Source organism: Emys orbicularis, chromosome 25, assembly GCF_028017835.1.
Source record: "Emys orbicularis isolate rEmyOrb1 chromosome 25, rEmyOrb1.hap1, whole genome shotgun sequence".
NCBI lineage: Eukaryota > Metazoa > Chordata > Testudines > Emydidae > Emys > Emys orbicularis.
Window position 1 is genome coordinate 16,856,080 of NC_088707.1, and position 144,179 is coordinate 17,000,258.

Consider the following 144,179-nt stretch of genomic DNA (forward strand, 5'->3'; position numbering starts at 1 on the left):
ATGTTCATCTTTTTTGTATTTCTTACTAACGGATCTCTCCCAAACCATTAGCAGAGCATCCTAATGTCTTTTGAAGCATGATTCCATGAGAAATTTCTCACTCTCACAGATCAGGAATATAATTCGCTTTTTCCATTTTGCGCAGGAACTGATCTCTTTCAAATCACTAGCAGAGCATCCTAATGGTTTTCAAAAAAAGGATTCCTTGAGAAATTTTTCCCTAGCTCAGATCAGCAATGGAGGTCTCATTTTCACTATTCTCACAAACCCTTGGGTTCCTCTCTCCCAACTGAGCAGTAGTGCATCTTAGTGGCGTTCCTGGAGAAATTTGTCACTAGCGCAGCTCAGGAAGCATTTTCATATAATTTGCCACTAGCCCAGTTCAGGAATTTATTTGTCATTTTCATCTTTCTCACGAACAGATCTCCGCCAAATATCCCGTAGTCCATCCTAATGGCTTTTCAACGGGATTCCAAGAGAAATTCATCACTAGCACAAATCAGGAATAAATTTCTCAATTTTGTCTTTCTCTCCAGCCAATCTCAACCAAACCTCCAGCAGTCCATCTTAGTCGCTTTTACACGAAGATTCCTTTACAAATTTGTCCCTAGATCAGCTTAGCAATGTACTTCTCATTTTCAGTAGTCCCCCAAACCCATCTCTTCCAAAAGACAAGCAGACAATACAAGCGTGACGCCTTGTGAAATTTGTCCCAGCACAGATCAGGAATGAATCTCACATGGTTCCTTCTCTCACGAACCCATGTCTACCAACTGACCAGTAGTGCATCCTAGTGGCATTTTAACAAAGACTCCTTGAGAAATTTCTCACTAGCACAACTCAGGAATAAATTTCTGATTTTCGTCTTTCTCACCAGCCAACCTCAACCAATTCTCCAGCAGTCCATCTTAGTGGCTTTGAAACGAAGATGCCTCGAGAAATTTCTCCCTAGCATAGATCAGCAACGTATTTCTCATTTTCAGTATTCTCACAAATCCATCTCTTCCAAAAGACAAGCAGACAATACTAATGTCTTTTGAAGCGTGATGCCTTGTGAAATTTGTCCCTAACACAGATCAGGAATGACTCTCGCTCGTTTCCTTTTCTCTCGAACCGATCTCTACCAACTGAGCAGCAGTGCATCCTAGTGGCGTTTAAACAACGATTCCTTGAGAAATTTGTCACTAGTCCAGCTCAGGAAGGATTTTCATATAATTTGCCACTAGCCCAGTTCAGGAATTTATTTGTCATTTTCATCTTTCTCACGAACAGATCTCCGCCAAATATCCCGTAGTCCATCCTAATGGCTTTTCAACGGGATTCCAAGAGAAATTCATCACTAGCACAAATCAGGAATAAATTTCTCAATTTTGTCTTTCTCTCCAGCCAATCTCAACCAAACCTCCAGCAGTCCATCTTAGTCGCTTTTACACGAAGATTCCTTTACAAATTTGTCCCTAGATCAGCTTAGCAATGTACTTCTCATTTTCAGTAGTCCCCCAAACCCATCTCTTCCAAAAGACAAGCAGACAATACAAGCGTGACGCCTTGTGAAATTTGTCCCAGCACAGATCAGGAATGAATCTCACATGGTTCCTTCTCTCACGAACCCATGTCTACCAACTGACCAGTAGTGCATCCTAGTGGCATTTTAACAAAGACTCCTTGAGAAATTTCTCACTAGCACAACTCAGGAATAAATTTCTGATTTTCGTCTTTCTCACCAGCCAACCTCAACCAATTCTCCAGCAGTCCATCTTAGTGGCTTTGAAACGAAGATGCCTCGAGAAATTTCTCCCTAGCATAGATCAGCAACGTATTTCTCATTTTCAGTATTCTCACAAATCCATCTCTTCCAAAAGACAAGCAGACAATACTAATGTCTTTTGAAGCGTGATGCCTTGTGAAATTTGTCCCTAACACAGATCAGGAATGACTCTCGCTCGTTTCCTTTTCTCTCGAACCGATCTCTACCAACTGAGCAGCAGTGCATCCTAGTGGCGTTTAAACAACGATTCCTTGAGAAATTTGTCACTAGTCCAGCTCAGGAAGGATTTTCACATTTGTTGTTTTTCTCACCAATAGATCTCTACCAAAATATTAGCAGAGCATTCTAATCACTTTTCAAGCATGATTCCATGAGATTTTTCTCACTAGCGTAGTTCAGGAATCTAGTTTTCCTCTTTCTCACGAAGCGATCTCTGCCAAATGTCTCGTAGTCCATCCTAATGGATTTGAAAGCGTAATTCCAGGAGAAATTCATCGCTAGCACAACCCAGGAAAAAATTTCTCATTTTCGTCTTTCTCATCAGCCAACCTCAACCAAATCTCCAGCAGTCCATCCTAGAGGCTCTTAAACGAAGAGTCCTTGAGAAATTTGTCACTAGCACAGTTCAGCAATGTATTTCTTATTTTCAGTCTTCTCACAAACCAATCCCGTCCAAAAGACAAGCAGACAATACTAATGTCTTCGGAAGCATAACGCCTTGCTCCCTACACAGATCAGGAATGAATCTCTCATGTTTCCTTGTCTCACGAACCGATGACTACCAGCTGACCAGAAGTGCATCCTAGTGGCGTTTAAACAAAGATTCCCTGAGAAATGTGTCACTAGCGCAGCTCAGGAAGGATTTCCAAATTTGTGGTTTTAGTCACCAATAGATCTCTCCCAAACCATTAGCAGAGCATCCTAATCTCTTTTGAAGCATGATTCCACGAGAAATGTCTCTCCATACCAGATCAGGACTATAGTGGCATTTTCCAGATTTCCCAGGAACAGATCCTTTTCAAACCACTAACAGAGACCCCTAGTGGCTTCTGAAGCACAATTCCATGAGAAATTTGTCCTAGCACTGATCAGGAATTTGTTTCTCATTATCGTCTTTCTCAAAAACCGATCTCTACCAACCCTTTAGAAGTGTATTGTCATGGGTTTCAGACAAAGAGTCCTTGATAAATTTCTCACTAGCACAGTTCAGCAATGTAGTTCTCTTTTTCAGTATTCTCACAAACCCATCTCTTCCAAACCGTAAGCAGACAATACTAACGTCTTTTCAAGCATGACGCCTTGTGAAATTTGTCCCTACACAGATCAGGAATGAATCTCTCATGTATCCTTGTCTCACGAACCGATCCCTACCAGCTGACCAGAAGTGCATCCTAGTGGCGTTTAAACAAAGATTCCTTGAGAAAGGTGTCATTAGCGCAGCTCAGGAAGCATGTTCATCTTTTTTGTATTTCTTACTAACGGATCTCTCCCAAACCATTAGCAGAGCATCCTAATGTCTTTTGAAGCATGATTCCATGAGAAATTTCTCACTCTCACAGATCAGGAATATAATTCGCTTTTTCCATTTTGCGCAGGAACTGATCTCTTTCAAATCACTAGCAGAGCATCCTAATGGTTTTCAAAAAAAGGATTCCTTGAGAAATTTTTCCCTAGCTCAGATCAGCAATGGAGGTCTCATTTTCACTATTCTCACAAACCCTTGGGTTCCTCTCTCCCAACTGAGCAGTAGTGCATCTTAGTGGCGTTCCTGGAGAAATTTGTCACTAGCGCAGCTCAGGAAGCATTTTCATATAATTTGCCACTAGCCCAGTTCAGGAATTTATTTGTCATTTTCATCTTTCTCACGAACAGATCTCCGCCAAATATCCCGTAGTCCATCCTAATGGCTTTTCAACGGGATTCCAAGAGAAATTCATCACTAGCACAAATCAGGAATAAATTTCTCATTTTTGTCTTTCTCTCCAGCCAATCTCAACCAAACCTCCAGCAGTCCATCTTAGTCGCTTTTACACGAAGATTCCTTTACAAATTTGTCCCTAGATCAGCTTAGCAATGTACTTCTCATTTTCAGTAGTCCCCCAAACCCATCTCTTCCAAAAGACAAGCAGACAATACAAGCGTGACGCCTTGTGAAATTTGTCCCAGCACAGATCAGGAATGAATCTCACATGGTTCCTTCTCTCACGAACCCATGTCTACCAACTGACCAGTAGTGCATCCTAGTGGCATTTTAACAAAGACTCCTTGAGAAATTTCTCACTAGCACAACTCAGGAATAAATTTCTGATTTTCGTCTTTCTCACCAGCCAACCTCAACCACATCTCCAGCAGTCCATCTTAGTGGCTTTGAAACGAAGATGCCTCGAGAAATTTCTCCCTAGCATAGATCAGCAACGTATTTCTCATTTTCAGTATTCTCACAAATCCATCTCTTCCAAAAGACAAGCAGACAATACTAATGTCTTTTGAAGCGTGATGCCTTGTGAAATTTGTCCCTAACACAGATCAGGAATGACTCTCGCTCGTTTCCTTTTCTCTCGAACCGATCTCTACCAACTGAGCAGTAGTGCATCCTAGTGGCGTTTAAACAACGATTCCTTGAGAAATTTGTCACTAGTCCAGCTCAGGAAGGATTTTCACATTTGTTGTTTTTCTCACCAATAGATCTCTACCAAAATATTAGCAGAGCATTCTAATCACTTTTCAAGCATGATTCCATGAGATTTTTCTCACTAGCGTAGTTCAGGAATCTAGTTTTCCTCTTTCTCACGAAGCGATCTCTGCCAAATGTCTCGTAGTCCATCCTAATGGATTTGAAAGCGTAATTCCAGGAGAAATTCATCGCTAGCACAACCCAGGAAAAAATTTCTCATTTTCGTCTTTCTCATCAGCCAACCTCAACCAAATCTCCAGCAGTCCATCCTAGAGGCTCTTAAACGAAGAGTCCTTGAGAAATTTGTCACTAGCACAGTTCAGCAATGTATTTCTTATTTTCAGTCTTCTCACAAACCAATCCCGTCCAAAAGACAAGCAGACAATACTAATGTCTTCGGAAGCATAACGCCTTGCTCCCTACACAGATCAGGAATGAATCTCTCATGTTTCCTTGTCTCACGAACCGATCACTACCAGCTGACCAGAAGTGCATCCTAGTGGCGTTTAAACAAAGATTCCCTGAGAAATGTGTCACTAGCGCAGCTCAGGAAGGATTTCCAAATTTGTGGTTTTAGTCACCAATAGATCTCTCCCAAACCATTAGCAGAGCATCCTAATCTCTTTTGAAGCATGATTCCACGAGAAATGTCTCTCCACAACAGATCAGGACTATAGTGGCATTTTCCATATTTCCCAGGAACAGATCCTTTTCAAACCACTAGTGGCTTCTGAAGCACAATTCCATGAGAAATTTGTCCTAGCACTGATCAGGAATTTGTTTCTCATTATCGTCTTTCTCAAAAACTGATCTCTACCAACGCTTTAGAAGTGTATTGTCATGGGTTTCAGACAAAGAGTCCTTGATAAATTTCTCACTAGCACAGTTCAGCAATGTAGTTCTCTTTTTCAGTATTCTCACAAACCCATCTCTTCCAAACCGTAAGCAGACAATACTAACGTCTTTTCAAGCATGACGCCTTGTGAAATTTGTCCCTACACAGATCAGGAATGAATCTCTCAAGTATCCTTGTCTCACGAACCGATCCCTACCAGCTGACCAGAAGTGCATCCTAGTGGCGTTTAAACAAAGATTCCTTGAGAAAGGTGTCATTAGCGCAGCTCAGGAAGCATGTTCATCTTTTTTGTATTTCTTACTAACGGATCTCTCCCAAACCATTAGCAGAGCATCCTAATGTCTTTTGAAGCATGATTCCATGAGAAATTTCTCACTCTCACAGATCAGGAATATAATTCGCTTTTTCCATTTTGCGCAGGAACTGATCTCTTTCAAATCACTAGCAGAGCATCCTAATGGTTTTCAAAAAAAGGATTCCTTGTGAAATTTTTCCCTCGCTCAGATCAGCAATGGAGGTCTCATTTTCACTATTCTCACAAACCGTTGGGTTCCTCTCTCCCAACTGAGCAGTAGTGCATCTTAGTGGCGTTCCTGGAGAAATTTGTCACTAGCGCAGCTCAGGAAGCATTTTCATATAATTTGCCACTAGCCCAGTTCAGGAATTTATTTGTCATTTTCATCTTTCTCACGAACAGATCTCCGCCAAATATCCCGTAGTCCATCCTAATGGCTTTTCAACGGGATTCCAAGAGAAATTCATCACTAGCACAAATCAGGAATAAATTTCTCAATTTTGTCTTTCTCTCCAGCCAATCTCAACCAAACCTCCAGCAGTCCATCTTAGTCGCTTTTACACGAAGATTCCTTTACAAATTTGTCCCTAGATCAGCTTAGCAATGTAGTTCTCATTTTCAGTAGTCCCCCAAACCCATCTCTTCCAAAAGACAAGCAGACAATACAAGCGTGACGCCTTGTGAAATTTGTCCCAGCACAGATCAGGAATGAATCTCACATGGTTCCTTCTCTCACGAACCCATGTCTACCAACTGACCAGTAGTGCATCCTAGTGGCATTTTAACAAAGACTCCTTGAGAAATTTCTCACTAGCACAACTCAGGAATAAATTTCTGATTTTCGTCTTTCTCACCAGCCAACCTCAACCAATTCTCCAGCAGTCCATCTTAGTGGCTTTGAAACGAAGATGCCTCGAGAAATTTCTCCCTAGCATAGATCAGCAACGTATTTCTCATTTTCAGTATTCTCACAAATCCATCTCTTCCAAAAGACAAGCAGACAATACTAATGTCTTTTGAAGCGTGATGCCTTGTGAAATTTGTCCCTAACACAGATCAGGAATGACTCTCGCTCGTTTCCTTTTCTCTCGAACCGATCTCTACCAACTGAGCAGTAGTGCATCCTAGTGGCGTTTAAACAACGATTCCTTGAGAAATTTGTCACTAGTCCAGTTCAGGAAGGATTTTCACATTTGTTGTTTTTCTCACCAATAGATCTCTACCAAAATATTAGCAGAGCATTCTAATCACTTTTCAAGCATGATTCCATGAGATTTTTCTCACTAGCGTAGTTCAGGAATCTAGTTTTCCTCTTTCTCACGAAGCGATCTCTGCCAAATGTCTCGTCGTCCATCCTAATGGATTTGAAAGCGTAATTCCAGGAGAAATTCATCGCTAGCACAACCCAGGAAAAAATTTCTCATTTTCGTCTTTCTCATCAGCCAACCTCAACCAAATCTCCAGCAGTCCATCCTAGAGGCTCTTAAACGAAGAGTCCTTGAGAAATTTGTCACTAGCACAGTTCAGCAATGTATTTCTTATTTTCAGTCTTCTCACAAACCAATCCCGTCCAAAAGACAAGCAGACAATACTAATGTCTTCGGAAGCATAACGCCTTGCTCCCTACACAGATCAGGAATGAATCTCTCATGTTTCCTTGTCTCACGAACCGATCACTACCAGCTGACCAGAAGTGCATCCTAGTGGCGTTTAAACAAAGATTCCCTGAGAAATGTGTCACTAGCGCAGCTCAGGAAGGATTTTCAAATTTGTGGTTTTAGTCACCAATAGATCTCTCCCAAACCATTAGCAGAGCATCCTAATCTCTTTTGAAGCATGATTCCACGAGAAATGTCTCTCCATAACAGATCAGGACTATAGTGGCATTTTCCATATTTCCCAGGAACAGATCCTTTTCAAACCACTAACAGAGACTCCTAGTGGCTTCTGAAGCACAATTCCATGAGAAATTTGTCCTAGCACTGATCAGGAATTTGTTTCTCATTATCGTCTTTCTCAAAAACCGATCTCTACCAACCCTTTAGAAGTGTATTGTCATGGGTTTCAGACAAAGAGTCCTTGATAAATTTCTCACTAGCACAGTTCAGCAATGTAGTTCTCTTTTTCAGTATTCTCACAAACCCATCTCTTCCAAACCGTAAGCAGACAATACTAACGTCTTTTCAAGCATGACGCCTTGTGAAATTTGTCCCTACACAGATCAGGAATGAATCTCTCATGTATCCTTGTCTCACGAACCCATGTCTACCAACTGACCAGTAGTGCATCCTAGTGGCATTTTAACAAAGACTCCTTGAGAAATTTCTCACTAGCACAACTCAGGAATAAATTTCTGATTTTCGTCTTTCTCACCAGCCAACCTCAACCAATTCTCCAGCAGTCCATCTTAGTGGCTTTGAAACGAAGATGCCTCGAGAAATTTCTCCCTAGCATAGATCAGCAACGTATTTCTCATTTTCAGTATTCTCACAAATCCATCTCTTCCAAAAGACAAGCAGACAATACTAATGTCTTTTGAAGCGTGATGCCTTGTGAAATTTGTCCCTAACACAGATCAGGAATGACTCTCGCTCGTTTCCTTTTCTCTCGAACCGATCTCTACCAACTGAGCAGTAGTGCATCCTAGTGGCGTTTAAACAACGATTCCTTGAGAAATTTGTCACTAGTCCAGCTCAGGAAGGATTTTCACATTTGTTGTTTTTCTCACCAATAGATCTCTACCAAAATATTAGCAGAGCATTCTAATCACTTTTCAAGCATGATTCCATGAGATTTTTCTCACTAGCATAGTTCAGGAATCTAGTTTTCCTCTTTCTCACGAAGCGATCTCTGCCAAATGTCTCGTAGTCCATCCTAATGGATTTGAAAGCGTAATTCCAGGAGAAATTCATCGCTAGCACAACCCAGGAAAAAATTTCTCATTTTCGTCTTTCTCATCAGCCAACCTCAACCAAATCTCCAGCAGTCCATCCTAGAGGCTCTTAAACGAAGAGTCCTTGAGAAATTTGTCACTAGCACAGTTCAGCAATGTATTTCTCATTTTCAGTCTTCTCACAAACCAATCCCGTCCAAAAGACAAGCAGACAATACTAATGTCTTCGGAAGCATAACGCCTTGCTCCCTACACAGATCAGGAATGAATCTCTCATGTTTCCTTGTCTCACGAACCGATCACTACCAGCTTACCAGAAGTGCACCCTAGTGGCGTTTAAACAAAGATTCCCTGAGAAATGTGTCACTAGCGCAGCTCAGGAAGGATTTTCAAATTTGTGGTTTTAGTCACCAATAGATCTCTCCCAAACCATTAGCAGAGCATCCTAATCTCTTTTGAAGCATGATTCCACGAGAAATGTCTCTCCATAACAGATCAGGACTATAGTGGCATTTTCCATATTTCCCAGGAACAGATCCTTTTCAAACCACTAGTGGCTTCTGAAGCACAATTCCATGAGAAATTTGTCCTAGCACTGATCAGGAATTTGTTTCTCATTATCGTCTTTCTCAAAAACCGATCTCTACCAACCCTTTAGAAGTGTATTGTCATGGGTTTCAGACAAAGAGTCCTTGATAAATTTCTCACTAGCACAGTTCAGCAATGTAGTTCTCTTTTTCAGTATTCTCACAAACCCATCTCTTCCAAACCGTAAGCAGACAATACTAACGTCTTTTCAAGCATGACGCCTTGTGAAATTTGTCCCTACACAGATCAGGAATGAATCTCTCATGTATCCTTGTCTCACGAACCGATCCCTACCAGCTGACCAGAAGTGCATCCTAGTGGCGTTTAAACAAAGATTCCTTGAGAAAGGTGTCATTAGCGCAGCTCAGGAAGCATGTTCATCTTTTTTGTATTTCTTACTAACGGATCTCTCCCAAACCATTAGCAGAGCATCCTAATGTCTTTTGAAGCATGATTCCATGAGAAATTTCTCACTCTCACAGATCAGGAATATAATTCGCTTTTTCCATTTTGCGCAGGAACTGATCTCTTTCAAATCACTAGCATAGCATCCTAATGGTTTTCAAAAAAAGGATTCCTTGAGAAATTTTCCCCTAGCTCAGATCAGCAATGGAGGTCTCATTTTCACTATTCTCACAAACCCTTGGGTTCCTCTCTCCCAACTGAGCAGTAGTGCATCTTAGTGGCGTTCCTGGAGAAATTTGTCACTAGCGCAGCTCAGGAAGCATTTTCATATAATTTGCCACTAGCCCAGTTCAGGAATTTATTTGTCATTTTCATCTTTCTCACGAACAGATCTCCGCCAAATATCCCGTAGTCCATCCTAATGGCTTTTCAACGGGATTCCAAGAGAAATTCATCACTAGCACAAATCAGGAATAAATTTCTCAATTTTGTCTTTCTCTCCAGCCAATCTCAACCAAACCTCCAGCAGTCCATCTTAGTCGCTTTTACACGAAGATTCCTTTACAAATTTGTCCCTAGATCAGCTTAGCAATGTACTTCTCATTTTCAGTAGTCCCCCAAACCCATCTCTTCCAAAAGACAAGCAGACAATACAAGCGTGACGCCTTGTGAAATTTGTCCCAGCACAGATCAGGAATGAATCTCACATGGTTCCTTCTCTCACGAACCCATGTCTACCAACTGACCAGTAGTGCATCCTAGTGGCATTTTAACAAAGACTCCTTGAGAAATTTCTCACTAGCACAACTCAGGAATAAATTTCTGATTTTCGTCTTTCTCACCAGCCAACCTCAACCAATTCTCCAGCAGTCCATCTTAGTGGCTTTGAAACGAAGATGCCTCGAGAAATTTCTCCCTAGCATAGATCAGCAACGTATTTCTCATTTTCAGTATTCTCACAAATCCATCTCTTCCAAAAGACAAGCAGACAATACTAATGTCTTTTGAAGCGTGATGCCTTGTGAAATTTGTCCCTAACACAGATCAGGAATGACTCTCGCTCGTTTCCTTTTCTCTCGAACCGATCTCTACCAACTGAGCAGTAGTGCATCCTAGTGGCGTTTAAACAACGATTCCTTGAGAAATTTGTCACTAGTCCAGCTCAGGAAGGATTTTCACATTTGTTGTTTTTCTCACCAATAGATCTCTACCAAAATATTAGCAGAGCATTCTAATCACTTTTCAAGCATGATTCCATGAGATTTTTCTCACTAGCGTAGTTCAGGAATCTAGTTTTCCTCTTTCTCACGAAGCGATCTCTGCCAAATGTCTCGTAGTCCATCCTAATGGATTTGAAAGCGTAATTCCAGGAGAAATTCATCGCTAGCACAACCCAGGAAAAAATTTCTCATTTTCGTCTTTCTCATCAGCCAACCTCAACCAAATCTCCAGCAGTCCATCCTAGAGGCTCTTAAATGAAGAGTCCTTGAGAAATTTGTCACTAGCACAGTTCAGCAATGTATTTCTTATTTTCAGTCTTCTCACAAACCAATCCCGTCCAAAAGACAAGCAGACAATACTAATGTCTTCGGAAGCATAACGCCTTGCTCCCTACACAGATCAGGAATGAATCTCTCATGTTTCCTTGTCTCACGAACCGATCACTACCAGCTGACCAGAAGTGCATCCTAGTGGCGTTTAAACAAAGATTCCCTGAGAAATGTGTCACTAGCGCAGCTCAGGAAGGATTTTCAAATTTGTGGTTTTAGTCACCAATAGATCTCTCCCAAACCATTAGCAGAGCATCCTAATCTCTTTTGAAGCATGATTCCACGAGAAATGTCTCTCCATAACAGATCAGGACTATAGTGGCATTTTCCATATTTCCCAGGAACAGATCCTTTTCAAACCACTAACAGAGACTCCTAGTGGCTTCTGAAGCACAATTCCATGAGAAATTTGTCCTAGCACTGATCAGGAATTTGTTTCTCATTATCGTCTTTCTCAAAAACCGATCTCTACCAACCCTTTAGAAGTGTATTGTCATGGGTTTCAGACAAAGAGTCCTTGATAAATTTCTCACTAGCACAGTTCAGCAATGTAGTTCTCTTTTTCAGTATTCTCACAAACCCATCTCTTCCAAACCGTAAGCAGACAATACTAACGTCTTTTCAAGCATGACGCCTTGTGAAATTTGTCCCTACACAGATCAGGAATGAATCTCTCATGTATCCTTGTCTCACGAACCGATCCCTACCAGCTGACCAGAAGTGCATCCTAGTGGCGTTTAAACAAAGATTCCTTGAGAAAGGTGTCATTAGCGCAGCTCAGGAAGCATGTTCATCTTTTTTGTATTTCTTACTAACGGATCTCTCCCAAACCATTAGCAGAGCATCCTAATGTCTTTTGAAGCATGATTCCATGAGAAATTTCTCACTCTCACAGATCAGGAATATAATTCGCTTTTTCCATTTTGCGCAGGAACTGATCTCTTTCAAATCACTAGCAGAGCATCCTAATGGTTTTCAAAAAAAGGATTCCTTGAGAAATTTTTCCCTAGCTCAGATCAGCAATGGAGGTCTCATTTTCACTATTCTCACAAACCCTTGGGTTCCTCTCTCCCAACTGAGCAGTAGTGCATCTTAGTGGCGTTCCTGGAGAAATTTGTCACTAGCGCAGCTCAGGAAGCATTTTCATATAATTTGCCACTAGCCCAGTTCAGGAATTTATTTGTCATTTTCATCTTTCTCACGAACAGATCTCCGCCAAATATCCCGTAGTCCATCCTAATGGCTTTTCAACGGGATTCCAAGAGAAATTCATCACTAGCACAAATCAGGAATAAATTTCTCAATTTTGTCTTTCTCTCCAGCCAATCTCAACCAAACCTCCAGCAGTCCATCTTAGTCGCTTTTACACGAAGATTCCTTTACAAATTTGTCCCTAGATCAGCTTAGCAATGTAGTTCTCATTTTCAGTAGTCCCCCAAACCCATCTCTTCCAAAAGACAAGCAGACAATACAAGCGTGACGCCTTGTGAAATTTGTCCCAGCACAGATCAGGAATGAATCTCACATGGTTCCTTCTCTCACGAACCCATGTCTACCAACTGACCAGTAGTGCATCCTAGTGGCATTTTAACAAAGACTCCTTGAGAAATTTCTCACTAGCACAACTCAGGAATAAATTTCTGATTTTCGTCTTTCTCACCAGCCAACCTCAACCAATTCTCCAGCAGTCCATCTTAGTGGCTTTGAAACGAAGATGCCTCGAGAAATTTCTCCCTAGCATAGATCAGCAACGTATTTCTCATTTTCAGTATTCTCACAAATCCATCTCTTCCAAAAGACAAGCAGACAATACTAATGTCTTTTGAAGCGTGATGCCTTGTGAAATTTGTCCCTAACACAGATCAGGAATGACTCTCGCTCGTTTCCTTTTCTCTCGAACCGATCTCTACCAACTGAGCAGTAGTGCATCCTAGTGGCGTTTAAACAACGATTCCTTGAGAAATTTGTCACTAGTCCAGCTCAGGAAGGATTTTCACATTTGTTGTTTTTCTCACCAATAGATCTCTACCAAAATATTAGCAGAGCATTCTAATCACTTTTCAAGCATGATTCCATGAGATTTTTCTCACTAGCGTAGTTCAGGAATCTAGTTTTCCTCTTTCTCACGAAGCGATCTCTGCCAAATGTCTCGTAGTCCATCCTAATGGATTTGAAAGCGTAATTCCAGGAGAAATTCATCGCTAGCACAACCCAGGAAAAATTTTCTCATTTTCGTCTTTCTCATCAGCCAACCTCAACCAAATCTCCAGCAGTCCATCCTAGAGGCTCTTAAACGAAGAGTCCTTGAGAAATTTGTCACTAGCACAGTTCAGCAATGTATTTCTCATTTTCAGTCTTCTCACAAACCAATCCCGTCCAAAAGACAAGCAGACAATACTAATGTCTTCGGAAGCATAACGCCTTGCTCCCTACACAGATCAGGAATGAATCTCTCATGTTTCCTTGTCTCACGAACCGATCACTACCAGCTGACCAGAAGTGCACCCTAGTGGCGTTTAAACAAAGATTCCCTGAGAAATGTGTCACTAGCGCAGCTCAGGAAGGATTTTCAAATTTGTGGTTTTAGTCACCAATAGATCTCTCCCAAACCATTAGCAGAGCATCCTAATCTCTTTTGAAGCATGATTCCACGAGAAATGTCTCTCCATAACAGATCAGGACTATAGTGGCATTTTCCATATTTCCCAGGAACAGATCCTTTTCAAACCACTAGTGGCTTCTGAAGCACAATTCCATGAGAAATTTGTCCTAGCACTGATCAGGAATTTGTTTCTCATTATCGTCTTTCTCAAAAACTGATCTCTACCAACCCTTTAGAAGTGTATTGTCATGGGTTTCAGACAAAGAGTCCTTGATAAATTTCTCACTAGCACAGTTCAGCAATGTAGTTCTCTTTTTCAGTATTCTCACAAACCCATCTCTTCCAAACCGTAAGCAGACAATACTAACGTCTTTTCAAGCATGACGCCTTGTGAAATTTGTCCCTACACAGATCAGGAATGAATCTCTCATGTATCCTTGTCTCACGAACCGATCCCTACCAGCTGACCAGAAGTGCATCCTAGTGGCGTTTAAACAAAGATTCCTTGAGAAAGGTGTCATTAGCGCAGCTCAGGAAGCATGTTCATCTTTTTTGTATTTCTTACTAACGGATCTCTCCCAAACCATTAGCAGAGCATCCTAATGTCTTTTGAAGCATGATTCCATGAGAAATTTCTCACTCTCACAGATCAGGAATATAATTCGCTTTTTCCATTTTGCGCAGGAACTGATCTCTTTCAAATCACTAGCAGAGCATCCTAATGGTTTTCAAAAAAAGGATTCCTTGAGAAATTTTTCCCTAGCTCAGATCAGCAATGGAGGTCTCATTTTCACTATTCTCACAAACCCTTGGGTTCCTCTCTCCCAACTGAGCAGTAGTGCATCTTAGTGGCGTTCCTGGAGAAATTTGTCACTAGCGCAGCTCAGGAAGCATTTTCATATAATTTGCCACTAGCCCAGTTCAGGAATTTATTTGTCATTTTCATCTTTCTCACGAACAGATCTCCGCCAAATATCCCGTAGTCCATCCTAATGGCTTTTCAACGGGATTCCAAGAGAAATTCATCACTAGCACAAATCAGGAATAAATTTCTCAATTTTGTCTTTCTCTCCAGCCAATCTCAACCAAACCTCCAGCAGTCCATCTTAGTCGCTTTTACACGAAGATTCCTTTACAAATTTGTCCCTAGATCAGCTTAGCAATGTAGTTCTCATTTTCAGTAGTCCCCCAAACCCATCTCTTCCAAAAGACAAGCAGACAATACAAGCGTGACGCCTTGTGAAATTTGTCCCAGCACAGATCAGGAATGAATCTCACATGGTTCCTTCTCTCACGAACCCATGTCTACCAACTGACCAGTAGTGCATCCTAGTGGCATTTTAACAAAGACTCCTTGAGAAATTTCTCACTAGCACAACTCAGGAATAAATTTCTGATTTTCGTCTTTCTCACCAGCCAACCTCAACCAATTCTCCAGCAGTCCATCTTAGTGGCTTTGAAACGAAGATGCCTCGAGAAATTTCTCCCTAGCATAGATCAGCAACGTATTTCTCATTTTCAGTATTCTCACAAATCCATCTCTTCCAAAAGACAAGCAGACAATACTAATGTCTTTTGAAGCGTGATGCCTTGTGAAATTTGTCCCTAACACAGATCAGGAATGACTCTCGCTCGTTTCCTTTTCTCTCGAACCGATCTCTACCAACTGAGCAGTAGTGCATCCTAGTGGCGTTTAAACAACGATTCCTTGAGAAATTTGTCACTAGTCCAGCTCAGGAAGGATTTTCACATTTGTTGTTTTTCTCACCAATAGATCTCTACCAAAATATTAGCAGAGCATTCTAATCACTTTTCAAGCATGATTCCATGAGATTTTTCTCACTAGCATAGTTCAGGAATCTAGTTTTCCTCTTTCTCACGAAGCGATCTCTGCCAAATGTCTCGTCGTCCATCCTAATGGATTTGAAAGCGTAATTCCAGGAGAAATTCATCGCTAGCACAACCCAGGAAAAATTTTCTCATTTTCGTCTTTCTCATCAGCCAACCTCAACCAAATCTCCAGCAGTCCATCCTAGAGGCTCTTAAACGAAGAGTCCTTGAGAAATTTGTCACTAGCACAGTTCAGCAATGTATTTCTCATTTTCAGTCTTCTCACAAACCAATCCCGTCCAAAAGACAAGCAGACAATACTAATGTCTTCGGAAGCATAACGCCTTGCTCCCTACACAGATCAGGAATGAATCTCTCATGTTTCCTTGTCTCACGAACCGATCACTACCAGCTGACCAGAAGTGCACCCTAGTGGCGTTTAAACAAAGATTCCCTGAGAAATGTGTCACTAGCGCAGCTCAGGAAGGATTTTCAAATTTGTGGTTTTAGTCACCAATAGATCTCTCCCAAACCATTAGCAGAGCATCCTAATCTCTTTTGAAGCATGATTCCACGAGAAATGTCTCTCCATAACAGATCAGGACTATAGTGGCATTTTCCATATTTCCCAGGAACAGATCCTTTTCAAACCACTAGTGGCTTCTGAAGCACAATTCCATGAGAAATTTGTCCTAGCACTGATCAGGAATTTGTTTCTCATTATCGTCTTTCTCAAAAACTGATCTCTACCAACCCTTTAGAAGTGTATTGTCATGGGTTTCAGACAAAGAGTCCTTGATAAATTTCTCACTAGCACAGTTCAGCAATGTAGTTCTCTTTTTCAGTATTCTCACAAACCCATCTCTTCCAAACCGTAAGCAGACAATACTAACGTCTTTTCAAGCATGACGCCTTGTGAAATTTGTCCCTACACAGATCAGGAATGAATCTCTCATGTATCCTTGTCTCACGAACCGATCCCTACCAGCTGACCAGAAGTGCATCCTAGTGGCGTTTAAACAAAGATTCCTTGAGAAAGGTGTCATTAGCGCAGCTCAGGAAGCATGTTCATCTTTTTTGTATTTCTTACTAACGGATCTCTCCCAAACCATTAGCAGAGCATCCTAATGTCTTTTGAAGCATGATTCCATGAGAAATTTCTCACTCTCACAGATCAGGAATATAATTCGCTTTTTCCATTTTGCGCAGGAACTGATCTCTTTCAAATCACTAGCAGAGCATCCTAATGGTTTTCAAAAAAAGGATTCCTTGAGAAATTTTTCCCTAGCTCAGATCAGCAATGGAGGTCTCAGTTTCACTATTCTCACAAACCCTTGGGTTCCTCTCTCCCAACTGAGCAGTAGTGCATCTTAGTGGCGTTCCTGGAGAAATTTGTCACTAGCGCAGCTCAGGAAGCATTTTCATATAATTTGCCACTAGCCCAGTTCAGGAATTTATTTGTCATTTTCATCTTTCTCACGAACAGATCTCCGCCAAATATCCCGTAGTCCATCCTAATGGCTTTTCAACGGGATTCCAAGAGAAATTCATCACTAGCACAAATCAGGAATAAATTTCTCAATTTTGTCTTTCTCTCCAGCCAATCTCAACCAAACCTCCAGCAGTCCATCTTAGTCGCTTTTACACGAAGATTCCTTTACAAATTTGTCCCTAGATCAGCTTAGCAATGTAGTTCTCATTTTCAGTAGTCCCCCAAACCCATCTCTTCCAAAAGACAAGCAGACAATACAAGCGTGACGCCTTGTGAAATTTGTCCCAGCACAGATCAGGAATGAATCTCACATGGTTCCTTCTCTCACGAACCCATGTCTACCAACTGACCAGTAGTGCATCCTAGTGGCATTTTAACAAAGACTCCTTGAGAAATTTCTCACTAGCACAACTCAGGAATAAATTTCTGATTTTCGTCTTTCTCACCAGCCAACCTCAACCAATTCTCCAGCAGTCCATCTTAGTGGCTTTGAAACGAAGATGCCTCGAGAAATTTCTCCCTAGCATAGATCAGCAAGGTATTTCTCATTTTCAGTATTCTCACAAATCCATCTCTTCCAAAAGACAAGCAGACAATACTAATGTCTTTTGAAGCGTGATGCCTTGTGAAATTTGTCCCTAACACAGATCAGGAATGACTCTCGCTCGTTTCCTTTTCTCTCGAACCGATCTCTACCAACTGAGCAGTAGTGCATCCTAGTGGCGTTTAAACAACGATTCCTTGAGAAATTTGTCACTAGTCCAGCTCAGGAAGGATTTTCACATTTGTTGTTTTTCTCACCAATAGATCTCTACCAAAATATTAGCAGAGCATTCTAATCACTTTTCAAGCATGATTCCATGAGATTTTTCTCACTAGCGTAGTTCAGGAATCTAGTTTTCCTCTTTCTCATGAAGCGATCTCTGCCAAATGTCTCGTCGTCCATCCTAATGGATTTAAAAGCGTAATTCCAGGAGAAATTCATCGCTAGCACAACCCAGGAAAAAATTTCTCATTTTCGTCTTTCTCATCAGCCAACCTCAACCAAATCTCCAGCAGTCCATCCTAGAGGCTCTTAAACGAAGAGTCCTTGAGAAATTTGTCACTAGCACAGTTCAGCAATGTATTTCTTATTTTCAGTCTTCTCACAAACCAATCCCGTCCAAAAGACAAGCAGACAATACTAATGTCTTCGGAAGCATAACGCCTTGCTCCCTACACAGATCAGGAATGAATCTCTCATGTTTCCTTGTCTCACGAACCGATCACTACCAGCTGACCAGAAGTGCATCCTAGTGGCGTTTAAACAAAGATTCCCTGAGAAATGTGTCACTAGCGCAGCTCAGGAAGGATTTTCAAATTTGTGGTTTTAGTCACCAATAGATCTCTCCCAAACCATTAGCAGAGCATCCTAATCTCTTTTGAAGCATGATTCCACGAGAAATGTCTCTCCATAACAGATCAGGACTATAGTGGCATTTTCCATATTTCCCAGGAACAGATCCTTTTCAAACCACTAACAGAGACTCCTAGTGGCTTCTGAAGCACAATTCCATGAGAAATTTGTCCTAGCACTGATCAGGAATTTGTTTCTCATTATCGTCTTTCTCAAAAACCGATCTCTACCAACCCTTTAGAAGTGTATTGTCATGGGTTTCAGACAAAGAGTCCTTGATAAATTTCTCACTAGCACAGTTCAGCAATGTAGTTCTCTTTTTCAGTATTCTCACAAACCCATCTCCTCCAAACCGTAAGCAGACAATACTAACGTCTTTTCAAGCATGACGCCTTGTGAAATTTGTCCCTACACAGATCAGGAATGAATCTCTCATGTATCCTTGTCTCACGAACCGATCCCTACCAGCTGACCAGAAGTGCATCCTAGTGGCGTTTAAACAAAGATTCCTTGAGAAAGGTGTCATTAGCGCAGCTCAGGAAGCATGTTCATCTTTTTTGTATTTCTTACTAACGGATCTCTCCCAAACCATTAGCAGAGCATCCTAATGTCTTTTGAAGCATGATTCCATGAGAAATTTCTCACTCTCACAGATCAGGAATATAATTCGCTTTTTCCATTTTGCGCAGGAACTGATCTCTTTCAAATCACTAGCAGAGCATCCTAATGGTTTTCAAAAAAAGGATTCCTTGAGAAATTTTTCCCTAGCTCAGATCAGCAATGGAGGTCTCATTTTCACTATTCTCACAAACCCTTGGGTTCCTCTCTCCCAACTGAGCAGTAGTGCATCTTAGTGGCGTTCCTGGAGAAATTTGTCACTAGCGCAGCTCAGGAAGCATTTTCATATAATTTGCCACTAGCCCAGTTCAGGAATTTATTTGTCATTTTCATCTTTCTCACGAACAGATCTCCGCCAAATATCCCGTAGTCCATCCTAATGGCTTTTCAACGGGATTCCAAGAGAAATTCATCACTAGCACAAATCAGGAATAAATTTCTCATTTTTGTCTTTCTCTCCAGCCAATCTCAACCAAACCTCCAGCAGTCCATCTTAGTCGCTTTTACACGAAGATTCCTTTACAAATTTGTCCCTAGATCAGCTTAGCAATGTACTTCTCATTTTCAGTAGTCCCCCAAACCCATCTCTTCCAAAAGACAAGCAGACAATACAAGCGTGACGCCTTGTGAAATTTGTCCCAGCACAGATCAGGAATGAATCTCACATGGTTCCTTCTCTCACGAACCCATGTCTACCAACTGACCAGTAGTGCATCCTAGTGGCATTTTAACAAAGACTCCTTGAGAAATTTCTCACTAGCACAACTCAGGAATAAATTTCTGATTTTCGTCTTTCTCACCAGCCAACCTCAACCAATTCTCCAGCAGTCCATCTTAGTGGCTTTGAAACGAAGATGCCTCGAGAAATTTCTCCCTAGCATAGATCAGCAACGTATTTCTCATTTTCAGTATTCTCACAAATCCATCTCTTCCAAAAGACAAGCAGACAATACTAATGTCTTTTGAAGCGTGATGCCTTGTGAAATTTGTCCCTAACACAGATCAGGAATGACTCTCGCTCGTTTCCTTTTCTCTCGAACCGATCTCTACCAACTGAGCAGTAGTGCATCCTAGTGGCGTTTAAACAACGATTCCTTGAGAAATTTGTCACTAGTCCAGCTCAGGAAGGATTTTCACATTTGTTGTTTTTCTCACCAATAGATCTCTACCAAAATATTAGCAGAGCATTCTAATCACTTTTCAAGCATGATTCCATGAGATTTTTCTCACTAGCATAGTTCAGGAATCTAGTTTTCCTCTTTCTCACGAAGCGATCTCTGCCAAATGTCTCGTAGTCCATCCTAATGGATTTGAAAGCGTAATTCCAGGAGAAATTCATCGCTAGCACAACCCAGGAAAAAATTTCTCATTTTCGTCTTTCTCATCAGCCAACCTCAACCAAATCTCCAGCAGTCCATCCTAGAGGCTCTTAAACGAAGAGTCCTTGAGAAATTTGTCACTAGCACAGTTCAGCAATGTATTTCTCATTTTCAGTCTTCTCACAAACCAATCCCGTCCAAAAGACAAGCAGACAATACTAATGTCTTCGGAAGCATAACGCCTTGCTCCCTACACAGATCAGGAATGAATCTCTCATGTTTCCTTGTCTCACGAACCGATCACTACCAGCTGACCAGAAGTGCACCCTAGTGGCGTTTAAACAAAGATTCCCTGAGAAATGTGTCACTAGCGCAGCTCAGGAAGGATTTTCAAATTTGTGGTTTTAGTCACCAATAGATCTCTCCCAAACCATTAGCAGAGCATCCTAATCTCTTTTGAAGCATGATTCCACGAGAAATGTCTCTCCATAACAGATCAGGACTATAGTGGCATTTTCCATATTTCCCAGGAACAGATCCTTTTCAAACCACTAGTGGCTTCTGAAGCACAATTCCATGAGAAATTTGTCCTAGCACTGATCAGGAATTTGTTTCTCATTATCGTCTTTCTCAAAAACTGATCTCTACCAACCCTTTAGAAGTGTATTGTCATGGGTTTCAGACAAAGAGTCCTTGATAAATTTCTCACTAGCACAGTTCAGCAATGTAGTTCTCTTTTTCAGTATTCTCACAAACCCATCTCTTCCAAACCGTAAGCAGACAATACTAACGTCTTTTCAAGCATGACGCCTTGTGAAATTTGTCCCTACACAGATCAGGAATGAATCTCTCATGTATCCTTGTCTCACGAACCGATCCCTACCAGCTGACCAGAAGTGCATCCTAGTGGCGTTTAAACAAAGATTCCTTGAGAAAGGTGTCATTAGCGCAGCTCAGGAAGCATGTTCATCTTTTTTGTATTTCTTACTAACGGATCTCTCCCAAACCATTAGCAGAGCATCCTAATGTCTTTTGAAGCATGATTCCATGAGAAATTTCTCACTCTCACAGATCAGGAATATAATTCGCTTTTTCCATTTTGCGCAGGAACTGATCTCTTTCAAATCACTAGCAGAGCATCCTAATGGTTTTCAAAAAAAGGATTCCTTGAGAAATTTTTCCCTAGCTCAGATCAGCAATGGAGGTCTCAGTTTCACTATTCTCACAAACCCTTGGGTTCCTCTCTCCCAACTGAGCAGTAGTGCATCTTAGTGGCGTTCCTGGAGAAATTTGTCACTAGCGCAGCTCAGGAAGCATTTTCATATAATTTGCCACTAGCCCAGTTCAGGAATTTATTTGTCATTTTCATCTTTCTCACGAACAGATCTCCGCCAAATATCCCGTAGTCCATCCTAATGGCTTTTCAACGGGATTCCAAGAGAAATTCATCACTAGCACAAATCAGGAATAAATTTCTCAATTTTGTCTTTCTCTCCAGCCAATCTCAACCAAACCTCCAGCAGTCCATCTTAGTCGCTTTTACACGAAGATTCCTTTACAAATTTGTCCCTAGATCAGCTTAGCAATGTACTTCTCATTTTCAGTAGTCCCCCAAACCCATCTCTTCCAAAAGACAAGCAGACAATACAAGCGTGACGCCTTGTGAAATTTGTCCCAGCACAGATCAGGAATGAATCTCACATGGTTCCTTCTCTCACGAACCCATGTCTACCAACTGACCAGTAGTGCATCCTAGTGGCATTTTAACAAAGACTCCTTGAGAAATTTCTCACTAGCACAACTCAGGAATAAATTTCTGATTTTCGTCTTTCTCACCAGCCAACCTCAACCAATTCTCCAGCAGTCCATCTTAGTGGCTTTGAAACGAAGATGCCTCGAGAAATTTCTCCCTAGCATAGATCAGCAACGTATTTCTCATTTTCAGTATTCTCACAAATCCATCTCTTCCAAAAGACAAGCAGACAATACTAATGTCTTTTGAAGCGTGATGCCTTGTGAAATTTGTCCCTAACACAGATCAGGAATGACTCTCGCTCGTTTCCTTTTCTCTCGAACCGATCTCTACCAACTGAGCAGTAGTGCATCCTAGTGGCGTTTAAACAACGATTCCTTGAGAAATTTGTCACTAGTCCAGCTCAGGAAGGATTTTCACATTTGTTGTTTTTCTCACCAATAGATCTCTACCAAAATATTAGCAGAGCATTCTAATCACTTTTCAAGCATGATTCCATGAGATTTTTCTCACTAGCGTAGTTCAGGAATCTAGTTTTCCTCTTTCTCACGAAGCGATCTCTGCCAAATGTCTCGTAGTCCATCCTAATGGATTTGAAAGCGTAATTCCAGGAGAAATTCATCGCTAGCACAACCCAGGAAAAAATTTCTCATTTTCGTCTTTCTCATCAGCCAACCTCAACCAAATCTCCAGCAGTCCATCCTAGAGGCTCTTAAACGAAGAGTCCTTGAGAAATTTGTCACTAGCACAGTTCAGCAATGTATTTCTTATTTTCAGTCTTCTCACAAACCAATCCCGTCCAAAAGACAAGCAGACAATACTAATGTCTTCGGAAGCATAACGCCTTGCTCCCTACACAGATCAGGAATGAATCTCTCATGTTTCCTTGTCTCACGAACCGATCACTACCAGCTGACCAGAAGTGCATCCTAGTGGCGTTTAAACAAAGATTCCCTGAGAAATGTGTCACTAGCGCAGCTCAGGAAGGAGTTTCAAATTTGTGGTTTTAGTCACCAATAGATCTCTCCCAAACCATTAGCAGAGCATCCTAATCTCTTTTGAAGCATGATTCCACGAGAAATGTCTCTCCATAACAGATCAGGACTATAGTGGCATTTTCCATATTTCCCAGGAACAGATCCTTTTCAAACCACTAACAGAGACTCCTAGTGGCTTCTGAAGCACAATTCCATGAGAAATTTGTCCTAGCACTGATCAGGAATTTGTTTCTCATTATCGTCTTTCTCAAAAACTGATCTCTACCAACCCTTTAGAAGTGTATTGTCATGGGTTTCAGACAAAGAGTCCTTGATAAATTTCTCACTAGCACAGTTCAGCAATGTAGTTCTCTTTTTCAGTATTCTCACAAACCCATCTCTTCCAAACCGTAAGCAGACAATACTAACGTCTTTTCAAGCATGACGCCTTGTGAAATTTGTCCCTACACAGATCAGGAATGAATCTCTCATGTATCCTTGTCTCACGAACCGATCCCTACCAGCTGACCAGAAGTGCATCCTAGTGGCGTTTAAACAAAGATTCCTTGAGAAAGGTGTCATTAGCGCAGCTCAGGAAGCATGTTCATCTTTTTTGTATTTCTTACTAACGGATCTCTCCCAAACCATTAGCAGAGCATCCTAATGTCTTTTGAAGCATGATTCCATGAGAAATTTCTCACTCTCACAGATCAGGAATATAATTCGCTTTTTCCATTTTGCGCAGGAACTGATCTCTTTCAAATCACTAGCAGAGCATCCTAATGGTTTTCAAAAAAAGGATTCCTTGAGAAATTTTTCCCTAGCTCAGATCAGCAATGGAGGTCTCAGTTTCACTATTCTCACAAACCCTTGGGTTCCTCTCTCCCAACTGAGCAGTAGTGCATCTTAGTGGCGTTCCTGGAGAAATTTGTCACTAGCGCAGCTCAGGAAGCATTTTCATATAATTTGCCACTAGCCCAGTTCAGGAATTTATTTGTCATTTTCATCTTTCTCACGAACAGATCTCCGCCAAATATCCCGTAGTCCATCCTAATGGCTTTTCAACGGGATTCCAAGAGAAATTCATCACTAGCACAAATCAGGAATAAATTTCTCAATTTTGTCTTTCTCTCCAGCCAATCTCAACCAAACCTCCAGCAGTCCATCTTAGTCGCTTTTACACGAAGATTCCTTTACAAATTTGTCCCTAGATCAGCTTAGCAATGTACTTCTCATTTTCAGTAGTCCCCCAAACCCATCTCTTCCAAAAGACAAGCAGACAATACAAGCGTGACGCCTTGTGAAATTTGTCCCAGCACAGATCAGGAATGAATCTCACATGGTTCCTTCTCTCACGAACCCATGTCTACCAACTGACCAGTAGTGCATCCTAGTGGCATTTTAACAAAGACTCCTTGAGAAATTTCTCACTAGCACAACTCAGGAATAAATTTCTGATTTTCGTCTTTCTCACCAGCCAACCTCAACCAATTCTCCAGCAGTCCATCTTAGTGGCTTTGAAACGAAGATGCCTCGAGAAATTTCTCCCTAGCATAGATCAGCAACGTATTTCTCATTTTCAGTATTCTCACAAATCCATCTCTTCCAAAAGACAAGCAGACAATACTAATGTCTTTTGAAGCGTGATGCCTTGTGAAATTTGTCCCTAACACAGATCAGGAATGACTCTCGCTCGTTTCCTTTTCTCTCGAACCGATCTCTACCAACTGAGCAGTAGTGCATCCTAGTGGCGTTTAAACAACGATTCCTTGAGAAATTTGTCACTAGTCCAGCTCAGGAAGGATTTTCACATTTGTTGTTTTTCTCACCAATAGATCTCTACCAAAATATTAGCAGAGCATTCTAATCACTTTTCAAGCATGATTCCATGAAATTTTTCTCACTAGCGTAGTTCAGGAATCTAGTTTTCCTCTTTCTCACGAAGCGATCTCTGCCAAATGTCTCGTAGTCCATCCTAATGGATTTGAAAGCGTAATTCCAGGAGAAATTCATCGCTAGCACAACCCAGGAAAAAATTTCTCATTTTCGTCTTTCTCATCAGCCAACCTCAACCAAATCTCCAGCAGTCCATCCTAGAGGCTCTTAAACGAAGAGTCCTTGAGAAATTTGTCACTAGCACAGTTCAGCAATGTATTTCTTATTTTCAGTCTTCTCACAAACCAATCCCGTCCAAAAGACAAGCAGACAATACTAATGTCTTCGGAAGCATAACGCCTTGCTCCCTACACAGATCAGGAATAAATCTCTCATGTTTCCTTGTCTCACGAACCGATCACTACCAGCTGACCAGAAGTGCATCCTAGTGGCGTTTAAACAAAGATTCCCTAAGAAATGTGTCACTAGCGCAGCTCAGGAAGGAGTTTCAAATTTGTGGTTTTAGTCACCAATAGATCTCTCCCAAACCATTAGCAGAGCATCCTAATCTCTTTTGAAGCATGATTCCACGAGAAATGTCTCTCCATACCAGATCAGGACTATAGTGGCATTTTCCATATTTCCCAGGAACAGATCCTTTTCAAACCACTAACAGAGACTCCTAGTGGCTTCTGAAGCACAATTCCATGAGAAATTTGTCCTAGCACTGATCAGGAATTTGTTTCTCATTATCGTCTTTCTCAAAAACTGATCTCTACCAACCCTTTAGAAGTGTATTGTCATGGGTTTCAGACAAAGAGTCCTTGATAAATTTCTCACTAGCACAGTTCAGCAATGTAGTTCTCTTTTTCAGTATTCTCACAAACCCATCTCTTCCAAACCGTAAGCAGACAATACTAACGTCTTTTCAAGCATGACGCCTTGTGAAATTTGTCCCTACACAGATCAGGAATGAATCTCTCATGTATCCTTGTCTCACGAACCGATCCCTACCAGCTGACCAGAAGTGCATCCTAGTGGCGTTTAAACAAAGATTCCTTGAGAAAGGTGTCATTAGCGCAGCTCAGGAAGCATGTTCATCTTTTTTGTATTTCTTACTAACGGATCTCTCCCAAACCATTAGCAGAGCATCCTAATGTCTTTTGAAGCATGATTCCATGAGAAATTTCTCACTCTCACAGATCAGGAATATAATTCGCTTTTTCCATTTTGCGCAGGAACTGATCTCTTTCAAATCACTAGCAGAGCATCCTAATGGTTTTCAAAAAAAGGATTCCTTGAGAAATTTTTCCCTAGCTCAGATCAGCAATGGAGGTCTCAGTTTCACTATTCTCACAAACCCTTGGGTTCCTCTCTCCCAACTGAGCAGTAGTGCATCTTAGTGGCGTTCCTGGAGAAATTTGTCACTAGCGCAGCTCAGGAAGCATTTTCATATAATTTGCCACTAGCCCAGTTCAGGAATTTATTTGTCATTTTCATCTTTCTCACGAACAGATCTCCGCCAAATATCCCGTAGTCCATCCTAATGGCTTTTCAACGGGATTCCAAGAGAAATTCATCACTAGCACAAATCAGGAATAAATTTCTCAATTTTGTCTTTCTCTCCAGCCAATCTCAACCAAACCTCCAGCAGTCCATCTTAGTCGCTTTTACACGAAGATTCCTTTACAAATTTGTCCCTAGATCAGCTTAGCAATGTACTTCTCATTTTCAGTAGTCCCCCAAACCCATCTCTTCCAAAAGACAAGCAGACAATACAAGCGTGACGCCTTGTGAAATTTGTCCCAGCACAGATCAGGAATGAATCTCACATGGTTCCTTCTCTCACGAACCCATGTCTACCAACTGACCAGTAGTGCATCCTAGTGGCATTTTAACAAAGACTCCTTGAGAAATTTCTCACTAGCACAACTCAGGAATAAATTTCTGATTTTCGTCTTTCTCACCAGCCAACCTCAACCAATTCTCCAGCAGTCCATCTTAGTGGCTTTGAAACGAAGATGCCTCGAGAAATTTCTCCCTAGCATAGATCAGCAACGTATTTCTCATTTTCAGTATTCTCACAAATCCATCTCTTCCAAAAGACAAGCAGACAATACTAATGTCTTTTGAAGCGTGATGCCTTGTGAAATTTGTCCCTAACACAGATCAGGAATGACTCTCGCTCGTTTCCTTTTCTCTCGAACCGATCTCTACCAACTGAGCAGTAGTGCATCCTAGTGGCGTTTAAACAACGATTCCTTGAGAAATTTGTCACTAGTCCAGCTCAGGAAGGATTTTCACATTTGTTGTTTTTCTCACCAATAGATCTCTACCAAAATATTAGCAGAGCATTCTAATCACTTTTCAAGCATGATTCCATGAGATTTTTCTCACTAGCGTAGTTCAGGAATCTAGTTTTCCTCTTTCTCACGAAGCGATCTCTGCCAAATGTCTCGTAGTCCATCCTAATGGATTTGAAAGCGTAATTCCAGGAGAAATTCATCGCTAGCACAACCCAGGAAAAAATTTCTCATTTTCGTCTTTCTCATCAGCCAACCTCAACCAAATCTCCAGCAGTCCATCCTAGAGGCTCTTAAACGAAGAGTCCTTGAGAAATTTGTCACTAGCACAGTTCAGCAATGTATTTCTTATTTTCAGTCTTCTCACAAACCAATCCCGTCCAAAAGACAAGCAGACAATACTAATGTCTTCGGAAGCATAACGCCTTGCTCCCTACACAGATCAGGAATGAATCTCTCATGTTTCCTTGTCTCACGAACCGATCACTACCAGCTGACCAGAAGTGCATCCTAGTGGCGTTTAAACAAAGATTCCCTGAGAAATGTGTCACTAGCGCAGCTCAGGAAGGAGTTTCAAATTTGTGGTTTTAGTCACCAATAGATCTCTCCCAAACCATTAGCAGAGCATCCTAATCTCTTTTGAAGCATGATTCCACGAGAAATGTCTCTCCATACCAGATCAGGACTATAGTGGCATTTTCCATATTTCCCAGGAACAGATCCTTTTCAAACCACTAACAGAGACTCCTAGTGGCTTCTGAAGCACAATTCCATGAGAAATTTGTCCTAGCACTGATCAGGAATTTGTTTCTCATTATCGTCTTTCTCAAAAACTGATCTCTACCAACCCTTTAGAAGTGTATTGTCATGGGTTTCAGACAAAGAGTCCTTGATAAATTTCTCACTAGCACAGTTCAGCAATGTAGTTCTCTTTTTCAGTATTCTCACAAACCCATCTCTTCCAAACCGTAAGCAGACAATACTAACGTCTTTTCAAGCATGACGCCTTGTGAAATTTGTCCCTACACAGATCAGGAATGAATCTCTCATGTATCCTTGTCTCACGAACCGATCCCTACCAGCTGACCAGAAGTGCATCCTAGTGGCGTTTAAACAAAGATTCCTTGAGAAAGGTGTCATTAGCGCAGCTCAGGAAGCATGTTCATCTTTTTTGTATTTCTTACTAACGGATCTCTCCCAAACCATTAGCAGAGCATCCTAATGTCTTTTGAAGCATGATTCCATGAGAAATTTCTCACTCTCACAGATCAGGAATATAATTCGCTTTTTCCATTTTGCGCAGGAACTGATCTCTTTCAAATCACTAGCAGAGCATCCTAATGGTTTTCAAAAAAAGGATTCCTTGAGAAATTTTTCCCTAGCTCAGATCAGCAATGGAGGTCTCAGTTTCACTATTCTCACAAACCCTTGGGTTCCTCTCTCCCAACTGAGCAGTAGTGCATCTTAGTGGCGTTCCTGGAGAAATTTGTCACTAGCGCAGCTCAGGAAGCATTTTCATATAATTTGCCACTAGCCCAGTTCAGGAATTTATTTGTCATTTTCATCTTTCTCACGAACAGATCTCCGCCAAATATCCCGTAGTCCATCCTAATGGCTTTTCAACGGGATTCCAAGAGAAATTCATCACTAGCACAAATCAGGAATAAATTTCTCAATTTTGTCTTTCTCTCCAGCCAATCTCAACCAAACCTCCAGCAGTCCATCTTAGTCGCTTTTACACGAAGATTCCTTTACAAATTTGTCCCTAGATCAGCTTAGCAATGTAGTTCTCATTTTCAGTAGTCCCCCAAACCCATCTCTTCCAAAAGACAAGCAGACAATACAAGCGTGACGCCTTGTGAAATTTGTCCCAGCACAGATCAGGAATGAATCTCACATGGTTCCTTCTCTCACGAACCCATGTCTACCAACTGACCAGTAGTGCATCCTAGTGGCATTTTAACAAAGACTCCTTGAGAAATTTCTCACTAGCACAACTCAGGAATAAATTTCTGATTTTCGTCTTTCTCACCAGCCAACCTCAACCAATTCTCCAGCAGTCCATCTTAGTGGCTTTGAAACGAAGATGCCTCGAGAAATTTCTCCCTAGCATAGATCAGCAACGTATTTCTCATTTTCAGTATTCTCACAAATCCATCTCTTCCAAAAGACAAGCAGACAATACTAATGTCTTTTGAAGCGTGATGCCTTGTGAAATTTGTCCCTAACACAGATCAGGAATGACTCTCGCTCGTTTCCTTTTCTCTCGAACCGATCTCTACCAACTGAGCAGTAGTGCATCCTAGTGGCGTTTAAACAACGATTCCTTGAGAAATTTGTCACTAGTCCAGCTCAGGAAGGATTTTCACATTTGTTGTTTTTCTCACCAATAGATCTCTACCAAAATATTAGCAGAGCATTCTAATCACTTTTCAAGCATGATTCCATGAGATTTTTCTCACTAGCGTAGTTCAGGAATCTAGTTTTCCTCTTTCTCACGAAGCGATCTCTGCCAAATGTCTCGTAGTCCATCCTAATGGATTTGAAAGCGTAATTCCAGGAGAAATTCATCGCTAGCACAACCCAGGAAAAAATTTCTCATTTTCGTCTTTCTCATCAGCCAACCTCAACCAAATCTCCAGCAGTCCATCCTAGAGGCTCTTAAACGAAGAGTCCTTGAGAAATTTGTCACTAGCACAGTTCAGCAATGTATTTCTTATTTTCAGTCTTCTCACAAACCAATCCCGTCCAAAAGACAAGCAGACAATACTAATGTCTTCGGAAGCATAACGCCTTGCTCCCTACACAGATCAGGAATGAATCTCTCATGTTTCCTTGTCTCATGAACCGATCACTACCAGCTGACCAGAAGTGCATCCTAGTGGCGTTTAAACAAAGATTCCATGAGAAATGTGTCACTAGCGCAGCTCAGGAAGGAGTTTCAAATTTGTGGTTTTAGTCACCAATAGATCTCTCCCAAACCATTAGCAGAGCATCCTAATCTCTTTTGAAGCATGATTCCACGAGAAATGTCTCTCCATAACAGATCAGGACTATAGTGGCATTTTCCATATTTCCCAGGAACAGATCCTTTTCAAACCACTAACAGAGACTCCTAGTGGCTTCTGAAGCACAATTCCATGAGAAATTTGTCCTAGCACTGATCAGGAATTTGTTTCTCATTATCGTCTTTCTCAAAAACTGATCTCTACCAACCCTTTAGAAGTGTATTGTCATGGGTTTCAGACAAAGAGTCCTTGATAAATTTCTCACTAGCACAGTTCAGCAATGTAGTTCTCTTTTTCAGTATTCTCACAAACCCATCTCTTCCAAACCGTAAGCAGACAATACTAACGTCTTTTCAAGCATGACGCCTTGTGAAATTTGTCCCTACACAGATCAGGAATGAATCTCTCATGTATCCTTGTCTCACGAACCGATCCCTACCAGCTGACCAGAAGTGCATCCTAGTGGCGTTTAAACAAAGATTCCTTGAGAAAGGTGTCATTAGCGCAGCTCAGGAAGCATGTTCATCTTTTTTGTATTTCTTACTAACGGATCTCTCCCAAACCATTAGCAGAGCATCCTAATGTCTTTTGAAGCATGATTCCATGAGAAATTTCTCACTCTCACAGATCAGGAATATAATTCGCTTTTTCCATTTTGCGCAGGAACTGATCTCTTTCAAATCACTAGCAGAGCATCCTAATGGTTTTCAAAAAAAGGATTCCTTGAGAAATTTTTCCCTAGCTCAGATCAGCAATGGAGGTCTCAGTTTCACTATTCTCACAAACCCTTGGGTTCCTCTCTCCCAACTGAGCAGTAGTGCATCTTAGTGGCGTTCCTGGAGAAATTTGTCACTAGCGCAGCTCAGGAAGCATTTTCATATAATTTGCCACTAGCCCAGTTCAGGAATTTATTTGTCATTTTCATCTTTCTCACGAACAGATCTCCGCCAAATATCCCGTAGTCCATCCTAATGGCTTTTCAACGGGATTCCAAGAGAAATTCATCACTAGCACAAATCAGGAATAAATTTCTCAATTTTGTCTTTCTCTCCAGCCAATCTCAACCAAACCTCCAGCAGTCCATCTTAGTCGCTTTTACACGAAGATTCCTTTACAAATTTGTCCCTAGATCAGCTTAGCAATGTACTTCTCATTTTCAGTAGTCCCCCAAACCCATCTCTTCCAAAAGACAAGCAGACAATACAAGCGTGACGCCTTGTGAAATTTGTCCCAGCACAGATCAGGAATGAATCTCACATGGTTCCTTCTCTCACGAACCCATGTGTACCAACTGACCAGTAGTGCATCCTAGTGGCATTTTAACAAAGACTCCTTGAGAAATTTCTCACTAGCACAACTCAGGAATAAATTTCTGATTTTCGTCTTTCTCACCAGCCAACCTCAACCAATTCTCCAGCAGTCCATCTTAGTGGCTTTGAAACGAAGATGCCTCGAGAAATTTCTCCCTAGCATAGATCAGCAACGTATTTCTCATTTTCAGTATTCTCACAAATCCATCTCTTCCAAAAGACAAGCAGACAATACTAATGTCTTTTGAAGCGTGATGCCTTGTGAAATTTGTCCCTAACACAGATCAGGAATGACTCTCGCTCGTTTCCTTTTCTCTCGAACCGATCTCTACCAACTGAGCAGTAGTGCATCCTAGTGGCGTTTAAACAACGATTCCTTGAGAAAGGTGTCATTAGCGCAGCTCAGGAAGCATGTTCATCTTTTTTGTATTTCTTACTAACGGATCTCTCCCAAACCATTAGCAGAGCATCCTAATGTCTTTTGAAGCATGATTCCATGAGAAATTTCTCACTCTCACAGATCAGGAATATAATTCGCTTTTTCCATTTTGCGCAGGAACTTATCTCTTTCAAATCACTAGCAGAGCATCCTAATGGTTTTCAAAAAAAGGATTCCTTGAGAAATTTTCCCCTAGCTCAGATCAGCAATGGAGGTCTCATTTTCACTATTCTCACAAACCCTTGGGTTCCTCTCTCCCAACTGAGCAGTAGTGCATCTTAGTGGCGTTCCTGGAGAAATTTGTCACTAGCGCAGCTCAGGAAGCATTTTCATATAATTTGCCACTAGCCCAGTTCAGGAATTTATTTGTCATTTTCATCTTTCTCACGAACAGATCTCCGCCAAATATCCCGTAGTCCATCCTAATGGCTTTTCAACGGGATTCCAAGAGAAATTCATCACTAGCACAAATCAGGAATAAATTTCTCATTTTTGTCTTTCTCTCCAGCCAATCTCAACCAAACCTCCAGCAGTCCATCTTAGTCGCTTTTACACGAAGATTCCTTTACAAATTTGTCCCTAGATCAGCTTAGCAATGTAGTTCTCATTTTCAGTAGTCCCCCAAACCCATCTCTTCCAAAAGACAAGCAGACAATACAAGCGTGACGCCTTGTGAAATTTGTCGCAGCACAGATCAGGAATGAATCACATGTTTCCTTCTCTCACGAACCCATGTCTACCAACTGACAAGTAGTGCATCCTAGTGGCATTTTAACAAAGACTCCTTGAGAAATTTCTCACTAGCACAACTCAGGAATAAATTTCTGATTTTCGTCTTTCTCACCAGCCAACCTCAACCAATTCTCCAGCAGTCCATCTTAGTGGCTTTGAAACGAAGATGCCTCGAGAAATTTCTCCCTAGCATAGATCAGCAACGTATTTCTCATTTTCAGTATTCTCACAAATCCATCTCTTCCAAAAGACAAGCAGACAATACTAATGTCTTTTGAAGCGTGATGCCTTGTGAAATTTGTCCCTAACACAGATCAGGAATGACTCTCGCTCGTTTCCTTTTCTCTCGAACCGATCTCTACCAACTGAGCAGTAGTGCATCCTAGTGGCGTTTAAACAACGATTCCTTGAGAAATTTGTCACTAGTCCAGCTCAGGAAGGATTTTCACATTTGTTGTTTTTCTCACCAATAGATCTCTACCAAAATATTAGCAGAGCATTCTAATCACTTTTCAAGCATGATTCCATGAGATTTTTCTCACTAGCGTAGTTCAGGAATCTAGTTTTCCTCTTTCTCACGAAGCGATCTCTGCCAAATGTCTCGTAGTCCACCCTAATGGATTTAAAAGCGTAATTCCAGGAGAAATTCATCGCTAGCACAACCCAGGAAAAAATTTCTCATTTTCGTCTTTCTCATCAGCCAACCTCAACCAAATCTCCAGCAGTCCATCCTAGAGGCTCTTAAACGAAGAGTCCTTGAGAAATTTGTCACTAGCACAGTTCAGCAATGTATTTCTTTATTTCAGTCTTCTCACAAACCAATCCCGTCCAAAAGACAAGCAGACAATACTAATGTCTTCGGAAGCATAACGCCTTGCTCCCTACACAGATCAGGAATGAATCTCTCATGTTTCCTTGTCTCACGAACCGATCACTACCAGCTGACCAGAAGTGCATCCTAGTGGCGTTTAAACAAAGATTCCCTGAGAAATGTGTCACTAGCGCAGCTCAGGAAGGATTTTCAAATTTGTGGTTTTAGTCACCAATAGATCTCTCCCAAACCATTAGCAGAGCATCCTAATCTCTTTTGAAGCTTGATTCCACGAGAAATGTCTCTCCATAACAGATCAGGACTATAGTGGCATTTTCCATATTTCCCAGGAACAGATCCTTTTCAAACCACTAACAGAGACTCCTAGTGGCTTCTGAAGCACAATTCCATGAGAAATTTGTCCTAGCACTGATCAGGAATTTGTTTCTCATTATCGTCTTTCTCAAAAACCGATCTCTACCAACCCTTTAGAAGTGTATTGTCATGGGTTTCAGACAAAGAGTCCTTGATAAATTTCTCACTAGCACAGTTCAGGAATGTAGTTCTCTTTTTCAGTATTCTCACAAACCCATCTCTTCCAAACCGTAAGCAGACAATACTAACGTCTTTTCAAGCATGACGCCTTGTGAAATTTGTCCCTACACAGATCAGGAATGAATCTCTCATGTATCCTTGTCTCACGAACCGATCCCTACCAGCTGACCAGAAGTGCATCCTAGTGGCGTTTAAACAAAGATTCCTTGAGAAAGGTGTCATTAGCGCAGCTCAGGAAGCATGTTCATCTTTTTTGTATTTCTTACTAACGGATCTCTCCCAAACCATTAGCAGAGCATCCTAATGTCTTTTGAAGCATGATTCCATGAGAAATTTCTCACTCTCACAGATCAGGAATATAATTCGCTTTTTCCATTTTGCGCAGGAACTGATCTCTTTCAAATCACTAGCAGAGCATCCTAATGGTTTTCAAAAAAAGGATTCCTTGAGAAATTTTTCCCTAGCTCAGATCAGCAATGGAGGTCTCAGTTTCACTATTCTCACAAACCCTTGGGTTCCTCTCTCCCAACTGAGCAGTAGTGCATCTTAGTGGCGTTCCTGGAGAAATTTGTCACTAGCGCAGCTCAGGAAGCATTTTCATATAATTTGCCACTAGCCCAGTTCAGGAATTTATTTGTCATTTTCATCTTTCTCATCAGCCAACCTCAACCAAATCTCCAGCAGTCCATCCTAGAGGCTCTTAAACGAAGAGTCCTTGAGAAATTTGTCACTAGCACAGTTCAGCAATGTATTTCTTTATTTCAGTCTTCTCACAAACCAATCCCGTCCAAAAGACAAGCAGACAATACTAATGTCTTCGGAAGCATAACGCCTTGCTCCCTACACAGATCAGGAATGAATCTCTCATGTTTCCTTGTCTCACGAACCGATCACTACCAGCTGACCAGAAGTGCATCCTAGTGGCGTTTAAACAAAGATTCCCTGAGAAATGTGTCACTAGCGCAGCTCAGGAAGGATTTTCAAATTTGTGGTTTTAGTCACCAATAGATCTCTCCCAAACCATTAGCAGAGCATCCTAATCTCTTTTGAAGCTTGATTCCACGAGAAATGTCTCTCCATAACAGATCAGGACTATAGTGGCATTTTCCATATTTCCCAGGAACAGATCCTTTTCAAACCACTAACAGAGACTCCTAGTGGCTTCTGAAGCACAATTCCATGAGAAATTTGTCCTAGCACTGATCAGGAATTTGTTTCTCATTATCGTCTTTCTCAAAAACCGATCTCTACCAACCCTTTAGAAGTGTATTGTCATGGGTTTCAGACAAAGAGTCCTTGATAAATTTCTCACTAGCACAGTTCAGCAATGTAGTTCTCTTTTTCAGTATTCTCACAAACCCATCTCTTCCAAACAGTAAGCAGACAATACTAATGTCTTTTCAAGCATGACGCCTTGTAAAATTTGTCCCTACACAGATCAGGAATGAATCTCTCATGTATCCTTGTCTCATGAACCGATCCCTACCAGCTGACCAGAAGTGCATCCTAGTGGCGTTTAAACAAAGATTCCTTGAGAAAGGTGTCATTAGCGCAGCTCAGGAAGCATGTTCATCTTTTTTGTATTTCTTACTAACGGATCTCTCCCAAACCATTAGCAGAGCATCCTAATGTCTTTTGAAGCATGATTCCATGAGAAATTTCTCACTCTCACAGATCAGGAATATAATTCGCTTTTTCCATTTTGCGCTGGAACTGATCTCTTTCAAATCACTAGCAGAGCATCCTAATGGTTTTCAAAAAAAGGATTACTTGAGAAATTTTTCCCTAGCTCAGATCAGCAATGGAGGTCTCAGTTTCACTATTCTCACAAACCCTTGGGTTCCTCTCTCCCAACTGAGCAGTAGTGCATCTTAGTGGCGTTCCTGGAGAAATTTGTCACTAGCGCAGCTCAGGAAGCATTTTCATATAATTTGCCACTAGCCCAGTTCAGGAATTTATTTGTCATTTTCATCTTTCTCACGAACAGATCTCCGCCAAATATCCCGTAGTCCATCCTAATGGCTTTTCAACGGGATTCCAAGAGAAATTCATCACTAGCACAAATCAGGAATAAATTTCTCATTTTTGTCTTTCTCTCCAGCCAATCTCAACCAAACCTCCAGCAGTCCATCTTAGTCGCTTTTACACGAAGATTCCTTTACAAATTTGTCCCTAGATCAGCTTAGCAATGTAGTTCTCATTTTCAGTAGTCCCCCAAACCCATCTCTTCCAAAAGACAAGCAGACAATACAAGCGTGACGCCTTGTGAAATTTGTCCCAGCACAGATCAGGAATGAATCGCACATGGTTCCTTCTCTCACGAACCCATGTGTACCAACTGACCAGTAGTGCATCCTAGTGGCATTTTAACAAAGACTCCTTGAGAAATTTCTCACTAGCACAACTCAGGAATAAATTTCTGATTTTCGTCTTTCTCACCAGCCAACCTCAACCAATTCTCCAGCAGTCCATCTTAGTGGCTTTGAAACGAAGATGCCTCGAGAAATTTCTCCCTAGCATAGATCAGCAACGTATTTCTCATTTTCAGTATTCTCATAAATCCATCTCTTCCAAAAGACAAGCAGACAATACTAATGTCATTTGAAGCGTGATGCCTTGTGAAATTTGTCCCTAACACAGATCAGGAATGACTCTCGCTCGTTTCCTTTTCTCTCGAACCGATCTCTACAAACTGAGCAGTAGTGCATCCTAGTGGCGTTTAAACAACGATTCCTTGAGAAATTTGTCACTAGTCCAGCTCAGGAAGGATTTTCACATTTGTTGTTTTTCTCACCAATAGATCTCTACCAAAATATTAGCAGAGCATTCTAATCACTTTTCAAGCATGATTCCATGAGATTTTTCTCACTAGCGTAGTTCAGGAATCTAGTTTTCCTCTTTCTCACGAAGCGATCTCTGCCAAATGTCTCGTAGTCCATCCTAATGGATTTGAAAGCGTAATTCCAGGAGAAATTCATCGCTAGCACAACCCAGGAAAAAATTTCTCATTTTCGTCTTTCTCATCAGCCAACGTCAACCAAATCTCCAGCAGTCCATCCTAGAGGCTCTTAAACGAAGAGTCCTTGAGAAATTTGTCACTAGCACAGTTCAGGAAGCATTTTCATATAATTTGCCACTAGCCCAGTTCAGGAATTTATTTGTCATTTTCATCTTTCTCACGAACAGATCTCCGCCAAATATCCCGTAGTCCATCCTAATGGCTTTTCAACGGGATTCCAAGAGAAATTCATCACTAGCACAAATCAGGAATAAATTTCTCATTTTTGTCTTTCTCTCCAGCCAATCTCAACCAAACCTCCAGCAGTCCATCTTAGTCGCTTTTACACGAAGATTCCTTTACAAATTTGTCCCTAGATCAGCTTAGCAATGTACTTCTCATTTTCAGTAGTCCCCCAAACCCATCTCTTCCAAAAGACAAGCAGACAATACAAGCGTGACGCCTTGTGAAATTTGTCCCAGCACAGATCAGGAATGAATCTCACATGGTTCCTTCTCTCACGAACCCATGTCTACCAACTGACCAGTAGTGCATCCTAGTGGCATTTTAACAAAGACTCCTTGAGAAATTTCTCACTAGCACAACTCAGGAATAAATTTCTGATTTTCGTCTTTCTCTCCAGCCAATCTCAACCAAACCTCCAGCAGTCCATCTTAGTCGCTTTTACACGAAGATTCCTTTACAAATTTGTCCCTAGATCAGCTTAGCAATGTAGTTCTCATTTTCAGTAGTCCCCCAAACCCATCTCTTCCAAAAGACAAGCAGACAATACAAGCGTGACGCCTTGTGAAATTTGTCCCAGCACAGATCAGGAATGAATCTCACATGGTTCCTTCTCTCACGAACCCATGTCTACCAACTGACCAGTAGTGCATCCTAGTGGCATTTTAACAAAGACTCCTTGAGAAATTTCTCACTAGCACAACTCAGGAATAAATTTCTGATTTTCGTCTTTCTCACCAGCCAACCTCAACCAATTCTCCAGCAGTCCATCTTAGTGGCTTTGAAACGAAGATGCCTCGAGAAATTTCTCCCTAGCATAGATCAGCAACGTATTTCTCATTTTCAGTATTCTCACAAATCCATCTCTTCCAAAAGACAAGCAGACAATACTAATGTCTTTTGAAGCGTGATGCCTTGTGAAATTTGTCCCTAACACAGATCAGGAATGACTCTCGCTCGTTTCCTTTTCTCTCGAACCGATCTCTACCAACTGAGCAGTAGTGCATCCTAGTGGCGTTTAAACAACGATTCCTTGAGAAATTTGTCACTAGTCCAGCTCAGGAAGGATTTTCACATTTGTTGTTTTTCTCACCAATAGATCTCTACCAAAATATTAGCAGAGCATTCTAATCACTTTTCAAGCATGATTCCATGAGATTTTTCTCACTAGCGTAGTTCAGGAATCTAGTTTTCCTCTTTCTCACGAAGCGATCTCTGCCAAATGTCTCGTCGTCCATCCTAATGGATTTGAAAGCGTAATTCCAGGAGAAATTCATCGCTAGCACAACCCAGGAAAAAATTTCTCATTTTCGTCTTTCTCATCAGCCAACCTCAACCAAATCTCCAGCAGTCCATCCTAGAGGCTCTTAAACGAAGAGTCCTTGAGAAATTTGTCACTAGCACAGTTCAGCAATGTATTTCTTATTTTCAGTCTTCTCACAAACCAATCCCGTCCAAAAGACAAGCAGACAATACTAATGTCTTCGGAAGCATAACGCCTTGCTCCCTACACAGATCAGGAATAAATCTCTCATGTTTCCTTGTCTCACGAACCGATCACTACCAGCTGACCAGAAGTGCATCCTAGTGGCGTTTAAACAAAGATTCCCTGAGAAATGTGTCACTAGCGCAGCTCAGGAAGGAGTTTCAAATTTGTGGTTTTAGTCACCAATAGATCTCTCCCAAACCATTAGCAGAGCATCCTAATCTCTTTTGAAGCATGATTCCACGAGAAATGTCTCTCCATAACAGATCAGGACTATAGTGGCATTTTCCATATTTCCCAGGAACAGATCCTTTTCAAACCACTAACAGAGACTCCTAGTGGCTTCTGAAGCACAATTCCATGAGAAATTTGTCCTAGCACTGATCAGGAATTTGTTTCTCATTATCGTCTTTCTCAAAAACTGATCTCTACCAACCCTTTAGAAGTGTATTGTCATGGGTTTCAGACAAAGAGTCCTTGATAAATTTCTCACTAGCACAGTTCAGCAATGTAGTTCTCTTTTTCAGTATTCTCACAAACCCATCTCTTCCAAACCGTAAGCAGACAATACTAACGTCTTTTCAAGCATGACGCCTTGTGAAATTTGTCCCTACACAGATCAGGAATGAATCTCTCATGTATCCTTGTCTCACGAACCGATCCCTACCAGCTGACCAGAAGTGCATCCTAGTGGCGTTTAAACAAAGATTCCTTGAGAAAGGTGTCATTAGCGCAGCTCAGGAAGCATGTTCATCTTTTTTGTATTTCTTACTAACGGATCTCTCCCAAACCATTAGCAGAGCATCCTAATGTCTTTTGAAGCATGATTCCATGAGAAATTTCTCACTCTCACAGATCAGGAATATAATTCGCTTTTTCCATTTTGCGCAGGAACTGATCTCTTTCAAATCACTAGCAGAGCATCCTAATGGTTTTCAAAAAAAGGATTCCTTGAGAAATTTTTCCCTAGCTCAGATCAGCAATGGAGGTCTCAGTTTCACTATTCTCACAAACCCTTGGGTTCCTCTCTCCCAACTGAGCAGTAGTGCATCTTAGTGGCGTTCCTGGAGAAATTTGTCACTAGCGCAGCTCAGGAAGCATTTTCATATAATTTGCCACTAGCCCAGTTCAGGAATTTATTTGTCATTTTCATCTTTCTCACGAACAGATCTCCGCCAAATATCCCGTAGTCCATCCTAATGGCTTTTCAACGGGATTCCAAGAGAAATTCATCACTAGCACAAATCAGGAATAAATTTCTCAATTTTGTCTTTCTCTCCAGCCAATCTCAACCAAACCTCCAGCAGTCCATCTTAGTCGCTTTTACACGAAGATTCCTTTACAAATTTGTCCCTAGATCAGCTTAGCAATGTACTTCTCATTTTCAGTAGTCCCCCAAACCCATCTCTTCCAAAAGACAAGCAGACAATACAAGCGTGACGCCTTGTGAAATTTGTCCCAGCACAGATCAGGAATGAATCTCACATGGTTCCTTCTCTCACGAACCCATGTCTACCAACTGACCAGTAGTGCATCCTAGTGGCATTTTAACAAAGACTCCTTGAGAAATTTCTCACTAGCACAACTCAGGAATAAATTTCTGATTTTCGTCTTTCTCTCCAGCCAATCTCAACCAAACCTCCAGCAGTCCATCTTAGTCGCTTTTACACGAAGATTCCTTTACAAATTTGTCCCTAGATCAGCTTAGCAATGTAGTTCTCATTTTCAGTAGTCCCCCAAACCCATCTCTTCCAAAAGACAAGCAGACAATACAAGCGTGACGCCTTGTGAAATTTGTCCCAGCACAGATCAGGAATGAATCTCACATGGTTCCTTCTCTCACGAACCCATGTCTACCAACTGACCAGTAGTGCATCCTAGTGGCATTTTAACAAAGACTCCTTGAGAAATTTCTCACTAGCACAACTCAGGAATAAATTTCTGATTTTCGTCTTTCTCACCAGCCAACCTCAACCAATTCTCCAGCAGTCCATCTTAGTGGCTTTGAAACGAAGATGCCTCGAGAAATTTCTCCCTAGCATAGATCAGCAACGTATTTCTCATTTTCAGTATTCTCACAAATCCATCTCTTCCAAAAGACAAGCAGACAATACTAATGTCTTTTGAAGCGTGATGCCTTGTGAAATTTGTCCCTAACACAGATCAGGAATGACTCTCGCTCGTTTCCTTTTCTCTCGAACCGATCTCTACCAACTGAGCAGTAGTGCATCCTAGTGGCGTTTAAACAACGATTCCTTGAGAAATTTGTCACTAGTCCAGCTCAGGAAGGATTTTCACATTTGTTGTTTTTCTCACCAATAGATCTCTACCAAAATATTAGCAGAGCATTCTAATCACTTTTCAAGCATGATTCCATGAGATTTTTCTCACTAGCGTAGTTCAGGAATCTAGTTTTCCTCTTTCTCACGAAGCGATCTCTGCCAAATGTCTCGTAGTCCATCCTAATGGATTTGAAAGCGTAATTCCAGGAGAAATTCATCGCTAGCACAACCCAGGAAAAAATTTCTCATTTTCGTCTTTCTCATCAGCCAACCTCAACCAAATCTCCAGCAGTCCATCCTAGAGGCTCTTAAACGAAGAGTCCTTGAGAAATTTGTCACTAGCACAGTTCAGCAATGTATTTCTTATTTTCAGTCTTCTCACAAACCAATCCCGTCCAAAAGACAAGCAGACAATACTAATGTCTTCGGAAGCATAACGCCTTGCTCCCTACACAGATCAGGAATAAATCTCTCATGTTTCCTTGTCTCACGAACCGATCACTACCAGCTGACCAGAAGTGCATCCTAGTGGCGTTTAAACAAAGATTCCCTGAGAAATGTGTCACTAGCGCAGCTCAGGAAGGAGTTTCAAATTTGTGGTTTTAGTCACCAATAGATCTCTCCCAAACCATTAGCAGAGCATCCTAATCTCTTTTGAAGCATGATTCCACGAGAAATGTCTCTCCATAACAGATCAGGACTATAGTGGCATTTTCCATATTTCCCAGGAACAGATCCTTTTCAAACCACTAACAGAGACTCCTAGTGGCTTCTGAAGCACAATTCCATGAGAAATTTGTCCTAGCACTGATCAGGAATTTGTTTCTCATTATCGTCTTTCTCAAAAACTGATCTCTACCAACCCTTTAGAAGTGTATTGTCATGGGTTTCAGACAAAGAGTCCTTGATAAATTTCTCACTAGCACAGTTCAGCAATGTAGTTCTCTTTTTCAGTATTCTCACAAACCCATCTCTTCCAAACCGTAAGCAGACAATACTAACGTCTTTTCAAGCATGACGCCTTGTGAAATTTGTCCCTACACAGATCAGGAATGAATCTCTCATGTATCCTTGTCTCACGAACCGATCCCTACCAGCTGACCAGAAGTGCATCCTAGTGGCGTTTAAACAAAGATTCCTTGAGAAAGGTGTCATTAGCGCAGCTCAGGAAGCATGTTCATCTTTTTTGTATTTCTTACTAACGGATCTCTCCCAAACCATTAGCAGAGCATCCTAATGTCTTTTGAAGCATGATTCCATGAGAAATTTCTCACTCTCACAGATCAGGAATATAATTCGCTTTTTCCATTTTGCGCAGGAACTGATCTCTTTCAAATCACTAGCAGAGCATCCTAATGGTTTTCAAAAAAAGGATTCCTTGAGAAATTTTTCCCTAGCTCAGATCAGCAATGGAGGTCTCAGTTTCACTATTCTCACAAACCCTTGGGTTCCTCTCTCCCAACTGAGCAGTAGTGCATCTTAGTGGCGTTCCTGGAGAAATTTGTCACTAGCGCAGCTCAGGAAGCATTTTCATATAATTTGCCACTAGCCCAGTTCAGGAATTTATTTGTCATTTTCATCTTTCTCACGAACAGATCTCCGCCAAATATCCCGTAGTCCATCCTAATGGCTTTTCAACGGGATTCCAAGAGAAATTCATCACTAGCACAAATCAGGAATAAATTTCTCAATTTTGTCTTTCTCTCCAGCCAATCTCAACCAAACCTCCAGCAGTCCATCTTAGTCGCTTTTACACGAAGATTCCTTTACAAATTTGTCCCTAGATCAGCTTAGCAATGTACTTCTCATTTTCAGTAGTCCCCCAAACCCATCTCTTCCAAAAGACAAGCAGACAATACAAGCGTGACGCCTTGTGAAATTTGTCCCAGCACAGATCAGGAATGAATCTCACATGGTTCCTTCTCTCACGAACCCATGTCTACCAACTGACCAGTAGTGCATCCTAGTGGCATTTTAACAAAGACTCCTTGAGAAATTTCTCACTAGCACAACTCAGGAATAAATTTCTGATTTTCGTCTTTCTCACCAGCCAACCTCAACCAATTCTCCAGCAGTCCATCTTAGTGGCTTTGAAACGAAGATGCCTCGAGAAATTTCTCCCTAGCATAGATCAGCAACGTATTTCTCATTTTCAGTATTCTCACAAATCCATCTCTTCCAAAAGACAAGCAGACAATACTAATGTCTTTTGAAGCGTGATGCCTTGTGAAATTTGTCCCTAACACAGATCAGGAATGACTCTCGCTCGTTTCCTTTTCTCTCGAACCGATCTCTACCAACTGAGCAGTAGTGCATCCTAGTGGCGTTTAAACAACGATTCCTTGAGAAATTTGTCACTAGTCCAGCTCAGGAAGGATTTTCACATTTGTTGTTTTTCTCACCAATAGATCTCTACCAAAATATTAGCAGAGCATTCTAATCACTTTTCAAGCATGATTCCATGAGATTTTTCTCACTAGCGTAGTTCAGGAATCTAGTTTTCCTCTTTCTCACGAAGCGATCTCTGCCAAATGTCTCGTAGTCCATCCTAATGGATTTGAAAGCGTAATTCCAGGAGAAATTCATCGCTAGCACAACCCAGGAAAAAATTTCTCATTTTCGTCTTTCTCATCAGCCAACCTCAACCAAATCTCCAGCAGTCCATCCTAGAGGCTCTTAAACGAAGAGTCCTTGAGAAATTTGTCACTAGCACAGTTCAGCAATGTATTTCTTATTTTCAGTCTTCTCACAAACCAATCCCGTCCAAAAGACAAGCAGACAATACTAATGTCTTCGGAAGCATAACGCCTTGCTCCCTACACAGATCAGGAATGAATCTCTCATGTTTCCTTGTCTCATGAACCGATCACTACCAGCTGACCAGAAGTGCATCCTAGTGGCGTTTAAACAAAGATTCCATGAGAAATGTGTCACTAGCGCAGCTCAGGAAGGAGTTTCAAATTTGTGGTTTTAGTCACCAATAGATCTCTCCCAAACCATTAGCAGAGCATCCTAATCTCTTTTGAAGCATGATTCCACGAGAAATGTCTCTCCATAACAGATCAGGACTATAGTGGCATTTTCCATATTTCCCAGGAACAGATCCTTTTCAAACCACTAACAGAGACTCCTAGTGGCTTCTGAAGCACAATTCCATGAGAAATTTGTCCTAGCACTGATCAGGAATTTGTTTCTCATTATCGTCTTTCTCAAAAACTGATCTCTACCAACCCTTTAGAAGTGTATTGTCATGGGTTTCAGACAAAGAGTCCTTGATAAATTTCTCACTAGCACAGTTCAGCAATGTAGTTCTCTTTTTCAGTATTCTCACAAACCCATCTCTTCCAAACCGTAAGCAGACAATACTAACGTCTTTTCAAGCATGACGCCTTGTGAAATTTGTCCCTACACAGATCAGGAATGAATCTCTCATGTATCCTTGTCTCACGAACCGATCCCTACCAGCTGACCAGAAGTGCATCCTAGTGGCGTTTAAACAAAGATTCCTTGAGAAAGGTGTCATTAGCGCAGCTCAGGAAGCATGTTCATCTTTTTTGTATTTCTTACTAACGGATCTCTCCCAAACCATTAGCAGAGCATCCTAATGTCTTTTGAAGCATGATTCCATGAGAAATTTCTCACTCTCACAGATCAGGAATATAATTCGCTTTTTCCATTTTGCGCAGGAACTGATCTCTTTCAAATCACTAGCAGAGCATCCTAATGGTTTTCAAAAAAAGGATTCCTTGAGAAATTTTTCCCTAGCTCAGATCAGCAATGGAGGTCTCAGTTTCACTATTCTCACAAACCCTTGGGTTCCTCTCTCCCAACTGAGCAGTAGTGCATCTTAGTGGCGTTCCTGGAGAAATTTGTCACTAGCGCAGCTCAGGAAGCATTTTCATATAATTTGCCACTAGCCCAGTTCAGGAATTTATTTGTCATTTTCATCTTTCTCACGAACAGATCTCCGCCAAATATCCCGTAGTCCATCCTAATGGCTTTTCAACGGGATTCCAAGAGAAATTCATCACTAGCACAAATCAGGAATAAATTTCTCAATTTTGTCTTTCTCTCCAGCCAATCTCAACCAAACCTCCAGCAGTCCATCTTAGTCGCTTTTACACGAAGATTCCTTTACAAATTTGTCCCTAGATCAGCTTAGCAATGTACTTCTCATTTTCAGTAGTCCCCCAAACCCATCTCTTCCAAAAGACAAGCAGACAATACAAGCGTGACGCCTTGTGAAATTTGTCCCAGCACAGATCAGGAATGAATCTCACATGGTTCCTTCTCTCACGAACCCATGTCTACCAACTGACCAGTAGTGCATCCTAGTGGCATTTTAACAAAGACTCCTTGAGAAATTTCTCACTAGCACAACTCAGGAATAAATTTCTGATTTTCGTCTTTCTCACCAGCCAACCTCAACCAATTCTCCAGCAGTCCATCTTAGTGGCTTTGAAACGAAGATGCCTCGAGAAATTTCTCCCTAGCATAGATCAGCAACGTATTTCTCATTTTCAGTATTCTCACAAATCCATCTCTTCCAAAAGACAAGCAGACAATACTAATGTCTTTTGAAGCGTGATGCCTTGTGAAATTTGTCCCTAACACAGATCAGGAATGACTCTCGCTCGTTTCCTTTTCTCTCGAACCGATCTCTACCAACTGAGCAGTAGTGCATCCTAGTGGCGTTTAAACAACGATTCCTTGAGAAATTTGTCACTAGTCCAGCTCAGGAAGGATTTTCACATTTGTTGTTTTTCTCACCAATAGATCTCTACCAAAATATTAGCAGAGCATTCTAATCACTTTTCAAGCATGATTCCATGAGATTTTTCTCACTAGCGTAGTTCAGGAATCTAGTTTTCCTCTTTCTCACGAAGCGATCTCTGCCAAATGTCTCGTAGTCCATCCTAATGGATTTGAAAGCGTAATTCTAGGAGAAATTCATCGCTAGCACAACCCAGGAAAAAATTTCTCATTTTCGTCTTTCTCATCAGCCAACCTCAACCAAATCTCCAGCAGTCCATCCTAGAGGCTCTTAAACGAAGAGTCCTTGAGAAATTTGTCACTAGCACAGTTCAGCAATGTATTTCTTATTTTCAGTCTTCTCACAAACCAATCCCGTCCAAAAGACAAGCAGACAATACTAATGTCTTCGGAAGCATAACGCCTTGCTCCCTACACAGATCAGGAATGAATCTCTCATGTTTCCTTGTCTCATGAACCGATCACTACCAGCTGACCAGAAGTGCATCCTAGTGGCGTTTAAACAAAGATTCCATGAGAAATGTGTCACTAGCGCAGCTCAGGAAGGAGTTTCAAATTTGTGGTTTTAGTCACCAATAGATCTCTCCCAAACCATTAGCAGAGCATCCTAATCTCTTTTGAAGCATGATTCCACGAGAAATGTCTCTCCATAACAGATCAGGACTATAGTGGCATTTTCCATATTTCCCAGGAACAGATCCTTTTCAAACCACTAACAGAGACTCCTAGTGGCTTCTGAAGCACAATTCCATGAGAAATTTGTCCTAGCACTGATCAGGAATTTGTTTCTCATTATCGTCTTTCTCAAAAACTGATCTCTACCAACCCTTTAGAAGTGTATTGTCATGGGTTTCAGACAAAGAGTCCTTGATAAATTTCTCACTAGCACAGTTCAGCAATGTAGTTCTCTTTTTCAGTATTCTCACAAACCCATCTCTTCCAAACCGTAAGCAGACAATACTAACGTCTTTTCAAGCATGACGCCTTGTGAAATTTGTCCCTACACAGATCAGGAATGAATCTCTCATGTATCCTTGTCTCACGAACCGATCCCTACCAGCTGACCAGAAGTGCATCCTAGTGGCGTTTAAACAAAGATTCCTTGAGAAAGGTGTCATTAGCGCAGCTCAGGAAGCATGTTCATCTTTTTTGTATTTCTTACTAACGGATCTCTCCCAAACCATTAGCAGAGCATCCTAATGTCTTTTGAAGCATGATTCCATGAGAAATTTCTCACTCTCACAGATCAGGAATATAATTCGCTTTTTCCATTTTGCGCAGGAACTGATCTCTTTCAAATCACTAGCAGAGCATCCTAATGGTTTTCAAAAAAAGGATTCCTTGAGAAATTTTTCCCTAGCTCAGATCAGCAATGGAGGTCTCAGTTTCACTATTCTCACAAACCCTTGGGTTCCTCTCTCCCAACTGAGCAGTAGTGCATCTTAGTGGCGTTCCTGGAGAAATTTGTCACTAGCGCAGCTCAGGAAGCATTTTCATATAATTTGCCACTAGCCCAGTTCAGGAATTTATTTGTCATTTTCATCTTTCTCACGAACAGATCTCCGCCAACTATCCCGTAGTCCATCCTAATGGCTTTTCAACGGGATTCCAAGAGAAATTCATCACTAGCACAAATCAGGAATAAATTTCTCAATTTTGTCTTTCTCTCCAGCCAATCTCAACCAAACCTCCAGCAGTCCATCTTAGTCGCTTTTACACGAAGATTCCTTTACAAATTTGTCCCTAGATCAGCTTAGCAATGTACTTCTCATTTTCAGTAGTCCCCCAAACCCATCTCTTCCAAAAGACAATACAAGCGTGACGCCTTGTGAAATTTGTCCCAGCACAGATCAGGAATGAATCTCACATGGTTCCTTCTCTCACGAACCCATGTCTACCAACTGACCAGTAGTGCATCCTAGTGGCATTTTAACAAAGACTCCTTGAGAAATTTCTCACTAGCACAACTCAGGAATAAATTTCTGATTTTCGTCTTTCTCACCAGCCAACCTCAACCAATTCTCCAGCAGTCCATCTTAGTGGCTTTGAAACGAAGATGCCTCGAGAAATTTCTCCCTAGCATAGATCAGCAACGTATTTCTCATTTTCAGTATTCTCACAAATCCATCTCTTCCAAAAGACAAGCAGACAATACTAATGTCTTTTGAAGCGTGATGCCTTGTGAAATTTGTCCCTAACACAGATCAGGAATGACTCTCGCTCGTTTCCTTTTCTCTCGAACCGATCTCTACCAACTGAGCAGTAGTGCATCCTAGTGGCGTTTAAACAACGATTCCTTGAGAAATTTGTCACTAGTCCAGCTCAGGAAGGATTTTCACATTTGTTGTTTTTCTCACCAATAGATCTCTACCAAAATATTAGCAGAGCATTCTAATCACTTTTCAAGCATGATTCCATGAGATTTTTCTCACTAGCATAGTTCAGGAATCTAGTTTTCCTCTTTCTCACGAAGCGATCTCTGCCAAATGTCTCGTCGTCCATCCTAATGGATTTGAAAGCGTAATTCCAGGAGAAATTCATCGCTAGCACAACCCAGGAAAAAATTTCTCATTTTCGTCTTTCTCATCAGCAAACCTCAACCAAATCTCCAGCAGTCCATCCTAGAGGCTCTTAAACGAAGAGTCCTTGAGAAATTTGTCACTAGCACAGTTCAGCAATGTATTTCTCATTTTCAGTCTTCTCACAAACCAATCCCGTCCAAAAGACAAGCAGACAATACTAATGTCTTCGGAAGCATAACGCCTTGCTCCCTACACAGATCAGGAATGAATCTCTCATGTTTCCTTGTCTCACCAACCGATGACTAACAGCTGACCAGAAGTGCATCCTAGTGGCGTTTAAACAAAGATTCCCTGAGAAATGTGTCACTAGCGCAGCTCAGGAAGGATTTTCAAATTTGTGGTTTTAGTCACCAATAGATCTCTCCCAAACCATTAGCAGAGCATCCTAATCTCTTTTGAAGCATGATTCCACGAGAAATGTCTCTCCATACCAGATCAGGACTATAGTGGCATTTTCCATATTTCCCAGGAACAGATCCTTTTCAAACCACTAACAGAGACCCCTAGTGGCTTCTGAAGCACAATTCCATGAGAAATTTGTCCTAGCACTGATCAGGAATTTGTTTCTCATTATCGTCTTTCTCAAAAACCGATCTCTACCAACCCTTTAGAAGTGTATTGTCATGGGTTTCAGACAAAGAGTCCTTGATAAATTTCTCACTAGCACAGTTCAGCAATGTAGTTCTCTTTTTCAGTATTCTCACAAACCCATCTCTTCCAAACCGTAAGCAGACAATACTAACGTCTTTTCAAGCATGACGCCTTGTGAAATTTGTCCCTACACAGATCAGGAATGAATCTCTCATGTATCCTTGTCTCACGAACCGATCCCTACCAGCTGACCAGAAGTGCATCCTAGTGGCGTTTAAACAAAGATTCCTTGAGAAAGGTGTCATTAGCGCAGCTCAGGAAGCATGTTCATCTTTTTTGTATTTCTTACTAACGGATCTCTCCCAAACCATTAGGAGAGCATCCTAATGTCTTTTGAAGCATGATTCCATGAGAAATTTCTCACTCTCACAGATCAGGAATATAATTCGCTTTTTCCATTTTGCGCAGGAACTGATCTCTTTCAAATCACTAGCAGAGCATCCTAATGGTTTTCAAAAAAAGGATTCCTTGAGAAATTTTTCCCTAGCTCAGATCAGCAATGGAGGTCTCATTTTCACTATTCTCACAAACCCTTGGGTTCCTCTCTCCCAACTGAGCAGTAGTGCATCTTAGTGGCGTTCCTGGAGAAATTTGTCACTAGCGCAGCTCAGGAAGCATTTTCATATAATTTGCCACTAGCCCAGTTCAGGAATTTATTTGTCATTTTCATCTTTCTCACGAACAGATCTCCGCCAAATATCCCGTAGTCCATCCTAATGGCTTTTCAACGGGATTCCAAGAGAAATTCATCACTAGCACAAATCAGGAATAAATTTCTCAATTTTGTCTTTCTCTCCAGCCAATCTCAACCAAACCTCCAGCAGTCCATCTTAGTCGCTTTTACACGAAGATTCCTTTACAAATTTGTCCCTAGATCAGCTTAGCAATGTACTTCTCATTTTCAGTAGTCCCCCAAACCCATCTCTTCCAAAAGACAAGCAGACAATACAAGCGTGACGCCTTGTGAAATTTGTCCCAGCACAGATCAGGAATGAATCTCACATGGTTCCTTCTCTCACGAACCCATGTCTACCAACTGACCAGTAGTGCATCCTAGTGGCATTTTAACAAAGACTCCTTGAGAAATTTCTCACTAGCACAACTCAGGAATAAATTTCTGATTTTCGTCTTTCTCACCAGCCAACCTCAACCAATTCTCCAGCAGTCCATCTTAGTGGCTTTGAAACGAAGATGCCTCGAGAAATTTCTCCCTAGCATAGATCAGCAACGTATTTCTCATTTTCAGTATTCTCACAAATCCATCTCTTCCAAAAGACAAGCAGACAATACTAATGTCTTTTGAAGCGTGATGCCTTGTGAAATTTGTCCCTAACACAGATCAGGAATGACTCTCGCTCGTTTCCTTTTCTCTCGAACCGATCTCTACCAACTGAGCAGTAGTGCATCCTAGTGGCGTTTAAACAACGATTCCTTGAGAAATTTGTCACTAGTCCAGCTCAGGAAGGATTTTCACATTTGTTGTTTTTCTCACCAATAGATCTCTACCAAAATATTAGCAGAGCATTCTAATCACTTTTCAAGCATGATTCCATGAGATTTTTCTCACTAGCGTAGTTCAGGAATCTAGTTTTCCTCTTTCTCACGAAGCGATCTCTGCCAAATGTCTCGTAGTCCATCCTAATGGATTTGAAAGCGTAATTCCAGGAGAAATTCATCGCTAGCACAACCCAGGAAAAAATTTCTCATTTTCGTCTTTCTCATCAGCCAACCTCAACCAAATCTCCAGCAGTCCATCCTAGAGGCTCTTAAACGAAGAGTCCTTGAGAAATTTGTCACTAGCACAGTTCAGCAATGTATTTCTTATTTTCAGTCTTCTCACAAACCAATCCCGTCCAAAAGACAAGCAGACAATACTAATGTCTTCGGAAGCATAACGCCTTGCTCCCTACACAGATCAGGAATGAATCTCTCATGTTTCCTTGTCTCACGAACCGATGACTACCAGCTGACCAGAAGTGCATCCTAGTGGCGTTTAAACAAAGATTCCCTGAGAAATGTGTCACTAGCGCAGCTCAGGAAGGATTTCCAAATTTGTGGTTTTAGTCACCAATAGATCTCTCCCAAACCATTAGCAGAGCATCCTAATCTCTTTTGAAGCATGATTCCACGAGAAATGTCTCTCCATACCAGATCAGGACTATAGTGGCATTTTCCATATTTCCCAGGAACAGATCCTTTTCAAACCACTAACAGAGACTCCTAGTGGCTTCTGAAGCACAATTCCATGAGAAATTTGTCCTAGCACTGATCAGGAATTTGTTTCTCATTATCGTCTTTCTCAAAAACCGATCTCTACCAACCCTTTAGAAGTGTATTGTCATGGGTTTCAGACAAAGAGTCCTTGATAAATTTCTCACTAGCACAGTTCAGCAATGTAGTTCTCTTTTTCAGTATTCTCACAAACCCATCTCTTCCAAACCGTAAGCAGACAATACTAACGTCTTTTCAAGCATGACGCCTTGTGAAATTTGTCCCTACACAGATCAGGAATGAATCTCTCATGTATCCTTGTCTCACGAACCGATCCCTACCAGCTGACCAGAAGTGCATCCTAGTGGCGTTTAAACAAAGATTCCTTGAGAAAGGTGTCATTAGCGCAGCTCAGGAAGCATGTTCATCTTTTTTGTATTTCTTACTAACGGATCTCTCCCAAACCATTAGCAGAGCATCCTAATGTCTTTTGAAGCATGATTCCATGAGAAATTTCTCACTCTCACAGATCAGGAATATAATTCGCTTTTTCCATTTTGCGCAGGAACTGATCTCTTTCAAATCACTAGCAGAGCATCCTAATGGTTTTCAAAAAAAGGATTCCTTGAGAAATTTTTCCCTAGCTCAGATCAGCAATGGAGGTCTCATTTTCACTATTCTCACAAACCCTTGGGTTCCTCTCTCCCAACTGAGCAGTAGTGCATCTTAGTGGCGTTCCTGGAGAAATTTGTCACTAGCGCAGCTCAGGAAGCATTTTCATATAATTTGCCACTAGCCCAGTTCAGGAATTTATTTGTCATTTTCATCTTTCTCACGAACAGATCTCCGCCAAATATCCCGTAGTCCATCCTAATGGCTTTTCAACGGGATTCCAAGAGAAATTCATCACTAGCACAAATCAGGAATAAATTTCTCATTTTTGTCTTTCTCTCCAGCCAATCTCAACCAAACCTCCAGCAGTCCATCTTAGTCGCTTTTACACGAAGATTCCTTTACAAATTTGTCCCTAGATCAGCTTAGCAATGTAGTTCTCATTTTCAGTAGTCCCCCAAACCCATCTCTTCCAAAAGACAAGCAGACAATACAAGCGTGACGCCTTGTGAAATTTGTCCCAGCACAGATCAGGAATGAATCTCACATGGTTCCTTCTCTCACGAACCCATGTCTACCAACTGACCAGTAGTGCATCCTAGTGGCATTTTAACAAAGACTCCTTGAGAAATTTCTCACTAGCACAACTCAGGAATAAATTTCTGATTTTCGTCTTTCTCACCAGCCAACCTCAACCACATCTCCAGCAGTCCATCTTAGTGGCTTTGAAACGAAGATGCCTCGAGAAATTTCTCCCTAGCATAGATCAGCAACGTATTTCTCATTTTCAGTATTCTCACAAATCCATCTCTTCCAAAAGACAAGCAGACAATACTAATGTCTTTTGAAGCGTGATGCCTTGTGAAATTTGTCCCTAACACAGATCAGGAATGACTCTCGCTCGTTTCCTTTTCTCTCGAACCGATCTCTACCAACTGAGCAGTAGTGCATCCTAGTGGCGTTTAAACAACGATTCCTTGAGAAATTTGTCACTAGTCCAGTTCAGGAAGGATTTTCACATTTGTTGTTTTTCTCACCAATAGATCTCTACCAAAATATTAGCAGAGCATTCTAATCACTTTTCAAGCATGATTCCATGAGATTTTTCTCACTAGCGTAGTTCAGGAATCTAGTTTTCCTCTTTCTCACGAAGCGATCTCTGCCAAATGTCTCGTAGTCCATCCTAATGGATTTGAAAGCGTAATTCCAGGAGAAATTCATCGCTAGCACAACCCAGGAAAAAATTTCTCATTTTCGTCTTTCTCATCAGCCAACCTCAACCAAATCTCCAGCAGTCCATCCTAGAGGCTCTTAAACGAAGAGTCCTTGAGAAATTTGTCACTAGCACAGTTCAGCAATGTATTTCTTATTTTCAGTCTTCTCACAAACCAATCCCGTCCAAAAGACAAGCAGACAATACTAATGTCTTCGGAAGCATAACGCCTTGCTCCCTACACAGATCAGGAATGAATCTCTCATGTTTCCTTGTCTCACGAACCGATCACTACCAGCTGACCAGAAGTGCATCCTAGTGGCGTTTAAACAAAGATTCCCTGAGAAATGTGTCACTAGCGCAGCTCAGGAAGGATTTTCAAATTTGTGGTTTTAGTCACCAATAGATCTCTCCCAAACCATTAGCAGAGCATCCTAATCTCTTTTGAAGCATGATTCCACGAGAACTATCTCTCCATAACAGATCAGGACTATAGTGGCATTTTCCATATTTCCCAGGAACAGATCCTTTTCAAACCACTAGTGGCTGCTGAAGCACAATTCCATGAGAAATTTGTCCTAGCACTGATCAGGAATTTGTTTCTCATTATCGTCTTTCTCAAAAACCGATCTCTACCAACCCTTTAGAAGTGTATTGTCATGGGTTTCAGACAAAGAGTCCTTGATAAATTTCTCACTAGCACAGTTCAGCAATGTAGTTCTCTTTTTCAGTATTCTCACAAACCCATCTCTTCCAAACCGTAAGCAGACAATACTAACGTCTTTTCAAGCATGACGCCTTGTGAAATTTGTCCCTACACAGATCAGGAATGAATCTCTCATGTATCCTTGTCTCACGAACCGATCCCTACCAGCTGACCAGAAGTGCATCCTAGTGGCGTTTAAACAAAGATTCCTTGAGAAAGGTGTCATTAGCGCAGCTCAGGAAGCATGTTCATCTTTTTTGTATTTCTTACTAACGGATCTCTCCCAAACCATTAGCAGAGCATCCTAATGTCTTTTGAAGCATGATTCCATGAGAAATTTCTCACTCTCACAGATCAGGAATATAATTCGCTTTTTCCATTTTGCGCAGGAACTGATCTCTTTCAAATCACTAGCAGAGCATCCTAATGGTTTTCAAAAAAAGGATTCCTTGAGAAATTTTTCCCTCGCTCAGATCAGCAATGGAGGTCTCATTTTCACTATTCTCACAAACCCTTGGGTTCCTCTCTCCCAACTGAGCAGTAGTGCATCTTAGTGGCGTTCCTGGAGAAATTTGTCACTAGCGCAGCTCAGGAAGCATTTTCATATAATTTGCCACTAGCCCAGTTCAGGAATTTATTTGTCATTTTCATCTTTCTCACGAACAGATCTCCGCCAAATATCCCGTAGTCCATCCTAATGGCTTTTCAACGGGATTCCAAGAGAAATTCATCACTAGCACAAATCAGGAATAAATTTCTCATTTTTGTCTTTCACTCCAGCCAATCTCAACCAAACCTCCAGCAGTCCATCTTAGTCGCTTTTACACGAAGATTCCTTTACAAATTTGTCCCTAGATCAGCTTAGCAATGTACTTCTCATTTTCAGTAGTCCCCCAAACCCATCTCTTCCAAAAGACAAGCAGACAATACAAGCGTGACGCCTTGTGAAATTTGTCCCAGCACAGATCAGGAATGAATCTCACATGGTTCCTTCTCTCACGAACCCATGTCTACCAACTGACCAGTAGTGCATCCTAGTGGCATTTTAACAAAGACTCCTTGAGAAATTTCTCACTAGCACAACTCAGGAATAAATTTCTGATTTTCGTCTTTCTCACCAGCCAACCTCAACCAATTCTCCAGCAGTCCATCTTAGTGGCTTTGAAACGAAGATGCCTCGAGAAATTTCTCCCTAGCATAGATCAGCAACGTATTTCTCATTTTCAGTATTCTCACAAATCCATCTCTTCCAAAAGACAAGCAGACAATACTAATGTCTTTTGAAGCGTGATGCCTTGTGAAATTTGTCCCTAACACAGATCAGGAATGACTCTCGCTCGTTTCCTTTTCTCTCGAACCGATCTCTACCAACTGAGCAGTAGTGCATCCTAGTGGCGTTTAAACAACGATTCCTTGAGAAATTTGTCACTAGTCCAGCTCAGGAAGGATTTTCACATTTGTTGGTTTTCTCACCAATAGATCTCTACCAAAATATTAGCAGAGCATTCTAATCACTTTTCAAGCATGATTCCATGAGATTTTTCTCACTAGCGTAGTTCAGGAATCTAGTTTTCCTCTTTCTCACGAAGCGATCTCTGCCAAATGTCTCGTAGTCCATCCTAATGGATTTGAAAGCGTAATTCCAGGAGAAATTCATCGCTAGCACAACCCAGGAAAAAATTTCTCATTTTCGTCTTTCTCATCAGCCAACCTCAACCAAATCTCCAGCAGTCCATCCTAGAGGCTCTTAAACGAAGAGTCCTTGAGAAATTTGTCACTAGCACAGTTCAGCAATGTATTTCTTATTTTCAGTCTTCTCACAAACCAATCCCGTCCAAAAGACAAGCAGACAATACTAATGTCTTCGGAAGCATAGCGCCTTGCTCCCTACACAGATCAGGAATGAATCTCTCATGTTTCCTTGTCTCACGAACCGATCACTACCAGCTGACCAGAAGTGCATCCTAGTGGCGTTTAAACAAAGATTCCCTGAGAAATGTGTCACTAGCGCAGCTCAGGAAGGATTTTCAAATTTGTGGTTTTAGTCACCAATAGATCTCTCCCAAACCATTAGCAGAGCATCCTAATCTCTTTTGAAGCATGATTCCACGAGAAATGTCTCTCCATAACAGATCAGGACTATAGTGGCATTTTCCATATTTCCCAGGAACAGATCCTTTTCAAACCACTAACAGAGACTCCTAGTGGCTTCTGAAGCACAATTCCATGAGAAATTTGTCCTAGCACTGATCAGGAATTTGTTTCTCATTATCGTCTTTCTCAAAAACCGATCTCTACCAACCCTTTAGAAGTGTATTGTCATGGGTTTCAGACAAAGAGTCCTTGATAAATTTCTCACTAGCACAGTTCAGCAATGTAGTTCTCTTTTTCAGTATTCTCACAAACCCATCTCTTCCAAACCGTAAGCAGACAATACTAACGTCTTTTCAAGCATGACGCCTTGTGAAATTTGTCCCTACACAGATCAGGAATGAATCTCTCATGTATCCTTGTCTCACGAACCGATCCCTACCAGCTGACCAGAAGTGCATCCTAGTGGCGTTTAAACAAAGATTCCTTGAGAAAGGTGTCATTAGCGCAGCTCAGGAAGCATGTTCATCTTTTTTGTATTTCTTACTAACGGATCTCTCCCAAACCATTAGCAGAGCATCCTAATGTCTTTTGAAGCATGATTCCATGAGAAATTTCTCACTCTCACAGATCAGGAATATAATTCGCTTTTTCCATTTTGCGCAGGAACTGATCTCTTTCAAATCACTAGCAGAGCATCCTAATGGTTTTCAAAAAAAGGATTCCTTGAGAAATTTTTCCCTAGCTCAGATCAGCAATGGAGGTCTCATTTTCACTATTCTCACAAACCCTTGGGTTCCTCTCTCCCAACTGAGCAGTAGTGCATCTTAGTGGCGTTCCTGGAGAAATTTGTCACTAGCGCAGCTCAGGAAGCATTTTCATATAATTTGCCACTAGCCCAGTTCAGGAATTTATTTGTCATTTTCATCTTTCTCACGAACAGATCTCCGCCAAATATCCCGTAGTCCATCCTAATGGCTTTTCAACGGGATTCCAAGAGAAATTCATCACTAGCACAAATCAGGAATAAATTTCTCATTTTTGTCTTTCTCTCCAGCCAATCTCAACCAAACCTCCAGCAGTCCATCTTAGTCGCTTTTACACGAAGATTCCTTTACAAATTTGTCCCTAGATCAGCTTAGCAATGTACTTCTCATTTTCAGTAGTCCCCCAAACCCATCTCTTCCAAAAGACAAGCAGACAATACAAGCGTGACGCCTTGTGAAATTTGTCCCAGCACAGATCAGGAATGAATCTCACATGGTTCCTTCTCTCACGAACCCATGTCTACCAACTGACCAGTAGTGCATCCTAGTGGCATTTTAACAAAGACTCCTTGAGAAATTTCTCACTAGCACAACTCAGGAATAAATTTCTGATTTTCGTCTTTCTCACCAGCCAACCTCAACCAATTCTCCAGCAGTCCATCTTAGTGGCTTTGAAACGAAGATGCCTCGAGAAATTTCTCCCTAGCATAGATCAGCAACGTATTTCTCATTTTCAGTATTCTCACAAATCCATCTCTTCCAAAAGACAAGCAGACAATACTAATGTCTTTTGAAGCGTGATGCCTTGTGAAATTTGTCCCTAACACAGATCAGGAATGACTCTCGCTCGTTTCCTTTTCTCTCGAACCGATCTCTACCAACTGAGCAGTAGTGCATCCTAGTGGCGTTTAAACAACGATTCCTTGAGAAATTTGTCACTAGTCCAGCTCAGGAAGGATTTTCACATTTGTTGTTTTTCTCACCAATAGATCTCTACCAAAATATTAGCAGAGCATTCTAATCACTTTTCAAGCATGATTCCATGAGATTTTTCTCACTAGCGTAGTTCAGGAATCTAGTTTTCCTCTTTCTCACGAAGCGATCTCTGCCAAATGTCTCGTAGTCCATCCTAATGGATTTGAAAGCGTAATTCCAGGAGAAATTCATCGCTAGCACAACCCAGGAAAAAATTTCTCATTTTCGTCTTTCTCATCAGCCAACCTCAACCAAATCTCCAGCAGTCCATCCTAGAGGCTCTTAAACGAAGAGTCCTTGAGAAATTTGTCACTAGCACAGTTCAGCAATGTATTTCTTATTTTCAGTCTTCTCACAAACCAATCCCGTCCAAAAGACAAGCAGACAATACTAATGTCTTCGGAAGCATAACGCCTTGCTCCCTACACAGATCAGGAATGAATCTCTCATGTTTCCTTGTCTCACGAACCGATCACTACCAGCTGACCAGATGTGCATCCTAGTGGCGTTTAAACAAAGATTCCATGAGAAATGTGTCACTAGCGCAGCTCAGGAAGGAGTTTCAAATTTGTGGTTTTAGTCACCAATAGATCTCTCCCAAACCATTAGCAGAGCATCCTAATCTCTTTTGAAGCATGATTCCACGAGAAATGTCTCTCCATAACAGATCAGGACTATAGTGGCATTTTCCATATTTCCCAGGAACAGATCCTTTTCAAACCACTAACAGAGACTCCTAGTGGCTTCTGAAGCACAATTCCATGAGAAATTTGTCCTAGCACTGATCAGGAATTTGTTTCTCATTATCGTCTTTCTCAAAAACCGATCTCTACCAACCCTTTAGAAGTGTATTGTCATGGGTTTCAGACAAAGAGTCCTTGATAAATTTCTCACTAGCACAGTTCAGCAATGTAGTTCTCTTTTTCAGTATTCTCACAAACCCATCTCTTCCAAACCGTAAGCAGACAATACTAACGTCTTTTCAAGCATGACGCCTTGTGAAATTTGTCCCTACACAGATCAGGAATGAATCTCTCATGTATCCTTGTCTCACGAACCGATCCCTACCAGCTGACCAGAAGTGCATCCTAGTGGCGTTTAAACAAAGATTCCTTGAGAAAGGTGTCATTAGCGCAGCTCAGGAAGCATGTTCATCTTTTTTGTATTTCTTACTAACGGATCTCTCCCAAACCATTAGCAGAGCATCCTAATGTCTTTTGAAGCATGATTCCATGAGAAATTTCTCACTCTCACAGATCAGGAATATAATTCGCTTTTTCCATTTTGCGCAGGAACTGATCTCTTTCAAATCACTAGCAGAGCATCCTAATGGTTTTCAAAAAAAGGATTCCTTGAGAAATTTTCCCCTAGCTCAGATCAGCAATGGAGGTCTCATTTTCACTATTCTCACAAACCCTTGGGTTCCTCTCTCCCAACTGAGCAGTAGTGCATCTTAGTGGCGTTCCTGGAGAAATTTGTCACTAGCGCAGCTCAGGAAGCATTTTCATATAATTTGCCACTAGCCCAGTTCAGGAATTTATTTGTCATTTTCATCTTTCTCACGAACAGATCTCCGCCAAATATCCCGTAGTCCATCCTAATGGCTTTTCAACGGGATTCCAAGAGAAATTCATCACTAGCACAAATCAGGAATAAATTTCTCAATTTTGTCTTTCTCTCCAGCCAATCTCAACCAAACCTCCAGCAGTCCATCTTAGTCGCTTTTACACGAAGATTCCTTTACAAATTTGTCCCTAGATCAGCTTAGCAATGTAGTTCTCATTTTCAGTAGTCCCCCAAACCCATCTCTTCCAAAAGACAAGCAGACAATACAAGCGTGACGCCTTGTGAAATTTGTCCCAGCACAGATCAGGAATGAATCTCACATGGTTCCTTCTCTCACGAACCCATGTCTACCAACTGACCAGTAGTGCATCCTAGTGGCATTTTAACAAAGACTCCTTGAGAAATTTCTCACTAGCACAACTCAGGAATAAATTTCTGATTTTCGTCTTTCTCACCAGCCAACCTCAACCAATTCTCCAGCAGTCCATCTTAGTGGCTTTGAAACGAAGATGCCTCGAGAAATTTCTCCCTAGCATAGATCAGCAACGTATTTCTCATTTTCAGTATTCTCACAAATCCATCTCTTCCAAAAGACAAGCAGACAATACTAATGTCTTTTGAAGCGTGATGCCTTGTGAAATTTGTCCCTAACACAGATCAGGAATGACTCTCGCTCGTTTCCTTTTCTCTCGAACCGATCTCTACCAACTGAGCAGTAGTGCATCCTAGTGGCATTTAAACAACGATTCCTTGAGAAATTTGTCACTAGTTCAGCTCAGGAAGGATTTTCACATTTGTTGTTTTTCTCACCAATAGATCTCTACCAAAATATTAGCAGAGCATTCTAATCACTTTTCAAGCATGATTCCATGAGATTTTTCTCACTAGCGTAGTTCAGGAATCTAGTTTTCCTCTTTCTCACGAAGCGATCTCTGCCAAATGTCTCGTCGTCCATCCTAATGGATTTGAAAGCGTAATTCCAGGAGAAATTCATCGCTAGCACAACCCAGGAACAAATTTCTCATTTTCGTCTTTGTCATCAGCCAACCTCAACCAAATCTCCAGCAGTCCATCCTAGAGGCTCTTAAACGAAGAGTCCTTGAGAAATTTGTCACTAGCACACTTCAGCAATGTATTTCTCATTTTCAGTCTTCTCACAAACCAATCCCGTCCAAAAGACAAGCAGACAATACTAATGTCTTCGGAAGCATAACGCCTTGCTCCCTACACAGATCAGGATTGAATCTCTCATGTTTCCTTGTCTCACGAACCGATCACTACCAGCTGACCAGAAGTGCATCCTAGTGGCGTTTAAACAAAGATTCCCTGAGAAATGTGTCACTAGCGCAGCTCAGGAAGGATTTTCAAATTTGTGGTTTTAGTCACCAATAGATCTCTCCCAAACCATTAGCAGAGCATCCTAATCTCTTTTGAAGCATGATTCCACGAGAAATGTCTCTCCATAACAGATCAGGACTATAGTGGCATTTTCCATATTTCCCAGGAACAGATCCTTTTCAAACCACTAACAGAGACTCCTAGTGGCTTCTGAAGCACAATTCCATGAGAAATTTGTCCTAGCACTGATCAGGAATTTGTTTCTCATTATCGTCTTTCTCAAAAACCGATCTCTACCAACCCTTTAGAAGTGTATTGTCATGGTTTTCAGACAAAGAGTCCTTGATAAATTTCTCACTAGCACAGTTCAGCAATGTAGTTCTCTTTTTCAGTATTCTCACAAACCCATCTCTTCCAAACCGTAAGCAGACAATACTAACGTCTTTTCAAGCATGACGCCTTGTGAAATTTGTCCCTACACAGATCAGGAATGAATCTCTCATGTATCCTTGTCTCACGAACCGATCCCTACCAGCTGACCAGAAGTGCATCCTAGTGGCGTTTAAACAAAGATTCCTTGAGAAAGGTGTCATTAGCGCAGCTCAGGAAGCATGTTCATCTTTTTTGTATTTCTTACTAACGGATCTCTCCCAAACCATTAGCAGAGCATCCTAATGTCTTTTGAAGCATGATTCCATGAGAAATTTCTCACTCTCACAGATCAGGAATATAATTCGCTTTTTTCCATTTTGCGCAGGAACTGATCTCTTTCAAATCACTAGCAGAGCATCCTAATGGTTTTCAAAAAAAGGATTCCTTGAGAAATTTTTCCCTAGCTCAGATCAGCAATGGAGGTCTCATTTTCACTATTCTCACAAACCCTTGGGTTCCTCTCTCCCAACTGAGCAGTAGTGCATCTTAGTGGCGTTCCTGGAGAAATTTGTCACTAGCGCAGCTCAGGAAGCATTTTCATATAATTTGCCACTAGCCCAGTTCAGGAATTTATTTGTCATTTTCATCTTTCTCACGAACAGATCTCCGCCAAATATCCTGTAGTCCATCCTAATGGCTTTTCAACGGGATTCCAAGAGAAATTCATCACTAGCACAAATCAGGAATAAATTTCTCATTTTTGTCTTTCTCTCCAGCCAATCTCAACCAAACCTCCAGCAGTCCATCTTAGTCGCTTTTACACGAAGATTCCTTTACAAATTTGTCCCTAGATCAGCTTAGCAATGTACTTCTCATTTTCAGTAGTCCCCCAAACCCATCTCTTCCAAAAGACAAGCAGACAATACAAGCGTGACGCCTTGTGAAATTTGTCCCAGCACAGATCAGGAATGAATCTCACATGGTTCCTTCTCTCACGAACCCATGTCTACCAACTGACCAGTAGTGCATCCTAGTGGCATTTTAACAAAGACTCCTTGAGAAATTTCTCACTAGCACAACTCAGGAATAAATTTCTGATTTTCGTCTTTCTCACCAGCCAACCTCAACCAATTCTCCAGCAGTCCATCTTAGTGGCTTTGAAACGAAGATGCCTCGAGAAATTTCTCCCTAGCATAGATCAGCAACGTATTTCTCATTTTCAGTATTCTCACAAATCCATCTCTTCCAAAAGACAAGCAGACAATACTAATGTCTTTTGAAGCGTGATGCCTTGTGAAATTTGTCCCTAACACAGATCAGGAATGACTCTCGCTCGTTTCCTTTTCTCTCGAACCGATCTCTACCAACTGAGCAGTAGTGCATCCTAGTGGCGTTTAAACAACGATTCCTTGAGAAATTTGTCACTAGTCCAGCTCAGGAAGGATTTTCACATTTGTTGTTTTTCTCACCAATAGATCTCTACCAAAATATTAGCAGAGCATTCTAATCACTTTTCAAGCATGATTCCATGAGATTTTTCTCACTAGCGTAGTTCAGGAATCTAGTTTTCCTCTTTCTCACGAAGCGATCTCTGCCAAATGTCTCGTACTCCATCCTAATGGATTTGAAAGCGTAATTCCAGGAGAAATTCATCGCTAGCACAACCCAGGAAAAAATTTCTCATTTTCGTCTTTCTCATCAGCCAACCTCAACCAAATCTCCAGCAGTCCATCCTAGAGGCTCTTAAACGAAGAGTCCTTGTGAAATTTGTCCCTACACAGATCAGGAATGAATCTCTCATGTATCCTTGTCTCACGAACCGATCCCTACCAGCTGACCAGAAGTGCATCCTAGTGGCGTTTAAACAAAGATTCCTTGAGAAAGGTGTCATTAGCGCAGCTCAGGAAGCATGTTCATCTTTTTTGTATTTCTTACTAACGGATCTCTCCCAAACCATTAGCAGAGCATCCTAATGTCTTTTGAAGCATGATTCCATGAGAAATTTCTCACTCTCACAGATCAGGAATATAATTCGCTTTTTCCATTTTGCGCAGGAACTGATCTCTTTCAAATCACTAGCAGAGCATCCTAATGGTTTTCAAAAAAAGGATTCCTTGAGAAATTTTTCCCTAGCTCAGATCAGCAATGGAGGTCTCATTTTCACTATTCTCACAAACCCTTGGGTTCCTCTCTCCCAACTGAGCAGTAGTGCATCTTAGTGGCGTTCCTGGAGAAATTTGTCACTAGCGCAGCTCAGGAAGCATTTTCATATAATTTGCCACTAGCCCAGTTCAGGAATTTATTTGTCATTTTCATCTTTCTCACGAACAGATCTCCGCCAACTATCCCGTAGTCCATCCTAATAGCTTTTCAACGGGATTCCAAGAGAAATTCATCACTAGCACAAATCAGGAATAAATTTCTCAATTTTGTCTTTCTCTCCAGCCAATCTCAACCAAACCTCCAGCAGTCCATCTTAGTCGCTTTTACACGAAGATTCCTTTACAAATTTGTCCCTAGATCAGCTTAGCAATGTACTTCTCATTTTCAGTAGTCCCCCAAACCCATCTCTTCCAAAAGACAATACAAGCGTGACGCCTTGTGAAATTTGTCCCAGCACAGATCAGGAATGAATCTCACATGGTTCCTTCTCTCACGAACCCATGTCTACCAACTGACCAGTAGTGCATCCTAGTGGCATTTTAACAAAGACTCCTTGAGAAATTTCTCACTAGCACAACTCAGGAATAAATTTCTGATTTTCGTCTTTCTCACCAGCCAACCTCAACCAATTCTCCAGCAATCCATCTTAGTGGCTTTGAAACGAAGATGCCTCGAGAAATTTCTCCCTAGCATAGATCAGCAACGTATTTCTCATTTTCAGTATTCTCACAAATCCATCTCTTCCAAAAGACAAGCAGACAATACTAATGTCTTTTGAAGCGTGATGCCTTGTGAAATTTGTCCCTAACACAGATCAGGAATGACTCTCGCTCGTTTCCTTTTCTCTCGAACCGATCTCTACCAACTGAGCAGTAGTGCATCCTAGTGGCGTTTAAACAACGATTCCTTGAGAAATTTGTCACTAGTCCAGCTCAGGAAGGATTTTCACATTTGTTGTTTTTCTCACCAATAGATCTCTACCAAAATATTAGCAGAGCATTCTAATCACTTTTCAAGCATGATTCCATGAGATTTTTCTCACTAGCATAGTTCAGGAATCTAGTTTTCCTCTTTCTCACGAAGCGATCTCTGCCAAATGTCTCGTCGTCCATCCTAATGGATTTGAAAGCGTAATTCCAGGAGAAATTCATCGCTAGCACAACCCAGGAAAAAATTTCTCATTTTCGTCTTTCTCATCAGCAAACCTCAACCAAATCTCCAGCAGTCCATCCTAGAGGCTCTTAAACGAAGAGTCCTTGAGAAATTTGTCACTAGCACAGTTCAGCAATGTATTTCTCATTTTCAGTCTTCTCACAAACCAATCCCGTCCAAAAGACAAGCAGACAATACTAATGTCTTCGGAAGCATAACGCCTTGCTCCCTACACAGATCAGGAATGAATCTCTCATGTTTCCTTGTCTCACGAACCGATGACTACCAGCTGACCAGAAGTGCATCCTAGTGGCGTTTAAACAAAGATTCCCTGAGAAATGTGTCACTAGCGCAGCTCAGGAAGGATTTTCAAATTTGTGGTTTTAGTCACCAATAGATCTCTCCCAAACCATTAGCAGAGCATCCTAATCTCTTTTGAAGCATGATTCCACGAGAAATGTCTCTCCATACCAGATCAGGACTATAGTGGCATTTTCCATATTTCCCAGGAACAGATCCTTTTCAAACCACTAACAGAGACCCCTAGTGGCTTCTGAAGCACAATTCCATGAGAAATTTGTCCTAGCACTGATCAGGAATTTGTTTCTCATTATCGTCTTTCTCAAAAACCGATCTCTACCAACCCTTTAGAAGTGTATTGTCATGGGTTTCAGACAAAGAGTCCTTGATAAATTTCTCACTAGCACAGTTCAGCAATGTAGTTCTCTTTTTCAGTATTCTCACAAACCCATCTCTTCCAAACCGTAAGCAGACAATACTAACGTCTTTTCAAGCATGACGCCTTGTGAAATTTGTCCCTACACAGATCAGGAATGAATCTCTCATGTATCCTTGTCTCACGAACCGATCCCTACCAGCTGACCAGAAGTGCATCCTAGTGGCGTTTAAACAAAGATTCCTTGAGAAAGGTGTCATTAGCGCAGCTCAGGAAGCATGTTCATCTTTTTTGTATTTCTTACTAACGGATCTCTCCCAAACCATTAGCAGAGCATCCTAATGTCTTTTGAAGCATGATTCCATGAGAAATTTCTCACTCTCACAGATCAGGAATATAATTCGCTTTTTCCATTTTGCGCAGGAACTGATCTCTTTCAAATCACTAGCAGAGCATCCTAATGGTTTTCAAAAAAAGGATTCCTTGAGAAATTTTTCCCTAGCTCAGATCAGCAATGGAGGTCTCATTTTCACTATTCTCACAAACCCTTGGGTTCCTCTCTCCCAACTGAGCAGTAGTGCATCTTAGTGGCGTTCCTGGAGAAATTTGTCACTAGCGCAGCTCAGGAAGCATTTTCATATAATTTGCCACTAGCCCAGTTCAGGAATTTATTTGTCATTTTCATCTTTCTCACGAACAGATCTCCGCCAAATATCCCGTAGTCCATCCTAATGGCTTTTCAACGGGATTCCAAGAGAAATTCATCACTAGCACAAATCAGGAATAAATTTCTCAATTTTGTCTTTCTCTCCAGCCAATCTCAACCAAACCTCCAGCAGTCCATCTTAGTCGCTTTTACACGAAGATTCCTTTACAAATTTGTCCCTAGATCAGCTTAGCAATGTACTTCTCATTTTCAGTAGTCCCCCAAACCCATCTCTTCCAAAAGACAAGCAGACAATACAAGCGTGACGCCTTGTGAAATTTGTCCCAGCACAGATCAGGAATGAATCTCACATGGTTCCTTCTCTCACGAACCCATGTCTACCAACTGACCAGTAGTGCATCCTAGTGGCATTTTAACAAAGACTCCTTGAGAAATTTCTCACTAGCACAACTCAGGAATAAATTTCTGATTTTCGTCTTTCTCACCAGCCAACCTCAACCAATTCTCCAGCAGTCCATCTTAGTGGCTTTGAAACGAAGATGCCTCGAGAAATTTCTCCCTAGCATAGATCAGCAACGTATTTCTCATTTTCAGTATTCTCACAAATCCATCTCTTCCAAAAGACAAGCAGACAATACTAATGTCTTTTGAAGCGTGATGCCTTGTGAAATTTGTCCCTAACACAGATCAGGAATGACTCTCGCTCGTTTCCTTTTCTCTCGAACCGATCTCTACCAACTGAGCAGTAGTGCATCCTAGTGGCGTTTAAACAACGATTCCTTGAGAAATTTGTCACTAGTCCAGCTCAGGAAGGATTTTCACATTTGTTGTTTTTCTCACCAATAGATCTCTACCAAAATATTAGCAGAGCATTCTAATCACTTTTCAAGCATGATTCCATGAGATTTTTCTCACTAGCGTAGTTCAGGAATCTAGTTTTCCTCTTTCTCACGAAGCGATCTCTGCCAAATGTCTCGTAGTCCATCCTAATGGATTTGAAAGCGTAATTCCAGGAGAAATTCATCGCTAGCACAACCCAGGAAAAAATTTCTCATTTTCGTCTTTCTCATCAGCCAACCTCAACCAAATCTCCAGCAGTCCATCCTAGAGGCTCTTAAACGAAGAGTCCTTGAGAAATTTGTCACTAGCACAGTTCAGCAATGTATTTCTTATTTTCAGTCTTCTCACAAACCAATCCCGTCCAAAAGACAAGCAGACAATACTAATGTCTTCGGAAGCATAACGCCTTGCTCCCTACACAGATCAGGAATGAATCTCTCATGTTTCCTTGTCTCACGAACCGATGACTACCAGCTGACCAGAAGTGCATCCTAGTGGCGTTTAAACAAAGATTCCCTGAGAAATGTGTCACTAGCGCAGCTCAGGAAGGATTTCCAAATTTGTGGTTTTAGTCACCAATAGATCTCTCCCAAACCATTAGCAGAGCATCCTAATCTCTTTTGAAGCATGATTCCACGAGAAATGTCTCTCCATACCAGATCAGGACTATAGTGGCATTTTCCATATTTCCCAGGAACAGATCCTTTTCAAACCACTAACAGAGACTCCTAGTGGCTTCTGAAGCACAATTCCATGAGAAATTTGTCCTAGCACTGATCAGGAATTTGTTTCTCATTATCGTCTTTCTCAAAAACCGATCTCTACCAACCCTTTAGAAGTGTATTGTCATGGGTTTCAGACAAAGAGTCCTTGATAAATTTCTCACTAGCACAGTTCAGCAATGTAGTTCTCTTTTTCAGTATTCTCACAAACCCATCTCTTCCAAACCGTAAGCAGACAATACTAACGTCTTTTCAAGCATGACGCCTTGTGAAATTTGTCCCTACACAGATCAGGAATGAATCTCTCATGTATCCTTGTCTCACGAACCGATCCCTACCAGCTGACCAGAAGTGCATCCTAGTGGCGTTTAAACAAAGATTCCTTGAGAAAGGTGTCATTAGCGCAGCTCAGGAAGCATGTTCATCTTTTTTGTATTTCTTACTAACGGATCTCTCCCAAACCATTAGCAGAGCATCCTAATGTCTTTTGAAGCATGATTCCATGAGAAATTTCTCACTCTCACAGATCAGGAATATAATTCGCTTTTTCCATTTTGCGCAGGAACTGATCTCTTTCAAATCACTAGCAGAGCATCCTAATGGTTTTCAAAAAAAGGATTCCTTGAGAAATTTTTCCCTAGCTCAGATCAGCAATGGAGGTCTCATTTTCACTATTCTCACAAACCCTTGGGTTCCTCTCTCCCAACTGAGCAGTAGTGCATCTTAGTGGCGTTCCTGGAGAAATTTGTCACTAGCGCAGCTCAGGAAGCATTTTCATATAATTTGCCACTAGCCCAGTTCAGGAATTTATTTGTCATTTTCATCTTTCTCACGAACAGATCTCCGCCAAATATCCCGTAGTCCATCCTAATGGCTTTTCAACGGGATTCCAAGAGAAATTCATCACTAGCACAAATCAGGAATAAATTTCTCATTTTTGTCTTTCTCTCCAGCCAATCTCAACCAAACCTCCAGCAGTCCATCTTAGTCGCTTTTACACGAAGATTCCTTTACAAATTTGTCCCTAGATCAGCTTAGCAATGTAGTTCTCATTTTCAGTAGTCCCCCAAACCCATCTCTTCCAAAAGACAAGCAGACAATACAAGCGTGACGCCTTGTGAAATTTGTCCCAGCACAGATCAGGAATGAATCTCACATGGTTCCTTCTCTCACGAACCCATGTCTACCAACTGACCAGTAGTGCATCCTAGTGGCATTTTAACAAAGACTCCTTGAGAAATTTCTCACTAGCACAACTCAGGAATAAATTTCTGATTTTCGTCTTTCTCACCAGCCAACCTCAACCAATTCTCCAGCAGTCCATCTTAGTGGCTTTGAAACGAAGATGCCTCGAGAAATTTCTCCCTAGCATAGATCAGCAACGTATTTCTCATTTTCAGTATTCTCACAAATCCATCTCTTCCAAAAGACAAGCAGACAATACTAATGTCTTTTGAAGCGTGATGCCTTGTGAAATTTGTCCCTAACACAGATCAGGAATGACTCTCGCTCGTTTCCTTTTCTCTCGAACCGATCTCTACCAACTGAGCAGTAGTGCATCCTAGTGGCGTTTAAACAACGATTCCTTGAGAAATTTGTCACTAGTCCAGCTCAGGAAGGATTTTCACATTTGTTGTTTTTCTCACCAATAGATCTCTACCAAAATATTAGCAGAGCATTCTAATCACTTTTCAAGCATGATTCCATGAGATTTTTCTCACTAGCGTAGTTCAGGAATCTAGTTTTCCTCTTTCTCACGAAGCGATCTCTGCCAAATGTCTCGTAGTCCATCCTAATGGATTTGAAAGCGTAATTCCAGGAGAAATTCATCGCTAGCACAACCCAGGAAAAAATTTCTCATTTTCGTCTTTCTCATCAGCCAACCTCAACCAAATCTCCAGCAGTCCATCCTAGAGGCTCTTAAACGAAGAGTCCTTGAGAAATTTGTCACTAGCACAGTTCAGCAATGTATTTCTTATTTTCAGTCTTCTCACAAACCAATCCCGTCCAAAAGACAAGCAGACAATACTAATGTCTTCGGAAGCATAACGCCTTGCTCCCTACACAGATCAGGAATGAATCTCTCATGTTTCCTTGTCTCACGAACCGATCACTACCAGCTGACCAGAAGTGCATCCTAGTGGCGTTTAAACAAAGATTCCATGAGAAATGTGTCACTAGCGCAGCTCAGGAAGGAGTTTCAAATTTGTGGTTTTAGTCACCAATAGATCTCTCCCAAACCATTAGCAGAGCATCCTAATCTCTTTTGAAGCATGATTCCACGAGAAATGTCTCTCCATAACAGATCAGGACTATAGTGGCATTTTCCATATTTCCCAGGAACAGATCCTTTTCAAACCACTAACAGAGACTCCTAGTGGCTTCTGAAGCACAATTCCATGAGAAATTTGTCCTAGCACTGATCAGGAATTTGTTTCTCATTATCGTCTTTCTCAAAAACCGATCTCTACCAACCCTTTAGAAGTGTATTGTCATGGGTTTCAGACAAAGAGTCCTTGATAAATTTCTCACTAGCACAGTTCAGCAATGTAGTTCTCTTTTTCAGTATTCTCACAAACCCATCTCTTCCAAACCGTAAGCAGACAATACTAACGTCTTTTCAAGCATGACGCCTTGTGAAATTTGTCCCTACACAGATCAGGAATGAATCTCTCATGTATCCTTGTCTCACGAACCGATCCCTACCAGCTGACCAGAAGTGCATCCTAGTGGCGTTTAAACAAAGATTCCTTGAGAAAGGTGTCATTAGCGCAGCTCAGGAAGCATGTTCATCTTTTTTGTATTTCTTACTAACGGATCTCTCCCAAACCATTAGCAGAGCATCCTAATGTCTTTTGAAGCATGATTCCATGAGAAATTTCTCACTCTCACAGATCAGGAATATAATTCGCTTTTTCCATTTTGCGCAGGAACTGATCTCTTTCAAATCACTAGCAGAGCATCCTAATGGTTTTCAAAAAAAGGATTCCTTGAGAAATTTTCCCCTAGCTCAGATCAGCAATGGAGGTCTCATTTTCACTATTCTCACAAACCCTTGGGTTCCTCTCTCCCAACTGAGCAGTAGTGCATCTTAGTGGCGTTCCTGGAGAAATTTGTCACTAGCGCAGCTCAGGAAGCATTTTCATATAATTTGCCACTAGCCCAGTTCAGGAATTTATTTGTCATTTTCATCTTTCTCACGAACAGATCTCCGCCAAATATCCCGTAGTCCATCCTAATGGCTTTTCAACGGGATTCCAAGAGAAATTCATCACTAGCACAAATCAGGAATAAATTTCTCAATTTTGTCTTTCTCTCCAGCCAATCTCAACCAAACCTCCAGCAGTCCATCTTAGTCGCTTTTACACGAAGATTCCTTTACAAATTTGTCCCTAGATCAGCTTAGCAATGTAGTTCTCATTTTCAGTAGTCCCCCAAACCCATCTCTTCCAAAAGACAAGCAGACAATACAAGCGTGACGCCTTGTGAAATTTGTCCCAGCACAGATCAGGAATGAATCTCACATGGTTCCTTCTCTCACGAACCCATGTCTACCAACTGACCAGTAGTGCATCCTAGTGGCATTTTAACAAAGACTCCTTGAGAAATTTCTCACTAGCACAACTCAGGAATAAATTTCTGATTTTCGTCTTTCTCACCAGCCAACCTCAACCAATTCTCCAGCAGTCCATCTTAGTGGCTTTGAAACGAAGATGCCTCGAGAAATTTCTCCCTAGCATAGATCAGCAACGTATTTCTCATTTTCAGTATTCTCACAAATCCATCTCTTCCAAAAGACAAGCAGACAATACTAATGTCTTTTGAAGCGTGATGCCTTGTGAAATTTGTCCCTAACACAGATCAGGAATGACTCTCGCTCGTTTCCTTTTCTCTCGAACCGATCTCTACCAACTGAGCAGTAGTGCATCCTAGTGGCGTTTAAACAACGATTCCTTGAGAAATTTGTCACTAGTTCAGCTCAGGAAGGATTTTCACATTTGTTGTTTTTCTCACCAATAGATCTCTACCAAAATATTAGCAGAGCATTCTAATCACTTTTCAAGCATGATTCCATGAGATTTTTCTCACTAGCATAGTTCAGGAATCTAGTTTTCCTCTTTCTCACGAAGCGATCTCTGCCAAATGTCTCGTCGTCCATCCTAATGGATTTGAAAGCGTAATTCCAGGAGAAATTCATCGCTAGCACAACCCAGGAAAAAATTTCTCATTTTCGTCTTTGTCATCAGCCAACCTCAACCAAATCTCCAGCAGTCCATCCTAGAGGCTCTTAAACGAAGAGTCCTTGAGAAATTTGTCACTAGCACAGTTCAGCAATGTATTTCTCATTTTCAGTCTTCTCACAAACCAATCCCGTCCAAAAGACAAGCAGACAATACTAATGTCTTCGGAAGCATAACGCCTTGCTCCCTACACAGATCAGGAATGAATCTCTCATGTTTCCTTGTCTCACGAACCGATGACTACCAGCTGACCAGAAGTGCATCCTAGTGGCGTTTAAACAAAGATTCCCTGAGAAATGTGTCACTAGCGCAGCTCAGGAAGGATTTTCAAATTTGTGGTTTTAGTCACCAATAGATCTCTCCCAAACCATTAGCAGAGCATCCTAATCTCTTTTGAAGCATGATTCCACGAGAAATGTCTCTCCATACCAGATCAGGACTATAGTGGCATTTTCCATATTTCCCAGGAACAGATCCTTTTCAAACCACTAACAGAGACCCCTAGTGGCTTCTGAAGCACAATTCCATGAGAAATTTGTCCTAGCACTGATCAGGAATTTGTTTCTCATTATCGTCTTTCTCAAAAACCGATCTCTACCAACCCTTTAGAAGTGTATTGTCATGGGTTTCAGACAAAGAGTCCTTGATAAATTTCTCACTAGCACAGTTCAGCAATGTAGTTCTCTTTTTCAGTATTCTCACAAACCCATCTCTTCCAAACCGTAAGCAGACAATACTAACGTCTTTTCAAGCATGACGCCTTGTGAAATTTGTCCCTACACAGATCAGGAATGAATCTCTCATGTATCCTTGTCTCACGAACCGATCCCTACCAGCTGACCAGAAGTGCATCCTAGTGGCGTTTAAACAAAGATTCCTTGAGAAAGGTGTCATTAGCGCAGCTCAGGAAGCATGTTCATCTTTTTTGTATTTCTTACTAACGGATCTCTCCCAAACCATTAGCAGAGCATCCTAATGTCTTTTGAAGCATGATTCCATGAGAAATTTCTCACTCTCACAGATCAGGAATATAATTCGCTTTTTCCATTTTGCGCAGGAACTGATCTCTTTCAAATCACTAGCAGAGCATCCTAATGGTTTTCAAAAAAAGGATTCCTTGAGAAATTTTTCCCTAGCTCAGATCAGCAATGGAGGTCTCATTTTCACTATTCTCACAAACCCTTGGGTTCCTCTCTCCCAACTGAGCAGTAGTGCATCTTAGTGGCGTTCCTGGAGAAATTTGTCACTAGCGCAGCTCAGGAAGCATTTTCATATAATTTGCCACTAGCCCAGTTCAGGAATTTATTTGTCATTTTCATCTTTCTCACGAACAGATCTCCGCCAAATATCCCGTAGTCCATCCTAATGGCTTTTCAACGGGATTCCAAGAGAAATTCATCACTAGCACAAATCAGGAATAAATTTCTCATTTTTGTCTTTCTCTCCAGCCAATCTCAACCAAACCTCCAGCAGTCCATCTTAGTCGCTTTTACACGAAGATTCCTTTACAAATTTGTCCCTAGATCAGCTTAGCAATGTAGTTCTCATTTTCAGTAGTCCCCCAAACCCATCTCTTCCAAAAGACAAGCAGACAATACAAGCGTGACGCCTTGTGAAATTTGTCCCAGCACAGATCAGGAATGAATCTCACATGGTTCCTTCTCTCACGAACCCATGTCTACCAACTGACCAGTAGTGCATCCTAGTGGCATTTTAACAAAGACTCCTTGAGAAATTTCTCACTAGCACAACTCAGGAATAAATTTCTGATTTTCGTCTTTCTCACCAGCCAACCTCAACCACATCTCCAGCAGTCCATCTTAGTGGCTTTGAAACGAAGATGCCTCGAGAAATTTCTCCCTAGCATAGATCAGCAACGTATTTCTCATTTTCAGTATTCTCACAAATCCATCTCTTCCAAAAGACAAGCAGACAATACTAATGTCTTTTGAAGCGTGATGCCTTGTGAAATTTGTCCCTAACACAGATCAGGAATGACTCTCGCTCGTTTCCTTTTCTCTCGAACCGATCTCTACCAACTGAGCAGTAGTGCATCCTAGTGGCGTTTAAACAACGATTCCTTGAGAAATTTGTCACTAGTCCAGCTCAGGAAGGATTTTCACATTTGTTGTTTTTCTCACCAATAGATCTCTACCAAAATATTAGCAGAGCATTCTAATCACTTTTCAAGCATGATTCCATGAGATTTTTCTCACTAGCGTAGTTCAGGAATCTAGTTTTCCTCTTTCTCACGAAGCGATCTCTGCCAAATGTCTCGTAGTCCATCCTAATGGATTTGAAAGCGTAATTCCAGGAGAAATTCATCGCTAGCACAACCCAGGAAAAAATTTCTCATTTTCGTCTTTCTCATCAGCCAACCTCAACCAAATCTCCAGCAGTCCATCCTAGAGGCTCTTAAACGAAGAGTCCTTGAGAAATTTGTCACTAGCACAGTTCAGCAATGTATTTCTTATTTTCAGTCTTCTCACAAACCAATCCCGTCCAAAAGACAAGCAGACAATACTAATGTCTTCGGAAGCATAACGCCTTGCTCCCTACACAGATCAGGAATGAATCTCTCATGTTTCCTTGTCTCACGAACCGATCACTACCAGCTGACCAGAAGTGCATCCTAGTGGCGTTTAAACAAAGATTCCCTGAGAAATGTGTCACTAGCGCAGCTCAGGAAGGATTTTCAAATTTGTGGTTTTAGTCACCAATAGATCTCTCCCAAACCATTAGCAGAGCATCCTAATCTCTTTTGAAGCATGATTCCACGAGAAATGTCTCTCCATAACAGATCAGGACTATAGTGGCATTTTCCATATTTCCCAGGAACAGATCCTTTTCAAACCACTAGTGGCTTCTGAAGCACAATTCCATGAGAAATTTGTCCTAGCACTGATCAGGAATTTGTTTCTCATTATCGTCTTTCTCAAAAACTGATCTCTACCAACCCTTTAGAAGTGTATTGTCATGGGTTTCAGACAAAGAGTCCTTGATAAATTTCTCACTAGCACAGTTCAGCAATGTAGTTCTCTTTTTCAGTATTCTCACAAACCCATCTCTTCCAAACCGTAAGCAGACAATACTAACGTCTTTTCAAGCATGACGCCTTGTGAAATTTGTCCCTACACAGATCAGGAATGAATCTCTCATGTATCCTTGTCTCACGAACCGATCCCTACCAGCTGACCAGAAGTGCATCCTAGTGGCGTTTAAACAAAGATTCCTTGAGAAAGGTGTCATTAGCGCAGCTCAGGAAGCATGTTCATCTTTTTTGTATTTCTTACTAACGGATCTCTCCCAAACCATTAGCAGAGCATCCTAATGTCTTTTGAAGCATGATTCCATGAGAAATTTCTCACTCTCACAGATCAGGAATATAATTCGCTTTTTCCATTTTGCGCAGGAACTGATCTCTTTCAAATCACTAGCAGAGCATCCTAATGGTTTTCAAAAAAAGGATTCCTTGAGAAATTTTTCCCTAGCTCAGATCAGCAATGGAGGTCTCATTTTCACTATTCTCACAAACCCTTGGGTTCCTCTCTCCCAACTGAGCAGTAGTGCATCTTAGTGGCGTTCCTGGAGAAATTTGTCACTAGCGCAGCTCAGGAAGCATTTTCATATAATTTGCCACTAGCCCAGTTCAGGAATTTATTTGTCATTTTCATCTTTCTCACGAACAGATCTCCGCCAAATATCCCGTAGTCCATCCTAATGGCTTTTCAACGGGATTCCAAGAGAAATTCATCACTAGCACAAATCAGGAATAAATTTCTCATTTTTGTCTTTCTCTCCAGCCAATCTCAACCAAACCTCCAGCAGTCCATCTTAGTCGCTTTTACACGAAGATTCCTTTACAAATTTGTCCCTAGATCAGCTTAGCAATGTACTTCTCATTTTCAGTAGTCCCCCAAACCCATCTCTTCCAAAAGACAAGCAGACAATACAAGCGTGACGCCTTGTGAAATTTGTCCCAGCACAGATCAGGAATGAATCTCACATGGTTCCTTCTCTCACGAACCCATGTCTACCAACTGACCAGTAGTGCATCCTAGTGGCATTTTAACAAAGACTCCTTGAGAAATTTCTCACTAGCACAACTCAGGAATAAATTTCTGATTTTCGTCTTTCTCACCAGCCAACCTCAACCAATTCTCCAGCAGTCCATCTTAGTGGCTTTGAAACGAAGATGCCTCGAGAAATTTCTCCCTAGCATAGATCAGCAACGTATTTCTCATTTTCAGTATTCTCACAAATCCATCTCTTCCAAAAGACAAGCAGACAATACTAATGTCTTTTGAAGCGTGATGCCTTGTGAAATTTGTCCCTAACACAGATCAGGAATGACTCTCGCTCGTTTCCTTTTCTCTCGAACCGATCTCTACCAACTGAGCAGTAGTGCATCCTAGTGGCGTTTAAACAACGATTCCTTGAGAAATTTGTCACTAGTCCAGCTCAGGAAGGATTTTCACATTTGTTGGTTTTCTCACCAATAGATCTCTACCAAAATATTAGCAGAGCATTCTAATCACTTTTCAAGCATGATTCCATGAGATTTTTCTCACTAGCGTAGTTCAGGAATCTAGTTTTCCTCTTTCTCACGAAGCGATCTCTGCCAAATGTCTCGTAGTCCATCCTAATGGATTTGAAAGCGTAATTCCAGGAGAAATTCATCGCTAGCACAACCCAGGAAAAAATTTCTCATTTTCGTCTTTCTCATCAGCCAACCTCAACCAAATCTCCAGCAGTCCATCCTAGAGGCTCTTAAACGAAGAGTCCTTGAGAAATTTGTCACTAGCACAGTTCAGCAATGTATTTCTTATTTTCAGTCTTCTCACAAACCAATCCCGTCCAAAAGACAAGCAGACAATACTAATGTCTTCGGAAGCATAACGCCTTGCTCCCTACACAGATCAGGAATGAATCTCTCATGTTTCCTTGTCTCACGAACCGATCACTACCAGCTGACCAGAAGTGCATCCTAGTGGCGTTTAAACAAAGATTCCCTGAGAAATGTGTCACTAGCGCAGCTCAGGAAGGATTTTCAAATTTGTGGTTTTAGTCACCAATAGATCTCTCCCAAACCATTAGCAGAGCATCCTAATCTCTTTTGAAGCATGATTCCACGAGAAATGTCTCTCCATAACAGATCAGGACTATAGTGGCATTTTCCATATTTCCCAGGAACAGATCCTTTTCAAACCACTAACAGAGACTCCTAGTGGCTTCTGAAGCACAATTCCATGAGAAATTTGTCCTAGCACTGATCAGGAATTTGTTTCTCATTATCGTCTTTCTCAAAAACCGATCTCTACCAACCCTTTAGAAGTGTATTGTCATGGGTTTCAGACAAAGAGTCCTTGATAAATTTCTCACTAGCACAGTTCAGCAATGTAGTTCTCTTTTTCAGTATTCTCACAAACCCATCTCTTCCAAACCGTAAGCAGACAATACTAACGTCTTTTCAAGCATGACGCCTTGTGAAATTTGTCCCTACACAGATCAGGAATGAATCTCTCATGTATCCTTGTCTCACGAACCGATCCCTACCAGCTGACCAGAAGTGCATCCTAGTGGCGTTTAAACAAAGATTCCTTGAGAAAGGTGTCATTAGCGCAGCTCAGGAAGCATGTTCATCTTTTTTGTATTTCTTACTAACGGATCTCTCCCAAACCATTAGCAGAGCATCCTAATGTCTTTTGAAGCATGATTCCATGAGAAATTTCTCACTCTCACAGATCAGGAATATAATTCGCTTTTTCCATTTTGCGCAGGAACTGATCTCTTTCAAATCACTAGCAGAGCATCCTAATGGTTTTCAAAAAAAGGATTCCTTGAGAAATTTTTCCCTAGCTCAGATCAGCAATGGAGGTCTCAGTTTCACTATTCTCACAAACCCTTGGGTTCCTCTCTCCCAACTGAGCAGTAGTGCATCTTAGTGGCGTTCCTGGAGAAATTTGTCACTAGCGCAGCTCAGGAAGCATTTTCATATAATTTGCCACTAGCCCAGTTCAGGAATTTATTTGTCATTTTCATCTTTCTCACGAACAGATCTCCGCCAAATATCCCGTAGTCCATCCTAATGGCTTTTCAACGGGATTCCAAGAGAAATTCATCACTAGCACAAATCAGGAATAAATTTCTCATTTTTGTCTTTCTCTCCAGCCAATCTCAACCAAACCTCCAGCAGTCCATCTTAGTCGCTTTTACACGAAGATTCCTTTACAAATTTGTCCCTAGATCAGCTTAGCAATGTACTTCTCATTTTCAGTAGTCCCCCAAACCCATCTCTTCCAAAAGACAAGCAGACAATACAAGCGTGACGCCTTGTGAAATTTGTCCCAGCACAGATCAGGAATGAATCTCACATGGTTCCTTCTCTCACGAACCCATGTCTACCAACTGACCAGTAGTGCATCCTAGTGGCATTTTAACAAAGACTCCTTGAGAAATTTCTCACTAGCACAACTCAGGAATAAATTTCTGATTTTCGTCTTTCTCACCAGCCAACCTCAACCAATTCTCCAGCAGTCCATCTTAGTGGCTTTGAAACGAAGATGCCTCGAGAAATTTCTCCCTAGCATAGATCAGCAACGTATTTCTCATTTTCAGTATTCTCACAAATCCATCTCTTCCAAAAGACAAGCAGACAATACTAATGTCTTTTGAAGCGTGATGCCTTGTGAAATTTGTCCCTAACACAGATCAGGAATGACTCTTGCTCGTTTCCTTTTCTCTCGAACCGATCTCTACCAACTGAGCAGTAGTGCATCCTAGTGGCGTTTAAACAACGATTCCTTGAGAAATTTGTCACTAGTCCAGCTCAGGAAGGATTTTCACATTTGTTGTTTTTCTCACCAATAGATCTCTACCAAAATATTAGCAGAGCATTCTAATCACTTTTCAAGCATGATTCCATGAGATTTTTCTCACTAGCGTAGTTCAGGAATCTAGTTTTCCTCTTTCTCACGAAGCGATCTCTGCCAAATGTCTCGTAGTCCATCCTAATGGATTTGAAAGCGTAATTCCAGGAGAAATTCATCGCTAGCACAACCCAGGAAAAAATTTCTCATTTTCGTCTTTCTCATCAGCCAACCTCAACCAAATCTCCAGCAGTCCATCCTAGAGGCTCTTAAACGAAGAGTCCTTGAGAAATTTGTCACTAGCACAGTTCAGCAATGTATTTCTTATTTTCAGTCTTCTCACAAACCAATCCCGTCCAAAAGACAAGCAGACAATACTAATGTCTTCGGAAGCATAACGCCTTGCTCCCTACACAGATCAGGAATGAATCTCTCATGTTTCCTTGTCTCACGAACCGATCACTACCAGCTGACCAGAAGTGCATCCTAGTGGCGTTTAAACAAAGATTCTATGAGAAATGTGTCACTAGCGCAGCTCAGGAAGGAGTTTCAAATTTGTGGTTTTAGTCACCAATAGATCTCTCCCAAACCATTAGCAGAGCATCCTAATCTCTTTTGAAGCATGATTCCACGAGAAATGTCTCTCCATAACAGATCAGGACTATAGTGGCATTTTCCATATTTCCCAGGAACAGATCCTTTTCAAACCACTAACAGAGACTCCTAGTGGCTTCTGAAGCACAATTCCATGAGAAATTTGTCCTAGCACTGATCAGGAATTTGTTTCTCATTATCGTCTTTCTCAAAAACCGATCTCTACCAACCCTTTAGAAGTGTATTGTCATGGGTTTCAGACAAAGAGTCCTTGATAAATTTCTCACTAGCACAGTTCAGCAATGTAGTTCTCTTTTTCAGTATTCTCACAAACCCATCTCTTCCAAACCGTAAGCAGACAATACTAACGTCTTTTCAAGCATGACGCCTTGTGAAATTTGTCCCTACACAGATCAGGAATGAATCTCTCATGTATCCTTGTCTCACGAACCGATCCCTACCAGCTGACCAGAAGTGCATCCTAGTGGCGTTTAAACAAAGATTCCTTGAGAAAGGTGTCATTAGCGCAGCTCAGGAAGCATGTTCATCTTTTTTGTATTTCTTACTAACGGATCTCTCCCAAACCATTAGCAGAGCATCCTAATGTCTTTTGAAGCATGATTCCATGAGAAATTTCTCACTCTCACAGATCAGGAATATAATTCGCTTTTTCCATTTTGCGCAGGAACTGATCTCTTTCAAATCACTAGCAGAGCATCCTAATGGTTTTCAAAAAAAGGATTCCTTGAGAAATTTTCCCCTAGCTCAGATCAGCAATGGAGGTCTCATTTTCACTATTCTCACAAACCCTTGGGTTCCTCTCTCCCAACTGAGCAGTAGTGCATCTTAGTGGCGTTCCTGGAGAAATTTGTCACTAGCGCAGCTCAGGAAGCATTTTCATATAATTTGCCACTAGCCCAGTTCAGGAATTTATTTGTCATTTTCATCTTTCTCACGAACAGATCTCCGCCAAATATCCCGTAGTCCATCCTAATGGCTTTTCAACGGGATTCCAAGAGAAATTCATCACTAGCACAAATCAGGAATAAATTTCTCATTTTTGTCTTTCTCTCCAGCCAATCTCAACCAAACCTCCAGCAGTCCATCTTAGTCGCTTTTACACGAAGATTCCTTTACAAATTTGTCCCTAGATCAGCTTAGCAATGTAGTTCTCATTTTCAGTAGTCCCCCAAACCCATCTCTTCCAAAAGACAAGCAGACAATACAAGCGTGACGCCTTGTGAAATTTGTCCCAGCACAGATCAGGAATGAATCTCACATGGTTCCTTCTCTCACGAACCCATGTCTACCAACTGACCAGTAGTGCATCCTAGTGGCATTTTAACAAAGACTCCTTGAGAAATTTCTCACTAGCACAACTCAGGAATAAATTTCTGATTTTCGTCTTTCTCACCAGCCAACCTCAACCAATTCTCCAGCAGTCCATCTTAGTGGCTTTGAAACGAAGATGCCTCGAGAAATTTCTCCCTAGCATAGATCAGCAACGTATTTCTCATTTTCAGTATTCTCACAAATCCATCTCTTCCAAAAGACAAGCAGACAATACTAATGTCTTTTGAAGCGTGATGCCTTGTGAAATTTGTCCCTAACACAGATCAGGAATGACTCTCGCTCGTTTCCTTTTCTCTCGAACCGATCTCTACCAACTGAGCAGTAGTGCATCCTAGTGGCGTTTAAACAACGATTCCTTGAGAAATTTGTCACTAGTCCAGCTCAGGAAGGATTTTCACATTTGTTGGTTTTCTCACCAATAGATCTCTACCAAAATATTAGCAGAGCATTCTAATCACTTTTCAAGCATGATTCCATGAGATTTTTCTCACTAGCATAGTTCAGGAATCTAGTTTTCCTCTTTCTCACGAAGCGATCTCTGCCAAATGTCTCGTCGTCCATCCTAATGGATTTGAAAGCGTAATTCCAGGAGAAATTCATCGCTAGCACAACCCAGGAAAAAATTTCTCATTTTCGTCTTTCTCATCAGCCAACCTCAACCAAATCTCCAGCAGTCCATCCTAGAGGCTCTTAAACGAAGAGTCCTTGAGAAATTTGTCACTAGCACAGTTCAGCAATGTATTTCTTATTTTCAGTCTTCTCACAAACCAATCCCGTCCAAAAGACAAGCAGACAATACTAATGTCTTCGGAAGCATAACGCCTTGCTCCCTACACAGATCAGGAATGAATCTCTCATGTTTCCTTGTCTCACGAACCGATCACTACCAGCTGACCAGAAGTGCATCCTAGTGGCGTTTAAACAAAGATTCCCTGAGAAATGTGTCACTAGCGCAGCTCAGGAAGGATTTTCAAATTTGTGGTTTTAGTCACCAATAGATCTCTCCCAAACCATTAGCAGAGCATCCTAATCTCTTTTGAAGCATGATTCCACGAGAAATGTCTCTCCATAACAGATCAGGACTATAGTGGCATTTTCCATATTTCCCAGGAACAGATCCTTTTCAAACCACTAACAGAGACTCCTAGTGGCTTCTGAAGCACAATTCCATGAGAAATTTGTCCTAGCACTGATCAGGAATTTGTTTCTCATTATCGTCTTTCTCAAAAACCGATCTCTACCAACCCTTTAGAAGTGTATTGTCATGGGTTTCAGACAAAGAGTCCTTGATAAATTTCTCACTAGCACAGTTCAGCAATGTAGTTCTCTTTTTCAGTATTCTCACAAACCCATCTCTTCCAAACCGTAAGCAGACAATACTAACGTCTTTTCAAGCATGACGCCTTGTGAAATTTGTCCCTACACAGATCAGGAATGAATCTCTCATGTATCCTTGTCTCACGAACCGATCCCTACCAGCTGACCAGAAGTGCATCCTAGTGGCGTTTAAACAAAGATTCCTTGAGAAAGGTGTCATTAGCGCAGCTCAGGAAGCATGTTCATCTTTTTTGTATTTCTTACTAACGGATCTCTCCCAAACCATTAGCAGAGCATCCTAATGTCTTTTGAAGCATGATTCCATGAGAAATTTCTCACTCTCACAGATCAGGAATATAATTCGCTTTTTCCATTTTGCGCAGGAACTGATCTCTTTCAAATCACTAGCAGAGCATCCTAATGGTTTTCAAAAAAAGGATTCCTTGAGAAATTTTTCCCTAGCTCAGATCAGCAATGGAGGTCTCATTTTCACTATTCTCACAAACCCTTGGGTTCCTCTCTCCCAACTGAGCAGTAGTGCATCTTAGTGGCGTTCCTGGAGAAATTTGTCACTAGCGCAGCTCAGGAAGCATTTTCATATAATTTGCCACTAGCCCAGTTCAGGAATTTATTTGTCATTTTCATCTTTCTCACGAACAGATCTCCGCCAAATATCCCGTAGTCCATCCTAATGGCTTTTCAACGGGATTCCAAGAGAAATTCATCACTAGCACAAATCAGGAATAAATTTCTCAATTTTGTCTTTCTCTCCAGCCAATCTCAACCAAACCTCCAGCAGTCCATCTTAGTCGCTTTTACACGAAGATTCCTTTACAAATTTGTCCCTAGATCAGCTTAGCAATGTACTTCTCATTTTCAGTAGTCCCCCAAACCCATCTCTTCCAAAAGACAAGCAGACAATACAAGCGTGACGCCTTGTGAAATTTGTCCCAGCACAGATCAGGAATGAATCTCACATGGTTCCTTCTCTCACGAACCCATGTCTACCAACTGACCAGTAGTGCATCCTAGTGGCATTTTAACAAAGACTCCTTGAGAAATTTCTCACTAGCACAACTCAGGAATAAATTTCTGATTTTCGTCTTTCTCACCAGCCAACCTCAACCAATTCTCCAGCAGTCCATCTTAGTGGCTTTGAAACGAAGATGCCTCGAGAAATTTCTCCCTAGCATAGATCAGCAACGTATTTCTCATTTTCAGTATTCTCACAAATCCATCTCTTCCAAAAGACAAGCAGACAATACTAATGTCTTTTGAAGCGTGATGCCTTGTGAAATTTGTCCCTAACACAGATCAGGAATGACTCTCGCTCGTTTCCTTTTCTCTCGAACCGATCTCTACCAACTGAGCAGCAGTGCATCCTAGTGGCGTTTAAACAACGATTCCTTGAGAAATTTGTCACTAGTCCAGCTCAGGAAGGATTTTCACATTTGTTGTTTTTCTCACCAATAGATCTCTACCAAAATATTAGCAGAGCATTCTAATCACTTTTCAAGCATGATTCCATGAGATTTTTCTCACTAGCGTAGTTCAGGAATCTAGTTTTCCTCTTTCTCACGAAGCGATCTCTGCCAAATGTCTCGTAGTCCATCCTAATGGATTTGAAAGCGTAATTCCAGGAGAAATTCATCGCTAGCACAACCCAGGAAAAAATTTCTCATTTTCGTCTTTGTCATCAGCCAACCTCAACCAAATCTCCAGCAGTCCATCCTAGAGGCTCTTAAACGAAGAGTCCTTGAGAAATTTGTCACTAGCACAGTTCAGCAATGTATTTCTCATTTTCAGTCTTCTCACAAACCAATCCCGTCCAAAAGACAAGCAGACAATACTAATGTCTTCGGAAGCATAACGCCTTGCTCCCTACACAGATCAGGAATGAATCTCTCATGTTTCCTTGTCTCACGAACCGATGACTACCAGCTGACCAGAAGTGCATCCTAGTGGCGTTTAAACAAAGGTTCCCTGAGAAATGTGTCACTAGCGCAGCTCAGGAAGGATTTTCAAATTTGTGGTTTTAGTCACCAATAGATCTCTCCCAAACCATTAGCAGAGCATCCTAATCTCTTTTGAAGCATGATTCCACGAGAAATGTCTCTCCATAACAGATCAGGACTATAGTGGCATTTTCCATATTTCCCAGGAAGAGATCCTTTTCAAACCACTAGTGGCTTCTGAAGCACAATTCCATGAGAAATTTGTCCTAGCACTGATCAGGAATTTGTTTCTCATTATCGTCTTTCTCAAAAACTGATCTCTACCAACCCTTTAGAAGTGTATTGTCATGGGTTTCAGACAAAGAGTCCTTGATAAATTTCTCACTAGCACAGTTCAGCAATGTAGTTCTCTTTTTCAGTATTCTCACAAACCCATCTCTTCCAAACCGTAAGCAGACAATACTAACGTCTTTTCAAGCATGACGCCTTGTGAAATTTGTCCCTACACAGATCAGGAATGAATCTCTCATGTATCCTTGTCTCACGAACCGATCCCTACCAGCTGACCAGAAGTGCATCCTAGTGGCGTTTAAACAAAGATTCCTTGAGAAAGGTGTCATTAGCGCAGCTCAGGAAGCATGTTCATCTTTTTTGTATTTCTTACTAACGGATCTCTCCCAAACCATTAGCAGAGCATCCTAATGTCTTTTGAAGCATGATTCCATGAGAAATTTCTCACTCTCACAGATCAGGAATATAATTCGCTTTTTCCATTTTGCGCAGGAACTGATCTCTTTCAAATCACTAGCAGAGCATCCTAATGGTTTTCAAAAAAAGGATTCCTTGAGAAATTTTTCCCTAGCTCAGATCAGCAATGGAGGTCTCATTTTCACTATTCTCACAAACCCTTGGGTTCCTCTCTCCCAACTGAGCAGTAGTGCATCTTAGTGGCGTTCCTGGAGAAATTTGTCACTAGCGCAGCTCAGGAAGCATTTTCATATAATTTGCCACTAGCCCAGTTCAGGAATTTATTTGTCATTTTCATCTTTCTCACGAACAGATCTCCGCCAAATATCCCGTAGTCCATCCTAATGGCTTTTCAACGGGATTCCAAGAGAAATTCATCACTAGCACAAATCAGGAATAAATTTCTCAATTTTGTCTTTCTCTCCAGCCAATCTCAACCAAACCTCCAGCAGTCCATCTTAGTCGCTTTTACACGAAGATTCCTTTACAAATTTGTCCCTAGATCAGCTTAGCAATGTACTTCTCATTTTCAGTAGTCCCCCAAACCCATCTCTTCCAAAAGACAAGCAGACAATACAAGCGTGACGCCTTGTGAAATTTGTCCCAGCACAGATCAGGAATGAATCTCACATGGTTCCTTCTCTCACGAACCCATGTCTACCAACTGACCAGTAGTGCATCCTAGTGGCATTTTAACAAAGACTCCTTGAGAAATTTCTCACTAGCACAACTCAGGAATAAATTTCTGATTTTCGTCTTTCTCACCAGCCAACCTCAACCAATTCTCCAGCAGTCCATCTTAGTGGCTTTGAAACGAAGATGCCTCGAGAAATTTCTCCCTAGCATAGATCAGCAACGTATTTCTCATTTTCAGTATTCTCACAAATCCATCTCTTCCAAAAGACAAGCAGACAATACTAATGTCTTTTGAAGCGTGATGCCTTGTGAAATTTGTCCCTAACACAGATCAGGAATGACTCTCGCTCGTTTCCTTTTCTCTCGAACCGATCTCTACCAACTGAGCAGTAGTGCATCCTAGTGGCGTTTAAACAACGATTCCTTGAGAAATTTGTCACTAGTCCAGCTCAGGAAGGATTTTCACATTTGTTGGTTTTCTCACCAATAGATCTCTACCAAAATATTAGCAGAGCATTCTAATCACTTTTCAAGCATGATTCCATGAGATTTTTCTCACTAGCGTAGTTCAGGAATCTAGTTTTCCTCTTTCTCACGAAGCGATCTCTGCCAAATGTCTCGTAGTCCATCCTAATGGATTTGAAAGCGTAATTCCAGGAGAAATTCATCGCTAGCACAACCCAGGAAAAAATTTCTCATTTTCGTCTTTCTCATCAGCCAACCTCAACCAAATCTCCAGCAGTCCATCCTAGAGGCTCTTAAACGAAGAGTCCTTGAGAAATTTGTCACTAGCACAGTTCAGCAATGTATTTCTTATTTTCAGTCTTCTCACAAACCAATCCCGTCCAAAAGACAAGCAGACAATACTAATGTCTTCGGAAGCATAACGCCTTGCTCCCTACACAGATCAGGAATGAATCTCTCATGTTTCCTTGTCTCACGAACCGATCACTACCAGCTGACCAGAAGTGCATCCTAGTGGCGTTTAAACAAAGATTCCCTGAGAAATGTGTCACTAGCGCAGCTCAGGAAGGATTTTCAAATTTGTGGTTTTAGTCACCAATAGATCTCTCCCAAACCATTAGCAGAGCATCCTAATCTCTTTTGAAGCATGATTCCACGAGAAATGTCTCTCCATAACAGATCAGGACTATAGTGGCATTTTCCATATTTCCCAGGAACAGATCCTTTTCAAACCACTAACAGAGACTCCTAGTGGCTTCTGAAGCACAATTCCATGAGAAATTTGTCCTAGCACTGATCAGGAATTTGTTTCTCATTATCGTCTTTCTCAAAAACCGATCTCTACCAACCCTTTAGAAGTGTATTGTCATGGGTTTCAGACAAAGAGTCCTTGATAAATTTCTCACTAGCACAGTTCAGCAATGTAGTTCTCTTTTTCAGTATTCTCACAAACCCATCTCTTCCAAACCGTAAGCAGACAATACTAACGTCTTTTCAAGCATGACGCCTTGTGAAATTTGTCCCTACACAGATCAGGAATGAATCTCTCATGTATCCTTGTCTCACGAACCGATCCCTACCAGCTGACCAGAAGTGCATCCTAGTGGCGTTTAAACAAAGATTCCTTGAGAAAGGTGTCATTAGCGCAGCTCAGGAAGCATGTTCATCTTTTTTGTATTTCTTACTAACGGATCTCTCCCAAACCATTAGCAGAGCATCCTAATGTCTTTTGAAGCATGATTCCATGAGAAATTTCTCACTCTCACAGATCAGGAATATAATTCGCTTTTTCCATTTTGCGCAGGAACTGATCTCTTTCAAATCACTAGCAGAGCATCCTAATGGTTTTCAAAAAAAGGATTCCTTGAGAAATTTTCCCCTAGCTCAGATCAGCAATGGAGGTCTCATTTTCACTATTCTCACAAACCCTTGGGTTCCTCTCTCCCAACTGAGCAGTAGTGCATCTTAGTGGCGTTCCTGGAGAAATTTGTCACTAGCGCAGCTCAGGAAGCATTTTCATATAATTTGCCACTAGCCCAGTTCAGGAATTTATTTGTCATTTTCATCTTTCTCACGAACAGATCTCCGCCAAATATCCCGTAGTCCATCCTAATGGCTTTTCAACGGGATTCCAAGAGAAATTCATCACTAGCACAAATCAGGAATAAATTTCTCATTTTTGTCTTTCTCTCCAGCCAATCTCAACCAAACCTCCAGCAGTCCATCTTAGTCGCTTTTACACGAAGATTCCTTTACAAATTTGTCCCTAGATCAGCTTAGCAATGTACTTCTCATTTTCAGTAGTCCCCCAAACCCATCTCTTCCAAAAGACAAGCAGACAATACAAGCGTGACGCCTTGTGAAATTTGTCCCAGCACAGATCAGGAATGAATCTCACATGGTTCCTTCTCTCACGAACCCATGTCTACCAACTGACCAGTAGTGCATCCTAGTGGCATTTTAACAAAGACTCCTTGAGAAATTTCTCACTAGCACAACTCAGGAATAAATTTCTGATTTTCGTCTTTCTCACCAGCCAACCTCAACCAATTCTCCAGCAGTCCATCTTAGTGGCTTTGAAACGAAGATGCCTCGAGAAATTTCTCCCTAGCATAGATCAGCAACGTATTTCTCATTTTCAGTATTCTCACAAATCCATCTCTTCCAAAAGACAAGCAGACAATACTAATGTCTTTTGAAGCGTGATGCCTTGTGAAATTTGTCCCTAACACAGATCAGGAATGACTCTTGCTCGTTTCCTTTTCTCTCGAACCGATCTCTACCAACTGAGCAGTAGTGCATCCTAGTGGCGTTTAAACAACGATTCCTTGAGAAATTTGTCACTAGTCCAGCTCAGGAAGGATTTTCACATTTGTTGTTTTTCTCACCAATAGATCTCTACCAAAATATTAGCAGAGCATTCTAATCACTTTTCAAGCATGATTCCATGAGATTTTTCTCACTAGCGTAGTTCAGGAATCTAGTTTTCCTCTTTCTCACGAAGCGATCTCTGCCAAATGTCTCGTAGTCCATCCTAATGGATTTGAAAGCGTAATTCCAGGAGAAATTCATCGCTAGCACAACCCAGGAAAAAATTTCTCATTTTCGTCTTTCTCATCAGCCAACCTCAACCAAATCTCCAGCAGTCCATCCTAGAGGCTCTTAAACGAAGAGTCCTTGAGAAATTTGTCACTAGCACAGTTCAGCAATGTATTTCTTATTTTCAGTCTTCTCACAAACCAATCCCGTCCAAAAGACAAGCAGACAATACTAATGTCTTCGGAAGCATAACGCCTTGCTCCCTACACAGATCAGGAATGAATCTCTCATGTTTCCTTGTCTCACGAACCGATCACTACCAGCTGACCAGAAGTGCATCCTAGTGGCGTTTAAACAAAGATTCTATGAGAAATGTGTCACTAGCGCAGCTCAGGAAGGAGTTTCAAATTTGTGGTTTTAGTCACCAATAGATCTCTCCCAAACCATTAGCAGAGCATCCTAATCTCTTTTGAAGCATGATTCCACGAGAAATGTCTCTCCATAACAGATCAGGACTATAGTGGCATTTTCCATATTTCCCAGGAACAGATCCTTTTCAAACCACTAACAGAGACTCCTAGTGGCTTCTGAAGCACAATTCCATGAGAAATTTGTCCTAGCACTGATCAGGAATTTGTTTCTCATTATCGTCTTTCTCAAAAACCGATCTCTACCAACCCTTTAGAAGTGTATTGTCATGGGTTTCAGACAAAGAGTCCTTGATAAATTTCTCACTAGCACAGTTCAGCAATGTAGTTCTCTTTTTCAGTATTCTCACAAACCCATCTCTTCCAAACCGTAAGCAGACAATACTAACGTCTTTTCAAGCATGACGCCTTGTGAAATTTGTCCCTACACAGATCAGGAATGAATCTCTCATGTATCCTTGTCTCACGAACCGATCCCTACCAGCTGACCAGAAGTGCATCCTAGTGGCGTTTAAACAAAGATTCCTTGAGAAAGGTGTCATTAGCGCAGCTCAGGAAGCATGTTCATCTTTTTTGTATTTCTTACTAACGGATCTCTCCCAAACCATTAGCAGAGCATCCTAATGTCTTTTGAAGCATGATTCCATGAGAAATTTCTCACTCTCACAGATCAGGAATATAATTCGCTTTTTCCATTTTGCGCAGGAACTGATCTCTTTCAAATCACTAGCAGAGCATCCTAATGGTTTTCAAAAAAAGGATTCCTTGAGAAATTTTCCCCTAGCTCAGATCAGCAATGGAGGTCTCATTTTCACTATTCTCACAAACCCTTGGGTTCCTCTCTCCCAACTGAGCAGTAGTGCATCTTAGTGGCGTTCCTGGAGAAATTTGTCACTAGCGCAGCTCAGGAAGCATTTTCATATAATTTGCCACTAGCCCAGTTCAGGAATTTATTTGTCATTTTCATCTTTCTCACGAACAGATCTCCGCCAAATATCCCGTAGTCCATCCTAATGGCTTTTCAACGGGATTCCAAGAGAAATTCATCACTAGCACAAATCAGGAATAAATTTCTCATTTTTGTCTTTCTCTCCAGCCAATCTCAACCAAACCTCCAGCAGTCCATCTTAGTCGCTTTTACACGAAGATTCCTTTACAAATTTGTCCCTAGATCAGCTTAGCAATGTAGTTCTCATTTTCAGTAGTCCCCCAAACCCATCTCTTCCAAAAGACAAGCAGACAATACAAGCGTGACGCCTTGTGAAATTTGTCCCAGCACAGATCAGGAATGAATCTCACATGGTTCCTTCTCTCACGAACCCATGTCTACCAACTGACCAGTAGTGCATCCTAGTGGCATTTTAACAAAGACTCCTTGAGAAATTTCTCACTAGCACAACTCAGGAATAAATTTCTGATTTTCGTCTTTCTCACCAGCCAACCTCAACCAATTCTCCAGCAGTCCATCTTAGTGGCTTTGAAACGAAGATGCCTCGAGAAATTTCTCCCTAGCATAGATCAGCAACGTATTTCTCATTTTCAGTATTCTCACAAATCCATCTCTTCCAAAAGACAAGCAGACAATACTAATGTCTTTTGAAGCGTGATGCCTTGTGAAATTTGTCCCTAACACAGATCAGGAATGACTCTCGCTCGTTTCCTTTTCTCTCGAACCGATCTCTACCAACTGAGCAGTAGTGCATCCTAGTGGCGTTTAAACAACGATTCCTTGAGAAATTTGTCACTAGTTCAGCTCAGGAAGGATTTTCACATTTGTTGTTTTTCTCACCAATAGATCTCTACCAAAATATTAGCAGAGCATTCTAATCACTTTTCAAGCATGATTCCATGAGATTTTTCTCACTAGCATAGTTCAGGAATCTAGTTTTCCTCTTTCTCACGAAGCGATCTCTGCCAAATGTCTCGTCGTCCATCCTAATGGATTTGAAAGCGTAATTCCAGGAGAAATTCATCGCTAGCACAACCCAGGAAAAAATTTCTCATTTTCGTCTTTGTCATCAGCCAACCTCAACCAAATCTCCAGCAGTCCATCCTAGAGGCTCTTAAACGAAGAGTCCTTGAGAAATTTGTCACTAGCACAGTTCAGCAATGTATTTCTCATTTTCAGTCTTCTCACAAACCAATCCCGTCCAAAAGACAAGCAGACAATACTAATGTCTTCGGAAGCATAACGCCTTGCTCCCTACACAGATCAGGAATGAATCTCTCATGTTTCCTTGTCTCACGAACCGATGACTACCAGCTGACCAGAAGTGCATCCTAGTGGCGTTTAAACAAAGATTCCCTGAGAAATGTGTCACTAGCGCAGCTCAGGAAGGATTTTCAAATTTGTGGTTTTAGTCACCAATAGATCTCTCCCAAACCATTAGCAGAGCATCCTAATCTCTTTTGAAGCATGATTCCACGAGAAATGTCTCTCCATACCAGATCAGGACTATAGTGGCATTTTCCATATTTCCCAGGAACAGATCCTTTTCAAACCACTAACAGAGACCCCTAGTGGCTTCTGAAGCACAATTCCATGAGAAATTTGTCCTAGCACTGATCAGGAATTTGTTTCTCATTATCGTCTTTCTCAAAAACCGATCTCTACCAACCCTTTAGAAGTGTATTGTCATGGGTTTCAGACAAAGAGTCCTTGATAAATTTCTCACTAGCACAGTTCAGCAATGTAGTTCTCTTTTTCAGTATTCTCACAAACCCATCTCTTCCAAACCGTAAGCAGACAATACTAACGTCTTTTCAAGCATGACGCCTTGTGAAATTTGTCCCTACACAGATCAGGAATGAATCTCTCATGTATCCTTGTCTCACGAACCGATCCCTACCAGCTGACCAGAAGTGCATCCTAGTGGCGTTTAAACAAAGATTCCTTGAGAAAGGTGTCATTAGCGCAGCTCAGGAAGCATGTTCATCTTTTTTGTATTTCTTACTAACGGATCTCTCCCAAACCATTAGCAGAGCATCCTAATGTCTTTTGAAGCATGATTCCATGAGAAATTTCTCACTCTCACAGATCAGGAATATAATTCGCTTTTTCCATTTTGCGCAGGAACTGATCTCTTTCAAATCACTAGCAGAGCATCCTAATGGTTTTCAAAAAAAGGATTCCTTGAGAAATTTTTCCCTAGCTCAGATCAGCAATGGAGGTCTCATTTTCACTATTCTCACAAACCCTTGGGTTCCTCTCTCCCAACTGAGCAGTAGTGCATCTTAGTGGCGTTCCTGGAGAAATTTGTCACTAGCGCAGCTCAGGAAGCATTTTCATATAATTTGCCACTAGCCCAGTTCAGGAATTTATTTGTCATTTTCATCTTTCTCACGAACAGATCTCCGCCAAATATCCCGTAGTCCATCCTAATGGCTTTTCAACGGGATTCCAAGAGAAATTCATCACTAGCACAAATCAGGAATAAATTTCTCAATTTTGTCTTTCTCTCCAGCCAATCTCAACCAAACCTCCAGCAGTCCATCTTAGTCGCTTTTACACGAAGATTCCTTTACAAATTTGTCCCTAGATCAGCTTAGCAATGTACTTCTCATTTTCAGTAGTCCCCCAAACCCATCTCTTCCAAAAGACAAGCAGACAATACAAGCGTGACGCCTTGTGAAATTTGTCCCAGCACAGATCAGGAATGAATCTCACATGGTTCCTTCTCTCACGAACCCATGTCTACCAACTGACCAGTAGTGCATCCTAGTGGCATTTTAACAAAGACTCCTTGAGAAATTTCTCACTAGCACAACTCAGGAATAAATTTCTGATTTTCGTCTTTCTCACCAGCCAACCTCAACCAATTCTCCAGCAGTCCATCTTAGTGGCTTTGAAACGAAGATGCCTCGAGAAATTTCTCCCTAGCATAGATCAGCAACGTATTTCTCATTTTCAGTATTCTCACAAATCCATCTCTTCCAAAAGACAAGCAGACAATACTAATGTCTTTTGAAGCGTGATGCCTTGTGAAATTTGTCCCTAACACAGATCAGGAATGACTCTCGCTCGTTTCCTTTTCTCTCGAACCGATCTCTACCAACTGAGCAGCAGTGCATCCTAGTGGCGTTTAAACAACGATTCCTTGAGAAATTTGTCACTAGTCCAGCTCAGGAAGGATTTTCACATTTGTTGTTTTTCTCACCAATAGATCTCTACCAAAATATTAGCAGAGCATTCTAATCACTTTTCAAGCATGATTCCATGAGATTTTTCTCACTAGCGTAGTTCAGGAATCTAGTTTTCCTCTTTCTCACGAAGCGATCTCTGCCAAATGTCTCGTAGTCCATCCTAATGGATTTGAAAGCGTAATTCCAGGAGAAATTCATCGCTAGCACAACCCAGGAAAAAATTTCTCATTTTCGTCTTTGTCATCAGCCAACCTCAACCAAATCTCCAGCAGTCCATCCTAGAGGCTCTTAAACGAAGAGTCCTTGAGAAATTTGTCACTAGCACAGTTCAGCAATGTATTTCTCATTTTCAGTCTTCTCACAAACCAATCCCGTCCAAAAGACAAGCAGACAATACTAATGTCTTCGGAAGCATAACGCCTTGCTCCCTACACAGATCAGGAATGAATCTCTCATGTTTCCTTGTCTCACGAACCGATGACTACCAGCTGACCAGAAGTGCATCCTAGTGGCGTTTAAACAAAGGTTCCCTGAGAAATGTGTCACTAGCGCAGCTCAGGAAGGATTTTCAAATTTGTGGTTTTAGTCACCAATAGATCTCTCCCAAACCATTAGCAGAGCATCCTAATCTCTTTTGAAGCATGATTCCACGAGAAATGTCTCTCCATACCAGATCAGGACTATAGTGGCATTTTCCATATTTCCCAGGAACAGATCCTTTTCAAACCACTAACAGAGACCCCTAGTGGCTTCTGAAGCACAATTCCATGAGAAATTTGTCCTAGCACTGATCAGGAATTTGTTTCTCATTATCGTCTTTCTCAAAAACCGATCTCTACCAACCCTTTAGAAGTGTATTGTCATGGGTTTCAGACAAAGAGTCCTTGATAAATTTCTCACTAGCACAGTTCAGCAATGTAGTTCTCTTTTTCAGTATTCTCACAAACCCATCTCTTCCAAACCGTAAGCAGACAATACTAACGTCTTTTCAAGCATGACGCCTTGTGAAATTTGTCCCTACACAGATCAGGAATGAATCTCTCATGTATCCTTGTCTCACGAACCGATCCCTACCAGCTGACCAGAAGTGCATCCTAGTGGCGTTTAAACAAAGATTCCTTGAGAAAGGTGTCATTAGCGCAGCTCAGGAAGCATGTTCATCTTTTTTGTATTTCTTACTAACGGATCTCTCCCAAACCATTAGCAGAGCATCCTAATGTCTTTTGAAGCATGATTCCATGAGAAATTTCTCACTCTCACAGATCAGGAATATAATTCGCTTTTTCCATTTTGCGCAGGAACTGATCTCTTTCAAATCACTAGCAGAGCATCCTAATGGTTTTCAAAAAAAGGATTCCTTGAGAAATTTTTCCCTAGCTCAGATCAGCAATGGAGGTCTCATTTTCACTATTCTCACAAACCCTTGGGTTCCTCTCTCCCAACTGAGCAGTAGTGCATCTTAGTGGCGTTCCTGGAGAAATTTGTCACTAGCGCAGCTCAGGAAGCATTTTCATATAATTTGCCACTAGCCCAGTTCAGGAATTTATTTGTCATTTTCATCTTTCTCACGAACAGATCTCCGCCAAATATCCCGTAGTCCATCCTAATGGCTTTTCAACGGGATTCCAAGAGAAATTCATCACTAGCACAAATCAGGAATAAATTTCTCAATTTTGTCTTTCTCTCCAGCCAATCTCAACCAAACCTCCAGCAGTCCATCTTAGTCGCTTTTACACGAAGATTCCTTTACAAATTTGTCCCTAGATCAGCTTAGCAATGTACTTCTCATTTTCAGTAGTCCCCCAAACCCATCTCTTCCAAAAGACAAGCAGACAATACAAGCGTGACGCCTTGTGAAATTTGTCCCAGCACAGATCAGGAATGAATCTCACATGGTTCCTTCTCTCACGAACCCATGTCTACCAACTGACCAGTAGTGCATCCTAGTGGCATTTTAACAAAGACTCCTTGAGAAATTTCTCACTAGCACAACTCAGGAATAAATTTCTGATTTTCGTCTTTCTCACCAGCCAACCTCAACCACATCTCCAGCAGTCCATCTTAGTGGCTTTGAAACGAAGATGCCTCGAGAAATTTCTCCCTAGCATAGATCAGCAACGTATTTCTCATTTTCAGTATTCTCACAAATCCATCTCTTCCAAAAGACAAGCAGACAATACTAATGTCTTTTGAAGCGTGATGCCTTGTGAAATTTGTCCCTAACACAGATCAGGAATGACTCTCGCTCGTTTCCTTTTCTCTCGAACCGATCTCTACCAACTGAGCAGTAGTGCATCCTAGTGGCGTTTAAACAACGATTCCTTGAGAAATTTGTCACTAGTCCAGCTCAGGAAGGATTTTCACATTTGTTGTTTTTCTCACCAATAGATCTCTACCAAAATATTAGCAGAGCATTCTAATCACTTTTCAAGCATGATTCCATGAGATTTTTCTCACTAGCGTAGTTCAGGAATCTAGTTTTCCTCTTTCTCACGAAGCGATCTCTGCCAAATGTCTCGTAGTCCATCCTAATGGATTTGAAAGCGTAATTCCAGGAGAAATTCATCGCTAGCACAACCCAGGAAAAAATTTCTCATTTTCGTCTTTCTCATCAGCCAACCTCAACCAAATCTCCAGCAGTCCATCCTAGAGGCTCTTAAACGAAGAGTCCTTGAGAAATTTGTCACTAGCACAGTTCAGCAATGTATTTCTTATTTTCAGTCTTCTCACAAACCAATCCCGTCCAAAAGACAAGCAGACAATACTAATGTCTTCGGAAGCATAACGCCTTGCTCCCTACACAGATCAGGAATGAATCTCTCATGTTTCCTTGTCTCACGAACCGATCACTACCAGCTGACCAGAAGTGCATCCTAGTGGCGTTTAAACAAAGATTCCCTGAGAAATGTGTCACTAGCGCAGCTCAGGAAGGATTTCCAAATTTGTGGTTTTAGTCACCAATAGATCTCTCCCAAACCATTAGCAGAGCATCCTAATCTCTTTTGAAGCATGATTCCACGAGAAATGTCTCTCCATACCAGATCAGGACTATAGTGGCATTTTCCAGATTTCCCAGGAACAGATCCTTTTCAAACCACTAACAGAGACCCCTAGTGGCTTCTGAAGCACAATTCCATGAGAAATTTGTCCTAGCACTGATCAGGAATTTGTTTCTCATTATCGTCTTTCTCAAAAACCGATCTCTACCAACCCTTTAGAAGTGTATTGTCATGGGTTTCAGACAAAGAGTCCTTGATAAATTTCTCACTAGCACAGTTCAGCAATGTAGTTCTCTTTTTCAGTATTCTCACAAACCCATCTCTTCCAAACCGTAAGCAGACAATACTAACGTCTTTTCAAGCATGACGCCTTGTGAAATTTGTCCCTACACAGATCAGGAATGAATCTCTCATGTATCCTTGTCTCACGAACCGATCCCTACCAGCTGACCAGAAGTGCATCCTAGTGGCGTTTAAACAAAGATTCCTTGAGAAAGGTATCATTAGCGCAGCTCAGGAAGCATGTTCATCTTTTTTGTATTTCTTACTAACGGATCTCTCCCAAACCATTAGCAGAGCATCCTAATGTCTTTTGAAGCATGATTCCATGAGAAATTTCTCACTCTCACAGATCAGGAATATAATTCGCTTTTTCCATTTTGCGCAGGAACTGATCTCTTTCAAATCACTAGCAGAGCATCCTAATGGTTTTCAAAAAAAGGATTCCTTGAGAAATTTTTCCCTAGCTCAGATCAGCAATGGAGGTCTCATTTTCACTATTCTCACAAACCCTTGGGTTCCTCTCTCCCAACTGAGCAGTAGTGCATCTTAGTGGCGTTCCTGGAGAAATTTGTCACTAGCGCAGCTCAGGAAGCATTTTCATATAATTTGCCACTAGCCCAGTTCAGGAATTTATTTGTCATTTTCATCTTTCTCACGAACAGATCTCCGCCAAATATCCCGTAGTCCATCCTAATGGCTTTTCAACGGGATTCCAAGAGAAATTCATCACTAGCACAAATCAGGAATAAATTTCTCATTTTTGTCTTTCTCTCCAGCCAATCTCAACCAAACCTCCAGCAGTCCATCTTAGTCGCTTTTACACGAAGATTCCTTTACAAATTTGTCCCTAGATCAGCTTAGCAATGTAGTTCTCATTTTCAGTAGTCCCCCAAACCCATCTCTTCCAAAAGACAAGCAGACAATACAAGCGTGACGCCTTGTGAAATTTGTCCCAGCACAGATCAGGAATGAATCTCACATGGTTCCTTCTCTCACGAACCCATGTCTACCAACTGACCAGTAGTGCATCCTAGTGGCATTTTAACAAAGACTCCTTGAGAAATTTCTCACTAGCACAACTCAGGAATAAATTTCTGATTTTCGTCTTTCTCACCAGCCAACCTCAACCACATCTCCAGCAGTCCATCTTAGTGGCTTTGAAACGAAGATGCCTCGAGAAATTTCTCCCTAGCATAGATCAGCAACGTATTTCTCATTTTCAGTATTCTCACAAATCCATCTCTTCCAAAAGACAAGCAGACAATACTAATGTCTTTTGAAGCGTGATGCCTTGTGAAATTTGTCCCTAACACAGATCAGGAATGACTCTCGCTCGTTTCCTTTTCTCTCGAACCGATCTCTACCAACTGAGCAGTAGTGCATCCTAGTGGCGTTTAAACAACGATTCCTTGAGAAATTTGTCACTAGTCCAGCTCAGGAAGGATTTTCACATTTGTTGTTTTTCTCACCAATAGATCTCTACCAAAATATTAGCAGAGCATTCTAATCACTTTTCAAGCATGATTCCATGAGATTTTTCTCACTAGCGTAGTTCAGGAATCTAGTTTTCCTCTTTCTCACGAAGCGATCTCTGCCAAATGTCTCGTAGTCCATCCTAATGGATTTGAAAGCGTAATTCCAGGAGAAATTCATCGCTAGCACAACCCAGGAAAAAATTTCTCATTTTCGTCTTTCTCATCAGCCAACCTCAACCAAATCTCCAGCAGTCCATCCTAGAGGCTCTTAAACGAAGAGTCCTTGAGAAATTTGTCACTAGCACAGTTCAGCAATGTATTTCTTATTTTCAGTCTTCTCACAAACCAATCCCGTCCAAAAGACAAGCAGACAATACTAATGTCTTCGGAAGCATAACGCCTTGCTCCCTACACAGATCAGGAATGAATCTCTCATGTTTCCTTGTCTCACGAACCGATCACTACCAGCTGACCAGAAGTGCATCCTAGTGGCGTTTAAACAAAGATTCCCTGAGAAATGTGTCACTAGCGCAGCTCAGGAAGGATTTTCAAATTTGTGGTTTTAGTCACCAATAGATCTCTCCCAAACCATTAGCAGAGCATCCTAATCTCTTTTGAAGCATGATTCCACGAGAAATGTCTCTCCATAACAGATCAGGACTATAGTGGCATTTTCCATATTTCCCAGGAACAGATCCTTTTCAAACCACTAGTGGCTTCTGAAGCACAATTCCATGAGAAATTTGTCCTAGCACTGATCAGGAATTTGTTTCTCATTATCGTCTTTCTCAAAAACTGATCTCTACCAACGCTTTAGAAGTGTATTGTCATGGGTTTCAGACAAAGAGTCCTTGATAAATTTCTCACTAGCACAGTTCAGCAATGTAGTTCTCTTTTTCAGTATTCTCACAAACCCATCTCTTCCAAACCGTAAGCAGACAATACTAACGTCTTTTCAAGCATGACGCCTTGTGAAATTTGTCCCTACACAGATCAGGAATGAATCTCTCAAGTATCCTTGTCTCACGAACCGATCCCTACCAGCTGACCAGAAGTGCATCCTAGTGGCGTTTAAACAAAGATTCCTTGAGAAAGGTGTCATTAGCGCAGCTCAGGAAGCATGTTCATCTTTTTTGTATTTCTTACTAACGGATCTCTCCCAAACCATTAGCAGAGCATCCTAATGTCTTTTGAAGCATGATTCCATGAGAAATTTCTCACTCTCACAGATCAGGAATATAATTCGCTTTTTCCATTTTGCGCAGGAACTGATCTCTTTCAAATCACTAGCAGAGCATCCTAATGGTTTTCAAAAAAAGGATTCCTTGTGAAATTTTTCCCTCGCTCAGATCAGCAATGGAGGTCTCATTTTCACTATTCTCACAAACCGTTGGGTTCCTCTCTCCCAACTGAGCAGTAGTGCATCTTAGTGGCGTTCCTGGAGAAATTTGTCACTAGCGCAGCTCAGGAAGCATTTTCATATAATTTGCCACTAGCCCAGTTCAGGAATTTATTTGTCATTTTCATCTTTCTCACGAACAGATCTCCGCCAAATATCCCGTAGTCCATCCTAATGGCTTTTCAACGGGATTCCAAGAGAAATTCATCACTAGCACAAATCAGGAATAAATTTCTCAATTTTGTCTTTCTCTCCAGCCAATCTCAACCAAACCTCCAGCAGTCCATCTTAGTCGCTTTTACACGAAGATTCCTTTACAAATTTGTCCCTAGATCAGCTTAGCAATGTAGTTCTCATTTTCAGTAGTCCCCCAAACCCATCTCTTCCAAAAGACAAGCAGACAATACAAGCGTGACGCCTTGTGAAATTTGTCCCAGCACAGATCAGGAATGAATCTCACATGGTTCCTTCTCTCACGAACCCATGTCTACCAACTGACCAGTAGTGCATCCTAGTGGCATTTTAACAAAGACTCCTTGAGAAATTTCTCACTAGCACAACTCAGGAATAAATTTCTGATTTTCGTCTTTCTCACCAGCCAACCTCAACCAATTCTCCAGCAGTCCATCTTAGTGGCTTTGAAACGAAGATGCCTCGAGAAATTTCTCCCTAGCATAGATCAGCAACGTATTTCTCATTTTCAGTATTCTCACAAATCCATCTCTTCCAAAAGACAAGCAGACAATACTAATGTCTTTTGAAGCGTGATGCCTTGTGAAATTTGTCCCTAACACAGATCAGGAATGACTCTCGCTCGTTTCCTTTTCTCTCGAACCGATCTCTACCAACTGAGCAGTAGTGCATCCTAGTGGCGTTTAAACAACGATTCCTTGAGAAATTTGTCACTAGTCCAGTTCAGGAAGGATTTTCACATTTGTTGTTTTTCTCACCAATAGATCTCTACCAAAATATTAGCAGAGCATTCTAATCACTTTTCAAGCATGATTCCATGAGATTTTTCTCACTAGCGTAGTTCAGGAATCTAGTTTTCCTCTTTCTCACGAAGCGATCTCTGCCAAATGTCTCGTCGTCCATCCTAATGGATTTGAAAGCGTAATTCCAGGAGAAATTCATCGCTAGCACAACCCAGGAAAAAATTTCTCATTTTCGTCTTTCTCATCAGCCAACCTCAACCAAATCTCCAGCAGTCCATCCTAGAGGCTCTTAAACGAAGAGTCCTTGAGAAATTTGTCACTAGCACAGTTCAGCAATGTATTTCTTATTTTCAGTCTTCTCACAAACCAATCCCGTCCAAAAGACAAGCAGACAATACTAATGTCTTCGGAAGCATAACGCCTTGCTCCCTACACAGATCAGGAATGAATCTCTCATGTTTCCTTGTCTCACGAACCGATCACTACCAGCTGACCAGAAGTGCATCCTAGTGGCGTTTAAACAAAGATTCCCTGAGAAATGTGTCACTAGCGCAGCTCAGGAAGGATTTTCAAATTTGTGGTTTTAGTCACCAATAGATCTCTCCCAAACCATTAGCAGAGCATCCTAATCTCTTTTGAAGCATGATTCCACGAGAAATGTCTCTCCATAACAGATCAGGACTATAGTGGCATTTTCCATATTTCCCAGGAACAGATCCTTTTCAAACCACTAACAGAGACTCCTAGTGGCTTCTGAAGCACAATTCCATGAGAAATTTGTCCTAGCACTGATCAGGAATTTGTTTCTCATTATCGTCTTTCTCAAAAACCGATCTCTACCAACCCTTTAGAAGTGTATTGTCATGGGTTTCAGACAAAGAGTCCTTGATAAATTTCTCACTAGCACAGTTCAGCAATGTAGTTCTCTTTTTCAGTATTCTCACAAACCCATCTCTTCCAAACCGTAAGCAGACAATACTAACGTCTTTTCAAGCATGACGCCTTGTGAAATTTGTCCCTACACAGATCAGGAATGAATCTCTCATGTATCCTTGTCTCACGAACCGATCCCTACCAGCTGACCAGAAGTGCATCCTAGTGGCGTTTAAACAAAGATTCCTTGAGAAAGGTGTCATTAGCGCAGCTCAGGAAGCATGTTCATCTTTTTTGTATTTCTTACTAACGGATCTCTCCCAAACCATTAGCAGAGCATCCTAATGTCTTTTGAAGCATGATTCCATGAGAAATTTCTCACTCTCACAGATCAGGAATATAATTCGCTTTTTCCATTTTGCGCAGGAACTGATCTCTTTCAAATCACTAGCAGAGCATCCTAATGGTTTTCAAAAAAAGGATTCCTTGAGAAATTTTTCCCTAGCTCAGATCAGCAATGGAGGTCTCATTTTCACTATTCTCACAAACCCTTGGGTTCCTCTCTCCCAACTGAGCAGTAGTGCATCTTAGTGGCGTTCCTGGAGAAATTTGTCACTAGCGCAGCTCAGGAAGCATTTTCATATAATTTGCCACTAGCCCAGTTCAGGAATTTATTTGTCATTTTCATCTTTCTCACGAACAGATCTCCGCCAAATATCCCGTAGTCCATCCTAATGGCTTTTCAACGGGATTCCAAGAGAAATTCATCACTAGCACAAATCAGGAATAAATTTCTCATTTTTGTCTTTCTCTCCAGCCAATCTCAACCAAACCTCCAGCAGTCCATCTTAGTCGCTTTTACACGAAGATTCCTTTACAAATTTGTCCCTAGATCAGCTTAGCAATGTACTTCTCATTTTCAGTAGTCCCCCAAACCCATCTCTTCCAAAAGACAAGCAGACAATACAAGCGTGACGCCTTGTGAAATTTGTCCCAGCACAGATCAGGAATGAATCTCACATGGTTCCTTCTCTCACGAACCCATGTCTACCAACTGACCAGTAGTGCATCCTAGTGGCATTTTAACAAAGACTCCTTGAGAAATTTCTCACTAGCACAACTCAGGAATAAATTTCTGATTTTCGTCTTTCTCACCAGCCAACCTCAACCAATTCTCCAGCAGTCCATCTTAGTGGCTTTGAAACGAAGATGCCTCGAGAAATTTCTCCCTAGCATAGATCAGCAACGTATTTCTCATTTTCAGTATTCTCACAAATCCATCTCTTCCAAAAGACAAGCAGACAATACTAATGTCTTTTGAAGCGTGATGCCTTGTGAAATTTGTCCCTAACACAGATCAGGAATGACTCTTGCTCGTTTCCTTTTCTCTCGAACCGATCTCTACCAACTGAGCAGTAGTGCATCCTAGTGGCGTTTAAACAACGATTCCTTGAGAAATTTGTCACTAGTCCAGCTCAGGAAGGATTTTCACATTTGTTGTTTTTCTCACCAATAGATCTCTACCAAAATATTAGCAGAGCATTCTAATCACTTTTCAAGCATGATTCCATGAGATTTTTCTCACTAGCGTAGTTCAGGAATCTAGTTTTCCTCTTTCTCACGAAGCGATCTCTGCCAAATGTCTCGTAGTCCATCCTAATGGATTTGAAAGCGTAATTCCAGGAGAAATTCATCGCTAGCACAACCCAGGAAAAAATTTCTCATTTTCGTCTTTCTCATCAGCCAACCTCAACCAAATCTCCAGCAGTCCATCCTAGAGGCTCTTAAACGAAGAGTCCTTGAGAAATTTGTCACTAGCACAGTTCAGCAATGTATTTCTTATTTTCAGTCTTCTCACAAACCAATCCCGTCCAAAAGACAAGCAGACAATACTAATGTCTTCGGAAGCATAACGCCTTGCTCCCTACACAGATCAGGAATGAATCTCTCATGTTTCCTTGTCTCACGAACCGATCACTACCAGCTGACCAGAAGTGCATCCTAGTGGCGTTTAAACAAAGATTCCCTGAGAAATGTGTCACTAGCGCAGCTCAGGAAGGATTTTCAAATTTGTGGTTTTAGTCACCAATAGATCTCTCCCAAACCATTAGCAGAGCATCCTAATCTCTTTTGAAGCATGATTCCACGAGAAATGTCTCTCCATAACAGATCAGGACTATAGTGGCATTTTCCATATTTCCCAGGAACAGATCCTTTTCAAACCACTAGTGGCTTCTGAAGCACAATTCCATGAGAAATTTGTCCTAGCACTGATCAGGAATTTGTTTCTCATTATCGTCTTTCTCAAAAACTGATCTCTACCAACGCTTTAGAAGTGTATTGTCATGGGTTTCAGACAAAGAGTCCTTGATAAATTTCTCACTAGCACAGTTCAGCAATGTAGTTCTCTTTTTCAGTATTCTCACAAACCCATCTCTTCCAAACCGTAAGCAGACAATACTAACGTCTTTTCAAGCATGACGCCTTGTGAAATTTGTCCCTACACAGATCAGGAATGAATCTCTCAAGTATCCTTGTCTCACGAACCGATCCCTACCAGCTGACCAGAAGTGCATCCTAGTGGCGTTTAAACAAAGATTCCTTGAGAAAGGTGTCATTAGCGCAGCTCAGGAAGCATGTTCATCTTTTTTGTATTTCTTACTAACGGATCTCTCCCAAACCATTAGCAGAGCATCCTAATGTCTTTTGAAGCATGATTCCATGAGAAATTTCTCACTCTCACAGATCAGGAATATAATTCGCTTTTTCCATTTTGCGCAGGAACTGATCTCTTTCAAATCACTAGCAGAGCATCCTAATGGTTTTCAAAAAAAGGATTCCTTGTGAAATTTTTCCCTCGCTCAGATCAGCAATGGAGGTCTCATTTTCACTATTCTCACAAACCGTTGGGTTCCTCTCTCCCAACTGAGCAGTAGTGCATCTTAGTGGCGTTCCTGGAGAAATTTGTCACTAGCGCAGCTCAGGAAGCATTTTCATATAATTTGCCACTAGCCCAGTTCAGGAATTTATTTGTCATTTTCATCTTTCTCACGAACAGATCTCCGCCAAATATCCCGTAGTCCATCCTAATGGCTTTTCAACGGGATTCCAAGAGAAATTCATCACTAGCACAAATCAGGAATAAATTTCTCAATTTTGTCTTTCTCTCCAGCCAATCTCAACCAAACCTCCAGCAGTCCATCTTAGTCGCTTTTACACGAAGATTCCTTTACAAATTTGTCCCTAGATCAGCTTAGCAATGTAGTTCTCATTTTCAGTAGTCCCCCAAACCCATCTCTTCCAAAAGACAAGCAGACAATACAAGCGTGACGCCTTGTGAAATTTGTCCCAGCACAGATCAGGAATGAATCTCACATGGTTCCTTCTCTCACGAACCCATGTCTACCAACTGACCAGTAGTGCATCCTAGTGGCATTTTAACAAAGACTCCTTGAGAAATTTCTCACTAGCACAACTCAGGAATAAATTTCTGATTTTCGTCTTTCTCACCAGCCAACCTCAACCAATTCTCCAGCAGTCCATCTTAGTGGCTTTGAAACGAAGATGCCTCGAGAAATTTCTCCCTAGCATAGATCAGCAACGTATTTCTCATTTTCAGTATTCTCACAAATCCATCTCTTCCAAAAGACAAGCAGACAATACTAATGTCTTTTGAAGCGTGATGCCTTGTGAAATTTGTCCCTAACACAGATCAGGAATGACTCTCGCTCGTTTCCTTTTCTCTCGAACCGATCTCTACCAACTGAGCAGTAGTGCATCCTAGTGGCGTTTAAACAACGATTCCTTGAGAAATTTGTCACTAGTCCAGTTCAGGAAGGATTTTCACATTTGTTGTTTTTCTCACCAATAGATCTCTACCAAAATATTAGCAGAGCATTCTAATCACTTTTCAAGCATGATTCCATGAGATTTTTCTCACTAGCGTAGTTCAGGAATCTAGTTTTCCTCTTTCTCACGAAGCGATCTCTGCCAAATGTCTCGTCGTCCATCCTAATGGATTTGAAAGCGTAATTCCAGGAGAAATTCATCGCTAGCACAACCCAGGAAAAAATTTCTCATTTTCGTCTTTCTCATCAGCCAACCTCAACCAAATCTCCAGCAGTCCATCCTAGAGGCTCTTAAACGAAGAGTCCTTGAGAAATTTGTCACTAGCACAGTTCAGCAATGTATTTCTTATTTTCAGTCTTCTCACAAACCAATCCCGTCCAAAAGACAAGCAGACAATACTAATGTCTTCGGAAGCATAACGCCTTGCTCCCTACACAGATCAGGAATGAATCTCTCATGTTTCCTTGTCTCACGAACCGATGACTACCAGCTGACCAGAAGTGCATCCTAGTGGCGTTTAAACAAAGATTCCCTGAGAAATGTGTCACTAGCGCAGCTCAGGAAGGATTTTCAAATTTGTGGTTTTAGTCACCAATAGATCTCTCCCAAACCATTAGCAGAGCATCCTAATCTCTTTTGAAGCATGATTCCACGAGAAATGTCTCTCCATAACATATCAGGACTATAGTGGCATTTTCCATATTTCGCAGGAACAGATCCTTTTCAAACCACTAACAGAGACTCCTAGTGGCTTCTGAAGCACAATTCCATGAGAAATTTGTCCTAGCACTGATCAGGAATTTGTTTCTCATTATCGTCTTTCTCAAAAACCGATCTCTACCAACCCTTTAGAAGTGTATTGTCATGGGTTTCAGACAAAGAGTCCTTGATAAATTTCTCACTAGCACAGTTCAGCAATGTAGTTCTCTTTTTCAGTATTCTCACAAACCCATCTCTTCCAAACCGTAAGCAGACAATACTAACGTCTTTTCAAGCATGACGCCTTGTGAAATTTGTCCCTACACAGATCAGGAATGAATCTCTCATGTATCCTTGTCTCACGAACCCATGTCTACCAACTGACCAGTAGTGCATCCTAGTGGCATTTTAACAAAGACTCCTTGAGAAATTTCTCACTAGCACAACTCAGGAATAAATTTCTGATTTTCGTCTTTCTCACCAGCCAACCTCAACCAATTCTCCAGCAGTCCATCTTAGTGGCTTTGAAACGAAGATGCCTCGAGAAATTTCTCCCTAGCATAGATCAGCAACGTATTTCTCATTTTCAGTATTCTCACAAATCCATCTCTTCCAAAAGACAAGCAGACAATACTAATGTCTTTTGAAGCGTGATGCCTTGTGAAATTTGTCCCTAACACAGATCAGGAATGACTCTCGCTCGTTTCCTTTTCTCTCGAACCGATCTCTACCAACTGAGCAGTAGTGCATCCTAGTGGCGTTTAAACAACGATTCCTTGAGAAATTTGTCACTAGTCCAGCTCAGGAAGGATTTTCACATTTGTTGTTTTTCTCACCAATAGATCTCTACCAAAATATTAGCAGAGCATTCTAATCACTTTTCAAGCATGATTCCATGAGATTTTTCTCACTAGCATAGTTCAGGAATCTAGTTTTCCTCTTTCTCACGAAGCGATCTCTGCCAAATGTCTCGTAGTCCATCCTAATGGATTTGAAAGCGTAATTCCAGGAGAAATTCATCGCTAGCACAACCCAGGAAAAAATTTCTCATTTTCGTCTTTCTCATCAGCCAACCTCAACCAAATCTCCAGCAGTCCATCCTAGAGGCTCTTAAACGAAGAGTCCTTGAGAAATTTGTCACTAGCACAGTTCAGCAATGTATTTCTCATTTTCAGTCTTCTCACAAACCAATCCCGTCCAAAAGACAAGCAGACAATACTAATGTCTTCGGAAGCATAACGCCTTGCTCCCTACACAGATCAGGAATGAATCTCTCATGTTTCCTTGTCTCACGAACCGATCACTACCAGCTTACCAGAAGTGCACCCTAGTGGCGTTTAAACAAAGATTCCCTGAGAAATGTGTCACTAGCGCAGCTCAGGAAGGATTTTCAAATTTGTGGTTTTAGTCACCAATAGATCTCTCCCAAACCATTAGCAGAGCATCCTAATCTCTTTTGAAGCATGATTCCACGAGAAATGTCTCTCCATAACAGATCAGGACTATAGTGGCATTTTCCATATTTCCCAGGAACAGATCCTTTTCAAACCACTAGTGGCTTCTGAAGCACAATTCCATGAGAAATTTGTCCTAGCACTGATCAGGAATTTGTTTCTCATTATCGTCTTTCTCAAAAACCGATCTCTACCAACCCTTTAGAAGTGTATTGTCATGGGTTTCAGACAAAGAGTCCTTGATAAATTTCTCACTAGCACAGTTCAGCAATGTAGTTCTCTTTTTCAGTATTCTCACAAACCCATCTCTTCCAAACCGTAAGCAGACAATACTAACGTCTTTTCAAGCATGACGCCTTGTGAAATTTGTCCCTACACAGATCAGGAATGAATCTCTCATGTATCCTTGTCTCACGAACCGATCCCTACCAGCTGACCAGAAGTGCATCCTAGTGGCGTTTAAACAAAGATTCCTTGAGAAAGGTGTCATTAGCGCAGCTCAGGAAGCATGTTCATCTTTTTTGTATTTCTTACTAACGGATCTCTCCCAAACCATTAGCAGAGCATCCTAATGTCTTTTGAAGCATGATTCCATGAGAAATTTCTCACTCTCACAGATCAGGAATATAATTCGCTTTTTCCATTTTGCGCAGGAACTGATCTCTTTCAAATCACTAGCATAGCATCCTAATGGTTTTCAAAAAAAGGATTCCTTGAGAAATTTTCCCCTAGCTCAGATCAGCAATGGAGGTCTCATTTTCACTATTCTCACAAACCCTTGGGTTCCTCTCTCCCAACTGAGCAGTAGTGCATCTTAGTGGCGTTCCTGGAGAAATTTGTCACTAGCGCAGCTCAGGAAGCATTTTCATATAATTTGCCACTAGCCCAGTTCAGGAATTTATTTGTCATTTTCATCTTTCTCACGAACAGATCTCCGCCAAATATCCCGTAGTCCATCCTAATGGCTTTTCAACGGGATTCCAAGAGAAATTCATCACTAGCACAAATCAGGAATAAATTTCTCAATTTTGTCTTTCTCTCCAGCCAATCTCAACCAAACCTCCAGCAGTCCATCTTAGTCGCTTTTACACGAAGATTCCTTTACAAATTTGTCCCTAGATCAGCTTAGCAATGTACTTCTCATTTTCAGTAGTCCCCCAAACCCATCTCTTCCAAAAGACAAGCAGACAATACAAGCGTGACGCCTTGTGAAATTTGTCCCAGCACAGATCAGGAATGAATCTCACATGGTTCCTTCTCTCACGAACCCATGTCTACCAACTGACCAGTAGTGCATCCTAGTGGCATTTTAACAAAGACTCCTTGAGAAATTTCTCACTAGCACAACTCAGGAATAAATTTCTGATTTTCGTCTTTCTCACCAGCCAACCTCAACCAATTCTCCAGCAGTCCATCTTAGTGGCTTTGAAACGAAGATGCCTCGAGAAATTTCTCCCTAGCATAGATCAGCAACGTATTTCTCATTTTCAGTATTCTCACAAATCCATCTCTTCCAAAAGACAAGCAGACAATACTAATGTCTTTTGAAGCGTGATGCCTTGTGAAATTTGTCCCTAACACAGATCAGGAATGACTCTCGCTCGTTTCCTTTTCTCTCGAACCGATCTCTACCAACTGAGCAGTAGTGCATCCTAGTGGCGTTTAAACAACGATTCCTTGAGAAATTTGTCACTAGTCCAGCTCAGGAAGGATTTTCACATTTGTTGTTTTTCTCACCAATAGATCTCTACCAAAATATTAGCAGAGCATTCTAATCACTTTTCAAGCATGATTCCATGAGATTTTTCTCACTAGCGTAGTTCAGGAATCTAGTTTTCCTCTTTCTCACGAAGCGATCTCTGCCAAATGTCTCGTAGTCCATCCTAATGGATTTGAAAGCGTAATTCCAGGAGAAATTCATCGCTAGCACAACCCAGGAAAAAATTTCTCATTTTCGTCTTTCTCATCAGCCAACCTCAACCAAATCTCCAGCAGTCCATCCTAGAGGCTCTTAAACGAAGAGTCCTTGAGAAATTTGTCACTAGCACAGTTCAGCAATGTATTTCTTATTTTCAGTCTTCTCACAAACCAATCCCGTCCAAAAGACAAGCAGACAATACTAATGTCTTCGGAAGCATAACGCCTTGCTCCCTACACAGATCAGGAATGAATCTCTCATGTTTCCTTGTCTCACGAACCGATCACTACCAGCTGACCAGAAGTGCATCCTAGTGGCGTTTAAACAAAGATTCCCTGAGAAATGTGTCACTAGCGCAGCTCAGGAAGGATTTTCAAATTTGTGGTTTTAGTCACCAATAGATCTCTCCCAAACCATTAGCAGAGCATCCTAATCTCTTTTGAAGCATGATTCCACGAGAAATGTCTCTCCATAACAGATCAGGACTATAGTGGCATTTTCCATATTTCCCAGGAACAGATCCTTTTCAAACCACTAACAGAGACTCCTAGTGGCTTCTGAAGCACAATTCCATGAGAAATTTGTCCTAGCACTGATCAGGAATTTGTTTCTCATTATCGTCTTTCTCAAAAACCGATCTCTACCAACCCTTTAGAAGTGTATTGTCATGGGTTTCAGACAAAGAGTCCTTGATAAATTTCTCACTAGCACAGTTCAGCAATGTAGTTCTCTTTTTCAGTATTCTCACAAACCCATCTCTTCCAAACCGTAAGCAGACAATACTAACGTCTTTTCAAGCATGACGCCTTGTGAAATTTGTCCCTACACAGATCAGGAATGAATCTCTCATGTATCCTTGTCTCACGAACCGATCCCTACCAGCTGACCAGAAGTGCATCCTAGTGGCGTTTAAACAAAGATTCCTTGAGAAAGGTGTCATTAGCGCAGCTCAGGAAGCATGTTCATCTTTTTTGTATTTCTTACTAACGGATCTCTCCCAAACCATTAGCAGAGCATCCTAATGTCTTTTGAAGCATGATTCCATGAGAAATTTCTCACTCTCACAGATCAGGAATATAATTCGCTTTTTCCATTTTGCGCAGGAACTGATCTCTTTCAAATCACTAGCATAGCATCCTAATGGTTTTCAAAAAAAGGATTCCTTGAGAAATTTTCCCCTAGCTCAGATCAGCAATGGAGGTCTCATTTTCACTATTCTCACAAACCCTTGGGTTCCTCTCTCCCAACTGAGCAGTAGTGCATCTTAGTGGCGTTCCTGGAGAAATTTGTCACTAGCGCAGCTCAGGAAGCATTTTCATATAATTTGCCACTAGCCCAGTTCAGGAATTTATTTGTCATTTTCATCTTTCTCACGAACAGATCTCCGCCAAATATCCCGTAGTCCATCCTAATGGCTTTTCAACGGGATTCCAAGAGAAATTCATCACTAGCACAAATCAGGAATAAATTTCTCAATTTTGTCTTTCTCTCCAGCCAATCTCAACCAAACCTCCAGCAGTCCATCTTAGTCGCTTTTACACGAAGATTCCTTTACAAATTTGTCCCTAGATCAGCTTAGCAATGTAGTTCTCATTTTCAGTAGTCCCCCAAACCCATCTCTTCCAAAAGACAAGCAGACAATACAAGCGTGACGCCTTGTGAAATTTGTCCCAGCACAGATCAGGAATGAATCTCACATGGTTCCTTCTCTCACGAACCCATGTCTACCAACTGACCAGTAGTGCATCCTAGTGGCATTTTAACAAAGACTCCTTGAGAAATTTCTCACTAGCACAACTCAGGAATAAATTTCTGATTTTCGTCTTTCTCACCAGCCAACCTCAACCAATTCTCCAGCAGTCCATCTTAGTGGCTTTGAAACGAAGATGCCTCGAGAAATTTCTCCCTAGCATAGATCAGCAACGTATTTCTCATTTTCAGTATTCTCACAAATCCATCTCTTCCAAAAGACAAGCAGACAATACTAATGTCTTTTGAAGCGTGATGCCTTGTGAAATTTGTCCCTAACACAGATCAGGAATGACTCTCGCTCGTTTCCTTTTCTCTCGAACCGATCTCTACCAACTGAGCAGTAGTGCATCCTAGTGGCGTTTAAACAACGATTCCTTGAGAAATTTGTCACTAGTCCAGCTCAGGAAGGATTTTCACATTTGTTGTTTTTCTCACCAATAGATCTCTACCAAAATATTAGCAGAGCATTCTAATCACTTTTCAAGCATGATTCCATGAGATTTTTCTCACTAGCATAGTTCAGGAATCTAGTTTTCCTCTTTCTCACGAAGCGATCTCTGCCAAATGTCTCGTAGTCCATCCTAATGGATTTGAAAGCGTAATTCCAGGAGAAATTCATCGCTAGCACAACCCAGGAAAAATTTTCTCATTTTCGTCTTTCTCATCAGCCAACCTCAACCAAATCTCCAGCAGTCCATCCTAGAGGCTCTTAAACGAAGAGTCCTTGAGAAATTTGTCACTAGCACAGTTCAGCAATGTATTTCTCATTTTCAGTCTTCTCACAAACCAATCCCGTCCAAAAGACAAGCAGACAATACTAATGTCTTCGGAAGCATAACGCCTTGCTCCCTACACAGATCAGGAATGAATCTCTCATGTTTCCTTGTCTCACGAACCGATCACTACCAGCTGACCAGAAGTGCACCCTAGTGGCGTTTAAACAAAGATTCCCTGAGAAATGTGTCACTAGCGCAGCTCAGGAAGGATTTTCAAATTTGTGGTTTTAGTCACCAATAGATCTCTCCCAAACCATTAGCAGAGCATCCTAATCTCTTTTGAAGCATGATTCCACGAGAAATGTCTCTCCATAACAGATCAGGACTATAGTGGCATTTTCCATATTTCCCAGGAACAGATCCTTTTCAAACCACTAACAGAGACTCCTAGTGGCTTCTGAAGCACAATTCCATGAGAAATTTGTCCTAGCACTGATCAGGAATTTGTTTCTCATTATCGTCTTTCTCAAAAACCGATCTCTACCAACCCTTTAGAAGTGTATTGTCATGGGTTTCAGACAAAGAGTCCTTGATAAATTTCTCACTAGCACAGTTCAGCAATGTAGTTCTCTTTTTCAGTATTCTCACAAACCCATCTCTTCCAAACCGTAAGCAGACAATACTAACGTCTTTTCAAGCATGACGCCTTGTGAAATTTGTCCCTACACAGATCAGGAATGAATCTCTCATGTATCCTTGTCTCACGAACCGATCCCTACCAGCTGACCAGAAGTGCATCCTAGTGGCGTTTAAACAAAGATTCCTTGAGAAAGGTGTCATTAGCGCAGCTCAGGAAGCATGTTCATCTTTTTTGTATTTCTTACTAACGGATCTCTCCCAAACCATTAGCAGAGCATCCTAATGTCTTTTGAAGCATGATTCCATGAGAAATTTCTCACTCTCACAGATCAGGAATATAATTCGCTTTTTCCATTTTGCGCAGGAACTGATCTCTTTCAAATCACTAGCAGAGCATCCTAATGGTTTTCAAAAAAAGGATTCCTTGAGAAATTTTTCCCTAGCTCAGATCAGCAATGGAGGTCTCATTTTCACTATTCTCACAAACCCTTGGGTTCCTCTCTCCCAACTGAGCAGTAGTGCATCTTAGTGGCGTTCCTGGAGAAATTTGTCACTAGCGCAGCTCAGGAAGCATTTTCATATAATTTGCCACTAGCCCAGTTCAGGAATTTATTTGTCATTTTCATCTTTCTCACGAACAGATCTCCGCCAAATATCCCGTAGTCCATCCTAATGGCTTTTCAACGGGATTCCAAGAGAAATTCATCACTAGCACAAATCAGGAATAAATTTCTCATTTTTGTCTTTCTCTCCAGCCAATCTCAACCAAACCTCCAGCAGTCCATCTTAGTCGCTTTTACACGAAGATTCCTTTACAAATTTGTCCCTAGATCAGCTTAGCAATGTACTTCTCATTTTCAGTAGTCCCCCAAACCCATCTCTTCCAAAAGACAAGCAGACAATACAAGCGTGACGCCTTGTGAAATTTGTCCCAGCACAGATCAGGAATGAATCTCACATGGTTCCTTCTCTCACGAACCCATGTCTACCAACTGACCAGTAGTGCATCCTAGTGGCATTTTAACAAAGACTCCTTGAGAAATTTCTCACTAGCACAACTCAGGAATAAATTTCTGATTTTCGTCTTTCTCACCAGCCAACCTCAACCAATTCTCCAGCAGTCCATCTTAGTGGCTTTGAAACGAAGATGCCTCGAGAAATTTCTCCCTAGCATAGATCAGCAACGTATTTCTCATTTTCAGTATTCTCACAAATCCATCTCTTCCAAAAGACAAGCAGACAATACTAATGTCTTTTGAAGCGTGATGCCTTGTGAAATTTGTCCCTAACACAGATCAGGAATGACTCTCGCTCGTTTCCTTTTCTCTCGAACCGATCTCTACCAACTGAGCAGTAGTGCATCCTAGTGGCGTTTAAACAACGATTCCTTGAGAAATTTGTCACTAGTCCAGCTCAGGAATGATTTTCACATTTGTTGTTTTTCTCACCAATAGATCTCTACCAAAATATTAGCAGAGCATTCTAATCACTTTTCAAGCATGATTCCATGAGATTTTTCTCACTAGCATAGTTCAGGAATCTAGTTTTCCTCTTTCTCACGAAGCGATCTCTGCCAAATGTCTCGTAGTCCATCCTAATGGATTTGAAAGCGTAATTCCAGGAGAAATTCATCGCTAGCACAACCCAGGAAAAAATTTCTCATTTTCGTCTTTCTCATCAGCCAACCTCAACCAAATCTCCAGCAGTCCATCCTAGAGGCTCTTAAACGAAGAGTCCTTGAGAAATTTGTCACTAGCACAGTTCAGCAATGTATTTCTCATTTTCAGTCTTCTCACAAACCAATCCCGTCCAAAAGACAAGCAGACAATACTAATGTCTTCGGAAGCATAACGCCTTGCTCCCTACACAGATCAGGAATGAATCTCTCATGTTTCCTTGTCTCACGAACCGATCACTACCAGCTGACCAGAAGTGCATCCTAGTGGCGTTTAAACAAAGATTCCCTGAGAAATGTGTCACTAGCGCAGCTCAGGAAGGAGTTTCAAATTTGTGGTTTTAGTCACCAATAGATCTCTCCCAAACCATTAGCAGAGCATCCTAATCTCTTTTGAAGCATGATTCCACGAGAAATGTCTCTCCATAACAGATCAGGACTATAGTGGCATTTTCCATATTTCCCAGGAACAGATCCTTTTCAAACCACTAGTGGCTTCTGAAGCACAATTCCATGAGAAATTTGTCCTAGCACTGATCAGGAATTTGTTTCTCATTATCGTCTTTCTCAAAAACTGATCTCTACCAACCCTTTAGAAGTGTATTGTCATGGGTTTCAGACAAAGAGTCCTTGATAAATTTCTCACTAGCACAGTTCAGCAATGTAGTTCTCTTTTTCAGTATTCTCACAAACCCATCTCTTCCAAACCGTAAGCAGACAATACTAACGTCTTTTCAAGCATGACGCCTTGTGAAATTTGTCCCTACACAGATCAGGAATGAATCTCTCATGTATCCTTGTCTCACGAACCGATCCCTACCAGCTGACCAGAAGTGCATCCTAGTGGCGTTTAAACAAAGATTCCTTGAGAAAGGTGTCATTAGCGCAGCTCAGGAAGCATGTTCATCTTTTTTGTATTTCTTACTAACGGATCTCTCCCAAACCATTAGCAGAGCATCCTAATGTCTTTTGAAGCATGATTCCATGAGAAATTTCTCACTCTCACAGATCAGGAATATAATTCGCTTTTTCCATTTTGCGCAGGAACTGATCTCTTTCAAATCACTAGCAGAGCATCCTAATGGTTTTCAAAAAAAGGATTCCTTGAGAAATTTTTCCCTAGCTCAGATCAGCAATGGAGGTCTCAGTTTCACTATTCTCACAAACCCTTGGGTTCCTCTCTCCCAACTGAGCAGTAGTGCATCTTAGTGGCGTTCCTGGAGAAATTTGTCACTAGCGCAGCTCAGGAAGCATTTTCATATAATTTGCCACTAGCCCAGTTCAGGAATTTATTTGTCATTTTCATCTTTCTCACGAACAGATCTCCGCCAAATATCCCGTAGTCCATCCTAATGGCTTTTCAATGGGATTCCAAGAGAAATTCATCACTAGCACAAATCAGGAATAAATTTCTCAATTTTGTCTTTCTCTCCAGCCAATCTCAACCAAACCTCCAGCAGTCCATCTTAGTCGCTTTTACACGAATATTCCTTTACAAATTTGTCCCTAGATCAGCTTAGCAATGTACTTCTCATTTTCAGTAGTCCCCCAAACCCATCTCTTCCAAAAGACAAGCAGACAATACAAGCGTGACGCCTTGTGAAATTTGTCCCAGCACAGATCAGGAATGAATCTCACATGGTTCCTTCTCTCACGAACCCATGTCTACCAACTGACCAGTAGTGCATCCTAGTGGCATTTTAACAAAGACTCCTTGAGAAATTTCTCACTAGCACAACTCAGGAATAAATTTCTGATTTTCGTCTTTCTCACCAGCCAACCTCAACCAATTCTCCAGCAGTCCATCTTAGTGGCTTTGAAACGAAGATGCCTCGAGAAATTTCTCCCTAGCATAGATCAGCAACGTATTTCTCATTTTCAGTATTCTCACAAATCCATCTCTTCCAAAAGACAAGCAGACAATACTAATGTCTTTTGAAGCGTGATGCCTTGTGAAATTTGTCCCTAACACAGATCAGGAATGACTCTCGCTCGTTTCCTTTTCTCTCGAACCGATCTCTACCAACTGAGCAGTAGTGCATCCTAGTGGCGTTTAAACAACGATTCCTTGAGAAATTTGTCACTAGTCCAGCTCAGGAAGGATTTTCACATTTGTTGTTTTTCTCACCAATAGATCTCTACCAAAATATTAGCAGAGCATTCTAATCACTTTTCAAGCATGATTCCATGAGATTTTTCTCACTAGCGTAGTTCAGGAATCTAGTTTTCCTCTTTCTCACGAAGCGATCTCTGCCAAATGTCTCGTAGTCCATCCTAATGGATTTGAAAGCGTAATTCCAGGAGAAATTCATCGCTAGCACAACCCAGGAAAAAATTTCTCATTTTCGTCTTTCTCATCAGCCAACCTCAACCAAATCTCCAGCAGTCCATCCTAGAGGCTCTTAAACGAAGAGTCCTTGAGAAATTTGTCACTAGCACAGTTCAGCAATGTATTTCTTATTTTCAGTCTTCTCACAAACCAATCCCGTCCAAAAGACAAGCAGACAATACTAATGTCTTCGGAAGCATAACGCCTTGCTCCCTACACAGATCAGGAATGAATCTCTCATGTTTCCTTGTCTCACGAACCGATCACTACCAGCTGACCAGAAGTGCATCCTAGTGGCGTTTAAACAAAGATTCCCTGAGAAATGTGTCACTAGCGCAGCTCAGGAAGGAGTTTCAAATTTGTGGTTTTAGTCACCAATAGATCTCTCCCAAACCATTAGCAGAGCATCCTAATCTCTTTTGAAGCATGATTCCACGAGAAATGTCTCTCCATAACAGATCAGGACTATAGTGGCATTTTCCATATTTCCCAGGAACAGATCCTTTTCAAACCACTAACAGAGACTCCTAGTGGCTTCTGAAGCACAATTCCATGAGAAATTTGTCCTAGCACTGATCAGGAATTTGTTTCTCATTATCGTCTTTCTCAAAAACTGATCTCTACCAACCCTTTAGAAGTGTATTGTCATGGGTTTCAGACAAAGAGTCCTTGATAAATTTCTCACTAGCACAGTTCAGCAATGTAGTTCTCTTTTTCAGTATTCTCACAAACCCATCTCTTCCAAACCGTAAGCAGACAATACTAACGTCTTTTCAAGCATGACGCCTTGTGAAATTTGTCCCTACACAGATCAGGAATGAATCTCTCATGTATCCTTGTCTCACGAACCGATCCCTACCAGCTGACCAGAAGTGCATCCTAGTGGCGTTTAAACAAAGATTCCTTGAGAAAGGTGTCATTAGCGCAGCTCAGGAAGCATGTTCATCTTTTTTGTATTTCTTACTAACGGATCTCTCCCAAACCATTAGCAGAGCATCCTAATGTCTTTTGAAGCATGATTCCATGAGAAATTTCTCACTCTCACAGATCAGGAATATAATTCGCTTTTTCCATTTTGCGCAGGAACTGATCTCTTTCAAATCACTAGCAGAGCATCCTAATGGTTTTCAAAAAAAGGATTCCTTGAGAAATTTTTCCCTAGCTCAGATCAGCAATGGAGGTCTCAGTTTCACTATTCTCACAAACCCTTGGGTTCCTCTCTCCCAACTGAGCAGTAGTGCATCTTAGTGGCGTTCCTGGAGAAATTTGTCACTAGCGCAGCTCAGGAAGCATTTTCATATAATTTGCCACTAGCCCAGTTCAGGAATTTATTTGTCATTTTCATCTTTCTCACGAACAGATCTCCGCCAAATATCCCGTAGTCCATCCTAATGGCTTTTCAACGGGATTCCAAGAGAAATTCATCACTAGCACAAATCAGGAATAAATTTCTCAATTTTGTCTTTCTCTCCAGCCAATCTCAACCAAACCTCCAGCAGTCCATCTTAGTCGCTTTTACACGAAGATTCCTTTACAAATTTGTCCCTAGATCAGCTTAGCAATGTACTTCTCATTTTCAGTAGTCCCCCAAACCCATCTCTTCCAAAAGACAAGCAGACAATACAAGCGTGACGCCTTGTGAAATTTGTCCCAGCACAGATCAGGAATGAATCTCACATGGTTCCTTCTCTCACGAACCCATGTCTACCAACTGACCAGTAGTGCATCCTAGTGGCATTTTAACAAAGACTCCTTGAGAAATTTCTCACTAGCACAACTCAGGAATAAATTTCTGATTTTCGTCTTTCTCACCAGCCAACCTCAACCAATTCTCCAGCAGTCCATCTTAGTGGCTTTGAAACGAAGATGCCTCGAGAAATTTCTCCCTAGCATAGATCAGCAACGTATTTCTCATTTTCAGTATTCTCACAAATCCATCTCTTCCAAAAGACAAGCAGACAATACTAATGTCTTTTGAAGCGTGATGCCTTGTGAAATTTGTCCCTAACACAGATCAGGAATGACTCTCGCTCGTTTCCTTTTCTCTCGAACCGATCTCTACCAACTGAGCAGTAGTGCATCCTAGTGGCGTTTAAACAACGATTCCTTGAGAAATTTGTCACTAGTCCAGCTCAGGAAGGATTTTCACATTTGTTGTTTTTCTCACCAATAGATCTCTACCAAAATATTAGCAGAGCATTCTAATCACTTTTCAAGCATGATTCCATGAAATTTTTCTCACTAGCGTAGTTCAGGAATCTAGTTTTCCTCTTTCTCATGAAGCGATCTCTGCCAAATGTCTCGTAGTCCATCCTAATGGATTTGAAAGCGTAATTCCAGGAGAAATTCATCGCTAGCACAACCCAGGAAAAAATTTCTCATTTTCGTCTTTCTCATCAGCCAACCTCAACCAAATCTCCAGCAGTCCATCCTAGAGGCTCTTAAACGAAGAGTCCTTGAGAAATTTGTCACTAGCACAGTTCAGCAATGTATTTCTTATTTTCAGTCTTCTCACAAACCAATCCCGTCCAAAAGACAAGCAGACAATACTAATGTCTTCGGAAGCATAACGCCTTGCTCCCTACACAGATCAGGAATAAATCTCTCATGTTTCCTTGTCTCACGAACCGATCACTACCAGCTGACCAGAAGTGCATCCTAGTGGCGTTTAAACAAAGATTCCCTGAGAAATGTGTCACTAGCGCAGCTCAGGAAGGAGTTTCAAATTTGTGGTTTTAGTCACCAATAGATCTCTCCCAAACCATTAGCAGAGCATCCTAATCTCTTTTGAAGCATGATTCCACGAGAAATGTCTCTCCATAACAGATCAGGACTATAGTGGCATTTTCCATATTTCCCAGGAACAGATCCTTTTCAAACCACTAACAGAGACTCCTAGTGGCTTCTGAAGCACAATTCCATGAGAAATTTGTCCTAGCACTGATCAGGAATTTGTTTCTCATTATCGTCTTTCTCAAAAACTGATCTCTACCAACCCTTTAGAAGTGTATTGTCATGGGTTTCAGACAAAGAGTCCTTGATAAATTTCTCACTAGCACAGTTCAGCAATGTAGTTCTCTTTTTCAGTATTCTCACAAACCCATCTCTTCCAAACCGTAAGCAGACAATACTAACGTCTTTTCAAGCATGACGCCTTGTGAAATTTGTCCCTACACAGATCAGGAATGAATCTCTCATGTATCCTTGTCTCACGAACCGATCCCTACCAGCTGACCAGAAGTGCATCCTAGTGGCGTTTAAACAAAGATTCCTTGAGAAAGGTGTCATTAGCGCAGCTCAGGAAGCATGTTCATCTTTTTTGTATTTCTTACTAACGGATCTCTCCCAAACCATTAGCAGAGCATCCTAATGTCTTTTGAAGCATGATTCCATGAGAAATTTCTCACTCTCACAGATCAGGAATATAATTCGCTTTTTCCATTTTGCGCAGGAACTGATCTCTTTCAAATCACTAGCAGAGCATCCTAATGGTTTTCAAAAAAAGGATTCCTTGAGAAATTTTTCCCTAGCTCAGATCAGCAATGGAGGTCTCAGTTTCACTATTCTCACAAACCCTTGGGTTCCTCTCTCCCAACTGAGCAGTAGTGCATCTTAGTGGCGTTCCTGGAGAAATTTGTCACTAGCGCAGCTCAGGAAGCATTTTCATATAATTTGCCACTAGCCCAGTTCAGGAATTTATTTGTCATTTTCATCTTTCTCACGAACAGATCTCCGCCAAATATCCCGTAGTCCATCCTAATGGCTTTTCAACGGGATTCCAAGAGAAATTCATCACTAGCACAAATCAGGAATAAATTTCTCAATTTTGTCTTTCTCTCCAGCCAATCTCAACCAAACCTCCAGCAGTCCATCTTAGTCGCTTTTACACGAAGATTCCTTTACAAATTTGTCCCTAGATCAGCTTAGCAATGTACTTCTCATTTTCAGTAGTCCCCCAAACCCATCTCTTCCAAAAGACAAGCAGACAATACAAGCGTGACGCCTTGTGAAATTTGTCCCAGCACAGATCAGGAATGAATCTCACATGGTTCCTTCTCTCACGAACCCATGTCTACCAACTGACCAGTAGTGCATCCTAGTGGCATTTTAACAAAGACTCCTTGAGAAATTTCTCACTAGCACAACTCAGGAATAAATTTCTGATTTTCGTCTTTCTCACCAGCCAACCTCAACCAATTCTCCAGCAGTCCATCTTAGTGGCTTTGAAACGAAGATGCCTCGAGAAATTTCTCCCTAGCATAGATCAGCAACGTATTTCTCATTTTCAGTATTCTCACAAATCCATCTCTTCCAAAAGACAAGCAGACAATACTAATGTCTTTTGAAGCGTGATGCCTTGTGAAATTTGTCCCTAACACAGATCAGGAATGACTCTCGCTCGTTTCCTTTTCTCTCGAACCGATCTCTACCAACTGAGCAGTAGTGCATCCTAGTGGCGTTTAAACAACGATTCCTTGAGAAATTTGTCACTAGTCCAGCTCAGGAAGGATTTTCACATTTGTTGTTTTTCTCACCAATAGATCTCTACCAAAATATTAGCAGAGCATTCTAATCACTTTTCAAGCATGATTCCATGAGATTTTTCTCACTAGCGTAGTTCAGGAATCTAGTTTTCCTCTTTCTCACGAAGCGATCTCTGCCAAATGTCTCGTAGTCCATCCTAATGGATTTGAAAGCGTAATTCCAGGAGAAATTCATCGCTAGCACAACCCAGGAAAAAATTTCTCATTTTCGTCTTTCTCATCAGCCAACCTCAACCAAATCTCCAGCAGTCCATCCTAGAGGCTCTTAAACGAAGAGTCCTTGAGAAATTTGTCACTAGCACAGTTCAGCAATGTATTTCTTATTTTCAGTCTTCTCACAAACCAATCCCGTCCAAAAGACAAGCAGACAATACTAATGTCTTCGGAAGCATAACGCCTTGCTCCCTACACAGATCAGGAATGAATCTCTCATGTTTCCTTGTCTCACGAACCGATCACTACCAGCTGACCAGAAGTGCATCCTAGTGGCGTTTAAACAAAGATTCCATGAGAAATGTGTCACTAGCGCAGCTCAGGAAGGAGTTTCAAATTTGTGGTTTTAGTCACCAATAGATCTCTCCCAAACCATTAGCAGAGCATCCTAATCTCTTTTGAAGCATGATTCCACGAGAAATGTCTCTCCATAACAGATCAGGACTATAGTGGCATTTTCCATATTTCCCAGGAACAGATCCTTTTCAAACCACTAACAGAGACTCCTAGTGGCTTCTGAAGCACAATTCCATGAGAAATTTGTCCTAGCACTGATCAGGAATTTGTTTCTCATTATCGTCTTTCTCAAAAACTGATCTCTACCAACCCTTTAGAAGTGTATTGTCATGGGTTTCAGACAAAGAGTCCTTGATAAATTTCTCACTAGCACAGTTCAGCAATGTAGTTCTCTTTTTCAGTATTCTCACAAACCCATCTCTTCCAAACCGTAAGCAGACAATACTAACGTCTTTTCAAGCATGACGCCTTGTGAAATTTGTCCCTACACAGATCAGGAATGAATCTCTCATGTATCCTTGTCTCACGAACCGATCCCTACCAGCTGACCAGAAGTGCATCCTAGTGGCGTTTAAACAAAGATTCCTTGAGAAAGGTGTCATTAGCGCAGCTCAGGAAGCATGTTCATCTTTTTTGTATTTCTTACTAACGGATCTCTCCCAAACCATTAGCAGAGCATCCTAATGTCTTTTGAAGCATGATTCCATGAGAAATTTCTCACTCTCACAGATCAGGAATATAATTCGCTTTTTCCATTTTGCGCTGGAACTGATCTCTTTCAAATCACTAGCAGAGCATCCTAATGGTTTTCAAAAAAAGGATTCCTTGAGAAATTTTTCCCTAGCTCAGATCAGCAATGGAGGTCTCATTTTCACTATTCTCACAAACCCTTGGGTTCCTCTCTCCCAACTGAGCAGTAGTGCATCTTAGTGGCGTTCCTGGAGAAATTTGTCACTAGCGCAGCTCAGGAAGCATTTTCATATAATTTGCCACTAGCCCAGTTCAGGAATTTATTTGTCATTTTCATCTTTCTCACGAACAGATCTCCGCCAAATATCCCGTAGTCCATCCTAATGGCTTTTCAACGGGATTCCAAGAGAAATTCATCACTAGCACAAATCAGGAATAAATTTCTCAATTTTGTCTTTCTCTCCAGCCAATCTCAACCAAACCTCCAGCAGTCCATCTTAGTCGCTTTTACACGAAGATTCCTTTACAAATTTGTCCCTAGATCAGCTTAGCAATGTACTTCTCATTTTCAGTAGTCCCCCAAACCCATCTCTTCCAAAAGACAAGCAGACAATACAAGCGTGACGCCTTGTGAAATTTGTCCCAGCACAGATCAGGAATGAATCTCACATGGTTCCTTCTCTCACGAACCCATGTCTACCAACTGACCAGTAGTGCATCCTAGTGGCATTTTAACAAAGACTCCTTGAGAAATTTCTCACTAGCACAACTCAGGAATAAATTTCTGATTTTCGTCTTTCTCACCAGCCAACCTCAACCAATTCTCCAGCAGTCCATCTTAGTGGCTTTGAAACGAAGATGCCTCGAGAAATTTCTCCCTAGCATAGATCAGCAACGTATTTCTCATTTTCAGTATTCTCACAAATCCATCTCTTCCAAAAGACAAGCAGACAATACTAATGTCTTTTGAAGCGTGATGCCTTGTGAAATTTGTCCCTAACACAGATCAGGAATGACTCTCGCTCGTTTCCTTTTCTCTCGAACCGATCTCTACCAACTGAGCAGTAGTGCATCCTAGTGGCGTTTAAACAACGATTCCTTGAGAAATTTGTCACTAGTCCAGCTCAGGAAGGATTTTCACATTTGTTGTTTTTCTCACCAATAGATCTCTACCAAAATATTAGCAGAGCATTCTAATCACTTTTCAAGCATGATTCCATGAGATTTTTCTCACTAGCGTAGTTCAGGAATCTAGTTTTCCTCTTTCTCACGAAGCGATCTCTGCCAAATGTCTCGTAGTCCATCCTAATGGATTTGAAAGCGTAATTCCAGGAGAAATTCATCGCTAGCACAACCCAGGAAAAAATTTCTCATTTTCGTCTTTCTCATCAGCCAACCTCAACCAAATCTCCAGCAGTCCATCCTAGAGGCTCTTAAACGAAGAGTCCTTGAGAAATTTGTCACTAGCACAGTTCAGCAATGTATTTCTTATTTTCAGTCTTCTCACAAACCAATCCCGTCCAAAAGACAAGCAGACAATACTAATGTCTTCGGAAGCATAACGCCTTGCTCCCTACACAGATCAGGAATGAATCTCTCATGTTTCCTTGTCTCATGAACCGATCACTACCAGCTGACCAGAAGTGCATCCTAGTGGCGTTTAAACAAAGATTCCATGAGAAATGTGTCACTAGCGCAGCTCAGGAAGGAGTTTCAAATTTGTGGTTTTAGTCACCAATAGATCTCTCCCAAACCATTAGCAGAGCATCCTAATCTCTTTTGAAGCATGATTCCACGAGAAATGTCTCTCCATAACAGATCAGGACTATAGTGGCATTTTCCATATTTCCCAGGAACAGATCCTTTTCAAACCACTAACAGAGACTCCTAGTGGCTTCTGAAGCACAATTCCATGAGAAATTTGTCCTAGCACTGATCAGGAATTTGTTTCTCATTATCGTCTTTCTCAAAAACTGATCTCTACCAACCCTTTAGAAGTGTATTGTCATGGGTTTCAGACAAAGAGTCCTTGATAAATTTCTCACTAGCACAGTTCAGCAATGTAGTTCTCTTTTTCAGTATTCTCACAAACCCATCTCTTCCAAACCGTAAGCAGACAATACTAACGTCTTTTCAAGCATGACGCCTTGTGAAATTTGTCCCTACACAGATCAGGAATGAATCTCTCATGTATCCTTGTCTCACGAACCGATCCCTACCAGCTGACCAGAAGTGCATCCTAGTGGCGTTTAAACAAAGATTCCTTGAGAAAGGTGTCATTAGCGCAGCTCAGGAAGCATGTTCATCTTTTTTGTATTTCTTACTAACGGATCTCTCCCAAACCATTAGCAGAGCATCCTAATGTCTTTTGAAGCATGATTCCATGAGAAATTTCTCACTCTCACAGATCAGGAATATAATTCGCTTTTTCCATTTTGCGCAGGAACTGATCTCTTTCAAATCACTAGCAGAGCATCCTAATGGTTTTCAAAAAAAGGATTCCTTGAGAAATTTTTCCCTAGCTCAGATCAGCAATGGAGGTCTCAGTTTCACTATTCTCACAAACCCTTGGGTTCCTCTCTCCCAACTGAGCAGTAGTGCATCTTAGTGGCGTTCCTGGAGAAATTTGTCACTAGCGCAGCTCAGGAAGCATTTTCATATAATTTGCCACTAGCCCAGTTCAGGAATTTATTTGTCATTTTCATCTTTCTCACGAACAGATCTCCGCCAAATATCCCGTAGTCCATCCTAATGGCTTTTCAACGGGATTCCAAGAGAAATTCATCACTAGCACAAATCAGGAATAAATTTCTCAATTTTGTCTTTCTCTCCAGCCAATCTCAACCAAACCTCCAGCAGTCCATCTTAGTCGCTTTTACACGAAGATTCCTTTACAAATTTGTCCCTAGATCAGCTTAGCAATGTACTTCTCATTTTCAGTAGTCCCCCAAACCCATCTCTTCCAAAAGACAAGCAGACAATACAAGCGTGACGCCTTGTGAAATTTGTCCCAGCACAGATCAGGAATGAATCTCACATGGTTCCTTCTCTCACGAACCCATGTCTACCAACTGACCAGTAGTGCATCCTAGTGGCATTTTAACAAAGACTCCTTGAGAAATTTCTCACTAGCACAACTCAGGAATAAATTTCTGATTTTCGTCTTTCTCACCAGCCAACCTCAACCAATTCTCCAGCAGTCCATCTTAGTGGCTTTGAAACGAAGATGCCTCGAGAAATTTCTCCCTAGCATAGATCAGCAACGTATTTCTCATTTTCAGTATTCTCACAAATCCATCTCTTCCAAAAGACAAGCAGACAATACTAATGTCTTTTGAAGCGTGATGCCTTGTGAAATTTGTCCCTAACACAGATCAGGAATGACTCTCGCTCGTTTCCTTTTCTCTCGAACCGATCTCTACCAACTGAGCAGTAGTGCATCCTAGTGGCGTTTAAACAACGATTCCTTGAGAAATTTGTCACTAGTCCAGCTCAGGAAGGATTTTCACATTTGTTGTTTTTCTCACCAATAGATCTCTACCAAAATATTAGCAGAGCATTCTAATCACTTTTCAAGCATGATTCCATGAGATTTTTCTCACTAGCGTAGTTCAGGAATCTAGTTTTCCTCTTTCTCACGAAGCGATCTCTGCCAAATGTCTCGTAGTCCATCCTAATGGATTTGAAAGCGTAATTCCAGGAGAAATTCATCGCTAGCACAACCCAGGAAAAAATTTCTCATTTTCGTCTTTCTCATCAGCCAACCTCAACCAAATCTCCAGCAGTCCATCCTAGAGGCTCTTAAACGAAGAGTCCTTGAGAAATTTGTCACTAGCACAGTTCAGCAATGTATTTCTTATTTTCAGTCTTCTCACAAACCAATCCCGTCCAAAAGACAAGCAGACAATACTAATGTCTTCGGAAGCATAACGCCTTGCTCCCTACACAGATCAGGAATGAATCTCTCATGTTTCCTTGTCTCATGAACCGATCACTACCAGCTGACCAGAAGTGCATCCTAGTGGCGTTTAAACAAAGATTCCATGAGAAATGTGTCACTAGCGCAGCTCAGGAAGGAGTTTCAAATTTGTGGTTTTAGTCACCAATAGATCTCTCCCAAACCATTAGCAGAGCATCCTAATCTCTTTTGAAGCATGATTCCACGAGAAATGTCTCTCCATAACAGATCAGGACTATAGTGGCATTTTCCATATTTCCCAGGAACAGATCCTTTTCAAACCACTAACAGAGACTCCTAGTGGCTTCTGAAGCACAATTCCATGAGAAATTTGTCCTAGCACTGATCAGGAATTTGTTTCTCATTATCGTCTTTCTCAAAAACTGATCTCTACCAACCCTTTAGAAGTGTATTGTCATGGGTTTCAGACAAAGAGTCCTTGATAAATTTCTCACTAGCACAGTTCAGCAATGTAGTTCTCTTTTTCAGTATTCTCACAAACCCATCTCTTCCAAACCGTAAGCAGACAATACTAACGTCTTTTCAAGCATGACGCCTTGTGAAATTTGTCCCTACACAGATCAGGAATGAATCTCTCATGTATCCTTGTCTCACGAACCGATCCCTACCAGCTGACCAGAAGTGCATCCTAGTGGCGTTTAAACAAAGATTCCTTGAGAAAGGTGTCATTAGCGCAGCTCAGGAAGCATGTTCATCTTTTTTGTATTTCTTACTAACGGATCTCTCCCAAACCATTAGCAGAGCATCCTAATGTCTTTTGAAGCATGATTCCATGAGAAATTTCTCACTCTCACAGATCAGGAATATAATTCGCTTTTTCCATTTTGCGCAGGAACTGATCTCTTTCAAATCACTAGCAGAGCATCCTAATGGTTTTCAAAAAAAGGATTCCTTGAGAAATTTTTCCCTAGCTCAGATCAGCAATGGAGGTCTCAGTTTCACTATTCTCACAAACCCTTGGGTTCCTCTCTCCCAACTGAGCAGTAGTGCATCTTAGTGGCGTTCCTGGAGAAATTTGTCACTAGCGCAGCTCAGGAAGCATTTTCATATAATTTGCCACTAGCCCAGTTCAGGAATTTATTTGTCATTTTCATCTTTCTCACGAACAGATCTCCGCCAAATATCCCGTAGTCCATCCTAATGGCTTTTCAACGGGATTCCAAGAGAAATTCATCACTAGCACAAATCAGGAATAAATTTCTCAATTTTGTCTTTCTCTCCAGCCAATCTCAACCAAACCTCCAGCAGTCCATCTTAGTCGCTTTTACACGAAGATTCCTTTACAAATTTGTCCCTAGATCAGCTTAGCAATGTACTTCTCATTTTCAGTAGTCCCCCAAACCCATCTCTTCCAAAAGACAAGCAGACAATACAAGCGTGACGCCTTGTGAAATTTGTCCCAGCACAGATCAGGAATGAATCTCACATGGTTCCTTCTCTCACGAACCCATGTCTACCAACTGACCAGTAGTGCATCCTAGTGGCATTTTAACAAAGACTCCTTGAGAAATTTCTCACTAGCACAACTCAGGAATAAATTTCTGATTTTCGTCTTTCTCACCAGCCAACCTCAACCAATTCTCCAGCAGTCCATCTTAGTGGCTTTGAAACGAAGATGCCTCGAGAAATTTCTCCCTAGCATAGATCAGCAACGTATTTCTCATTTTCAGTATTCTCACAAATCCATCTCTTCCAAAAGACAAGCAGACAATACTAATGTCTTTTGAAGCGTGATGCCTTGTGAAATTTGTCCCTAACACAGATCAGGAATGACTCTCGCTCGTTTCCTTTTCTCTCGAACCGATCTCTACCAACTGAGCAGTAGTGCATCCTAGTGGCGTTTAAACAACGATTCCTTGAGAAATTTGTCACTAGTCCAGCTCAGGAAGGATTTTCACATTTGTTGTTTTTCTCACCAATAGATCTCTACCAAAATATTAGCAGAGCATTCTAATCACTTTTCAAGCATGATTCCATGAGATTTTTCTCACTAGCGTAGTTCAGGAATCTAGTTTTCCTCTTTCTCACGAAGCGATCTCTGCCAAATGTCTCGTAGTCCATCCTAATGGATTTGAAAGCGTAATTCCAGGAGAAATTCATCGCTAGCACAACCCAGGAAAAAATTTCTCATTTTCGTCTTTCTCATCAGCCAACCTCAACCAAATCTCCAGCAGTCCATCCTAGAGGCTCTTAAACGAAGAGTCCTTGAGAAATTTGTCACTAGCACAGTTCAGCAATGTATTTCTTATTTTCAGTCTTCTCACAAACCAATCCCGTCCAAAAGACAAGCAGACAATACTAATGTCTTCGGAAGCATAACGCCTTGCTCCCTACACAGATCAGGAATGAATCTCTCATGTTTCCTTGTCTCATGAACCGATCACTACCAGCTGACCAGAAGTGCATCCTAGTGGCGTTTAAACAAAGATTCCATGAGAAATGTGTCACTAGCGCAGCTCAGGAAGGAGTTTCAAATTTGTGGTTTTAGTCACCAATAGATCTCTCCCAAACCATTAGCAGAGCATCCTAATCTCTTTTGAAGCATGATTCCACGAGAAATGTCTCTCCATAACAGATCAGGACTATAGTGGCATTTTCCATATTTCCCAGGAACAGATCCTTTTCAAACCACTAACAGAGACTCCTAGTGGCTTCTGAAGCACAATTCCATGAGAAATTTGTCCTAGCACTGATCAGGAATTTGTTTCTCATTATCGTCTTTCTCAAAAACTGATCTCTACCAACCCTTTAGAAGTGTATTGTCATGGGTTTCAGACAAAGAGTCCTTGATAAATTTCTCACTAGCACAGTTCAGCAATGTAGTTCTCTTTTTCAGTATTCTCACAAACCCATCTCTTCCAAACCGTAAGCAGACAATACTAACGTCTTTTCAAGCATGACGCCTTGTGAAATTTGTCCCTACACAGATCAGGAATGAATCTCTCATGTATCCTTGTCTCACGAACCGATCCCTACCAGCTGACCAGAAGTGCATCCTAGTGGCGTTTAAACAAAGATTCCTTGAGAAAGGTGTCATTAGCGCAGCTCAGGAAGCATGTTCATCTTTTTTGTATTTCTTACTAACGGATCTCTCCCAAACCATTAGCAGAGCATCCTAATGTCTTTTGAAGCATGATTCCATGAGAAATTTCTCACTCTCACAGATCAGGAATATAATTCGCTTTTTCCATTTTGCGCAGGAACTGATCTCTTTCAAATCACTAGCAGAGCATCCTAATGGTTTTCAAAAAAAGGATTCCTTGAGAAATTTTTCCCTAGCTCAGATCAGCAATGGAGGTCTCAGTTTCACTATTCTCACAAACCCTTGGGTTCCTCTCTCCCAACTGAGCAGTAGTGCATCTTAGTGGCGTTCCTGGAGAAATTTGTCACTAGCGCAGCTCAGGAAGCATTTTCATATAATTTGCCACTAGCCCAGTTCAGGAATTTATTTGTCATTTTCATCTTTCTCACGAACAGATCTCCGCCAAATATCCCGTAGTCCATCCTAATGGCTTTTCAACGGGATTCCAAGAGAAATTCATCACTAGCACAAATCAGGAATAAATTTCTCAATTTTGTCTTTCTCTCCAGCCAATCTCAACCAAACCTCCAGCAGTCCATCTTAGTCGCTTTTACACGAAGATTCCTTTACAAATTTGTCCCTAGATCAGCTTAGCAATGTACTTCTCATTTTCAGTAGTCCCCCAAACCCATCTCTTCCAAAAGACAAGCAGACAATACAAGCGTGACGCCTTGTGAAATTTGTCCCAGCACAGATCAGGAATGAATCTCACATGGTTCCTTCTCTCACGAACCCATGTCTACCAACTGACCAGTAGTGCATCCTAGTGGCATTTTAACAAAGACTCCTTGAGAAATTTCTCACTAGCACAACTCAGGAAAAAATTTCTGATTTTCGTCTTTCTCACCAGCCAACCTCAACCAATTCTCCAGCAGTCCATCTTAGTGGCTTTGAAACGAAGATGCCTCGAGAAATTTCTCCCTAGCATAGATCAGCAACGTATTTCTCATTTTCAGTATTCTCACAAATCCATCTCTTCCAAAAGACAAGCAGACAATACTAATGTCTTTTGAAGCGTGATGCCTTGTGAAATTTGTCCCTAAGACAGATCAGGAATGACTCTCGCTCGTTTCCTTTTCTCTCGAACCGATCTCTACCAACTGAGCAGTAGTGCATCCTAGTGGCGTTTAAACAACGATTCCTTGAGAAAGGTGTCATTAGCGCAGCTCAGGAAGCATGTTCATCTTTTTTGTATTTCTTACTAACGGATCTCTCCCAAACCATTAGCAGAGCATCCTAATGTCTTTTGAAGCATGATTCCATGAGAAATTTCTCACTCTCACAGATCAGGAATATAATTCGCTTTTTCCATTTTGCGCAGGAACTGATCTCTTTCAAATCACTAGCAGAGCATCCTAATGGTTTTCAAAAAAAGGATTCCTTGAGAAATTTTCCCCTAGCTCAGATCAGCAATGGAGGTCTCATTTTCACTATTCTCACAAACCCTTGGGTTCCTCTCTCCCAACTGAGCAGTAGTGCATCTTAGTGGCGTTCCTGGAGAAATTTGTCACTAGCGCAGCTCAGGAAGCATTTTCATATAATTTGCCACTAGCCCAGTTCAGGAATTTATTTGTCATTTTCATCTTTCTCACGAACAGATCTCCGCCAAATATCCCGTAGTCCATCCTAATGGCTTTTCAACGGGATTCCAAGAGAAATTCATCACTAGCACAAATCAGGAATAAATTTCTCATTTTTGTCTTTCTCTCCAGCCAATCTCAACCAAACCTCCAGCAGTCCATCTTAGTCGCTTTTACACGAAGATTCCTTTACAAATTTGTCCCTAGATCAGCTTAGCAATGTAGTTCTCATTTTCAGTAGTCCCCCAAACCCATCTCTTCCAAAAGACAAGCAGACAATACAAGCGTGACGCCTTGTGAAATTTGTCCCAGCACAGATCAGGAATGAATCACATGTTTCCTTCTCTCACGAACCCATGTCTACCAACTGACCAGTAGTGCATCCTAGTGGCATTTTAACAAAGACTCCTTGAGAAATTTCTCACTAGCACAACTCAGGAATAAATTTCTGATTTTCGTCTTTCTCACCAGCCAACCTCAACCAATTCTCCAGCAGTCCATCTTAGTGGCTTTGAAACGAAGATGCCTCGAGAAATTTCTCCCTAGCATAGATCAGCAACGTATTTCTCATTTTCAGTATTCTCACAAATCCATCTCTTCCAAAAGACAAGCAGACAATACTAATGTCTTTTGAAGCGTGATGCCTTGTGAAATTTGTCCCTAACACAGATCAGGAATGACTCTCGCTCGTTTCCTTTTCTCTCGAACCGATCTCTACCAACTGAGCAGTAGTGCATCCTAGTGGCGTTTAAACAACGATTCCTTGAGAAAGGTGTCATTAGCGCAGCTCAGGAAGCATGTTCATCTTTTTTGTATTTCTTACTAACGGATCTCTCCCAAACCATTAGCAGAGCATCCTAATGTCTTTTGAAGCATGATTCCATGAGAAATTTCTCACTCTCACAGATCAGGAATATAATTCGCTTTTTCCATTTTGCGCAGGAACTGATCTCTTTCAAATCACTAGCAGAGCATCCTAATGGTTTTGAAAAAAAGGATTCCTTGAGAAATTTTTCCCTAGCTCAGATCAGCAATGGAGGTCTCATTTTCACTATTCTCACAAACCCTTGGGTCCTCTCTCCCAACTGAGCAGTAGTGCATCTTAGTGGCGTTCCTGGAGAAATTTGTCACTAGCGCAGCTCAGGAAGCATTTTCATATAATTTGCCACTAGCCCAGTTCAGGAATTTATTTGTCATTTTCATCTTTCTCACGAACAGATCTCCGCCAAATATCCCGTAGTCCATCCTAATGGCTTTTCAACGGGATTCCAAGAGAAATTCATCACTAGCACAAATCAGGAATAAATTTCTCATTTTTGTCTTTCTCTCCAGCCAATCTCAACCAAACCTCCAGCAGTCCATCTTAGTCGCTTTTACACGAAGATTCCTTTACAAATTTGTCCCTAGATCAGCTTAGCAATGTAGTTCTCATTTTCAGTAGTCCCCCAAACCCATCTCTTCCAAAAGACAAGCAGACAATACAAGCGTGACGCCTTGTGAAATTTGTCCCAGCACAGATCAGGAATGAATCACATGTTTCCTTCTCTCACGAACCCATGTCTACCAACTGACAAGTAGTGCATCCTAGTGGCATTTTAACAAAGACTCCTTGAGAAATTTCTCACTAGCACAACTCAGGAATAAATTTCTGATTTTCGTCTTTCTCACCAGCCAACCTCAACCAATTCTCCAGCAGTCCATCTTAGTGGCTTTGAAACGAAGATGCCTCGAGAAATTTCTCCCTAGCATAGATCAGCAACGTATTTCTCATTTTCAGTATTCTCACAAATCCATCTCTTCCAAAAGACAAGCAGACAATACTAATGTCTTTTGAAGCGTGATGCCTTGTGAAATTTGTCCCTAACACAGATCAGGAATGACTCTCGCTCGTTTCCTTTTCTCTCGAACCGATCTCTACCAACTGAGCAGTAGTGCATCCTAGTGGCGTTTAAACAACGATTCCTTGAGAAATTTGTCACTAGTCCAGCTCAGGAAGGATTTTCACATTTGTTGTTTTTCTCACCAATAGATCTCTACCAAAATATTAGCAGAGCATTCTAATCACTTTTCAAGCATGATTCCATGAGATTTTTCTCACTAGCGTAGTTCAGGAATCTAGTTTTCCTCTTTCTCACGAAGCGATCTCTGCCAAATGTCTCGTAGTCCATCCTAATGGATTTGAAAGCGTAATTCCAGGAGAAATTCATCGCTAGCACAACCCAGGAAAAAATTTCTCATTTTCGTCTTTCTCATCAGCCAACCTCAACCAAATCTCCAGCAGTCCATCCTAGAGGCTCTTAAACGAAGAGTCCTTGAGAAATTTGTCACTAGCACAGTTCAGGAAGCATTTTCATATAATTTGCCACTAGCCCAGTTCAGGAATTTATTTGTCATTTTCATCTTTCTCACGAACAGATCTCCGCCAAATATCCCGTAGTCCATCCTAATGGCTTTTCAACGGGATTCCAAGAGAAATTCATCACTAGCACAAATCAGGAATAAATTTCTCATTTTTGTCTTTCTCTCCAGCCAATCTCAACCAAACCTCCAGCAGTCCATCTTAGTCGCTTTTACACGAAGATTCCTTTACAAATTTGTCCCTAGATCAGCTTAGCAATGTAGTTCTCATTTTCAGTAGTCCCCCAAACCCATCTCTTCCAAAAGACAAGCAGACAATACAAGCGTGACGCCTTGTGAAATTTGTCCCAGCACAGATCAGGAATGAATCTCACATGGTTCCTTCTCTCACGAACCCATGTCTACCAACTGACCAGTAGTGCATCCTAGTGGCATTTTAACAAAGACTCCTTGAGAAATTTCTCACTAGCACAACTCAGGAATAAATTTCTGATTTTCGTCTTTCTCACCAGCCAACCTCAACCTATTCTCCAGCAGTCCATCTTAGTGGCTTTGAAACGAAGATGCCTCGAGAAATTTCTCCCTAGCATAGATCAGCAACGTATTTCTCATTTTCAGTATTCTCACAAATCCATCTCTTCCAAAAGACAAGCAGACAATACTAATGTCTTTTGAAGCGTGATGCCTTGTGAAATTTGTCCCTAACACAGATCAGGAATGACTCTCGCTCGTTTCCTTTTCTCTCGAACCGATCTCTACCAACTGAGCAGTAGTGCATCCTAGTGGCGTTTAAACAACGATTCCTTGAGAAAGGTGTCATTAGCGCAGCTCAGGAAGCATGTTCATCTTTTTTGTATTTCTTACTAACGGATCTCTCCCAAACCATTAGCAGAGCATCCTAATGTCTTTTGAAGCATGATTCCATGAGAAATTTCTCACTCTCACAGATCAGGAATATAATTCGCTTTTTCCATTTTGCGCAGGAACTGATCTCTTTCAAATCACTAGCAGAGCATCCTAATGGTTTTCAAAAAAAGGATTCCTTGAGAAATTTTCCCCTAGCTCAGATCAGCAATGGAGGTCTCATTTTCACTATTCTCACAAACCCTTGGGTTCCTCTCTCCCAACTGAGCAGTAGTGCATCTTAGTGGCGTTCCTGGAGAAATTTGTCACTAGCGCAGCTCAGGAAGCATTTTCATATAATTTGCCACTAGCCCAGTTCAGGAATTTATTTGTCATTTTCATCTTTCTCACGAACAGATCTCCGCCAAATATCCCGTAGTCCATCCTAATGGCTTTTCAACGGGATTCCAAGAGAAATTCATCACTAGCACAAATCAGGAATAAATTTCTCAATTTTGTCTTTCTCTCCAGCCAATCTCAACCAAACCTCCAGCAGTCCATCTTAGTCGCTTTTACACGAAGATTCCTTTACAAATTTGTCCCTAGATCAGCTTAGCAATGTACTTCTCATTTTCAGTAGTCCCCCAAACCCATCTCTTCCAAAAGACAAGCAGACAATACAAGCGTGACGCCTTGTGAAATTTGTCCCAGCACAGATCAGGAATGAATCTCACATGGTTCCTTCTCTCACGAACCCATGTCTACCAACTGACCAGTAGTGCATCCTAGTGGCATTTTAACAAAGACTCCTTGAGAAATTTCTCACTAGCACAACTCAGGAATAAATTTCTGATTTTCGTCTTTCTCACCAGCCAACCTCAACCAATTCTCCAGCAGTCCATCTTAGTGGCTTTGAAACGAAGATGCCTCGAGAAATTTCTCCCTAGCATAGATCAGCAACGTATTTCTCATTTTCAGTATTCTCACAAATCCATCTCTTCCAAAAGACAAGCAGACAATACTAATGTCTTTTGAAGCGTGATGCCTTGTGAAATTTGTCCCTAACACAGATCAGGAATGACTCTCGCTCGTTTCCTTTTCTCTCGAACCGATCTCTACCAACTGAGCAGTAGTGCATCCTAGTGGCGTTTAAACAACGATTCCTTGAGAAATTTGTCACTAGTCCAGCTCAGGAAGGATTTTCACATTTGTTGTTTTTCTCACCAATAGATCTCTACCAAAATATTAGCAGAGCATTCTAATCACTTTTCAAGCATGATTCCATGAGATTTTTCTCACTAGCGTAGTTCAGGAATCTAGTTTTCCTCTTTCTCACGAAGCGATCTCTGCCAAATGTCTCGTAGTCCATCCTAATGGATTTGAAAGCGTAATTCCAGGAGAAATTCATCGCTAGCACAACCCAGGAAAAAATTTCTCATTTTCGTCTTTCTCATCAGCCAACCTCAACCAAATCTCCAGCAGTCCATCCTAGAGGCTCTTAAACGAAGAGTCCTTGAGAAATTTGTCACTAGCACAGTTCAGGAAGCATTTTCATATAATTTGCCACTAGCCCAGTTCAGGAATTTATTTGTCATTTTCATCTTTCTCACGAACAGATCTCCGCCAAATATCCCGTAGTCCATCCTAATGGCTTTTCAACGGGATTCCAAGAGAAATTCATCACTAGCACAAATCAGGAATAAATTTCTCATTTTTGTCTTTCTCTCCAGCCAATCTCAACCAAACCTCCAGCAGTCCATCTTAGTCGCTTTTACACGAAGATTCCTTTACAAATTTGTCCCTAGATCAGCTTAGCAATGTAGTTCTCATTTTCAGTAGTCCCCCAAACCCATCTCTTCCAAAAGACAAGCAGACAATACAAGCGTGACGCCTTGTGAAATTTGTCCCAGCACAGATCAGGAATGAATCTCACATGGTTCCTTCTCTCACGAACCCATGTCTACCAACTGACCAGTAGTGCATCCTAGTGGCATTTTAACAAAGACTCCTTGAGAAATTTCTCACTAGCACAACTCAGGAATAAATTTCTGATTTTCGTCTTTCTCACCAGCCAACCTCAACCAATTCTCCAGCAGTCCATCTTAGTGGCTTTGAAACGAAGATGCCTCGAGAAATTTCTCCCTAGCATAGATCAGCAACGTATTTCTCATTTTCAGTATTCTCACAAATCCATCTCTTCCAAAAGACAAGCAGACAATACTAATGTCTTTTGAAGCGTGATGCCTTGTGAAATTTGTCCCTAACACAGATCAGGAATGACTCTCGCTCGTTTCCTTTTCTCTCGAACCGATCTCTACCAACTGAGCAGTAGTGCATCCTAGTGGCGTTTAAACAACGATTCCTTGAGAAAGGTGTCATTAGCGCAGCTCAGGAAGCATGTTCATCTTTTTTGTATTTCTTACTAACGGATCTCTCCCAAACCATTAGCAGAGCATCCTAATGTCTTTTGAAGCATGATTCCATGAGAAATTTCTCACTCTCACAGATCAGGAATATAATTCGCTTTTTCCATTTTGCGCAGGAACTGATCTCTTTCAAATCACTAGCAGAGCATCCTAATGGTTTTCAAAAAAAGGATTCCTTGAGAAATTTTCCCCTAGCTCAGATCAGCAATGGAGGTCTCATTTTCACTATTCTCACAAACCCTTGGGTCCTCTCTCCCAACTGAGCAGTAGTGCATCTTAGTGGCGTTCCTGGAGAAATTTGTCACTAGCGCAGCTCAGGAAGCATTTTCATATAATTTGCCACTAGCCCAGTTCAGGAATTTATTTGTCATTTTCATCTTTCTCACGAACAGATCTCCGCCAAATATCCCGTAGTCCATCCTAATGGCTTTTCAACGGGATTCCAAGAGAAATTCATCACTAGCACAAATCAGGAATAAATTTCTCATTTTTGTCTTTCTCTCCAGCCAATCTCAACCAAACCTCCAGCAGTCCATCTTAGTCGCTTTTACACGAAGATTCCTTTACAAATTTGTCCCTAGATCAGCTTAGCAATGTAGTTCTCATTTTCAGTAGTCCCCCAAACCCATCTCTTCCAAAAGACAAGCAGACAATACAAGCGTGACGCCTTGTGAAATTTGTCCCAGCACAGATCAGGAATGAATCACATGTTTCCTTCTCTCACGAACCCATGTCTACCAACTGACAAGTAGTGCATCCTAGTGGCATTTTAACAAAGACTCCTTGAGAAATTTCTCACTAGCACAACTCAGGAATAAATTTCTGATTTTCGTCTTTCTCACCAGCCAACCTCAACCAATTCTCCAGCAGTCCATCTTAGTGGCTTTGAAACGAAGATGCCTCGAGAAATTTCTCCCTAGCATAGATCAGCAACGTATTTCTCATTTTCAGTATTCTCACAAATCCATCTCTTCCAAAAGACAAGCAGACAATACTAATGTCTTTTGAAGCGTGATGCCTTGTGAAATTTGTCCCTAACACAGATCAGGAATGACTCTCGCTCGTTTCCTTTTCTCTCGAACCGATCTCTACCAACTGAGCAGTAGTGCATCCTAGTGGCGTTTAAACAACGATTCCTTGAGAAATTTGTCACTAGTCCAGCTCAGGAAGGATTTTCACATTTGTTGTTTTTCTCACCAATAGATCTCTACCAAAATATTAGCAGAGCATTCTAATCACTTTTCAAGCATGATTCCATGAGATTTTTCTCACTAGCGTAGTTCAGGAATCTAGTTTTCCTCTTTCTCACGAAGCGATCTCTGCCAAATGTCTCGTAGTCCATCCTAATGGATTTGAAAGCGTAATTCCAGGAGAAATTCATCGCTAGCACAACCCAGGAAAAAATTTCTCATTTTCGTCTTTCTCATCAGCCAACCTCAACCAAATCTCCAGCAGTCCATCCTAGAGGCTCTTAAACGAAGAGTCCTTGAGAAATTTGTCACTAGCACAGTTCAGGAAGCATTTTCATATAATTTGCCACTAGCCCAGTTCAGGAATTTATTTGTCATTTTCATCTTTCTCACGAACAGATCTCCGCCAAATATCCCGTAGTCCATCCTAATGGCTTTTCAACGGGATTCCAAGAGAAATTCATCACTAGCACAAATCAGGAATAAATTTCTCATTTTTGTCTTTCTCTCCAGCCAATCTCAACCAAACCTCCAGCAGTCCATCTTAGTCGCTTTTACACGAAGATTCCTTTACAAATTTGTCCCTAGATCAGCTTAGCAATGTAGTTCTCATTTTCAGTAGTCCCCCAAACCCATCTCTTCCAAAAGACAAGCAGACAATACAAGCGTGACGCCTTGTGAAATTTGTCCCAGCACAGATCAGGAATGAATCTCACATGGTTCCTTCTCTCACGAACCCATGTCTACCAACTGACCAGTAGTGCATCCTAGTGGCATTTTAACAAAGACTCCTTGAGAAATTTCTCACTAGCACAACTCAGGAATAAATTTCTGATTTTCGTCTTTCTCACCAGCCAACCTCAACCTATTCTCCAGCAGTCCATCTTAGTGGCTTTGAAACGAAGATGCCTCGAGAAATTTCTCCCTAGCATAGATCAGCAACGTATTTCTCATTTTCAGTATTCTCACAAATCCATCTCTTCCAAAAGACAAGCAGACAATACTAATGTCTTTTGAAGCGTGATGCCTTGTGAAATTTGTCCCTAACACAGATCAGGAATGACTCTCGCTCGTTTCCTTTTCTCTCGAACCGATCTCTACCAACTGAGCAGTAGTGCATCCTAGTGGCGTTTAAACAACGATTCCTTGAGAAAGGTGTCATTAGCGCAGCTCAGGAAGCATGTTCATCTTTTTTGTATTTCTTACTAACGGATCTCTCCCAAACCATTAGCAGAGCATCCTAATGTCTTTTGAAGCATGATTCCATGAGAAATTTCTCACTCTCACAGATCAGGAATATAATTCGCTTTTTCCATTTTGCGCAGGAACTGATCTCTTTCAAATCACTAGCAGAGCATCCTAATGGTTTTCAAAAAAAGGATTCCTTGAGAAATTTTCCCCTAGCTCAGATCAGCAATGGAGGTCTCATTTTCACTATTCTCACAAACCCTTGGGTTCCTCTCTCCCAACTGAGCAGTAGTGCATCTTAGTGGCGTTCCTGGAGAAATTTGTCACTAGCGCAGCTCAGGAAGCATTTTCATATAATTTGCCACTAGCCCAGTTCAGGAATTTATTTGTCATTTTCATCTTTCTCACGAACAGATCTCCGCCAAATATCCCGTAGTCCATCCTAATGGCTTTTCAACGGGATTCCAAGAGAAATTCATCACTAGCACAAATCAGGAATAAATTTCTCAATTTTGTCTTTCTCTCCAGCCAATCTCAACCAAACCTCCAGCAGTCCATCTTAGTCGCTTTTACACGAAGATTCCTTTACAAATTTGTCCCTAGATCAGCTTAGCAATGTACTTCTCATTTTCAGTAGTCCCCCAAACCCATCTCTTCCAAAAGACAAGCAGACAATACAAGCGTGACGCCTTGTGAAATTTGTCCCAGCACAGATCAGGAATGAATCTCACATGGTTCCTTCTCTCACGAACCCATGTCTACCAACTGACCAGTAGTGCATCCTAGTGGCATTTTAACAAAGACTCCTTGAGAAATTTCTCACTAGCACAACTCAGGAATAAATTTCTGATTTTCGTCTTTCTCACCAGCCAACCTCAACCAATTCTCCAGCAGTCCATCTTAGTGGCTTTGAAACGAAGATGCCTCGAGAAATTTCTCCCTAGCATAGATCAGCAACGTATTTCTCATTTTCAGTATTCTCACAAATCCATCTCTTCCAAAAGACAAGCAGACAATACTAATGTCTTTTGAAGCGTGATGCCTTGTGAAATTTGTCCCTAACACAGATCAGGAATGACTCTCGCTCGTTTCCTTTTCTCTCGAACCGATCTCTACCAACTGAGCAGTAGTGCATCCTAGTGGCGTTTAAACAACGATTCCTTGAGAAATTTGTCACTAGTCCAGCTCAGGAAGGATTTTCACATTTGTTGTTTTTCTCACCAATAGATCTCTACCAAAATATTAGCAGAGCATTCTAATCACTTTTCAAGCATGATTCCATGAGATTTTTCTCACTAGCGTAGTTCAGGAATCTAGTTTTCCTCTTTCTCACGAAGCGATCTCTGCCAAATGTCTCGTAGTCCATCCTAATGGATTTGAAAGCGTAATTCCAGGAGAAATTCATCGCTAGCACAACCCAGGAAAAAATTTCTCATTTTCGTCTTTCTCATCAGCCAACCTCAACCAAATCTCCAGCAGTCCATCCTAGAGGCTCTTAAACGAAGAGTCCTTGAGAAATTTGTCACTAGCACAGTTCAGGAAGCATTTTCATATAATTTGCCACTAGCCCAGTTCAGGAATTTATTTGTCATTTTCATCTTTCTCACGAACAGATCTCCGCCAAATATCCCGTAGTCCATCCTAATGGCTTTTCAACGGGATTCCAAGAGAAATTCATCACTAGCACAAATCAGGAATAAATTTCTCATTTTTGTCTTTCTCTCCAGCCAATCTCAACCAAACCTCCAGCAGTCCATCTTAGTCGCTTTTACACGAAGATTCCTTTACAAATTTGTCCCTAGATCAGCTTAGCAATGTAGTTCTCATTTTCAGTAGTCCCCCAAACCCATCTCTTCCAAAAGACAAGCAGACAATACAAGCGTGACGCCTTGTGAAATTTGTCCCAGCACAGATCAGGAATGAATCTCACATGGTTCCTTCTCTCACGAACCCATGTCTACCAACTGACCAGTAGTGCATCCTAGTGGCATTTTAACAAAGACTCCTTGAGAAATTTCTCACTAGCACAACTCAGGAATAAATTTCTGATTTTCGTCTTTCTCACCAGCCAACCTCAACCAATTCTCCAGCAGTCCATCTTAGTGGCTTTGAAACGAAGATGCCTCGAGAAATTTCTCCCTAGCATAGATCAGCAACGTATTTCTCATTTTCAGTATTCTCACAAATCCATCTCTTCCAAAAGACAAGCAGACAATACTAATGTCTTTTGAAGCGTGATGCCTTGTGAAATTTGTCCCTAACACAGATCAGGAATGACTCTCGCTCGTTTCCTTTTCTCTCGAACCGATCTCTACCAACTGAGCAGTAGTGCATCCTAGTGGCGTTTAAACAACGATTCCTTGAGAAAGGTGTCATTAGCGCAGCTCAGGAAGCATGTTCATCTTTTTTGTATTTCTTACTAACGGATCTCTCCCAAACCATTAGCAGAGCATCCTAATGTCTTTTGAAGCATGATTCCATGAGAAATTTCTCACTCTCACAGATCAGGAATATAATTCGCTTTTTCCATTTTGCGCAGGAACTGATCTCTTTCAAATCACTAGCAGAGCATCCTAATGGTTTTCAAAAAAAGGATTCCTTGAGAAATTTTCCCCTAGCTCAGATCAGCAATGGAGGTCTCATTTTCACTATTCTCACAAACCCTTGGGTTCCTCTCTCCCAACTGAGCAGTAGTGCATCTTAGTGGCGTTCCTGGAGAAATTTGTCACTAGCGCAGCTCAGGAAGCATTTTCATATAATTTGCCACTAGCCCAGTTCAGGAATTTATTTGTCATTTTCATCTTTCTCACGAACAGATCTCCGCCAAATATCCCGTAGTCCATCCTAATGGCTTTTCAACGGGATTCCAAGAGAAATTCATCACTAGCACAAATCAGGAATAAATTTCTCAATTTTGTCTTTCTCTCCAGCCAATCTCAACCAAACCTCCAGCAGTCCATCTTAGTCGCTTTTACACGAAGATTCCTTTACAAATTTGTCCCTAGATCAGCTTAGCAATGTACTTCTCATTTTCAGTAGTCCCCCAAACCCATCTCTTCCAAAAGACAAGCAGACAATACAAGCGTGACGCCTTGTGAAATTTGTCCCAGCACAGATCAGGAATGAATCTCACATGGTTCCTTCTCTCACGAACCCATGTCTACCAACTGACCAGTAGTGCATCCTAGTGGCATTTTAACAAAGACTCCTTGAGAAATTTCTCACTAGCACAACTCAGGAATAAATTTCTGATTTTCGTCTTTCTCACCAGCCAACCTCAACCAATTCTCCAGCAGTCCATCTTAGTGGCTTTGAAACGAAGATGCCTCGAGAAATTTCTCCCTAGCATAGATCAGCAACGTATTTCTCATTTTCAGTATTCTCACAAATCCATCTCTTCCAAAAGACAAGCAGACAATACTAATGTCTTTTGAAGCGTGATGCCTTGTGAAATTTGTCCCTAACACAGATCAGGAATGACTCTCGCTCGTTTCCTTTTCTCTCGAACCGATCTCTACCAACTGAGCAGTAGTGCATCCTAGTGGCGTTTAAACAACGATTCCTTGAGAAATTTGTCACTAGTCCAGCTCAGGAAGGATTTTCACATTTGTTGGTTTTCTCACCAATAGATCTCTACCAAAATATTAGCAGAGCATTCTAATCACTTTTCAAGCATGATTCCATGAGATTTTTCTCACTAGCGTAGTTCAGGAATCTAGTTTTCCTCTTTCTCACGAAGCGATCTCTGCCAAATGTCTCGTCGTCCATCCTAATGGATTTGAAAGCGTAATTCCAGGAGAAATTCATCGCTAGCACAACCCAGGAAAAAATTTCTCATTTTCGTCTTTCTCATCAGCCAACCTCAACCAAATCTCCAGCAGTCCATCCTAGAGGCTCTTAAACGAAGAGTCCTTGAGAAATTTGTCACTAGCACAGTTCAGCAATGTATTTCTTATTTTCAGTCTTCTCACAAACCAATCCCGTCCAAAAGACAAGCAGACAATACTAATGTCTTCGGAAGCATAACGCCTTGCTCCCTACACAGATCAGGAATGAATCTCTCATGTTTCCTTGTCTCACGAACCGATCACTACCAGCTGACCAGAAGTGCATCCTAGTGGCGTTTAAACAAAGATTCCCTGAGAAATGTGTCACTAGCGCAGCTCAGGAAGGATTTTCAAATTTGTGGTTTTAGTCACCAATAGATCTCTCCCAAACCATTAGCAGAGCATCCTAATCTCTTTTGAAGCATGATTCCACGAGAAATGTCTCTCCATAACAGATCAGGACTATAGTGGCATTTTCCATATTTCCCAGGAACAGATCCTTTTCAAACCACTAACAGAGACTCCTAGTGGCTTCTGAAGCACAATTCCATGAGAAATTTGTCCTAGCACTGATCAGGAATTTGTTTCTCATTATCGTCTTTCTCAAAAACCGATCTCTACCAACCCTTTAGAAGTGTATTGTCATGGGTTTCAGACAAAGAGTCCTTGATAAATTTCTCACTAGCACAGTTCAGCAATGTAGTTCTCTTTTTCAGTATTCTCACAAACCCATCTCTTCCAAACCGTAAGCAGACAATACTAACGTCTTTTCAAGCATGACGCCTTGTGAAATTTGTCCCTACACAGATCAGGAATGAATCTCTCATGTATCCTTGTCTCACGAACCGATCCCTACCAGCTGACCAGAAGTGCATCCTAGTGGCGTTTAAACAAAGATTCCTTGAGAAAGGTGTCATTAGCGCAGCTCAGGAAGCATGTTCATCTTTTTTGTATTTCTTACTAACGGATCTCTCCCAAACCATTAGCAGAGCATCCTAATGTCTTTTGAAGCATGATTCCATGAGAAATTTCTCACTCTCACAGATCAGGAATATAATTCGCTTTTTCCATTTTGCGCAGGAACTGATCTCTTTCAAATCACTAGCAGAGCATCCTAATGGTTTTCAAAAAAAGGATTCCTTGAGAAATTTTCCCCTAGCTCAGATCAGCAATGGAGGTCTCATTTTCACTATTCTCACAAACCCTTGGGTTCCTCTCTCCCAACTGAGCAGTAGTGCATCTTAGTGGCGTTCCTGGAGAAATTTGTCACTAGCGCAGCTCAGGAAGCATTTTCATATAATTTGCCACTAGCCCAGTTCAGGAATTTATTTGTCATTTTCATCTTTCTCACGAACAGATCTCCGCCAAATATCCCGTAGTCCATCCTAATGGCTTTTCAACGGGATTCCAAGAGAAATTCATCACTAGCACAAATCAGGAATAAATTTCTCAATTTTGTCTTTCTCTCCAGCCAATCTCAACCAAACCTCCAGCAGTCCATCTTAGTCGCTTTTACACGAAGATTCCTTTACAAATTTGTCCCTAGATCAGCTTAGCAATGTAGTTCTCATTTTCAGTAGTCCCCCAAACCCATCTCTTCCAAAAGACAAGCAGACAATACAAGCGTGACGCCTTGTGAAATTTGTCCCAGCACAGATCAGGAATGAATCTCACATGGTTCCTTCTCTCACGAACCCATGTCTACCAACTGACCAGTAGTGCATCCTAGTGGCATTTTAACAAAGACTCCTTGAGAAATTTCTCACTAGCACAACTCAGGAATAAATTTCTGATTTTCGTCTTTCTCACCAGCCAACCTCAACCAATTCTCCAGCAGTCCATCTTAGTGGCTTTGAAACGAAGATGCCTCGAGAAATTTCTCCCTAGCATAGATCAGCAACGTATTTCTCATTTTCAGTATTCTCACAAATCCATCTCTTCCAAAAGACAAGCAGACAATACTAATGTCTTTTGAAGCGTGATGCCTTGTGAAATTTGTCCCTAACACAGATCAGGAATGACTCTCGCTCGTTTCCTTTTCTCTCGAACCGATCTCTACCAACTGAGCAGTAGTGCATCCTAGTGGCGTTTAAACAACGATTCCTTGAGAAATTTGTCACTAGTCCAGCTCAGGAAGGATTTTCACATTTGTTGTTTTTCTCACCAATAGATCTCTACCAAAATATTAGCAGAGCATTCTAATCACTTTTCAAGCATGATTCCATGAGATTTTTCTCACTAGCGTAGTTCAGGAATCTAGTTTTCCTCTTTCTCACGAAGCGATCTCTGCCAAATGTCTCGTAGTCCATCCTAATGGATTTGAAAGCGTAATTCCAGGAGAAATTCATCGCTAGCACAACCCAGGAAAAAATTTCTCATTTTCGTCTTTCTCATCAGCCAACCTCAACCAAATCTCCAGCAGTCCATCCTAGAGGCTCTTAAACGAAGAGTCCTTGAGAAATTTGTCACTAGCACAGTTCAGGAAGCATTTTCATATAATTTGCCACTAGCCCAGTTCAGGAATTTATTTGTCATTTTCATCTTTCT